This window comes from Parasteatoda tepidariorum, chromosome 4, assembly GCF_982258835.1.
Source record: "Parasteatoda tepidariorum strain Cologne lab strain chromosome 4, Ptep-v5.0, whole genome shotgun sequence".
In the NCBI taxonomy this organism is placed as follows: domain Eukaryota; kingdom Metazoa; phylum Arthropoda; class Arachnida; order Araneae; family Theridiidae; genus Parasteatoda; species Parasteatoda tepidariorum.
Window position 1 is genome coordinate 71,969,308 of NC_141758.1, and position 144,179 is coordinate 72,113,486.

Here is a 144,179-nt window from a genome sequence, read left to right on the forward strand (position 1 = left end):
AACAAGAAAATTAATTGTCATTGATACTTGAAATAATTTGCAACTTATAAGTTTACAATTTATCAATTTATCAATTTTCAATTCCCGGAACTTTGCCATAGAGAATTCTTCTCCGGTTTCACAGGCTTTCTTAATTTTTTTTTCGATAACTTTGCACAAAACTGCATAATTCTATGGAGTATCAACTTATTTTTTACTTTAACGTACCATATTTTCCGGTTGAGATAGCAGTGAGAGTTTGAGAATTGACTTGTCTACCAGACTTTTTTTGGCATAAATAGAAACATAAGAAAAACAACGGAATTATTGCCGGTCGTGATAGTTCTTAAGTTACTAAAGCGGAAGAAATATTAAGAATTTATTCGAAAGATGAGTTTAGAATCTAATCACTTGAGAGTGAAAAAAACAAAAACAGACTCCTTTTCAGAGAGTTTCAGATTATATAATGTATGAAATCTTTTCATGAAAGAGGTCTGGTTAAGAAATCGCTGACTTATTGTTTAGATTAAAATTTTTTTTGTATTTCATTTACATGGTTGGAAAACAGATTTTTAAAATTAAGTTAGAATTATATTTTAATGTCTATGAATACACACGAGATCTACAACTTTGAATTAAAAAATTGGTGAGTCGTTACATTCTTTATTAACTTATTTATATAATGTTATAAAACAGAAAAGCATAATTTTCTGTATTCGCTGTATTTTGCAGTGGAAAAAAGAATCTCCGGATTTTAATGAATTCTTTATTTTTAGTTTAGTTTTTTGAATGGAAAGATTTTTGATGTAAACTATTTCATTTACAAAAGTGTTATTCAAAAAATATTTTACGTCTTAAATAAATACTTTTATTTGTGAGTGTGCTTTTAATTGTAATTTTTCTTATTTTTAAAGATACATGTTTTAATTCTACTTGTAAATTTACTGCCTAATTGAATAATTTAATTTGCTGAAAAATCCGGATATGCTTAAGATTGGACTAAAAAAGATGATTTTCAGCTTCAGTGTTTTAAAATGTTGAGAAATATTAGTTCATAAAAGCAATGTTATAAATGTTAATTTATATTAGTGCTACTAAGAGTATTTACGTTAATGTAAATAGAATAGTTTTTTTTGTTTAAAACGAGAAGAATATTTCATTGCGGGAAAAATTAAATAAATTTTAAGTTATATTAGTACTGTTGTGATTTATACTTTTTGAAAGCGTTAAGAAATATTAGACTGTAAAAGCAATGCAGTAAATGTTAATTTATATTAGTACTACTGAGTGTATTTACGTCAATGTAAACGGAATAGTTTTTTCTTTACGAGAAATATAATTGCGAGAGAATTTAAATTAATTTTAAATTATATAAGCACTGTTGTATTCTATACTTTTTAAAAGCGTTAAGCATTATTAGATTGTAAAAACAATGCTATAAATGTTAATTTATATTAGTACTACTGAGTGTATTTACGTTAATGTAAACAGAATAGTTTGTTGTTTGTTTAAACTGAGAAGAATATATAGTTACCAGAAAAATTAAATACATTTTGAAATATATTAGTACTGTTGTGATCTATAATTTTTGTAAGCGTTAAGAAATATTAGATTGCAAAAACAATTCTATAAATGTTAATTTATATTAGTACTACTGAGTTTATTTACGTTAATGTAAACGGAATATTTTTTTCTTTGTTTAAAATGAGAAGAATATATAATTGCGAGAGAAATTAAATTAATTGAAAATTATGTAAGTACTGTTGTGATCTATAATTTTTGAAAGCGTTAAGCAATAGTAGATTGTATAAGCAATGCTATAAATGTTAATTTACATTACTACTACTAAGTGTATTTACGTTAATGTAAACGAAATAGTTTTTTTTTTTTGGTTTAAAATGAGAAAAATATATTTTGCAATGAAATTTCATGACTTTGCAAATATCTAGGTATTGAATACTTAGACGTTATCGGTGTACAACAAAGAGAATTGGAAGCAACTTACGGTGGATGGGCAAATAAATCAAAAGAATTGGATCATAAAAAGTAATAGCTACTCATGGCGATGTACTTATGTTAAGAATAGTTATTTAAATTTAACCACTTTACTTTATTACCTTGAAAATTTATAAAAAGTTGATCTTTTACCCCCAAGACCATAACTTCAAGATGCTCATGGTTTACAGTTTTAGTTATCTTGTTGAAAGAGATTGCCCCCAGAAGGAAGATTTAATAAATGTCGATAAATTTTATTCCCATCTGAACAAGTGATTGATGATAGGTAGTTTGAGGATCAAATTTCTAATAAAATAATATTTGCATATAAAACTCGCACTCTGATACTCTAATTTGCATATGAAACTAATTTTTATTCATATATTAAGCAGTAGATATTAAAAAAAGTAAATATTAAAAAAGTAAATATTAAGTAAGTAACCAAACAAAAAGTCTTAAATTGTTACTGCTTAATAAATTTAAATGCAAATTCAAGTAAAAGAAGTTTTTTGCAGTTTATAAAAAAACAATTTTAGCTGTTCTTGATATGTTTTTTGTTATACTTTCTGAAGTTCATACGTTTGAAAATTTCTAGAGCTTTCCTACAAAAATATAACATCTTTTTAATCTAAAAAAAGTTTATATAAAAATACGTCCTAATCTGATGATCATTTTGGAAATTACAATAAAATTAATATGTATTAATTAACAATAAAATATCGTTTTACTGCTATAAAATTAACAATAAAATATGGTATTATATTAAGTAATGATATTTGGTAAATGTGGTAATATTTGGTAATTTTTATCATGTTACCTTAGAGCTTGGCATAAAAACCATTTATTCCGTTAAATGTAGTCTTCAGATTTGCATTTTTTATTAAATGTGTGATAATGAGAAAAATTAATTTGAAAACTAGAATTTCGAATAAACTGTTACCAAATAAATAGTTTAAATACCGTATTTTCAGGTTTTTATTAATAATAAATTCCGTTTTTGTTAAACAAATTATTATACAAAATTTTGAAAATATATAACTTTTGCTAAATATTCCAAATGAAAATAAACAGATATTAAATAGTTACTATTTAATAAATTTAAAACTCAATTTCGGGTAAAAATAGTTTTCTCTTTGCAGTGTTTGGCAAATTTCATATTATATTATTTAACTCTTCATAATACGTTTTTTTTTTGTTATTCCTTTTGAAATGCGATGCAAGCAATGCTCAATATTATTTAAAATAAAACTTTAAATTTCAGACTTAATTTTTAAACAAATTTATTTCATGAAGGTATTTGATTAAGATCAGAAGTATGTTCGATTTTTTTTCATTTTATATTAAATAAAAATAAAAGAACATAAGCTAGTTCATGTTGGTTTGTTCATATTTTTTTGATATTTCTAGAAGGACATTTCTAAATCTATGCAAAGATATTTCCGATAAAACTACCCTTCATTCCAGTTAATAAAACTACTTTATACAGTATTTAAAATATATAAATTTGGTCACTTTTATAATAATTTAACGGTTCACCGGAAAATCTGGTTTTCAAAATTATAGTTTATATTAGCTCACATTTCGTAAGATATTCAAAAAAGAAAATTGGAGTAAATAGTTTTTATGACACGCTCTATCTTTATGCCATCCTCAAATCATTATAATGCCGTATTTGATTTCAAATATTACCAAAGAGCTTTGGTAAAAAATTATTAATTTGGTTTTCCTTTAGAGCCAGAAATACGGAAAATATTACCTTATATCGGTAGTTTTGACCATATTTGATTCTCAGAGTATTTCAAATAATAATCAATTAAAAATATTGAGCTAATTAAATATTTAGCTATTAAAAATATTTGACACTGTATAACCAACACTAAATAAATAAATTTTATACTGCCAAGAAAACTATCAAAAGAAAATTGTTTTGACTTTAATGTGAGTTTGTCCACGAGTTATCATTTACTAAGATAATAATGTTGATAATATGATATGGTTATAAATTAATAATGTTATGTATGTAATAATTTTAAAAACTCTATTTAAGAATACACTATTTTTAAATGCTTAAAAACAAATACAAAACTTTTTGTTATCTGATCAATTTTAAAAGCTTAAGCAAATTTTGAATTGTTAATTAAGAGTTTCTAAAATTGCTTACAATAATAAATTTCATATGAAATTCATTTCAAGACAATTTTAGACAATCTATTAAAAACAGAAGAGTTCTATAACTTCCCCCCAAAACTGTTAAATTCTTTTTAAAACTAAAAATACTTGTTGTAAAGTTACGTTTCCATTTGTCAGTAGTCACATTTTTTGGATATTCTGATAAACATATGACCATTTATGCATATTTTATTTGTGGGATGCGGATTATTTTTTTCTGTTTCGTATATGAAAAACTTTAATAACAAAATAAAAGCAGACGACGTATGATATTGTCTTCCATTCCCGTTAATTCTAATTTCTTCGATTGTTATGTAATGTACCATTTCTTGTTGGTAAATAATTTCTGTAGATTTATTTCACAGGACCAGATTCCTACAAATGTGTTCTGCTTCCATAACCATTTAAAGCTTTCTAGCTCATATAGGTTAGCTGGACACTTTTTTCATGGTAGTTAGAGCATCTGGCTACTGAACCAGTGTTCCCCAGTTCGATCCCATCCGGTGGTGATTGAACAGATTTAATAACACGCACTGTAAGCATGCTTCTCGGTGCATGGGTACACGACACCACATAGCTTCATTCTACATGGAGATAAAAATTCTGGCAAAATTACCAATTTGTATTTGTTTTTATTGTATTTGTTGAATTATAGTTCAATTAGTAAAATAGCTGAATTATAGTTCAGTTAGTAACTGAAAACTAAACTTGAACCATTCTAATTTAACTTAGTTTTTATGCTATGCTCTTTAGGTATCATGATAAATTTAACAAATTTTGCCACATTTACACAATTTTATAACTTATTATAAAATCCTATTTTATTGTTAATTTTACCAATATTGTTATTATTACTTTGGTAATATTGTTAATATTACCAAAGCGTTTCTGTAAAAATTACTGAGCTCTTTTAGTGTCCCCATAGAGTCGAAGAAACGGTGAATAACATATTCTGGTAGTTTTGATCATATTTTTTTTTGTCAGTGTACAATTCGCTTTGACACAACAAACATGATTGTTGTCAAACAAAGTAAATTTCCTTTGGGGTTAACTGTATAGATTTTTTGCCTTAACCTGCTTTACTGAAAAAATGTGTTATGCAGAGATGCCAACTTGCTCCGGACAGCAAATACATATTTTTAAGTGGTAGTTTATTAATTGTGATTCTTGGTTTAATAAATTCAATTTAGTAGAATTTTATCCACCACTATTTCTAAATAATTCGTAGGCTTATATAATTCACCACTTTATGGTATATATGTCATGCTTTACCTTTTAAAAAGCAAGCAAAAATAGTCAAATATTTGCAAGATTAACGTTGTAATTATATACAGTTTTTTTAATTATTTTAGCGTGTCCGGAGCAGTTGGCATCTCTGGTTATGTGTAAATATGTGTAGATTTGTTGGAGAAAATATCAGCCATTTTTTTATTGACAAAATCCATTCTCTGAAAACTATTAAAGCGATATATAATAAAATAATACTTAACTACTTGATTTGTATATATTGAACAGTTTTAAAAATACAATTGAAAAAAACATTTTACATTTAAATTTTACATAACTGTTTTATTTTGTTAAGGAAATTTGACTGTAGATTTTTTTTTTAATTTCCTCCTATCCTTAATTTAGTGAATTTCTTCAGTTTTTTCAATCAAAATAAAATATTTTCAATCGAAGAATAATTAATAATGAAATTAAAATATATTAGATTTAAAATATAATTTAACATTTAAAGTTTCGAGATTTATTAAGCTTAGAATGTTTTTTGAACAAATATTATGTCAAAACTGGAAGAATCCTTATAATAAACTAGTTTAATGTTTTTCTATTTTGTATAAACTTGAAGCCTCTGAAACTCTATAAAAATGTTATTTAGGTAATAAAAATAAGCTATTTTTCACAACAAAATAATAAGTGTTTTCTTACTCTACTGCTATTTTCTTAAAGTGTCATGTTCTCCCCGTTTTATATTTGTTGTACAGTGTTTTTCTTGCTTATCTACCCTATACATTTTAATAGTTAGGAACTGATTTTGGAAAATCCATATAAAAATGCTTTTCCGATCAGACCCATTAAGTCAGAAAAAAATAATAAGTCTTTAAAAATATTATTTTTCAACATATGAAAAATAGAAAATCTGTCAGGTGTGTATGCATCTTTAATTTTATTCTGTGCACAGAAAAAGAAGGAATTGTTGTACTAGTGTAACTTGAGATGACTCAAAATTGTACAGATTTATAAGCCCTATGCTTTTTTAAGCTCTATTTTATACAATTTAGGATAATTAAAATATTTGTAATTAATGGGATTTTGGTCACTCAGAGGTTAGAGGATCGGACTTCGGCCCCGAATGACCGAGGTTCGATCCTCGACTTCGCTAAGACCCACCGAGTACATGCGATATACTTGTTCGTAAAATCTGTGGAATCAAAAGTCCTGTAATCGGTCACTGAACAGTGCCATTGGTACAAGGAACTAGAGAAAATGTCTTTTCCTTTCTGTCATGCGTCTAAATTGAGGAAGTAGCCTCACGTATAAGATCTGCAAGGGATCGAAATTGTGATGGTATGTCTTCGGATGAGACTCCCAGAACTTGACCTATGGTCCATTGTGCATTTCTAGTGCGACGTAAATTAAAAACCTACCTACTTGTAATTAATGTCTGTCTAAAACATGTGTTACCTGTTCATCAATTATGGTTCATCAAGGGCTTATAATGACACCCACTTTGTAATGAGAACACGATCTTGCATATGTATTTGTAACAACACATACACAGTTTCTTGAAATAGTACACGTTTTAAGCACACGTTTACTGGGGCTTCCATGCTTAAGTAGCCTGGCCATTCGGAGTCTAACATAATGTAAAATGGCGATAACGAGATTGATTCCTTGCGTAAACCTGGATGTGTGCAAGCAATCGATTAAATTGGTTTAAAAGCATATACAGGCTTGTGTATTTCATGCTAAGAATAGTTTTGTCTCTTGCAAAATTGAAAAACAGGCTGCACAAAAATGAGAAAGACGGAATAACGATTTTTAACCAGCTGTCTCTATGATTCAGTTCGCTTAGTAGGAGGACAATATCCTTCGGTATCGAAAGCCTCAGAAATATAGAGTTCTTTTAGTTGCAATAAATGTTAGAGGACTTAATGCTGTATTTCTGCACTCCAAACCGCTCTGAAAGGTGAGTGTAGTGGTATCGAATTCCGTTATAACACTAGATGTATATCCATCCTGTCTTTCTCCTAGCCTGGCTAGTATGGAACTCGGCCACAAGAATTTTTTTTTGTCTGAGTTTTTATTTAGTTAAATAAAGTATATTTAATAGACAGTATAGTTATTTTCTTCTTCAGTTAGGACAGTTGTACAATCGAGTAGTGCAACTTTCCAACCTGAAGAAGGCAAAATTATCTGTATAAATAAATTCATCACTGGGCAATTTCCTATGAGTGTGAAAGGAATATTAGAGGTTAATATCATTTTATCACATGATTCAATAATAAGTCATGAGTGGGTTGTGTTTAGACTTTTTTTACATTGCCTTTATACAACAATGCTTTCAGTATCTTTACCATTTTTGATAAGATTTTTAAAAAAATACTATTTTTGATATGATTTTAACAAATATCGATTTGATAAAAAAGCTTTTAAATGATTAGGCATTGAGAATTAAATTAAATTCTTAAATATCACTAATTTTTTATATGAACTTACGGATTTAATTTTTATGCATATGTTTGCATTTAATAAAAGGACACTTAAATGAAAACTGTCCTCTTAATGATTGTTTTTCAAGAAACGGTGAAATCCTAGCATATGCTACATGATTGACGCCTTCTTGAAAAATGTCACTGAAGCCGAAATTACACGTTGACGCTAGTCACTAAATTATCACTAATATTGCAATGACGGTTTTACCATTGTCACCAAGTATTGGCTTAGGCAAAAGCATAGAAAATCGTAACAAGAAAAGGGCAAAAAGATAAACTACCATAAAAAAGCATATAAATCATAAGGGAATAAGCATAAAATGAAAATATAACATTTATGAATTTCAAATATTGAAAAATTATGCTAATCGGTAATCAGAATAAGAAATTTAAAAAATGTAAATTCCAATAACTGCCGGATGTCGTCAAATATGCAACTACAGATTCCAAACTAACTCTTCTCATCAAACATCGCCAATGGTTCTAAATCTACCTTGTAACGTAAACTTGGATAAAACTTAAGAAACTATGTTGTGACGAGAAATATTGGTGAGAAATGACAAATATTGGTGGGCAGTTTTACATATGCATTTTATTTGAACTACAACATTTATAAATATACATATTAACAACACATTATTTACATAACAAATATATTGCTTCTAAATAATATACTTATAACATGTATATATGATAGTATAGAACATCCTCATAAATTAAAATCACTATCAAATGAATTATAATTACAATGACGCAAGAATGCAACGCAAACATTTTAAATAAATAAAAATTTAGGTTAAAATAGTTGTGATGTCAAAAGATGTTTATTTTTTCAAAGCATCATATAAACTCAACTAGTTTGGAACTTAAACGAATAATTATGTGACTCAGCAATTAAAAGATGTTAAGCAGTTTTCATAAATATCAGTTTTAATTCGGTGTATTCAGTTCTAACTATATAGAAAATTTTGATTTCTTTGGATCTTTAGGTATATACATTAAAATGATGTTCTTAAAATGCATTGTAAAAAGAAAGTTTCCCAAAATTAAGTGAAATTTGTGTCAACATAGCTGTGAAACAAATATAGACGAATTTTGAAACCTTTGTACATATTACTGAATATCATGCTCACGATTAAAGCAGTTCTGAGAATCCATCTACATTTTTACATAAACATGGCGGTAAAGTAAGAAGGTGTTGATTACCGATCTGACGATATTTTTTGTTCATGAAATAATTTTTGAAAAGGTAAGAGCAGTAAACCGTAATCTAATTGGTTTTTTTTTTGAAAAATATTTTATTATTATAAACTAATAAAGTTTGAATTTTATCACGTTTGTGAACAATGTGGTTTGATGTATTATTTTGTCATGATGTGTTATCTTTGAGACTATTCAATTTTGAGCATGTTAGTCCACTCTGACTGCATTGGCTTTCAAATTTATCTGTATTAGTTTCGAAGCTGTTTTGACAAATTATCACTCACTTTTGAAAAATTTTATTTTACAGTGTACTGTAAAATCACTTATGTCTTGAAATTATATTATTAAAGTAATTAATAAAGTTACAAAAGATTTTTTTATAAAATACTTGACATTAATAATTTTTTAATGTTTGTTGTTATTAATTTCTAAAAAAGCTTAGGAAATCTTAATAAGCTCATAAGACTGCAGTGAAATTTAATAGTTGTATTTTTTTCTCTTTTAACTTGAGCTTGCTTATCTTTTATTGTTAAGTTTAAGTATTTCATTAAGTAATAGAAAAGTTTTTCATTTTTCTTCAGGACATTCTTTATGTATGTTTGTTCTTATAATTTGAATAGTATTGTTCCCTTTATATATAAGAGCAGTGCTATTTGTCCAGTTCCTTAATATTTCGGTCAGAATAAACGTTTTGGAAAAATATTCATTGTTTAAATATCATTCAGACAATGATGCAAAAAAGTTATGCATGTTGGATTCTATTTTACGTGTATGGTTATAATATGTTATTGAAATATTTCATTCTTATTAATGTAACCATTTTTAAATATTTAACGTAATGCATCGATATAAAACGGTTCAATGCTTTAAATGCTTGTAAGAAAGTCACTTAAAAGAAAAAATTATCATTTAAAAAATATCAATGGTTTAAAATTTGTGATTTTAGAAATCATACCAAATAAAAATAGTATTGATATGAGTTTTCTCAAACTCTTCAAGAACGTAAAAGATTTACAAAATAAATATTTTTTTTAATATTTATTTATACGCTTTTAGTTTTTTTCAATCTTGTTTAAAGTTATAAGAAATTAATCATTAAATTTTGAAAAATTCTTGAATTAGCGAAAAGTAAGACGAAATTTTAAAAATAAGATGTTGACAAGATGTAAAAATGTACTACAAATTGTAGTTTCGGCACGTTTATTACCGTAAAAACCATGCAATTAAATTTTATTGCTTAATATTTTCTCGAACACAACTTTTAAATTTTCATTAAACTTTTAAGTAGGATATTCATGATACATAATGTATAAACAATATCAAATTATTGTAGAAAATGTTTTTACATAAATAATATAGCATCTGCAAAAACAAAAGTTTATTTATTCGATAAACAAAATTAACATCATTACTCCTTTGATGTTTAAATACGTTAGCAAATGTGCTTACATCAGAAATATGAGTAGCACTAAAAAAATATTAATTAAAAATAACTTCTAAATTATTTTAAGTAGCCTTTACATTTTTATAAGTAAAAATAAAATAATAATTAAAAGTTAAGTATGCATTAATAAATAAATTGCATATAGGATAAATTTTAAAAGTTTTAATTATAATGTATTACATATTTTTTTTCCAACGAGCCATTAAATATGTTAATATACTTTTAGAATAACTTTCTTTTTTCGAATTCTGATTTAACTTGACAGTTTTAAATGTTTATTAAAGAACTAAATAATTTTTATTGCACTTGTAGGCTGAATTATCTTGGCGCACTGGCTGTTCGTTATGAAAAGAACCATTTAAAACATTTAAGAATACAATAGCGAATAAAAGAAGAGCACAGACATATACAATAATTTATATGCAAGGAAATGTTTTTCAATACATTAAGCCAAAAATACAATCTAAAGCGGTTAGTTCAAAAGACATAAATTGAAGTAAATTTATTTGATAGATCTTATGAGTTATAACGTTTCGTAAAAATGTGTCATTCTATTTTGAGAAATAATAGTTTAAAGCTTTTCTACGTTTTTCTACGTTGTTTGTCAAGGAAAATAACTGCTTTTCATCTAGTCTATTTTTGTTTTGATGTGGAAATAATAATGGTAAATTGAAAGCAATTTGTATGTCAAATATGTAAATGGCAAATTCAATTTTTGCTGACATAGAACATTTTATGACGAATAGTTTCCTGAAAATGAATTTTATTTTTAGATTTATACTAAATTGGATTTAAATTCTTCCTAGTCGTGAACTAAACAATGAAAATAGACATTGCAATATTCAATTGAAATCATAATAAATTTCTAAACTCATAGAAATCAAATTGCGATAAAGAATAGGTATTGATTCTTGTCATACTGAAAAACAGCTTTTGCTTATTGATTTTAATCCTAAAAAATGGGAAGTTAGAATATCTTTAATGTGATAACAATTTGTTTATACATCACATTAGAATTCAGTATGTTATTGGTATATGATTAAATCTTCTTTAATGAGTGAATAATATTTATTTAATATTTGTTTAATAGATAAGGAAAGTGTTTTTGAACGTAATGTACAGATATTTTTTTATTTTTTATCTTTGGTGCATTTAATAAAAATCAAAATTTTCTGTGAGAAGCATTAGGAAAATGAAATTAATAAAACTTTTTAATTTTTCTAATGTGACTGACAAAATTATGATTTAATATTGCAATTGCTTACATGATTTTAGTTATATTTGTTCACATTTTAATTCCCCATCAGAAAAACTTTTGCTCGTAAGGAATTAAAATTTAAAATTGTTTTATATTTGTAGTTGCATATTTTAATTAGTTTTTTTTCTTTAAAAATTATACTTAAAATATAACCTTTAATTCCCCAATTTTTTGAAGACAAATAAATATCCAAATAACATATTTTCTAATTTTCATGGAGGCATATTATTTAGTTTCTAAAATAAATCGTTTTTTCAAAAGTTTTATTACTTTTAGAATAAAACAAAATGAAAAAAAAATTACTCCCATATTTGATTCTGAATAGTTAAATATATTATGATTTTTTAACGTTATACATATCATTTTTTTAACTAAATAATTTAATATAATATGATTTTTTAAAATATGATTTTTTAACAAATTGAACTAAAAGAGAGTATTATATGTTTAAATATTGATCATATTTTTAAATTTTCAAGATACCACAACTCTCGTTAAAGAATTATGAATAGGTAACATTTATTGAAATAAATAACAGATAGAGTAATTGCAGTTTCGTTATAAACGTAATAAATTCATATTTGTTAAGTTTGTCTCTTTCTCAATAATTGTAGTTTTCATTATCATAATGTTATAATAAGTAACACATTAATAAGACATCTTGTTTCTAAGTGAATTAGGAAGGATTTGCAAATATAATTGGGATAATTACAAAAATTTAAAAAACATTAAGTGCAATTTCGAAAACAACTGTTATGAATATAATGATATTAAAGCAAGAAACAATAAAATGAAATTACTGATCTTGGTGCTGGTTTGCACAGAAATCAGGCTGCATGGAGCTACGAAAGAGAATAAAAAAAAAATTAAGGAGAGTAACTCATTTTGGCGTCTAACCAATTTTTTAAAGTATTTTTGGAATTATTTAATAATAAAACAATAATAATAATAATAATGAAAATAATTTAAATAAGAAAACATAAAAATAATAGTCTTGAGGAAAACAAAAATGAAACGATTAATAATTAAGTAATTAAGTTTCACACGCAATTATTATTGGAATATTTGCTTATATAGTTTTATGTAAAACTTTTTGTCTTGAAAAATAATTTTAAGACTACGAAAATATGTCAAAATGTGCAAGAAGTAAAAAAAAATCTCAACTTAGGTATTTAAACTTTTGATAACTCTTCTGGAAAAAAAAACACTATTTAGACAATCTTTTCTAAATTTCAAAAAACAAAATTTCAAAACATAAATAAAATTATATAAAAAATAAAATAAATGTCTTCGAGAAAAATCTAGACTGTGAAAAATTCAGGATTAAATCACCACAAAAAGTACAGGCACTCAAGATACCATTACTTTTTAGCGTAAAATCCATATTTACCGTCAAATTTTACAGAACAAAAATCTGATATACCGTTTTTTTACAGTAATATTTAGTGTACATTTTTTGAATTACAGTAAGTAAATAAATATTACTGAAAACTTTACGGACTTTACATAACTTAACTTAACTTAACTTTACTTAACTTAAATTAAAACTTTACCTAACTTTACACTGTAAAAATGGATTTTACGATAAATTGGATCATACGAATGCTGTACTCAAAGTGTAGTACTTTGATCCGGAATTTTTTGCACTGTAGAAATTATAATATCTCGTATTGATGAAGAATATAATGATTAATGAAATTTAAGAATATGAATTATTATGATCGTAGCAGTCAACAAATAATTCACAGAATTGTTAACTTTTACTACATGGGCTATCGGATAATTTTTAATAGTGAAAGTAAACAAAGCATTTTTAAATTTTGAAAAATACTTAGCTTCTACATTAGAGAGCTGTATTTCGGTCAGTTTTCAGAAACTGTATTTTATAGCGCTCATTTTGTTGACCATGGCAATGTATTTAAAATGTAATAATGTTAGAAATCTAGAATAAACCGCTGAACTTGTTTTTGCACACATATCATCGATACAAACAATAGAGTAATAAACACACTTTAAGCATTGATAATACACTGAGTGGTTACTTCATTATGAATACACCTTGAAATTTTTGTTAGAAATCTTTTGTTTTTAATACATTTATGATCCTTCTCTAAATTGGTATCTTGTAGTATTTGAGATCATTCCAGTAGAATAACACTTTCCAATATTATTTAACACGATCTAATTATAGTATTGCTCCTTTAATCTCATACCAAAAGGTTTGAATGGGTTTAGATCTGGGGATTGTGGAGGACAACTCGACAAATGTCATCATTATGCTCCTAAAATCAATATTTTAAAACATTAACGAAAAAGCAGGATGAATTATGCTAACAATACATCTTATTCAGACTGTGATGTATATGACGAAAGGTCAACAGCAATCTCAGAATACGATTTTTTATAATAATATCAAAAACCTCTGGGCCATGATGGCACACTGATTAGGGTACTGAGCTCACCGTGAATGATCGGGGTTCTATCTCAATACTTAATATCAATGAGCTCCTGCTTGCTTAGAGGTAAAAACAGTTTTAGCGTAAAAATATTATAATTATTACTATGATGACGTTAGGCTCTTAATATTGGAGTCTTAAGCTCCTTAACTTACTTGGCCAACAACTAGTTGCTGTGGGAATTCCTTTCTATATTCAACCTTTTTAGACAATATGATGAAGCAGATTCTTAACATAAAATCATAGGGTAGTCATAATAAAGTGACTGTTCAGTATACTTATGTAGAACATCGACATAGGCTTGATGCTGTTATTATGTTTCAAATTTCACAAAATCCATATTTATTTGCTTACATATCATAACAATTAGAGTTCAACACACTCACACATTAAAACACATAGCTCGTTTTGCATATAAAACAGTGACCATTATTGTAAAGATATGACTTTTTTGAGTTACAAACAGTAAATATTCACACGTATAATAGAGGTTTACAAAATAATGATAGATTCTTCAACCATCAGACAAAAGAGTTAGTGACACATTCACCGTCACTCGCGGGATTTCCATCAGCAGAAACTAGTTCGAGTTTTGTGCATAAACTTTTCTTTTTCTCTTCTTTTCCTTTTCTTTACTTCAAACAGCATCATCACCCATCGCTGTAGTAACTGTAGTGTATCTTGTGGGAATATTTGGTCTAGCTTTCTGACCTACATTAAAAATAAACAGTGACATTAATATGAACGTTGTGGAAATATTTGGTCTAGCTTTCTGACCTACATTAAAAATAAACAGTGACATTAATATGAACGTTGTGGAAATATTTGGTCTAGCTTTCTGACCTACATTAAAAATAAACAGTGACATTATTATGAACCTTGTGGAAATATTTGGTCTAGCTTTCTGACCTACATTAAAAATAAACAGTGACATTAATATGAACCTTGTGGATATATTTGGTCTAGCTTTCTGACCTACATTAAAAATAAACAGTGACATTAATATGAACCTTGTGGATATATTTGGTCTAGCTTTCTGACCTACATTAAAAATAAACAGTGACATTAATAATAATTTTTTTTCGTTACTGTCCAAGTAGTTGACTGTGGTTTATGTTGCGGGTTTATATGGTAGGTTTATCTCAGTTTATCTGATTAATTCATCAAGTATGTGACGTCAAAAGGTAAGTATTGTGTACCCACGAGAAATATTGGTTCTTGTAATGAAAAGAATTAAAATATGCTGAAACATTAGTAATTTATTTATTTGTGCAACGTTTTAATACCACAATGTAATTGTGATATGTCTATTTGATCTTTCTGCCCTAAAATAAATATACTAGTGGCATTAGCACTTTATTTTATTTCACATTAATATTGGTGCTTCACAGCCAATCATATTATATATTGCATTTAGTGTTTAAGATTACATCCCATCCCTGTAGTTTCGAATGCCATCGAGACGGCTGATGAACTCCTCACGTTGCAAGCATTGGAAAAAATGCTTGTTTACAGAAGATTTTTCAAGTGAGTTTTACTCAGCTTTATATCGAATATAAAGCTAAGAAATACGATGATGAGCTTTATGTTTTGAGTTTTTTTAAGTTTTTTACTTAAAACGTTTAAATTTTTTTATTAAAATTGTATCTCTGGTAAATGTCTTTATTCTTTTCTTTTAAAATTTGATTTTAAGTTATTGATATTGATTTTGATCATTCAGAATTTTTTTTAAGGATTAGAAAATTTTCTCTCAGAAAAACTATTGTCGTAGTCTTTATTTTAATTTTTTGAAACGGAAAATGATGCTCATTATCCTTAAAAAGTTAAAATCTACCATATACGATAACTGAACCTACAGAAAGGAACAATATATAATCACAATTTTAATGATACAATGTAATATGGCAGCTATAGTTCAGAAAATAGTAATGATTACAATTATTTAAAACTAACTTTCATAATATCTAAAAATATCGTAATTTCTAAAAATATCTCAATTTTTATCTAATATATTCTAAGTTAAATCTTGTTCTAATCATCACTAAAAAATAGTGTTGCACTATTTAAAAAAGACTACTTTGAAAAGATATTATTTTTATTAACGCAAAATTTTTTTTCCGTTATGATTCTATTTTCGTAATATCAATATATACTTCGTAATATAAATATGTATTTTCATACTATCAATATGTATTTCATAATATCATTGTGTATTTTTATAATATCGATATGTATTTTCATAATATCGATATGTTACTATTAATATGTAATTTTGTCACATTTTTTATTCAATATTTTGCTCCCTTTCTCTTTTTTGTTACAAAGCGTTACACATCACAATAATTTGATTTGTCACATATCAAGCTATATTTCGTAAACATGCATTTTCCGTTTTGAAGCAAAACACTACGCTATAGATCATATTTTAAATTTTATTTTTTAAGTTTTAAACGTGCTTGAATAACGATTGAGAAAAAAAGCATTAATAATAAATTAATTTTAACATTTGGTTTTTTGAACGAGAACTTATTAATCAGCAGATTTTAAATTATTTTATTGAAACTAAAATGAGCGATATCCCACTTCTTGTTAACCCTCCGTAATACAAAGTTTTCACATTTCATGAATACTCTTCCACCCCTCCAAGCACAACATTATTTATAAACATTCCCTTTAACATATTTGAATATTTTTATCAGTTCTTATGTATAATCAATTCAAATATTTATTTAACGCTATTATTACTTATAAAAGCCACATTTTGAAAATATAAATTTTTTAGAAGTTTTCTGTTATTACGTTATTTTCATGAGATTAGCTTTATTACATAAACATACATTGGTGGTGAATTAAAAATAAGCTATAAATACTTAAAATCTTTACGTAACTTTTATTTGATGTCTTCTTAAATAAAAAAGTATACCAGCCTCTTTTATATATTATTTATAAAACAAAAAGCAAGGTAAATCTGAAATATATGATTTTATTGACTTATTATTTTTTATGATGTTATTTCATAATTGTACATTACAATATGCATTATACTTACTAGTTTATAAACAAATCCAAATTAAATTATCATTGCACCTCAAACTAAAAGATTTGAGCTCGAAAACAATTCTATTGTAGTTTTTATTTTAACTTAAAGAATTTAAGTGAACATAAATTTTCTAATCCACCACACTGTTGTTAAAAATTAGTTTTAAAAGTTGATTACCTAAAAAATTCAAAAAGGGTTCCTTTCTTTATATTACCCTAATCCAATTACTGAATTTCAAATATATTGTTTAACTTTTTTATGACCCTGATTAAGTTTAATAATCTTAGTTAATTATAGAAATGTGAGGAATAACGCACTTAGAGAATTTTTTTCCTGAAATCTCCTATCAGTGGGAACATTGTTTGACCTTCTTGGTATTTCTCGCGTTCTGAAATTCCAAATTATATATTTTACTGACTTAATTAGGTATAAGAAGAAAAAAAACTTTCTTGTTTAAATAAAGATTAATCACAACTGCATTAACGTAAATTTGGGTCTAGATACTTTCATTTATTTTCGATAGAAAAGTCTATTAAAATGTTGAAGATGAAAGAAAATATTTCGATTTATTAATTGAATGATATTTTTTTCGTTAATTAATTCCTTGCAAAACCCTACACAATATTAACAAGTAATTCTTTTCTCTTAATTTTGTTTTCTTTTTCTGAAAATACTCCCTATTTATTATATTAAATGCAATTTCCTGACTTTTTTCTTAGCTTCATTATTTCTTTTTGAATTCATATTTAATACAATTGTAAAATTTATGACTCAGAGAATAATATTTGTTTTTGAAAACTTAAAATTATAATTTTAAATATGTTTTATTTTTTTCTTATTTTCACTTTAGGGTAATTGTTACCATACATCTCACAGTAAAAAAAAATTTATCACTGATAATCTGAATATTTTTTATTGCTTTTATCAAAAACATTTTTTTTCTTTTTGTAATGTATTACAACACGCAATACTTTATGCTTAGATTATGAATGAAACTATTTTTAACATATATTCTAATATTTAAATAAGCCAATAATTAATAATTTTCATAATTTGTTAATAATTCAAAGAATATAACACGGAACAATAATTTTATTAAAAATACTTTTATATTCATTAGTGTTTATGAGAAAAAGATAAGAACGATGAAATTTTATAATGACTTTTTTTTGTTAAAATAAATTATGATACGATAGATCTTAGCACTTTATTTTTATATGAGGATATGAAATTGTGTGTTATTAAATCATAAAAAGTTAGCGGAACAACATATAGTTTCGTTACGAAATATTTGCTTACTTATTAAGAGAAGAATTTTCAAACAAATTTCTAAATTCAAAAATATTTCAGATCTTATGAATACGGATGATTGTGTTAAATGATATTTTTTAAACTACACGACTGAACTTTTACAAACAAATTTCTGAAATCAAAAATATTTTAGATCTTATGAATACGGATGATTGTGGAAAATGATATTTTTTAAACTACACGCTTCAGAGCTCACCAATCTAGATAAATCACAAAAAGATTAATTAAATAACATATAACTTAGTCGCTGGACATCTATCATATAACTGTTGAGAATACAAGTGCACTGCATTCAGTTTTGGCAATTTGTTGAACATTTGAGCCTTCAAATTGCAAGGACAAGCATTTAACTCGTAATATCAGAATATCCCAAACATTTTCTGTGTGGTTAAAGTAGATGCAGTGTAAAAAAAAACCCAAAAGTTCTACTAAAAGAAAATAAAAACTATTTTTAAATTAAGAAACTGCTTAAATATGAATAAATATATTTTTTTTTGTTGTTAATCGTTGATCTCAAGCTTTAAAAAATTTCAATATTCTTTACAAACTTTCTCCATCTAAATGACAAAATGAAACTGTAATAAATATTATTTTGACAGAATAAAGCTTCGTATGGAGCAGTTTTTTCATAAAAATTTTTTTTCCGTGTTCTTCAACTTCAATATATACGGATTAAAACTGTCAATTCCAATTCCTGTTTTTTCCATGTAGTTTCGCTCACTGTAAAATAACTTTATCTTTCAAAAATCATATTGAGATTATATTCTATAATTGGAATTATTTTTCGGAAATTATTTTATGGTCTTGAACATTGTTTAAATAACGTTTCAACTTCATCGTCATATGTATACTCTACCGGATTGCTAACTGTCTTAAGATATAATTTTTTCTAAGTGAATTTCCCAGATATTTTTATAAGGATGGACTACTATGTCTTAAATATTTTTACACTTAAATATGATTTCGATAGGTAAGGCTTGTATTTTAAGATTGTTCTTCATAGCCGAGCCCAAGATCTGCCGTGGCTCAGAGAGATCATCTCCCCGGGTTCAAATCCTGGCGTTGACTAGTCATGTGAGTTCTATTCTCGACTCTCGTCAATCGCACTGCTATGATAGTTATTTTACATAGTTTTTTTTTGTAAAATAATATTATTTTTTTGTTAAAATGACAGTGTTTGTTTGTTAAAATAGCAGCGTTTGTTGGTTAAAATAACCATATTTCTCTCTGCAATAGACAATTTTATACTGGCAAAATCCAACGGACCGTTTTTTTTGTTGTTAATTTAACAGATTTTTTTACAGTGTGGCAATTACTGGGCAATTGAAAAGTAACGAGATTTGTGAGTATTCATAAAACAAATCTTTTATTTTCCAGCCCGATGGCCCTTGCTGTTGCTATTATATACAAAACAGGTTCAGGCAACATATTCATTATAAAGATATTTACTGAAAGGTTAAACCTAATCTCGAACAAATAATGGATGTTTCACGTGAAGATTTACTGCAGTGAACGAATCAGTCCCATAGACGAAATAATGCAACAGCTCTTACGTAAAATTGTGTTTTACATGATTTTTTGGGGGTATCTATTTTTTTCCTCTACACTGTTAGTAATTTCATTCAAAATGTATGGTAAAATAACCGACATCAATCTATCCACGGTTACATCTAGCATGGTTTCAAAATCACTAAATATACATTTAACTTTACTTTGGAGCTAGGCTTTTCGTTAGATAATGGGTATTATAGAGTACAGGGAAAAAACTGGTGAGTGCAGGATACTGAAAATTCTTAATGTGAAGAAAATGGAAAAAACATTGTAGTGTCAACGCTGTGACTCGAGCCCGTTTTGTCGATAACAAAACTGACAAATTTGCCCAATAGGCTTAATTGGTGAGATAAAATTCTTGTTATTTAACCGTATTTAGTGAAAGTAGTTAATAAACTGTTGTTTTCATAGTTAACAGTTTGGATACCATCTTATTTATGGTTATTTAACTGTTTCTGTTCAGAATGATACTTACCTTGGTTCAATAATTACTGCCGACAATAACATAGACAATGAGATTCGGAGTCGCCTAATTTGTTGAAATAAAGCTTTTTATGGTTTAAAAGTTTTTTTTTCAAATCCTCTCTTTTATCAAAAAATACAAAACTTTTACTCTATAAAGCATTAATTAGGCCAATACTTACATATGGCTCAGAGATCTGGAACCTAACTCAAGCTGGTGAAAATAAAATTGCCATTTTTGAGAGAAAAGTTTTGAGGGCCATCCTTGGGGGGATAAAAGTAAATAATTCCCGGAGAAGACGATATAATACTGAATTGTATAAAATCTACAGAGAGCCAGATATTGTGAAATTCATAAATATAAATCGAATGAACTGGGCAGCTCACATTTTCAGAAGGAATGATGACTCAAATTTAACGAAAATCCTATTACACAAACCCCTAACGAACAGGAAAAAAGGTAGACCCAGGCTGAGATGGCTGGATTTAGTTGAGACTGATTTCCTTACTCTAAAGGAGAAAAACTGGCGAACAAGTGTCAAAAGTAGAGAGAAGTGGATTCGAATTCAAAGGAAGGCACTGGCCCACCTTGGGCTGTCTAGCCAGATATGATGATGATGATTTGACTGTTTTGTTTGAACATGGTAAAATAATTAATTAAATAAAATGCTATTTAAAAATATTTTCCAAGAAACTTCTAACAATGCAATGAGCTTATTAAAAATTTCAGACAAATACCTAAAATATTATTAGAGTAGACAAACGGCGTACCACATGAAAGCAACCTCTTAAAAGCTTTTCTGAACTTGATGGACATCGCATTGTAGAGAATGGGATTTATCGCACTGTTAATGAAGATCATAGTTTTGCAAAACATCAAAAACCATAGTTCCATGTATCGGTTTGAAGCAAAGGAATTGTAGACCACTAAGAATCTGTAGGGAAACCAAAGAGTTGCAAACAGTACGACTACAACTATAAGCATTTTCACAACCTAAAATAGAAAGATATAAAATTAGTTTTAAAAATGCATATTTATGCGGATTTATTTTGTTATAAATTAAATCCCAGTTGTGTTTTCATCGTCTAATATTATATGTGCTTTTTTTTAGAAAATAAGAAGACCATAGCAATAAATATTAGAAAATTATTATAGTTATATTTTCTCTACCATATTATATTTTAAACGAAATGAAAAACATCATGTTTCATAATTGACGTGAATTAGAGAAAAAAGTTATAGTACACTGCAAATTAGATTTTAAATTTGTTAGAAAAAGTAATAAAATATTTTGAACTCAAAATTCTGAAATATAAATTTTTTGTTTAGATTTCTAAAACATAAAAATAAATTATATGAATAATCTAAAAACCTTTAATAATAAAACTCGTATTTATTATTTCGTACCACCTCTAAATGTGACATAATATTAAATTTCTTATATCGTGTGATATGCAACTTGTAATATATAACTACATATATTATGCGAGGAGAAGTCAAAGCAATAAAATGACAACCACATTTTTGTCCATATATTATACAAACCATAATTTAAATCGTTTATTATATGAAGCTACTTTTTAATATTGTTTCAAGATATATATTGAAAAAAAATTCTGGTATAATTACCGTATTAAACGGTAATCACGCTTCGTGCAAGAAAAGAATAAAAAAGCATGACGGAAGCCTAATTTGAACCATTCATTTGGTAGTTTTCCCATTTATATGGCAACAATTTACTGGAAATTTGGGTTTTCGAAATTATTGCTCTTATTAGCACACTTTTTTTAAAAAATAAAAAAGAGACTTGCCACGCTTTGAGATATGATAAAATTACCAAATTTTACCTTCTCTACCAAATTTTATCCCATATTATAAAATTATATTTTATTGTTAATTTTATCAAAACACTTCCTTTTAGTGTTATTAAACAGAAGTAGACATAAAGGAATAAATCCAACAAAGTTTAAGAAAGAGTTAAAATATTAAGTATTACTCATATCACGAAAATGAAAAAAAATATTTACTTCATCTTGGAAGTAAAAAAAATATTTAATATTAGACAGAAAATAAAATCTTTTAAAATTACAGTACTGTAAAGTAATAACATTTCCAATTAAGAAAATATTTTGATGATAAAAACCAAAATGAATGGTATTTAACCCATTCATTTGATAATTTATCGTTTATATGGTAGCTATTTACCGGAAATTCTGATTTTGAAAACTATAATACTTATTACCACACATTTAGTAAAAGAAATACAAAACTGAAAAATAAATTTAATTAAATAATTCCTTTAAGATATCATGATAAAATTACCACATTTCCCAAATTTTAACACATACAATAAAACAATATTTTATTGTTAATTTTAATAAAATAATTACCAAATCACTTTCATCAAAATCACTGTACTTTTTGTTTTTCCCATATCCTTGTAGTTTTGACCTATCTTTATTTCTCTGTGTACATAATTATTAAAAAAGCTAACTTTTAAATAAATCTTAAAAATATAATACCATTCACCTTTGTGGGTGATAGGATTCATGGAGTTTAAAGATCCACAATTTTATGATTAATAATCTGATTATAGAGATGTGGTAAACATTGTGGTAAACATTACTTCTGAAATAAAGTGGTGACCTTCGAGTTGAAGTCAAGCCACCACGAGATATATGCTTCAAGCCACCACGAGATATTTTAAGTAATTATAAGCATAGAAAATATAAATTACATGCTGTTTTTATAAAATTAGATTCCATACATTAATAATTGTATTTCGCTTTGACGTTAATGATTATTTTTCTTCGTCGTTATGCTACTGGATTCGATTAAGCCATTTTTCAAGTATTTTAACTTCTGAATACTTTGACAAATAAAAGGGCAACACCAAAACAACTCGTTCATTTAATTGGAAACCATCATTTTTAGGATTCTTCAAATAAATCATTTTTCTAGAATTTCATTTCCATTTCCAATAAGTTTTTTTTCTCAATCGTAAGCGAAATTAGACTTTTTTTGAGCTCATCGAATCTACTATTCATTTGAACTCCCAAACTCAATTTAATGAGGTTGTTCAATTGCAAAGTTTTCGGCTCAATATATATTTTTTAAAAATTTGATTTGTGTTTAAGTACATATGCGTGCAATTTAATGAATTCTATTCTGGTTTCTTTTCTTTTAATCTTATTAGCATGTTCTTGATTTGGTTTCATTCACTGAGAAAATATAAAATGCAGCAAACTTGGGAAATCATAATGTGTTATAATTAAGTCTAAATATTTTACTTTAAAAATAAATAAAAAAAGTTTTTTTAATTACACTCTCAAAGTTATTGCAGAATTATAATTTATAGTATTTAATGCATGCTACGTTTTATGAATGGTTTTTGAGTTAAAATCTGTAAATATTCAATTAATTGAAAAACTGATAATTGTATCTGAGTGGTATATGGGAATGCAAGGTGAAAGCAGTTTATGTAGACTCATGCAATAGAAATGCTTAATTTTAAATTTTCCTGATAATTACTAACTACTTAATTGGTAATTTGTTAGATATAGACAAGCACGTTTTTTGGGGGCTAATTTCCGTAATTTATTACTTTTTTCCTATCCACGAATTTTCGAGATGCTTTAATGTTATTGTCGTATGCCATTAAGGTAAAAGGGGTGAGCTTCTTCTTGTGTTCCAATGGCGCAATCTACAGCCACGAATTTGACTTCTGCCTCACATATGTCACCACCTGTTTATAATTAGGACCCATTCATGCATCCATTCAATCATCCACAGATTGTAATTTTGACCTGAACCAGAGAACGGTCAATCTCAAATTCAGTACTCCCAAAGGTATGATTTGTTACGAGAATTTAGAAGACGTTGTGACCCGAGAGATTTAATGTGCACCATTTACTATATGGGAAGTCTTCAGCCGGTGGGAATTGAACTCATGACCCCTTGGATATGAGCTAAAAGCCTTACCAATCAGACTATCCCGACCTTGAAGTACTGTTTAAAACATCGAATTTTTTCCCCCATTTTTTATATTTTTAAATACTTACATTTTAACGCAAATTAGTAATTTTTGATGGAATGCTTGTAATTTATTCACGTTTTTGATAAAAATTTTAAGAAGTTAAATCAATACCAGAAGGAAATTTTTAGGAGCATATCGATGTTTGAGAATAGATGAATAAAAATATATAATGCTTGATAACCTGTGATCAGATTTAACGCTTTTATGCGGAAACCTTAAAATATGGCATAAAAAAAATTTTTTCGGTTAAATTTACTTTTCAATTTTTTATTTTTTACTTACTGAGTGGTAATAAGAACTATAAATTTTAAAACCAAAATTTTAGGATAACCGCCACGCGTTATCCTAAAATAACCAAATAAATGGGAACGGGAATAAATAGGAATGGGACGGGAAATTAACAAATAAATAGTTTAAATACCGGATATGTTGGTTTTATTAACCAAATTATGTTTTTTTACCAGATATGCCATTCTAATGTATGATAATTTTGACAAATTTTTATATATACACTACCGGTCAAAAGTTTGCGAAAATTTTGAAATCTACAAAGAAAAGGTCTAAATTCAAATGTTCACAGAACTGCGAAAAATCATTCAAATGGAGTGAAAATTTGATATGTTCTAAAGTGAACCCTCTACAGTTAGTTACATATGATCAAATTGCAATACTTCGTTTTTTGCGAACTGAATCCAGCTTTTCATCATGGGTTGTTTCTATGGTGAAAAAAGTTGATAAATTTGAACACTTGCCAAACTTGCAAAAAAAATTTTTTATACTTTCTGTTGATAGAAAATAGTTATTTGAACCGTTCCATGTAAGCCCTCAAAATTTCAGATCGATTTGATTCTTTTTGACGAAGTTATAGAATTTTGAAAAATATGTGTACTTTTTTCGATTTCTGAGCATTCCACATATGCGGTCTTTTGGTCCATACGTCTTCTACCAAAGAAAATTTTAATATTAATGTTTTCTACATTTTCAAATAATTAATGATTATTATAAAACAAATACTCTTATTCTTTATTGTAATTATTATTGTTATATTTATTGCTCGTGTGTATTAGTCTTGTTGTGATAATTTTACTTTACATTAAATTAAAATAAAAAGTTATAACAATAATTACATAAATAATTCTAAAAAATAATATCAGTAGTATAAAAAATTCGCATTTTTACTAAACTATTTTATTTACAACAGGTCAAATATATAACATATTCTTATTCGTATTTTGTAATTAAATAAATTAACATTTAAATCTTAGATTCCTCGAACCATCCACCTTTTACTTTTATTATTGCCTTACATATGCGTGGCATTCGTTATAACAAACCATTAATCACTTTAAGTGATATAGAGTTCCATTCCTGTTGTAAAATGTCCCATAACTGATTTCTATTCGAAATATCAGAGCATCGTTTGCAAGAACAAACAAATTTTCGATGAAATGTTACATCTATGAGACATTGTTTTAATCATATTCATAATAAATTCTTTTTAATAACAATAATTACAATAATGAATAAGAATATTTGTTTTATAACCAATATTAATTATTTGAAATTATAGAAAACGTTAAAATTAAAAAGTTCTTTGGTAGAAGATGTATAGACCAAAAGACCGCATATGTGGAGTGCTCAAAAATCGAGAATAGTACACATGTTTTTCAAAATTCTATAACTTCGTCAAAAAAAATCAAATCGATCTGAAATTTTGAGGACTCACATAGAACGGTTCAAATATCTATTTTCTATCAGCAGAAATTTTTTTTGCAAGTTTGGCAAGCGTTCTAACTTAACAACTTTTTTCACCATAGAAACAACCCATGATGAAAAGCTGGATTCAGTTCGCAAAAAACGAAGTATTGCAAATTGATCATATGTATCTAACTGTAGAAGGTTCACTTTAGAACATATCAAATTTTCATGCATTTTGAATGATTTTTCGTAGTTCTATGAACATTTGAATTTAGACCTTTTTTTTGTAGATTTCAAAATTTTCGCAAACTTTTGACCGGTAGTGTATATATATATCAAGTCTATCCAACAGAAACAGGTTATTTCTCAGAAAAAGCAATTATTCTTAAAGTTCGCTTGATTTGCTTATAAAAGAAAGTTAAATAAATCCTACAAAACAATAGGTAACTTGAATAGCCCAAAAAACTTTCCAATCACAATTCACAAAGTTTGATTGCGGTAAAAAAAATAAATACATAAAAATAAACTCCAAAATCGATAAACACAGAAATCTTATAAACTGCTGTTTAATAAAGAACGTTTGATATGTCGATGAAAAAGAAACAGGCTGGTCTTGAAAAAAGCTGTTCTGGACAAATAACGTTATTCATTAGAAATTAAAAAAGAAGAAGTAAAGGAAAAATATCCGATTTACGAAAGGTAATACTGTAATTACGATTCGTTAGGGCTTAACTAATGCTGTTCTGGGAGGAATTTCATTCCTTGTTTTCGAGGAGTTTTAATCTCAGAAAGAAGTAATTTGTTATTATCTTTTTTTTCTGAAAATAACTTTTCTTTGTGTGTTTATTAGTATAATATAATGGTTCAAATAAAAAATGTTTCAAGTTTAGAAACTTAATTTATTACTGAAATATACATAATTACTAAGATAGAGTAATTTATTGTTGTCGTAATTTACGGTTCCTTTCGATTGTGGGATATTCCTGACAATGTATGATCAAAATGAAAAAAAATAAATGCATAAGAATAAAGGTTTCTATTTCCGTGGCAATAAGTCCGTTTCGTATATCATTAATGCTACAAGACTACTGCCTAAAAAAATTAGTTGATTGTTTTAAATTTCTCGATCACCTTAAACTGCTCTGCAAATTAAATAATATGTTTAGATAACGCAAAAATACATAATTCATACTCATGATAATGAATTTTTATAAAAGTATGGACGCTACTACTACAGTCACTGAGCCTATATTATTTCTGGCGAGGTTCTTTACTTTCGCTACATTTCCTTTCAAATTTCAAGGAGTAAATTTTTAGATAATTGTCTTTCCTTTCCTTCCTTGAAAATATAATTTCCATGCACTGCCTTTCCATGCATATTTTTAAAGTTTTCAATTTTTTGCTTTACTGGATTTTTATTAAAACTCGAAATATTTTTAAAATTATCAACTGTACCATTAATATTGGTAGTAGCAATCTAATTCTCGCTTTTTCAACATTTTTTTTTAAATTTAAACTGTTGGAGTGTTCCATTTTCTTTTTGTTTGACGCGACCGAAGGTAGAGTTAATCATTATTTTTCAAACTCAACTGAATGACCAAATTGAGAGACAAATTGAGATTTGTGATCAAATTTTCCATTTTTGAACTTAGCATAAAACACGTTTTTTTAATTTCTTATATTTTTTTAAGATGCGGAATTCTGTCCATGCATATCACGATTATTTTGAGCCATATTTGTGACTAGAAACCTTGTCAAAATTACTCATTTTTCTTAACATGATATTCCATTTTAATATCTACTAAAAACTAACAATTAACATGAATTAACTAGAACAAACAATACATTAATCCATATCGAACAATATACAAAAAACATAACGGACTTAGAGTATTATGCCAAAAAATTAAATGACATGCGGTATATTAAAATTTCAAAAAAAAAAAATAAAAACAATGGAACATTACATTATTAAATATTTCGAATTAAATTACGATATGAATTACCGGTTCTTATATTGCATCATCCATTTTACCGTAAACCCCTTTTTTGCTGTAAAATAACGGATTTTTTTTTACAGTAATATTTTTTTAACTAGTGTGATTCAGTGGTTTTGCTGTAAATATTATTGTGAAAATCAAGTTTTGTCAGATTTTTTGTTCCGTAACAAGTTCCGGTAAAAATGAATTTTACGGTAAAAAGGAGCGGCATCTGAATGGTGTTACTTTTTACAGTAATTTGATTCAGAATTTTTCACAATATAGTTGCAATGCAATAGTAATCTTGCCAAGTATTTTATTGTACGTATTTTTTCTTCATTCTGCATTAATCTCATCATCTATACTAGTCATATCTAATGGTAAACTAATTTTATATGGAGAGCGATTTTTTTTCTTTTCTTTTCTAAGTTCGTATATTCTGTCCTATTTGTGAAAAGTACATCGTTTTCAGCTGTGTTAATTTTCTTTGTTATCTTGCGTTATCTTGATTTGAGTGCGTTGCACCACATCCGAATTTCTAAAACATCATAAGTCATCAAACAATATTTCTTAATTTTTGGAACACTGAATTGAATCACAATTAAATATTAAGAGAAATAAAACATCATTTATGAGTAAATAATTTTAAGGAATTTAAGATATTTTCTGGTAATTCCAATGATGCTGTAATTCACGTTCAACGTTTCATCAAAATTTTGGAGCTTTTTAACTTTCGTTTGATACTTTTTAATTTTAGAGGGATAAGTTGTCTATTTTTAGGTACAATATGAAAATATCCGTGTTTGTTTTCCATCCATGTTAATTTTTCAACTATTTTGAATGTAAGTTTTCTTACTCTCTGCTCCTTTATGGTAAATTACGCAAAAATACAGGGAATACAAGATTAGATATTGTTAAATTTTCAGAAGTCAGTTAATTTAATTCTGTCAATTTTACAAATTTGTTAAAATAAGCAAATTTAATTAAAAATTAAATTTGTCTATATGTTAATTCCTATATATATTTAAGTGGAATATGATTGAAAGTGCGCTGAGAAATATTTCATTGCTTCGTAAAATTTTCTGTGTTTATATAAAATAATTCTGTGTTTTTATAAAATAATTGTTTTAAGATATCCAATTCATGCAATACAAGTTTGAAAGGAATGTTAATAATGAAAGTTCTTAATAGGTTACGAAAAAACCTTATACTATATTGTAAAATATCTCTGCATTCGAATATTAGCATTGATAATACTTTTCAAAAATAAAACAATCCTTTATCTGTATTTTGAGAATCATTTTATCCAGAAATCAGTGATTTGTGACGAAAAGTGATCCTCAAAATGTTTGACGAAAATGTTTCCTCAACTCGGAATCTCATCGCAGTGCATTGTGAGAGATTGCTAACTGGAATGAGGAAACTAGCATGAAGACTATCGAACAATGGCGGTATGGCAGAATGGTGGTTACAGAGTTGACCGGGAAGATCCCAGTCTTGAATAGCACCTCAGGCATTACTGTAATTTATCTTTCTGTTTTCTATATGTCCCTCTTGTGTTTTTGGATGACGTTGATGCCTTTATATGGAGCCCACGAGAAAGTAAATAACATCATCCCCTGTTAGAAACTACGCGGTACTACAAGTGTGGTACATAGTATCCAACTGTTTAAAATTTTTGAAAAATAAAATTGAAGGACGAGATATTTCTTTACTTTTGACGAAACTCATTTCCTCAAGGAAGTGGTGATAGTTCTTTGTCATTTGACTAAATGGTCACTTGTAGCATATAACGAGAAATGGTTTCGTGAAAAACTGAAGAAAGTTTTGTAAATTTTTAGTTCCCGCTCTTTACTGTGGAGATAAGTACAAAAAATTTACTTGATAGCATTTTTGCTTTCAAATTAAAATTTTTAAAGATCATTGGAAGTTTTATATTCAATATCTCATAAAATTACTATCGATTTTGAAAAAAAAAATTATTATGCTTCTATAGAAAATAAAATAATAAATTAAGCATTATAACAATAACATGGTTATAAAAACATTAAAAGAATTATTATTTGTATTGCTAAAAATATAGGCAAAGTTCTTAAAAAATTGCTAAATGCTTTTAGTAAATTATATACCTTCATTTAGTTGAGGATATTGAAAATCAAGCAATCACAAAAAATTTAAAATCTGTTCAAATTATTATTATTCATAGTATCGTTTTTTAAAAATAAAATTAAGCACACTGCTTATCAAAACTTGTAATGCTGAAAGCTAACTTTTAGTACCTAAAAAATGCGTAAACTACACAAGCTTCGCATTTATATTCACGTTTTTTATTCGTTCTCTTTTCTCAAAAAAAACATACATATCTTTACTTTCCAAATACGTACATATATGGAATAATTTCATTCCGGCAGTATTTGCACAAATATTAAAAAATATCAAAAATCTTTTTCCCGAAGGAAATACTTATATGTATGATATGAGTGGAATCGATTTTGTGTTTTCTTCAGTGGTCATCTCAGCAAGAAAGTTGAAAAGACTTTTATATCAGTTTGTTTACTTTTGCAATCTACCCTTTTTTTAAGATACGTATATGAAAATTCTGCCTATCTAAGAGCATTTTGTTTCTTTATTCTATCAAATGAAAATATTTATATATTTATGATAAAAATATAAATGTATACTTGAAATCTGGGTTTTATTTAAATTTTTGATTTGTCCGTGCAATTATTTGAACTTAAATTTTAAATTACATTCACATTTATAAAATTTTGTGTCTTAAATTGCAAATAAGCAATAGTACTCTTGATTATATTCAAATTTATGTTTCGTATGAGAAACTATATATACCTTAAAAAAATATTAGGTTTAAGAATGTATAATAATCTACATCTACAACGAGCTTTATTTTTAAACTATGTGAAAATATATTGAGATTTTTCTTTTTCTTTATGAGGAGGCATTACCTGGAAATAATTTTAAATGACAATTTCTGTCTTAATTAAAATATATATACTGTAGTGTATTTTTTCTAAAAATTTTTTTGTCTAGATAAATACAATATTGAAATAAATTAAGTTTTATAACTTTTTCATCTGAAGTTCAATTGTAACATACACTTAATTTCAATAACGGATCATTGTATATCACAATAATTGTCTGGTAACAATATAGAAAATTTTGTTAAATTGTATTAAAACAATAAAAAACAACGCTAAGAAATTCAGACATTAAACAGTTCATTTGATTAAACTATTGATTTATCAAATCGAAAATGTTTCTTTGGGGGATTTCAAAAAATCCAATTTCTTAAGAGAAATATATTTATCTGAACAAAGAACTTACAAAAAAATAATTTTGTCATTTAAGAATAACTTTTTCAAACAAACGAAAACAGATTGTGTGTAGTATATCCAGACAGTTAAAGAACAGTGATGTTTATTACTTATTAATATCTACCTTTTCAGTAAATAATATCAGAACCTCCTACGTTCACCAAAAATAGTAAGTGCATGACAAAAAATCTTCTGGTGAAATAATCATTACATATATTGACCATTACATTTCTGGTAAAAAAGAACATAATTCTGGTAATAAAACCAAAATATATGGTATTTATAAATCAATCATTTAACAGTTTTTCCGTTCATTGATAACGGTTTACCGGAAATTTCGAATTTATAAATTATAATTCTTAAAACTAAACTGTAAGTGAAAAATACAAGCCAGCAAAGTAAGTTTAACCAAATAAATAATTTTTATGACATGCTCTAAGGAATTATGTTAAAATTACAAACTTTTACCACATTTACCAATTTTATCTGTGATTATAAAACCATATTTTATTGTAAATCTTACCAAAATCATTACCAACGTGCTTCGGGAGAAATACTGAACTTTCGGTGCTTCCATAGCAGCAATCCAATTTTACTATATTCTGGTAGTTGCAACCATATTTTTTTCTCAGTATAGTTGGTTTAAAATGTTGAATGATTAGGTTTTTAACTCTTATAACGTACACATTTCTCATATTTAAATATTTCAACACTCATCATTTGATCATACTTATAATAAGAAAAGAAAAGAAAATCATAACGGTTGCTCAATGTTTAGCAGTCATAGTGAAAATATTAGATAAATCTTAGGGTTAAACCTTCATTCAATAATCCTAAGGTATAAAGTAGATAATAATTAAATTATGATTCGAACATGTTCAGCTCTTTTCCTTAATGGCCATGTAAATCTGCATATATGTAAAAATGAATGTCTGTGTATGGGTGTCCTTTGTAATCTAATTAACCATCCAAGAATTCGAAGAAATTTGGCATACAGATAGTTAGAAGCACGAGGAAGGCCATTGTCGATATTAGAAAATTCTACGACGAATCGTTTGAGCGGGATGAGTAAAAAGCAAAAAAGGTTCCCAGTTAGTTAAGCGTTAGCTATAGTTTTAAATTTAGCTATTGATAATTAGATTTTTCACATATTTTAAAGATGACATCAGTGATAATTGCTAGTTACAACTCTATTCGATTAAAAAATATTTCAGTTATTTAAATATTGAATTATTTAATATTCACTTTGTCAGATAAATTCAAGGAACAACATAGCGTGGTGGCACGCGTGGTCTACGTCACAAAATTCATACTTCTAAATTTGTCTGCTAACGCGCGTTTTTTTTTCATCTGTATTTTTTTAAACGTGTTTCGAAAAAAATGAATTATTTTAAGTCGGTAATTAATTAACCGGTAAATAATGAATTAAAACCGGTAACGGTAATTAATAACAAGAAAATAAGTATATATTCATATATGTTGGTAGTATGTATTAATAAAAAATATATATAATCTATGTACAAAAAAGCAAAGTTAATGAAGAAAGAATTAATAGGAAATCCGTCCAGGAAAACCGTAGAAAATCGCTATTTCGAGATAATGCTTAATTAATATGTATTACTGACGGTTATATATATTTTACTGATATTATGGTAAATGGTACGGTCGTGGGTTAGAGTTTTACAACAGGTTTTCTGTAGTTTTCGAAAATATTTTTCCAATGGCAACAAAGATGGTGCATTTCTATTTTAATGAATTAGTATTAAAAGAACTTTAAAATATGTTAACCCACCACTACTTTAAAATATGTTAACAGTAAAATATATACCAGATAGAGAAATGGTCATAATCCAAAATTCTTATCAAGTTCTAATAAGTATTCCATTTTTTAAAAAAATATTCGGCTTTAGTTGGCTGCTAATTAAATTAATACTAAAATTGCTACTGATAAATGTATTTCGCTTAAAACTTAATTGTTGAAGAGTTATGTAAATATACTAATATAGGCATGAAATATTATTCTGATATATTTGATTATTTGAATATTAAATTCTTATATTATGAGATCATTTAAATTGATCCAATACTGAATAGTTTAATACCAGTACTTTAGAAATAAGCGTTTTATGTTTCCTCAAAAGGGATGTAAAAAGATTTCTTTCTGGTAAATAATTGTAAATTTTGACTATTATGGGTCGACCACGAGCAATTTTGTTTGCTTAAATAATGTAAAGCTATCATAACGTAAATCCGCTATAAATAATAATAAATAAAAAAAATAGAAATTATTTTAGCTATATTCACTAAAAAAAACTTAGAAGAACAAGACATTTTCAGAACGAAAAAAAAAAAAAACGTTGTACCGAACTATTTTATTAGCTATTTGAAGACGGGATTAATAATTATTTGCTTTGTTTTGTTCACCATTGCCTAGTTTGAAATACAATCATGCAAGCATACCAAAAAATAATATGATTAAAATGAAGGTAAACTCAGTTCTGGTACATTAAACATACCCATATTGTTGCAACCACTTTATAGTGATTCATTAATTCCTTTTGAAACATCACTTAACTGGTTCTTCCATTAAGTTCTTTAATTCTGTCGCTATATGCTTTTCAGTTTAGAGCATGATTTCGAAGTGTTTCTCAGTACTGTTGTTGTGATTATTTAACTTTATTTATTCACCCCGGTGGAAGAACGGCTCTTCAGCAAGTGTGATATAATTCATCTTTACTGAATGCAACTTTGAACTTGAACTTTGAGATAAGTATTGAAATCCACTACCGAAATGCTAATTAATTGTCTATGAATATTTTTTTTAAAATTATATATGTAATAAAAACTTATATTGAATATCCCAAATAATATTGGATTTAAGCTGTAATTTAATCAATATGTGAATTTTATCAATAATTAATTTCAAGGGAGTGCATAATATTAATTATATTCAAGGGAACGCAACTAGTATTAAAACTACCCTACCTAAATAATTTAAAAATAATTGAAGCACTTTTTTTCAATTCTTCTCATCGCAATTATCGTTCTTCGCTGGCAGCAAAATAATAATAAGAATACTGAAGTAAAATATAATAGCGTTATCTCTTGATGCCAAAAATAGAAGCTGCTGATTTAGTTTCAGAGCACAAACGTGGGGAATAATAAAATTCCCCTTTGAGCTGCATATTGATGTTCAACAAAACCTTTATTATTACTAGTAATCAAATCAATTTTATTTAATTTTTAAAAAAAAGTAAAGTTAAGCACGATATTTCGTGCACCAAGGCTGCCGCGTTATTAGACACATGGAGTAATTGTATTTGTCGTTAATGTGCCTTTAGAATAAAGTTTTTCTGAGAGTTTCTTAAAAAAGATATTTGAAATAAATGAGGTAATTCAATAGATATTAATTCAATATTTCTAGCTATACTTCTGTACGCTGTTTTTTCCCTGACTTGAAAGAAACTTTTATTTTATTTTTTTATCATATAAGTACTCTGATATAATTAGAGATGTTTGTAATAAATGCCATAATTTGATATTAAACAAACCATCAGAGTGAATTAATTAATTTAATTTAATTAATTCACGTTGATTTTTTTTCTCTCAATGAAACTTACATTTCTTTGCTTTTACCACATAAATATATTGATATAATAAAAGCTATTTAAAATAAATCAGATAAACTAAAAATAAAAGTGATAAAATTAGTGACTTGTTATAATACGCTATTTCCAAAAGGGATATTTTTACGTCAAGCTACTAGTTAGTATTATTTTCAAACACGTATTTTAGTAGTTTAAATGGTTATTGCGACGGTATTAAGTTCTAGAAAAAAGTTGAGAGGCCTACATGAAAATCATGATGTTCTTAAGAATAAATAAATTGGGTAATTTAAAATAAAAACAAGTAAATTCATTTTATATTTTTGTTAATACTTCCTTGCGCTGTATTTTTTCTTTTCGGAATAAAGATTTTTTTTACCATATTTAACATATAAATGTAATAATAGAATTTGTAGAAAATTGAATAGTTTTACTTACAAATTATTGTTTAAAATTGTTGAAGGGGTTTCGGACAATTTTGAACGATATATTTTTTGGACAAAATAATTTTTCCAACAGTGATATATCTTGCATCAAAAAGTTGCCATTTATGACTTGCAGAAAGGAACTTTGCAAATTTCTAGAATTTTAACTAGATGAAAAGGGAAAAGCTCATTACATAGATGAATCTTATTGCCTACCTAATAATACCTAAATATCAATTAACCTTAAATATATTTTGAAAATTATCCAAAGTCTGTCATAGTCTACACTCCAAAAAGCTCGATAAATCTTTAAAAGTATTTGGTGCCTGGAAACCTTGACTGAACGGACTGTGAAGTGCTGGAATCCTTGAGCTACATTTAGTTAATTTTAAAATCATTTCGTTACGAAGTCATGTGATTTTTGACGAAACACGAACACTCATATATATGACGAAAATGTTTCCATTACTTGAAACCTCATGATAGTGTACTGTGGAAGATTAACTGGAATGGCGATTAGACGATCGAAAATAAAGTGGCAAAATAAACTGACGAGCTGCATGGTAGCCAAGGAGTTGGCTTCGTGCCAAGGAGATCCCGGATTTGAATACCCGCTTCGGGCGTGAATGTAATTTATCTCGCTGCTCTGTCTTTTTTTGTATTGTTGGGGCACATTGAACCAGTATGAAGCCCACGATAAAGCGATATTTTTAGAAAAATTAAATAAGGACCAACAAAGATTTTTTCTTTATTTCCTTATTTTTTGGAAAAATTAGAATGGTGAACTATCTCTTTAAATTTGACGAAATTTCCTTCGTTGAAGAAGTTAGGATAGTTATTTCGTTGGTGCATATACCAAGAAACGGTTTCGTCAAAAATGAAGAAAGTTTTATTATATTCACTATCCAATTTTTACGTTGTACATATCACTCACGATCATATCTAGAGACAGTTTATTCCGTGGTCTGAATATCAAGTTTTCAACTGATAATGTATCATTAATTTATATGAATTAATACGAATTTATTTAATCAATTAATTGTTATTTTAGTTATTATTATTGTTATCTGTAAAACCTGTGTAATTTTTTGAAGTTTTATATTGCCCTCTAACATTTCAAGGAAGCACCATGAACAATTTTTAATTTTGCTTTAATTAATTTTAAATTATTTTAAATTTATGCTTAGCTTAGTTATTTTCTAGTTGATTTAAATGTTAGAAAAATGAATACTCAAAATTTACATAAATTAAGTTTTTGACGAAACCGTTTTTGGGAAATATTTAATATTATATTATATTTTTAATTAATAAAAAATTAGTATATTCAAAATGGCAATATTTAAAATATACAAATCATAAAAAGGGAATCCCTTAAAGGGATCAAGATAACATTCTCTACATCCGGAAGTTTTGTTAGCATGAAAAGGATTTTTTTAACGTTTGGGTCTGGGAGACCCAAAAAGGCACCGCCAGTTTCTGCAAATTTGAAATTGAAAGGGAATGAACTTGTTCCTAACGGCCGCAAGAGCATGGAGAAGAGATCCAAGATTGGCGAATTATCGAAATATAGCATAGCCAAAATAAAGCCAACCCCCCATAATCAATATTAGATTTGAAAATACTTTGGCGATCGCCAACAAGAATGTGAGAATTAGAATAACCATGTAACTGAAACATATTTGCGGTAAGAAATTAATAGTAAAGAGTTATAAATAGATTTTTGTTTTCGATTAGGAGCCGCAGTGAATTAATGAGTCTACATTAGTATTGAAATAAAAGGTCCGTTACATAAGGAAAGAATAAAAAATTTTACGTTCGCTTTTATAAAGATTAACTCATTGATTTAATTTAAATATAATTCGTATAAGAATGATTAAAAAAAATAAGATTAAGCAAAAAGATATTTTAAAAGCTAGGTACTATGTTATGCCAATTGTGGCATCCCAGCATTGATGATCAAAGCTTTTTAAAACATTTTAATGAAAATTATAAAAAAAAGACATGATTGTTGAAAATAAACTCTTTTACAAAAGAAACTTTTGATTGAGATGGTTTTGAAATAAAATAATGTTGCAGATATATATATATATATATCAAGTACAAATACTTAGATGAACTCTTTAGAATCTATTATTTGTACTATATATTTATATATGTGGTAATAAGAACTATAAATTTGAAAACACGAATTTCAGTTTGACTTTATTAACCAGAATTATGCTGTTTTTTTATTTTTTTCTAAAAAAGTTTTTTCTCCAGAATTTTGATATATTCATTCATATACATATATCAAATAGAAATACTAAGATGAACACTTTAGAATCTATTATTTGTATTATGTATTTATATACCGGCAGTATAGATTTAAAGAATAACATAATAACAAAAAAGCTACAGAAATATTGCAAGATAATTCTTCATGGATGAAATGCATGTATCGGCCTATGATTATAAAAACGCTATGATAAAGTAACGCATTCTCACGTGCTATGGCGTGTTTGGTTCTCCTACATCTTGTTAATATTTAATGCAAATATGTGTGTTGCTTACATTACTTTGGCAACGCCCTAATTTGAATTTCGTCCCCTCTTTATGATCATCGCTAATTACGCCACTGTTTCTTGTGGAATAAAAAGGGTTTAATAAATTAGCACTATGCCAAAATGAATACTAAAAACAAACGACATTAGTTTACCTTTCTTGGCACTGGCATTAGATATACTTGGAAAAGTATTGAACAAAAAAACTTTTTTGTTAAAATTGCAAGAATTACTATCTTCACTTATTTGAGGATATCAGTGTCGTCAAATGCAATAGGTTTCATACTGTATATTGAATTAAAAAATCAACGGGGTTATACAACCAGAAATATAAAGAGTATGATTGAAGGAGAAGTTATCATCGGGTATCGAATGCTTAAAACCTACTTGGAAGGAAAACACACTAACATCCGAGCCATCCCCTCATACCAAAAGAAAAAAGGTTTTTAAATTCATTAAACAATATTCCTCCAATATTCTTAATACTCTCAAAACTTCAATACTCTCCCAAAGTGCACATGATAACAGAATCTGAGAAAAAAAGAATGGTCAAAGCTACCAGAATATAGTAAAATTTACTGTATTTCTGGCTCTATGGGTACACCACAAAGCTCAGTAACTTTTAAAGAAGCGCTTGGTTATAATTAACAATGAAATATGGTTTAATAATGTGTGATAGATTTTGGCAAATGAGTAAAAATGTAATAATTTTATCATGAAACCTAAGAGCATAGCATAAAAACTATTTATTTGGATGAATTTACTTTTCACATTTGTATATTGTTTTTACTAAATGTGTTTTGATAAAAACCATAATTTTTTAAAATATAATTTTCGGTGAACCGCTACCAAATGAATAGTTTAAATAGAGTATCATTTAGTTTTATTAACCAAATTTTGGAGATATCTTTATATGAAATGTCTTCAACATATAGTGCACTAATTTTACTAGAATTTTTTTTTCTGGGTATGAAGCAGTTGCGTCTAATATCTTTATTGCTCGTGTTATGTCAAAAATCATCTGTTGACGTGACGAAACGGTTGTGAAAAATAGCTCAAGAGTTAATGAATTATAAAAATAGAGTTTTATTTCTAAGACTACAGTAATAGGCAATTTAAATTCATAAAATTGGTTCAAAGGTCATTTATTTCTGAGTCATTATTATTCCATTAATCCGCGTTAGGCTAAAGGCTTACATCGTATTATGCACTTATTTCCCGCCAATATTGTTCTTTTGTGTTGAAAAGAAAAGTATGAAACGCGTGTGTTTGATAGAGGCAGTTTAAAAATTGATTGTCTTATTAGGAAAAAGAAAACAATGATTAATTATCATCTAAAATTTAGGTTGAAATTTTCAAGAAAAAAGAAAGGAGTGGCATTTTGAACATGATTTATTTCTTGTTAAAAACGAATTACTAAATGCACTCAATAAAAGAATATGAAAAAGAACTTAAATATTTTAAAATGCCCAGTTAATTTTAGTGCTGGTTTTATCCAGTTTTTGTTCGTCATGTATGAAATAAATTACTCTTTTTAATAAACTTTTATCAGACTCTTCATTTCTTACTTCGTTTTTGTTCGTTTTGAATTCTTTTTGTGATAGTGTACTTTTAAATTAATGCAAGTTTTAACCATATCGGCTGTAAATTTGTTTTGACACTCTCATAATTAGGTCTGCTTTATTTTTGCGAACACAGTCTGCCTGAATTAAGATTATATTAAATACTGTGTTAGGCAACTCATTTTAAAACCTACATCAATATCTTTATCATGGTTGACAGTGAAATGCGATAAATTTAGGAAAAAGAAAAGAATTTTAAAATTAAAAATAAACACTAATCATTATAAATCGTTGATTAGTTTTGAAATATTTATACAGTTATTTCGATACTAATGCCATTACACACTGCAACTACGTATTTCTTAAACAATGTTCAATTATTTTACTTAATGACCATGCGAAACTATATATATATATTTTTCAACCAGGTGGCCGAGGTGTCAGCGTGGCTGACTGTGAAGCCAAATGTTGTGGGTTCGAATCCCACTTAGGACAGGGGTGTTTCTCTCTGTGTGTTGTTCTCTGCTGTGCGATGTGTGTATGAGCCCCCCCCCCCAAATGAATTGAATAGGTATCTGTGGCAGTGTGGCGTGGGTAATGTTGCTTGCCTCCGTGATTTGGGTTTGCAGGTGTCCACTGGGTAACGTTAAATGAGCAACACTTCCGATATCTTCCGAGGTGAAGAACGTAAGTTTAGTGCCTGTCGTAGAATATATATATATATATATATATATATATATATATATATATATATATATATATATATATATATATATATATATATATATATATATATATATATATATATATATATATATATATATATATATATATATATATATATAAATGAATGTCTATTGTGTGCCTTCTATATACTATTAAGCCTACCAATCGAAATCGATAAAATTTAGCATACATGTAGTTTGAAGCACAAGGAAGGTCACTGTCGATAGAAGAACATTCTACGACGAACAGTTCGAGCAGAATGAGCGGAAAATGAAATAAAATTTTCTAATCGTTAAGCATTAGCCATTGTTTTAAATTTAACAATTAAAGGTTCAATTTTCACATATTTTAAAGAAACGCATATTTTTCTTTTAATTACTGTTAGCTTATAACACCATTTTATTAAAAATCTGTTTATAACACGCATTTAAATACTTAATTCTTCTATATTTGCTATGTAAGATGAATTCAATGAGCAACATTACGTTGTAGCACGCGTGATCTACGTTACCAAATTCATACTTTTAAGTTGTATGATACCACACGCTTTTTTAATTTATAATATTTCTTTTAAGACGCGTTTCTGAGAAATTATTAATTTAAAAACAACGGTAATTTAATAGAAAAAATATTTATGTATTTAAAATCAAAATTATGGGAAATGTGAATTTATTTGGGTAAAACATAAAAATTCGTAAAATTATTATTCAAACCAATGATGCTTAATTAATTTAGATAATCTATACATAATTGAAATAAAAAAAATCTAAGTTATGTATTAGAAAGCAAAATTATTTGAGTAAAAATGTTTATTTGTCTAGAGCTATCAGTCATTACAATGATGCTTAATTAATTTTGGTAATATGACAATTGATATAAAAACAACCTATATGCCCTAAAAAGCAAAAACAATGGAGAAAAGATATTTATTCAATTAGGGGAGACGTAAAAAATCTTCATATTATTATTGACGATTATTCTTTATTAATATTGGTAATGTGTATTAATTAAAATAAAATAAAATAAGTTATGGGCTCGAAGCGAAGGAGAAAAGGTTAATAGGAAATTTGTTTAAGAAAACCGAAGAAAATCACCATTCACAGATAATGCTTAATTAATGTGCACTACTGACTGTTATAGGTATTACTGGTATTATGATAGTCGGTGCAGTTTTGATAAGAGTTCTATAACGGGTTTTCCGTAGTTTCAGAATTTTTTCCAGAAGTAATGAAGATAGTGTAGTTTTAACGAATTAAAATTAAGATTTTAATGAATTATAATAAAAAGAACGTTCCCCTCCTACTTATAAATATTTTAACAATAAATTAAAGGTCAGATAGAGAAATGGTCATACTCCAAAAGCCTTATAAAGTTCTAATAAAAATTCTATTTTTTAAAAAAAATTATTTCGGATTTAGTTGGCTGTCCCTGACAAATGTATTTCGCATTAACTCAGATGTTGAAGGGGTATGTCATAAATATCAAATACACTAATAAGAAATAATAATAGGTCTAAAATTATATATTGACATATTTGGTGATTATTAAAATAGCACTTTTCTCCGGTACATGTTCCTTTCGAGGGATTTTAAAACATCTATTTCCAAAGTATCGGTATTAAAATTTGTTAGTATTGGTACTTGATAGTGATGAATTCTGACTATCAGGAGTTGGTCGAGAGCAATAGCATCATGTCAATTCATGCTAAATACATTTTATATGTATGCTAATGAGACGAACTACAAAAAACGAGTTTGTCTTATTTCAATAACGTAAAACCACTGAAAAGAGCAACAAATAATATTAAATAAAAAAAAATTAAATTATTTTCGTTATATTAATTAAAAAACGTGGTAGAAAAACAAGGTAAGTGATGATTTCGGAACGAAAAAACAACTTGTATTCGAACTATTTTATTACCATATTATTAATAATTCTTTGATTTATTTTATTTACCACTGCCCAATTTAAAATAAAAATCATGCAAACATACTAAAACTGATATGGATTAGTTAAGTAGAGATTAAAGTGCAGGCAAAAACAGTTCTGTTGCATTAAAAATATCAATATTGAGGCAACCACTTTTTGTTATTTTCTCTGAATCATTAATTCCCCCAAAAGTGTCACATTCCTGGTTTTTCTATCAAGCACTTTAATTGTGTCTATATAGGCTTTTAAGTTTTGAGTATGATTTTGTAATGCTTATCAGTACTGTTTTATTGATTTTTTTTACTTTTTTTAATATTTACTCCGTGCGAAGAACGGATATTTGGCTAGCAATTATAAGAAGAATGCCCATATGAATATTGTAGTTTAAAGTAGACTGTAGTAGATTAATTATTAATTAAAGGGTATGTTTTCGATCATTCATGTTGTGAATAGATTATTTGTGATAAGTAGAGTGCTATAAAAAAGGATACACAAGTATGAAGAATTTTTCTTCGTGTCTAACGAATCCATTTCCTGGTGTAGGCTCCGAGCAAAAATTTCTTCTTACTGATAAAATAACTATCATCTTTTCTAGGAGGAAACAAATTTCGTCAAAATTATAGAACTATTTCGTCATCCTTATCGCCCCCCATAAGAAAAAAAAACAACCGTAGAGCCTCATTTATCTAACTTTTCTCACAATCAGTTTATTGTGAGCTGAGACAACATTACTTTAATAACACAGGAAAGAAATTTAAAAGAGAGAGAGATATATTGCACTCACTCCCCAAACGGGACTCAAACCCGAAGGCCAATTCTTTGACCACCATACAGAGAGTTAGCTTATTTCGTGACATTATTTTCGATAGAGTAGTCTTCTTCCTAGTTTAAACATTCTAATTTACAATCTCATGAGGTTTGGAGTAGAGGAAACATTTTCGTCATACATTTGAGAGTTCGCGTTATGTCATAAATCACGTGATTTCGTGACGAAATTATTCTCAAAATTAACAAAATATTACTCAATGTTTGCTGAATCGTCAAAAGGGAGAGTGTTTCTAGTTAATTTCCATTCGAGGGGTTATTTCCTTCTAATATTAATTCGTTCTAGACAAAGGCAGCCTCTGGAAAATTTACAAAATATACTAAAGGGGAATCCTATAAGAATTTTTTTGAAAATATAGAAATTATCAATTAAAGGAAGGTTTTGATGAATTCCGGTGTTTAACTAGTTTCACCATACCTTTCTAAAACATTGGTTTCGCTAACTTTATCTCTAACTTTGATCTCTAATTTTGCATGAGATAAAAAACGATACAATTTAAATGAACTATAGCTGCTAGTTATTTGATAATCATGTTTTTAGATTATATTTTAGTTCACCATAGTTTTTAACCTAATCAACTTATTCTATTTACATAATATAAAATTAAAATTTATTTAATTATTTAATTATATATACTGCTCCACAATAATGGAAAAGACACTTTCAGACACTGAATTTTTTTTAATTGTGCAAGAAATGCTTAGAGGATTGTTTCGTAACTTAGAGCTCATGCATTTTTTCATGCTTAGCAATAAGGATTAAAACTTTCAAAGGTTTCAGGGACCAACAATGATTTACAAAGGAGAACAAATATTATCTGAACACCCTATGTTAAAAAATCAAATAATAAGTTTGTAACTTATACGGATTACTTTGGTTGTTATTTGCAATAAATGCGTAAAATTTCATAAACCAAGCTTAAATAATTTTGGAAATATGGATATTTTTAATAAAAACTAATTTTTTGTCTTACTTTTTTTACCATAGCTTTAAAAATTATATAATAAAATTAAACGAAGTTTTCAGAGCAATCAAAAATAATTACAAAATTATTGTTATAATTAGTTCTTTTATGATAAAGTAGTTCTTTTGCAGTGAATCGTATTTGGCAACTAATAAAAAAAGTCTGATTTAATCATCAGGCAATTTTCTAAGTAGTTTTTGTGCTATAAAAAATGATAAGGGGTTTTCCACAAATTTCACACACACGCACACACACACACACACACACACATATATATATATATATATATATATATATATATATATATATATATATATATATATATATATATATATATATATATATATATATATATATATATATATGTATGCATGTGGGTGTAATTGTTAAAAAGTAAAATAAATAGGTTGAAAAGAAAATCAATAAAAATGAGAAAAGGGGTATAATAACTGCATTTATCATCTTTTGTATACTAGTACTTGTTTTTATATTTCAAGTAAGCACAATTCACTTTGCATTCTACTTGTACCTTTAATGTTCTAATTCTTAAATGCACGCAAACGAAATATCATAAATAGTTAAAATGACACATATTTGACTTTTTTATGTCATTTCAGCCATGAAAAATGGATTTATTGACAGTAAGATCAATCTGATCAATAAACACTTTTGTTTTGAGTACTGGAATAAACATCTTAAACAACTTGTCAATAAAACTATTTCAGTCAAATCGATTATCTAATACGAATTTCACTTTTCTGAAATAAATTTGTTGAAAGTTTCATAGTGTTTTATAAACTATCATCCATTTTATTTGATATTCTGCATTCGATTTATGAATTTATCTTTTTTTCACTTTCAGCTCATGTATTAATGCACCTAAGGTTCTGAAAATAACAGAAAAAATTATACAAAATGTATTTCCTACTTGGATAAATTTATTTTAATTTTTATTATATTTCTTAAATTTTTAGCTATTTGATTTGATAGCTATCATTCAATTTATGCATTTTAGTAAAAATGATTACGGTTTGTTAATCTACCGAATGCTCTGGAAACAGTAGACAGTGTAATTATCAATTTTAAATCATAAGAATTAAATGGTTTGGAAATAAATTTGTAAATGTTTGATTGTTATTTTTAAGCATTTAGTATTTCATTCTGACAGTTTTCTAATGAATTTCATACTTTTGAAATAAATTGATAATTATTTATAAATATTTTGCCAGTTACTTGTAACTTCGCAATATCTAGTTTTTTTCTTCTCAAAGTTTCTAGTTTCCTTCTTTTTTCTGAAGAAAACTAGAAATATAAGAAAGCTAGAAACTTAGAAATTAGGCCTATTGTCAGTGAACCAACTGTTCCGAACATAGTAGTAAATGTTCATTAAAATTTTAAAGGAAATGGATTTTAATCGTTTGAATAGATTTCAATTATTCATTAAACTGGAATCATTTACAAACTCGAGCATTTTGATTAAACTTATTTAGTTGAAACTTTGGTCTTTGAATCTCTTTTGCTAAATTCGCGTTTCTTCCCATTGCACGTAGTATTTCTAGATTTGCAATAGACTTATTACATTAAATTTCGGTAATTCGTTTGAGTATAACATGTTGCTTAAATTCTTATAAGCACTTGAATATTGGTAAATATTATACGTTGTTTTGGTCAAAATATATATTTTTTTCTATACAGATCCAAAATTGAGGGTTTTTTCCTTGTTAAAAGAAGGATTTTTCCCCCAATTTCTTTGAAATAGTTTATTGGTTTTAAAAGATCAAATTTGAATGCCTATCAAAAGTGGTAACCTGATTTTTATAATTTTAATCGTGAGTGCAGTATATTATAGTATCTTTATATATATATATATATATATATATATATATATATATATATATATATATATATATATATATATATATATATATATATATATATATATATATATATATATATATATATATATATATATATATATATATATATATATATATATAGTGCTTATTAAAAATTATATTGTGTGTCAATCAAGTCAACGAAAGTTTCACAAAAACAATTAGAGGCACGCTTTAAAAATCATATGCTTCATTGCAACAATAAAGATTGCAGAAAATCTGAAAAACTAAACGGAAATAATATGAATAGTGTTTGAAATCTAAATAAGCAAAGTTTAAAAATAGGTTTTCTTACGAAATACAATTGAACTTTTAAAGTCTGCATTCTGTGTAACGGAAAAAATAGGTAATGGCTAATCTTCCGAGCTTTAAAATTACAGATGAATTTTAACATGAAAAATTCACAAAAATTTATGTAGGTTCAACTTTTGTCCTATTAATGACTCAATTTTATCGCACGTTTTAAAATATGGAAAATTGAAGAGAACATGAAGTGCATTTTAATAATGCTCTATTTTTTTAATCAATGGTAAAATTATACTTTTGCGCTGATAAAAATGTCACCAAACGAGCACTTATGTGTTCGCTATTAGTAATTCACAAAGTAAAGCCTTTGTTTATTGTAAAGCATTTGATTAGACTCTATTTTAGGGAGTAAAAGCAAATTTTTTCTGCAGTTTCAATTAATTTTATGGTAAAAAATCAATTTTTTTCTCCAAATTTATTATGAATGCATTTGGTGGGGTTTAATATTTTTAAAAAACAAACAGCGCTGCCTGTTTAAACTATCACAGCATTATATGAAGCAACACAGAAATATTAATTAATTTTTAGTATATGAGGCTCGATTTAATACTCGTTAGCCATTTGATTTTTATTTTTCAATATAATTGAGCATAATAATTGTGTAATTGTAAGAAACTTAATCTTTAATTTGTCACTCGATGAATCCGCACCTATTAACCCCACGTAAAACATAATTCTTAAGTAACATAATTCTTACATAGCACAAGTAACACAACATAATTCTTACATAACATAAGTAACATAATATAAGTGACAAGTAACATAATTCTTATTAACATTAAAAATTATTTAATTGAGGGATCCAGAATTGTTTAAGGACCGTGGTAACCCAGTGGTTAGAAAATTGAACTCCGGTCCAGAAGGACCGGAATCCTCTACTCCAATAAGACCCACCGAACACATGCGGCATACGTACTCTTAAAATCTGTGGAATCAAAAGACCTGTATTCGGATCAGTACCATTGGTGCAGGGATGTGAAAACATTTCCTTCCCTTTCAAGTACCAACCATGAGCTCACTGGAATTAAGTTCCATCAGGGAATGAGTCACGTTAAGCGGGAATTTCTTTTTTGGCACCATGAATCTCATGGAAACTGTTTCTTGGCAAGAAGCTCAACCATTTTTTTTCCCCAGTCGGTATCTACTACACAGAATCCTCATTATTGGATGGAATGATGATTTTTGGGAACTAAATACGATATGGCGCTGAATAATTTTTTTTCTATTACGCAAGAGAAGATAACAAAATTCCTAAAAAGAAAACCGTGCCTGAGTAATTTTCAAAACGATAATTGAGAGAGAAATATTCTGCTTCGTATGAACAAAAAGGAACTTTTAGAGTTAAGTAAGAAACTACGGCCAACGAAATATAAATTATACTCTCATTATATTATAGTTGTTACTATTTCTTTGTTGCGGGATATATTCCTTGTTCAATACCTTTTCTTACCCTATTCATTTTTTTTAATTCTCTATTGATGAAATTTTTAATCAAGAGTATTTTATTTTTATTCCCACCGATATTTCTTTATACGATTCGCAAATGGCAGCACATTTTAAAGAATTTATTACAGGGATGCATTATGAAGAAAACAATTTATTTACAATAAAAGATGCGAATAAGAATAATAGAAAAGTAATTAGAAAAAAATATTTGTGAAATAAATATTTAGTTCTTCTTTTATTAATTTAAAAAAATTCATTCTCATTTTTCCATTAAAATATTAAGGGAAAACTTTGTGTTACTTTGTGTTATGGTATACAAAAGCTGTGAAAGCAGTTGCTTAAACTATGCATTTTTAAGTATTGTATACGTAAAAAGATTTTAGAAATTACGAAAAATTTTTATACACAAATCTTTTAATTAATGTAATTTCATACGAACATATTTATTTAACTATCAGTAAAAACAGTCTTTTTCATAACGTAACAATTAAAACAAAGTAATAACTTAAGTAGTAACCTAAGTCATATTTACAAATTAATAGCAAAACTAATGAAATTTCTGGAAATTCCATTAATTAATTTCTGAAAGACCAATATGTAAACGCTACTTTTTCATTCGAGATAATGTTTTTATTCTTCTGCTAATTAGTTACGTTTTAAAAGTAAGTATAATTGGTGATCTATCCACATGCACTGCTCCTGTGCAAAATTTTGTATTTTGCTCCATTAAAACATATGCGTTATTTTAAATGTTGTACTTTTTAAAAATAATCATAAAACAAATAATAAATCATTTTAAAGAATATATTTGAAATATTTATTAATGAAAAATTCTATGAATATACGTGGTGACTTATGTGGCAGTTTTTAATAATAATAAGAATGATAATAATAATAATATATATCTATATATGGGTCATTCTCACGAAAACTGTCATTTTTCAGTTCATAAAATCCCAAAAAAGTAAAGTGAATAAAAAGCTCTGAAACTTTTTATATTAATAGAAATATGTAATGGCATTATAAAGAAAGTATATATCCTATAAATTATACTTAATAATTAAATTAATTATTTTTTAAGTAATTAATTTATATTGATTAATAATTAATTAATTAATTTAATAAATAAGTTAATTAATTTAATAAATTAATTTATTAATTTATTAATTAAATTTTTTAAAATTAATTAATAAATAAATTAATTAATTTTACTATTTAAAAAGTGAAGGAATGACACTAATAGTGAGGGAATGATATTTTATTTTAATACATGTTTTTATCTAAGTTACATCTAAAGTTTGAAAATGATAACGTACTAAGTATATCTAATATTTTTTATAATTTAGTTTTATATATTTAATAGTTTTTACAGGTTCGGAAAATAAAATTGGCTGGCACGATTGAACAAAAAAAAATTTAATAATATACTCATCTCGAATCATTCCCTCATTTCAGCATCATTCCCTCACTTTATACACTAGTGAGGGAATGACAAATTTAATAAAATTTAAAAATAACAGTTAGGCCTATTTAATTTTTGAAGTTAATCACATACAATTATATTCATACAAGAAAGCAACATATAATTATCCACTTTCTCGATGAAGTTGTAATTTATTTTACTCTAAAAAATGACATGAGGGAATGACAAATGTGAAAAATTTTACCTGGTTTGATTCATTCAAATTTATTCCACAGCAAAGCTTCTTTAAGTTGAAAATGGAAGCATACTGCAATTTTGTTCTATGATGCCAGTTGTTAACTGCTAAAGTTTTTATTGAAATATTTTTATTCTAAGAAGATTGCAGGTGATAAAAACATTGTTGTGAGGGAATGATGCGAAACACTAAGGACAAAGTTTAAAATAGTGCTGTGTTAATATTTTTATCAGAAATTTAATTTAAAATTGATTTTCGGAATTCTGTATTTCTATATTCTGAAATTAAAAACACGAATTTGTAAATTTTTTTTATTTATTTCAGAAACAATTTTTTTCTTTTTTTAAATTAGCAGTGGGGACAAGTGAGGGAATGACATATTGGTATATTTTGATTACCTAAAATAAATAAAATATAAAAATTGGTAATTTTATTTTTATTCTTTTGTTAGCCTGCATTCTGATGGACACTTTCCCTGAATTTTTTCTTTCGTAAGTTGTAAAACAAGCAAAATATACTGGGGACATGAAAATGACTGTTTTTGTGAGAATGACCCTTATATATATATATATATATATATATATATATATATATATATATATATATATATATATATATATATATATATATATATATATATATATATATATATATATATATATATATATATATATATATATATATATATATATATATATATATATATATATATATATATATATATATATATATATATATATATATATATATATATATATATATATATATATATATATATATATATATGTATATATATATATGTATATATATATATGTATATATATATATATATATATATATATATATGTATATATATATATGTATATATATACATGCACCCATGCACGAAGTGGGGTTCGTACCCAGGATCTCCATATATATATATATATATATATATATATATATATATATATATATATATATATATATGTATATATAAAGTAAATTAAAGAATAGTTGAAAGCATTCATACTAATTTTTCCAGACTTAAAAAGAAAATCCTATGTAAATTGTGTGATTATGTAAATTTTAGCCTCGCCCTCAAAACCAATTATCGTGGAATGTCTGATTCCAAGCGAGTGTTCATATTACGGTACTGAACGTTCATGGAACCAAATTTTTTCCAGTTTTACTTTTCCATTCCCGGTAGCTCATGGTAGGTTCCCTGATCTATGTCTAAATTGGGGAAGTGGCCTAGCGAATGAGTGATGCTGCCATCTATCCGTGGGGTTCTGAGCTAAGATGAACTTTCACCCTTGCGGTGCTTGCTCGTCAAGCGAGATGCGCACATACTTGACTTAATTCGCAAATCCGATGGCTGGTGAGCTTGGCCTGTCCAAATGTCAGTAGAAACAACAACAGAAACAATTACAGAATTGTTTGATTATATTTAAAATAGATTTTTCCAAATGGGATAAAACTTAAATCTACTCATTTTGCTAGTTTTTCATTGCAATTTCAGTGCAAAAATTTCATTTTTTTTAAAACTATTAAATAGTTTTTTATTTGCTATTTTATTTGCATACATTGCTTAAGCACAGTTTTACATATATTTTATGTAAGAACTAAACGTAACTTATTAAGAAATAATTGTATATTTTTTCTGATTCAATAACTTCAATATAGTTACTAAATTCTCCAGTAAAATGTAGCCTAAAAAGGAAATATAATAAGGTAACTTTATAATATAATAAAGTATCGATACTTTTAATTTTAAATTTTTAATTTTAAGAATCATAGAATAAAATTCAGAAACAGTGATCTTTAAATATTACTGTGAAATTTCGTTTAATAAGTTAATACCGTTATAAACTTTATTAATTTTAAATTGATGACCACTAAAGATATCTGAACATTCTTGTTTATAACTGATTATCTCATATCATTTTCTGTCAGTTAAGAATGCTCGAAATCGAATGACTACAATCATCTTTTCATCTTTTAATCATATACACCGTTAGTTATTTCTTGGAAAAATGGTTAAATAACAATTTATTTAATTGTTATTTTACCATATTCAAATATAACATACAAATAACCGTAAATAAGATGGCAATCAAACTATTAACTGAGAGAAAAACCGTTTATAAACTGCTTTTACTTAATACTTTCAAACAACCAGAATTTTATCACATTAATCAGGTCCACCAAATGAATCTTTTTAGTTCCTTGAAGCTGGGTACATATTATAGCCAAAAGGGTTTATTTGTCTATGTCCTGACAAACAGAATGGGAGTTCCAGTCCCAGTGTTGATACCGCAATATTTTCTCAATTCCCTTCAACACATGAAGAGTTTCCTATGTCCTGCACTCCCAATTTGCAACCCTGGACAGTAAGAATATTATACTCTTATTCACGCATAGTAACACTAAGATAGCAACACTACAAAGCTGCTTAACACAATATAATCTAATATCTCTCATCTTTTACTATAGGTAAAACAACCATATCAACTAATCAACCCTCATTTCATGGTTAATTTGATAAAGCACAACTCAACCTTAGCTCTAATGCCCATTGCCTAACGAAATTCTTAGCTCCAATGTCCAGTTAAATTTTTTTTAAAGATTTTGAACCTATGCAAGTTGTAAATGGCTAAGAAACCGTATAGTTTTGTATTCATGGTTCTTTATTCATACTGGTTGTAAAAGGTTTCGAAACCGTAAAGGTAAAAAAATGTTCTTTATGGTAAACGTAATCGGATGAGCAGACTGCTTTTGGTATTTTACAGTAATTTTGGAATGAAAATTCTAACAGTCTATAAATTAAATTATTGATAGCAAAGTTGTATACATAGCATATTGAATGCACAGATGTGTATAATTTAATTAGCAAATCTGTGTGGTTATGATACTAATCAATGGTATATAAGATGAATAGAACATATTGAACACTGCTATTCGTGCGTTTAAACGGAAAAAAAAGTTGAGAGAAATAAAGAAAGAAATTTCATTAATCAGTTTAAGTAATAGATATAAATAAGAAAAGACTCTTTATTTATTAGTTATTATATTCTATACACCTAATTTCTCTAAACTTATTTCTTTCTTTGCCACGCATGCGCACTATAAAAACGGATGCTTAAATTTCCCGAAACTAATTGTCCTTGACGAAACCGTTTTCTGGCATATGCTCCGTGTAAAAATTTCGCCAAAGCGACGAAATAAACTATCGACCCTTCTTTATGAAAAGGAATTTCTTCAAATTTGAAGAAATATTTCGTCATTGTTTTTTTTTTTCAAAAAAAAAAAAAAAAAAAAAAAAACTAATGATCCCTTTATCTTGGGCATCACATAGGTTAAAGAACGTAGCCCAAACAACACGAAAGAGAAGGAGCAGAGTGAGATTCGAACTCGAGATTTTCCAGACACGAGGAGAGAGATATTTGAATTTGACCACCATACAGGTCTGTCGGCTTGTTTTGTCTCACTATTGACGATTGTTTGGTCTTCATTCCAGCTTCTTCAGTTTAGTTAATATCCTATAATGCACTGCGATGAGAAGAAACATTTACGTCATATATTTAAGATTTCGCTTTTTGAAAAAATTTTCGTGATTTCGTGACGGAATAATTCTTAACATTAATGAAATAAAGCTCAATCGTAAAAACTGAGAGTTTTATTTTTGAGAGTGTGAGAGCCTTTATTCTTAAAATCAGTATTTCATTTTGTTTAAAATTTTTTTATAATAGCAAATCTTTAATTGTGATTTGAGTGGAAAACTGTTTCCTATAATTTTTGAAAAAAAAGTTCAACAAACATTTATTTAAGAATTTAAATTTCTTTCAAAAATTTAATTTCATAAGTTTATTTTTGAAACTACTCTCCATCATTTCTTTTTATTACGTTAAGCCTTAAAGTAAATTAAAAATATTCTTAATACCTCAATATAAGTTTCACTATTATTACATTATTATTATCAATAGTGAAAGTTATCAGAATAACGGCGCTGAAATTATGATATTTAAAAAGAAAAAAAAAGTGAAACGTGAAACTCGCAAAAATTTTAATGAGCAATACAGAATTTTTAAATGTTAAATAAAGCCTGAAAAAATATTGCAGCTAGAACCACTGGATACTGAAGTTTACTGTGAAAAAGAAATTATAATGGATTTCTGAACGAGGCTTTAGTTACTCTTAAAATAGTTATTCTAAAAGTAAAAATGAAATTTACCTTAATTAATTGTTACCTTATTTAATCTGTTTTGGAGGAATTAATGTCAATAGTTTATTATTTATTTCAACTAAAACATAGTCATGTGAATAAGTGTCATGCAGGTAGAAATTTTGCTAAAATATTTCGCTTCTTATGCAGTTGAATATTTCAAAATGCAGAAATATCATGATGTTACTTTACAGATTAAAAATGTATGAAATATATAATAAGTAATGTGATTTTGTTGTTTTGGACAGTCTATTTTCTAAGATTGTCAAAATTGACTAGAAAATAAAGCATTTGACAAATTCTTGTAATATTGTACGAAATTGCTCTTAATTGTATACATTTTTGAAATCACAAACACTTAATCCAATAAGTTATTAAATTCCATGATAAAAACATTATATTATGACTCATCAAATATGACTCAGATTTGAAATCTACACTGATGGAAAAATTATGATCAAAACTACTAGAATATGGGAAAATTTACCGTGTTTCTAACTCTCTGTGAATACAAGAAGGCTTAATTAACTTTTACCGATGCACCTTGATGATGATTTAGAGAAAATTAAATCTATAAAATATGGTTTTGTAATATGTGAGGAAAGTTTGTATATTTATCATGATACATTATAGTAATGGAGTAAAAGCACCCACTAGGTGAAATTAACATTTCAGTTTTTTTTTATTTTTTACTTAATGTGTAGTAATAACAACTATGATTTTGAAAACTGGAATTTCCGGTAAACCGGTACCAAATGAAAGGAAAAAATTCAAAATGAATGGATTAGATACCATATATTTATTTCTTTTAACCATAAGTTTTTTTTTTTTTTAATCAGAACTGTAGTTAAAATAGCGTAAGATAAATTTTTTCCTTGCAATACACAACAGTCAGATTTTTTCTGATATTCATCAGGGTATCAAGCAAAAGGTCACAAATTCATGGGAATTGGAAAAGCATTTTAGTTGAAACATGGTCTAATACACTTTGCCATATAGTCGCTGGTCAAAACATATAAGCGTTCCAGGCAATCAAGCTCGCTTTTGTACCATAAACATCCAAACAAAATGCCTTTCCAATGCTCACATCATTTTCCATCTTTTATTTCAGAACACTATTCAGCAGTAAAGATGAGGCTATCTTAGATTAGATGGTTACTCCAAATCTCATACCGGGTATTTCTAGTTCGAATACATGAGATAATACTTAAGATTAAAATGTACAACCAACTTCCAATCATCCGCATATTCTGTTTCTCGATGTTGGATATTAATACGCACGGCGAATTTTTAATTGCTGCATTTCATACTGAAGGACAGAAGGGAAGACAAGGAGCAGTAAACCAGGCTGGATTTCACATACCACTTATTTTGTATAACTCTGATGGCAACGACAATGTAAAATTTAGCTACTAAAACTAACTTTAAAACAAACACATATGCTAATCTCCTAATTGCCCTTAAGGCGACAACTGTGCTCCCTAGCGGACCACCATGCGACTATCAGAAACGGTATAAAAAATATTATTGAAAATAAACATCGAATGTTAGTAACGTCAATATCGTGGCCTTTTGGGATCGGGAATTGACAGAACGTTACAATAAAAATTTTGCGGCACTTCTTCAAAAACTTCGCTTTTTCCCCTCTGCTACTGAGATGGGAAAGCAAAGTCTGCCATAGAAAAACATATATTTCGCATAGCATGATAAATTTGAAAAAAAAATGAATATAACCTAAAGTTCTGTTTAGTGTCTCATTCTGTATTAAATTCAGGACAATTGAGACTACTTAACTTTATAAATCTAAAGAATATTAAAAAATATAAGAAAATAATGATTGAAGTATTATAAATTTTCTCTTTTAACATGAAATTTTCCTAAAAGATTTATCTGTTTAAAATAAACAAAAGTAATAAAACAATTAAAAATATATTCTGGATAAATATATCACATTCAAAATTAAAATAAACAAATATGTATTTTATACTAATTCGCGAATAAAAGTTTTAAACATATTTAAATATCAATCATTATTGCAGGCAGCATTACATTAATTTTCAGACTAATATATCACATGTCTGATTAAATTAAATAAATATAAATAAATAACCCTATTTCATCAATAGTACCTAGTAAAAAAAAATCCCGTAACGTTTCGGAATATTTGGAGCACCTACGGTGCATCTAGTTTTTAAAAACGTTTCTTGATATTTCGCAAACCTCTTGTGGAGCTAGGTTACCAACATTGTCAACTGTCATGTATCAAAAGGTATCTCAAGATAAAATCGAGGTAACATGTCTTACATGCTAGTGAATTGGAATATAATAATTGTAGTTGTAGCTATGCTACATTACTTGCCCTCCAGAATTTTATCTGTGGTTAAATTCGATGAATGGATATCACTGGTTGATTCATTGCAGTTTTGCGAGAGGCAGTTTTGCGAGGGAAAGCTGTATTAAGTTTACCGGGCGAGTAGCAACAGCATGAGGAGAACAATATCACTGTCACAAATAGCAAGCCAACTGTTCATTGTGAATCATCCATCGAACTAGGTGTGTTCAAATCAAAGTGGGCGTTTCAGGCGTGTTCTGATCACATCTGCGAGTCATCCATGTAGATCTAGGCTAGTATCAACGTCAATCGTCATTTATAAAAAGGTACCTCATTATAGAATTATGTTAACATGCGTTATATACTAAAGAATGAGAATTGAATAGTTGTAGTGGTAGTTACGCTACACTCTGAAACTGAATCGGCGTAAATGCGATTAGGTTTCCTACTTCTGAAAATAAAAGTAAAGAAAATAAAAGAAATAATTGATCGGCAACTTGATATTAAATGAAGTTCTCTGAGATTGGTTGATGATTGATAGGAAGTATTCGCAACTATTTCTGATGAAGCATAGCTCTACAGATGCTTGTAACTATTCTTAAGGCTATTGGGGTTTAAACAATGGTTCTGGTCATTAATTATCGTGTTAATACGTTAGAGCTACCTCAATTTAAAGTAGACAAAATAAAATTTAGAATTAAGGTAAGTAAAATATCTATGTTTGAAGCTAATGCTTTCATTTTATTTTATTACCGTCGTTCAACTGCCGACCCAATTTTCGGGTTTAGTTCAATTCAGTTCAATTCCTAGTAACGTTCAATTCCGTAGCCGTGGAATTTTGAACCCAATCCAGAAGGCAAGAGAACTCCTGAATCAAGCATTTGGGAGGAAATTTTGTCTTCAGGGAGAACTTTTTGAAGGAACTTACACACATTTGTGCTACATATATGGAGAGGAAAACCGCGAAAACCTCCCCCTGTTGGGCTGGCGTCAAGGGGACTCTAACCCATGATCCGTCTACCACTGAGGATATTTTTTTCAGCACTGTGGTCGGTGTAAGTCGGATGCGGAATTTGTATCGACCAACAACCGCTAGGATTTGAACCCAGTTCACCTCACTGTAAGGCAAACTCTTTATCCCCAGAGCCATCACGGCTCTAAAGCTAATGTTTTATTCTATTTTTTACCCGTCGTTGAACAGCCGACCCAATTTTATGGGTTTACGACTACTAATGTTCAACTCCGTAGCCTTGTAATTATGAATCCAATCCAGAAGACAAGGGAGCTCCTTGTGCGAGTATTGGGAGAAATTTGCCTTCTTGGAGGACTTTTTAACAAAGCTAATGTTGTTAAAAATGCTCAAAATCATATTTTTATCTATTGAGGAGAAAAATAGTAAAAACTAATTGTTAATGCTTAAGTAACTTAATAGACCAAGCTATTTAAGTTAAAAATAAATATTTTAAATAGTTTTGTAAATTAAAAAAAGAAAACTGATGAATATTTAAAACAATGCAGATCAAAAAAATTACTATTAAATTATTCAAGCGTATTGAATATCAATGTAATTCATGTGGTTAAATATTAAATAAATTATACACGTGCTTCAATTTTAAAACATTGTTGATTATTTTAAATTATTTTAATTGTGTTTAATTGTAAATTATTGTTAAAATATTTCAAAGACTCTTAAACAAAACCAAATATTCCTTTTTATGAGAATAAATTATAATTAAATTTTGTACAAGGTTTAATGTTGAAACATCATTGACATTTATATATTGTTTTTAATGAGTTTAATGAGTTTAGTATTTCATCTTGTTCGATGAACTGTCAATCATATTAATATACATGCTTATCTTTAATGAACTTAGATAAAGGACTGGATAATATTTACTCGGAAAAAAAATTCTAGTAAAACTACCGTACTTTATAGAAATGACATTTTTGGTAAAAAAAAACATCTCTAACTCTGGTAATGAAACCAAAATATATGGTATTCAAACTAATTATTTTGTAACTGTTCCATTCATATATGTAACGATTTACCGGAAATTTTGGTTTTAAAAATTATAATTCTTAATACCACACAATAAGTAAAAATATCAAACTTAAAAGTAAATTTAACCGAATAACTAGTTTTTATGCCATGCTCTATGGTATCATGATAAAATTACCAAATTTTATTAAATTTTCCAAATTTTATTAAATTTTCCAAATTTTATTACATTTACCAAATTTTAACACACATTACAAAATTTAACACTCATTACTAGGGTAAAAACCAATGAGCTTTTTGATTTTCCCATAGAGCCAGGAACATGGCAAATTTTATAACTTTCTGGTAGTTTTGACCATATCTCTTTCTTCAGGGTAGAAAAACTGCTGAGCATAAAATGAATTTTACTTTTGAAGTTCATTTCAAAATTTGAATTCATTCTTTAAACGAAATTAAAAATTTGAAAGAGCCATTGAAATACATCACTGCACCCAAAATAATTTATTTACATGAAATTTAAATTCTGCAATAATCTTCTTAAAATAAATTACCTCAGTCTGAGAGCTTAAAGTCTGTTATTTGGTTCTATTTTTAGCATCAAAATCGGATTAGCTTTCAATAGACCGACTATGTTACCTTTTAATGGGTATTCCTCTAAAATTCAAGTAAGGATTATTATAGACTAAGAAGGTTTTAAATGTTAGAGTGGACTTGTTTTTAATATATCTGTAATGTAGAATTTATATTTCAGGACATATCTTATTTTTACACTCGTTAAATTTGATGCAATTCAAGATGAAAGCAGTTTAAAACAATTGGCAAAAGAAAATTAACTTTGAAATATATTTTGAAATATATTTTTTTAAAATCCATTTTTTTAAATATGTAGAAGAACACACTTGTAAGAAAAAAAATTTAGAAAACCAATTTAATAAGTTGCTATAAATAATTCATTTCATAATTTCCACGCATTCTTCACATTTTAATTCTTTTGTATGTATTTTTTCTTTTATTGTTTCTCCCACAATGGCTCTTCAAAGTAACCAAAACAATAAATGAAAGTTATTACAAATAAGCTTATTACAAAATTTGAATTGTAAAATTTAAAATAAAAATTAAAAAAAATAAGAATAATACAAATTAACATAGGAAAATGTAGCTTTAAAAGAATTTTTCTACGAGTCGGTAGTTTACAAAAACACTTAATAGTAAAAGTATGTCCCAAGATATTTGATGCCATTGAAAATTATACTTAGTTTCATGATTTAATTCGACTTTTTTTTTCTTCCTATTTTTTATTAGAAAACAGTATGCTACAAATTAGTTTTATTATTTATGAAACCAATATTTGAGTATAATAAAGCAAAAGCATTTCTATAAAAAAATCAATTTTCGTTTACAAGCATAATGTGTATTTTTTTTAAATTAAGCACTCGAACGTTTAGACAATTTAAATGTTTTTTTTTTCGCATTTTATAATTTTTTATAGTTTACATATTTTATCTGTTTGTCTTTAAGGAACATAAGGATCTATTTAAAAAAAAACATCATAAAATACTTAGAACTAGTGTTTTCATACTTTCGCTATAAAATCTGATGAAAATAAATTTTCCATTGTCTTAGTACGTGATTATGAAACTAAATTTATTTTTGTCTTAATTTTTTTTCTCAAAATAATTCTTTTTTTCTGATGACTTTTAAGAGAACTGTCAATAACTTAGTCTTAACTTTAGAAATTAATAATAGTGATATTGAAAAAAAAAAAAAAAAAGAAGAAATAATTATGCGAAGTAATTACCGCTACAATGCAAAAATGCAAAAGCAGAAAAATCATTTTAACAATGAATTATAATATTGATACTTTGAACCATATTATAGTACAAATTTGCTGTAATTTTATTAAGATTTTGAATCAAACCAAGTTTTCTTCAAAATAAACCATAGTATAGTGAAACTTAGTTTATGAAGTGCTGTAATGCTGCCAAAATTAGCACCGCATTATCTGTGAAATATATTTAAGTATTATTACGGTTTAAAACATTTTAAAAATTATAGCAGAGAAGCTCAATTTGTTAATATTTAATATTAAAACAGGTTTTTTTAATTCAAGATAAATCATAGTAACATGTAACTTGATTTATGAAGTACTGTAACAATGTTTAAAGTAGCAACGCATTAAGTATGTAGCAAGTTTAAACGGTATTATGGTTTAAAAAAATTTCAAAATGGACAAGCTCATTTGTTTAAATTACTTTTCTTCGTTTTTTTTTTTTAAATTTTCATTTGTCTTCTTAGTGATTATTATTAGGAATGCCATGCACTGTGTTTATGCAACTAAGAAATCTGTAATATTTTCTTTCCAGAGTGTAATCTAAGCTTATCAAAAAGAAATAAACGTTATACTAATGAAAATACTTTTGATTAACTATTTTAGTTATGTTGATCAGAATAATGTTTTTTTGTCTTATAAATGTCATTATCATACAGTTAGGTAATTTTACTGGAATTTTTTCCTCTGGGCACCCTCTCTTAAAATAGGAATGGTTGAATTATTGCAAATGGTAGAAGTAAAAAATGTGTAACGTGAAAAATGAATTAAAGAAAAGCGTAAAGTAAAGTGAAGCGTAAAGTAAAGTAAAGTAAAAACTAAAGCGAAGAAAGTATGATTAAAGCAAAGTAGAGCATAAATTATTATGTAAGGTAAATCATGAAGTAGTAATTAAAATAAAGTGTAAATTATAAAGTAAAAGTAAAGCATGAAGTATTAAGAAAATTAAAGCGCAAAGTAAAGCATAAAATATAAAGTTATGTGTGAAAAAAAGTAAAGTGGAGAGTGAAGAAATATGTAAAGCATCAAATATAAAGTGTAAAGTAAAACGCAAAGTAGTAAATAAAGTAGAAAGGGAAGAAATGTCAAACGTCAGGTAAATTAAAACGCAATGTATAAGGTAAAGTACACTCTTAGAAATTTCTCGGAAAAAATGGTTAAATAACAATATTAATAATGGTTAATATTGAATGGTTATTTTCCCATATTTAATCAAAACAGCCAAATAACCATAAATAAAATGGTAATCAAACTGTTAAGTATGAGAAAAACTGTTTATTAACTGCTTTCACATAATACTGTTAAACAACCAGAATCTTATCCCACCAACTAGAACCACCTAATGAATCTACTTAGTTCTTTTCAACTGCATACATATCATAGCCGAGTGGGCTTATCTGTCAATCTCATAACCGGCAATGCAGCAGTTCGAGTCCTAATATTGACACCACAACATTTCCTCCATTCCTATCCAGTGTCCGGCACTCTCCAATGCCCATTACCTTACGAAAAGCAGAGCTCCTATGTTTAGTTAAATAATAATTTTTTTTAACGTTTTTGAAAAATGCTAGTTGAAAATATAGTTAGAAAACCATATAGTTTTGTATTCATGGTTTTATAACCACACTTTTCGTAAATGGTTTCAAAACCATAAGGGGAAAAAATGCTCTTTACCGTGAACTTTACGTTTAAACGGATTAGCAGACAGCTGCCAGTTATTTCACCATAATTTTAGAATGAAAGTTTTAACAGTGTATAAAGATAAATTGTAAAGTATAAATTTCAGTGCAGAGCATAAAATAAAATTCAAAGTGAAGCACAAAATAAGCTAAAGTAAAATAAAAAGCAAAGTAAATGAATATTTTTTTAGAAATCAAAGAAAGAAAGAAATAATTGTTCAAATCAAAAGAAAGGGAAATATTTGTTCAATCCAAAGAAAAAGATAAATTTGTTCAATACAATTAAAGTATTCTTCGTTTTTTCCAACCCATCCCCATTGTAAAAGAAATGTACACCGCGAAAAATTTAAAAAAAACAGACCTCCATGAATAACTTTTGATCTAATGTTCTAATCTTCCCCATCTAGAACTCATTCTTAATGGTTCAAAGGGGGGAGGGGAATTAAATATGATATTTAGTTAATGCGGATGATTTTTTGAGTTACGAAATCAGACAAAAAGTCGTTATTTCTCTGAATAAACATACCTATTTTTCAAAGGATTCAGGTTTCTGAGCCCCAAAATTTAAGGGGTTGCCGCAACCTGTGAAATATGGTCACCATAGTAGATCACCATAGTGGGTCAGGAGAGGATCCAAAGTTTGAGCCTTTTAATGTTATTTTTACTATTTGCATATTTCGTAATATCTTAAAAATTTTTTAAGCGAAATGAAAATTTTTTGCTCGCAATTGCAAAATTCATTTATCAAAGATGATTCCATGCAAAAAATATAGTTAAATAAATATATATTGCTTTTATTATATTAATTAACAATAGTCCAAAATTTTTGAACCGTAAGATATACACTGTTTTACTCCAAACTAAAGTGTTTAATTTTACATGGAAAAATTCAAAATTTGAGCGAAATCGATTGAATAGGTCCTAAGAAACTGATTTTTTTCGACTTTTTTAATATTCGATTTCTCAGAAATTATTCAAACGATTTTACTCAATTTTTGTATTTTGACATATCAATTTACATACTTAGAAATGATGTGAAGATTTGCATACTTTGCAATTCGAGATTTCAACGATTATTATTAAATAAAATAATAAAAAATAATCGATATTTACTAAAATTTATGTTTTGCATGGAAATATCTTTGGATAAACGAATGTTATAATTGTGTGCAAAAATATTTCAAGTCGCTTAAGAAATTCGCAAAATATAGCTAAATACGCAAAATAAGTAAATAAAACTCACATCCAAATTTTGAATTGCTCTGCTAATCAAACTCTGAGGGCCATATTTCCCAGATTGCGGAACTCCCCTTATTGGGGAAGGGGGAGTCCGAAGCTCGAATTCGCTGAAAGAAAGGTATGTTTATTCAGAGAAAGTACATTTTTGTGTCTGATTTCGTAACTAAAAATATTAGCTGCACTAATTAATTAGCTTATTTCTGGTTACCCCTTTGAGCCATTAATATTGATTCCTAGAGAGTGAAATTCCGATCATTCGATCAAAAGTCATTCAGGGTTGTCCGTTTTTTATTTTTCGCACTTAACATAAAAAAGCATATGCTGATCATGTTTTACGTGTTATAATAAAGGGGGAAGTAAGTGAAGGTATATGAAGAGAATCAAAGCATTATTAAAATAACTTTTAAATCCATTATTAGATATTAACATTAATGCTAAATATAAGGATCAGGCCTGAGTTTGGGGTGATCTACCATATTCAACGGGCTTTACATCTACCGTTTACGTTAACCTGTATCAGCAATATAGTAACTCTGAGAGAAATGTGTAGCTTATAAGAAAAATTATTTCATACTTATTGCTTCTTATTGCATCACACATTCTAAATTCTCAAGTTAAGAAATATTTATTTCAAGTTCAGGGAGTTGAGTTTTTTGAAATAATCCAAGTAATCACTTTCTTACGATAAAAATTTTAAGAAAATCTTATTTTATTAGATATTTTATTAGATATTTTATAGACCAAATGACTTTTTTTGTAATAAATGGAAATTTTCTAGGAAAAATATAAAAAAGTTGAATGAGAGGGCACCACAAGGGTTGCTGGAGAGTGGAGCGAACACGGGCGGAGGCTTCTTAGTCATTTAAAAAAATATTGCAAAAAAAATAACGAGATAAGTAGAGATGAATAATCTGTCTGAATATTTGTAAAAATAATTTTAAAAAAATAACGAGATAAGTAGAGATGAATAATCTGAATATTTGTAAAAATAATTTTAAAAAAATAACGAGATAAGTAAAGATGAATAATCTGAATATTTGTAAAAATAATTTAAAAAAAATAACGAGATAAGTAGAGATGAATAATCTGAATATTTGTAAAAATAATTTTAATCTCTTTTAAGAAATCAACAATTCAAAATACTCACTTGTACTCTAGCATTATAGTTGTTGTTGGACTTCTTTGAATCTCCTGTAGACAACGGAGTTGAACCATTCTTTTTGCCAGGAGTCTTTGGAATCTCGTTTGTGAACAGAATTTTAGCGATGAGACTATACAGAATGACCGACAAAAGCAGTGGGAAAGCGTAAAAAAGAACCATATCTGCCATAAAATAGCCGACATAAAGATTTCTGGATAAAGCGAATGTACACGTTTCTAAATCCTCATAACCCTTGTAATATATGGGTGCTGTCTTGGTGAGGAAGAGCCAAGGACTACAATAGATGGAGGCAAATATCCATACCCCGATGATGATCTTTTTGGCTCGATTCACGGTGCAAATGAATTGAGCTTTCATCGGATGACATATGGCAATGTAACGCTCAATGGTAAATGCCGTTATTGACAGAGATGAGGCATTGATTCCAAGATACTGCAGAAAGATAAAAATGGCACAGCCCCATCTGCCCCAAATCCATTCATCACCTAAAATAAAAAGAAAATTTATTAGAATTTAAATGAAATTTGACGAGTGTCGAGAATGTGTAAAGCGTGTATTTTAAGGTTAAAAAATAAATTTAAGGAATTTGAAGATTTCATAGCCTATTACTAAATTTAACGCAAAGAGGAGACAATATCAGCTTTAACGGCAGCAAGAAAGAAGGTAAGGAGGGTTAGCAAATAGAAGAGCATGATTGTACAGTGCGTAATAAAAAAAGGACCACTCTGAATAACTTTTGATCCAATGATCGGATCTTCATGATATAAAACTCAAGCTTAATGGTTCGATGGAGTCATCTCAAATCATACACTAAACAAAGACACAATCAAGCAGAAGTTACGAAATCATTCTCCAATATTTACTTTCTCTGAAGAAACCCACTTTTTTTCGGCAGATTAGGATTTTTGATACCCAAAATATAGTTGTGATGCTGAATTCAGGACCCTAGGTGCAAGTTTATGTGAAAATGACATCATCAACCGGATATTTAATCTATATAAATAAGCATCGAATTGTTCATTTAATCTGTCATGCTTAAAATAGCGATTTTGTTTATAGCAATATCGCACTTAGGAGACGTTGCACAAGCTCAGGTGTAGACGGTATTTGCTACGTAGCATCTAAACTAGCGTTGATCATTAAAGGATATTAGCAGAATCTGTCATGGTTGAAAGATCTTCAATTATAGAGATACTGAATTTTGTACTTTAGTTACACGTTTAGATGTAAACGACGTTATCTATCCGAGATTAAATCCGTTGAAATGCTTAAAAAAGTGTTGTACAATCTGACGTGGTTGAAAATTCTAGGTTTAAGCTATGTCGAACTTTGGATATAAGCAAAAGCTCAGGTGCAGATGGTATCGTTTACGAGATAAAGCCCGAATAAAAAAATTACGATCATAACTGAGTACCAGAGCATCTTATTTTAATAGTTTATTAGATTATAGAATATAATGACGCTTAAAGACTTAAGATACTAAGTTCAGTTTGACAATTATAATTTTAAAAAATAGAGCAAGCTTTAATTAAACTGGTTTGAATACGAAAATGCTAATTTAGATGCAAATTCTGAAAATATTGATAGAAAATGGCGCAGAAGTATAAATATGCACTTTAAAAAATTCCGGATCAAATTACGGAATTAAGTGCCGACACTTTAGATGCATCATCCATAAAATCCATTTTACCATAAAATATCCGTATTTCTACATTAATAAATAATATATGATTCACATATATTATTACATATGATTCGTATATATTATTATGTATGATTCGTTTATAATGTAATATTGATATTAATAATATATGATCCGTAATTTCTACATTGATAACTTTTTAATGATAGGAATTTTACGATAATTATTAGTGTAAAAATTACGGTATATCAGATTATTTTGTTCCGTAGCATGTTCTGGTAAAGTGGATTTTGGAGCTTGCTCTCAGTGTGCCGATAATTTTAACCAGAATTCGATCTGGAATTTTTCATATCGTAGGTTGTAGCAATGATATCAAAAAATATTTTTTCCCAATGTATTGTTTGAAATATTTATCCACACATTAAATAAAAAATGAGGTCCTTTGATTATTTAAAATATGACTTATTGAATTACGTGACAAACGAAAGCATAATTTTAAGTTCAGGATATTATCTACTAATATATCTAATTATATCTGCAAGAATAATACAACATAATGCGATACAACTGCAATAATTGGAACACATAATATATTAATTATGTTGTCAAAATAATTTTTTACAAGCTGAGACCATCATAAGCATGTTTTAAAAGTAGCAGTATTTTTAGAATGTCTTTCTTTCTTTCTTTATTTTTTTATTTTCTAGAAAAAAAAATCAGTTAGAATTGATTTAATATCTAATTACAGATGATCTTTAACTTCATACCATTTCCTGATGATGGTTTTCATCAAGTATTTTTTTTTTGTTGCTTTGTATTCTGTTTTAAAGCCTTAATGAGGTAGTTGTAAAATATTCTCTCTTACATTTGATATGAGGAATGATTACGACAACTGTATTCGATATTAAGAAACTTGTGAAACAAAATAGTTTTGTGAAACAAAATAGTTAGTGATATTTTTACCTAATACCTGCATGATACCATGTAACACTTTTATTAAAAAAGAGTTTTTGTCTTAGTCATTAAAACTAATTAGTTTCAGAAAGTTTTGTAATAAGTCAAATTTTATTTAAAAATACGTGTGAGTATTATTTTGTTAGAAGTAAACGGGAATAGGAAGTAAAGTATTTCACTAATTAATGTTAATTATCGTTGTAAAGCATTCATTCTGACAAGATATGGAGAAAAAAAAATTTAAATCGGAATCGAGTCCCAAATTTTTAAAACAAGTTTCTCGTATTTATTTTCTGTATCCCTATCTATTTCAGGCGCATACAATTCAAATAAAATTTACTACTAAGTTAACGTCACGAAGGTATCAAGCAAATGAAGTTGTTATTTTTAAACCATTTTTTTTTTTAGTTTCATATTTAGTGATATTTAATTAGAGTATCAGTTAAGTATAGTAAACAAATTTTATTTGCACTTAAAATCTTGTAAGTAAATTTGTAACTATTTCTTTGTTTACACATGCCAACTTATTTTTATAACATTCCTTAATGAACTTCAATATTTTTTCAAAATTAAGTATTGATTTCTTTAAAATTAATATTTAGTGTGATTTCAATGATATTTCAGGGTCAGTTTCTCAAAGATAGCTTTACAAATATTTGCATTTATTAGTTAGTTAATACAAATAAAATGAGTCAGTACCTTCATTCTGGAGATATATCCTTAAAATAAGCCCTTTAGCTTCTGACTTAGGCAAAATGAGTCGATACTTTTAATTTATTGTTTGAAGCATAGTGTAAAGCTTATAAAAGTGCTGACTGTAAGCATTTCGAAAAAAAAACATAATTCTGGAACTTTACGACATAAAATTTCTGTTCTCTAAAGTCACAGAAATTTACTGCTAAATTACATCATAATCTGTCAAAAGAAACATTCAGGTGATACCAAATATGCTAATACGTGTATGCAATACGTGAAAAATATGCCAATAAGTTTTACATTGGTATATGGGTGATTCTCACAAAATATAACAATTTACAGTCCCTTGCTCCAAGATCTAATATGATACTACTAGAAGAACTTTTTTTAAATTTTTTTTTAATAAATAGCATTAGTGTTAGCATCTTAAAATGACTTTGCATTAGTATTGACTGTTTGTATATTTTAAAAATTCAACTGAATTTCAAAATGTCATTTTCCTGGTATATTTCCAATAATAACTAGCTTCAAAACTTCCCCTAAATTTTTCAATATCTAATTCTTATGCTTGATGCAATATGCTTGAATGTAATATGCTTCAAAGTCATTTGCTTAATGATTGATTATTATACACAATTTTATTCTGTACTTGTCAGCAACAAAAATTTTTTTGATTCTTTCTACAGAGGATAAAAAGAATTAATTTAAGCAATTTATGGTCCATCTAACATAAAGGCTTAAGTTGAGTTACTTACTGTTAGCTTAAAATCACCGTTTTTTAAACTTCTAAGCTAATGCGTCATTTTCAAGGCATTCAAAATTTGGTGAATTTCTATTTAATTTTTTTTCTAGAGGAAATGTCAATAAATTGCACTGCTGTCTATAAGATATTAATAAATGTAACTAAATAAATACACAAAAAAAAATTAGATTATTTTGAAGATTTTAAATTTGAAGAAATTTTTTGTTCCGAATTTTCATGTTTCCGAAGAGTCACCCATTTATTCTGCTAAAAAAAATCTGTAACTATTGATACAGATTATTTCTGTTGAGAACACATTTTTTTCTGTTTTGAATATGAAAACCTTTGACGTCATAGGTACATAAAAGCGGCAAAATTGCGGGAAATCATACTACAAATAGAATAATTGAAGAACTTATCAAATTTTAAGGATCTATTTCACTATGCAAACCAGAGAATGCCAGAGAATACCTGCATGCCAAATTCTCTGGCAGTGGATCGAACACTGACTGACAGTGAATATATGAGGCATACCGATATTTTCTGTAGTATTTTGTTACAGGAAGTTTTTCTCAGCGTGTTTTTTTCCGCACTATATGTATAATATCTGGCAATTTTGCTGCCAGAAATTTTCCGTTATAGAATTTTTTTTTTACAGTGTTGTTAAGATATTTTTGTTGAGATAACTTGATGCAGCTAATTTGTGTTATTTTGATTTATATGTATGACTAATGCACGTCTCAGGAAGAGCTTTATTATTTTTATTTTTTATTTTTTTTCTGTACTCGAGCTTTTAGCTAAGAGTCTTCGTAAATAATATGCATATAATAGCTGATGTAATAAGACTTCATTACATCATAATTTTCAGAATATTTGTCAGTGAAATTCAAAGTTAAATTTAACTAATGTTTACACTGTTTTTGTTTTAATTATTTTATATCTCATTGTATTTTTGAGTGAATTATTTTAGATTAATATTATTATATTAGAGTATATTTTTTGAATATTGCTATTAATAAAATGAATTAATAATATTAAATTAAAAATATATAAACATTGTGTTATTTATATTGTAGTATTAATATACTTGATAAAACCTTAGTTGGTCTCAGGACGAAATACTTTATTTTTATTTTTTATTTTCTGAGCTAGAGCTTTTAGCAGAGAACTCTCACTAATAATATGCTTACAAAAGCAGATAAAAGATATATTAAGATAAAAAAGTTGTAAAGATGTAATACGATTTCACTACATAATAGATTTATACACATTCATTACATACATCTTCATTTCATATAGAATATTTTTTATGAAGTTTCTTTCTTTCGTTTCGTTTCTTTAAATATTTTATATTATATTTAATTTTTGAATTAATTATTTTATCTTAATATCATAATACTATTGTACATTATATTAATAGTATATTTTAATATTTTAATATTAAAATATGCTATTAGCATATCTTTATTAGTAATATAAAAATTAAAAAAGAATAAATATTATGTTATAATTAGTATTAATATACTCATATCAATAATACATGTTGTTTCATTGGATAGTAAGGCTAAATTTGAAAAGGATGGATATAAACTTGCGCTTTTTTATGCAAGATAAATAGTGTTAGAAAATTAAATGACGGGTGCCGTAAATTATCTAAAGTTCAATTTTTCGCTTGCATCGCAATGAGGTCAAGAGGGTTCGAATCCCAGTGATGGCTTTTTGATGGCTTTTCGATGGCCCAGTGACGGCTTTTCGAATCCCAGTTGATACGAATTTTGAACCGATCTCGCACCGATCCCCGAAGTGACATAAAATATCCTCAGTGGTAGACGGATCGTGGGTGAGAATCTCTTTACCGTCTGGCTTAGCATGGGAGGCTTTCGTGGTTTTCTTCTCCATGTAATGTAAACGCAGTTTAGTTTCATCAAAAAGTCTTCCATGAAAGCAAATTTCTCCAAATACTTGATCCAAGAGTTTATTTGTCTTCTTAATTGCATTTAAAATTACTCGACAACGGTGCTGGACGTTGGCGATTGTCAACCCTAAATTGGGTCTGCTGTTCAACGACGCTTATAAAAAAATATAATTTTTTTCTTTTTTTAAAAAATTGAAGCCATATTCTAAGCTCAGTGTTTTGTTAAAACTCTCCAGAATGACAAAATAACTTATTTAAAATTTGCGAAAAATTACATTAAGTCAAAGAGAGCTCTTAATTATTCACAAATTATCATCCTCCTTTTTTTTTAAGAAAATTAAACCATTTCTAAAGATTATGCTAATAGGATTATTCAGTAAAAATAACGTATCAGCCGCAACGAATATCTTCAACTTAATTAGCCTTTATGCTTTTTATGATATTTAACGTTGCTAAGAAAAGTAAGAAAAAAATATCATAATGAGTTCAGGAAAAAAAAATATTCTGTTTCCATGACATGATTTTTTTTCTCGTTTTTGATTTTTAATTGTAAAAACCCAACGAGATATGAGATTTATAGATTTTGCCCGTATAATATGTTTTTTTTTAAAGAGAAATTATGATTAAATATCTAGAAATATCAAATTTTATTTAGACAAAAATAAAATACCTACACAGAGATAATAACGTTTTTTTAATTTTTTATCGAAACTCAAATTATATTTCATAATTTTTTAAGTTGCATCAGTTGTAGGAATTACTGTTTGCAATTCATGCATTAATCTTCTACTAGCATAACTGGATATCAAAGTCTTAAACAAGAAAACTGAATTTAAAACATGTTTTAATTGTTATTTTATTATCTATTATTCGTTTGAAATACTACATACTTTCGACATTGAATTATATCTGATTCAATCCTAGATTTCGAAATTGCACCCAATTTAATTTTTGAAATATCTACAAATAGTATAAACCAATCTTCACCAACTAATTGTTTTTAATAATCTATTTAAACAAATTAGCATGTATCTACAGAGAGCCAAAATAAATGGACCACCCTGAATAACTTTTGATCTAATGATCGGATCTTCTCGTTCTAAGACTCATTCTTAATGGTTTAAGGAGGTGACTTCAGATATGCTAATTAATAAGTGCAGGCGATATTTTAAGTTAAGAAATCACAGCCACAAAAAAGTATGTATTAGACACAAAAATAAACATAAATTTTTTTCAAAGAATTCTGACGTTCAAATTATGGAGAAATTACGTCTTTGTGTCTGATTTCATAATTTAAAATATCACCTGCATTAATTAACTAGCCTTCCCCTCTTCAAGCCATTAAAATTGGAACTAGAACGTGAAAATCCGATTATTAGATCAAAAGTTACCCAGGGTGGTCCGTTTTTTACTGGTGCTGTGTATATTTATAATAATAACAATTTAAGATAGATATGTGATAAACGCCAAACTATGATACTTTGTTTACTCAATAACCATATCAACAGTGTTACTTAAACATTTAATATATGAATGCTAACTAATCAAGCTCAATTATTTAAATTTTTTTCTAACATAAAATAAATTGCTATAATATATTGGTTTTACATGTAAATACGATTAATTAAAGAAATTAGAGAGGGAAAATCCATTATAAAAATTAATTTATTTTACGTTAAATTGCTGATGATTTCCAGAGAAAAGTAAACTTTAACAATACATCTTTAGTAAAATTGAAATAAACGATTAAGTTTTGGTTACCAAATTAAAATGCAGAAAACAATTATCTCGTCTTAAATGCAATCTTTCAGAGAAAGAATAAAATTCTCTGAGTAGGAGAAAAAAGGATTGAGAATAATCCAAAGTGCATTAATGAATCTTTAATGTGTTATTACCTACAAAAAGCTTTTAAGTAAATTATTATCTTTTCATCGTTTTCTTTAACTGAACGTGTACAGAAAAGGTAAAAAAAAGGATTATTTTACTTAGTTTCTCAGTTTTTTGAGTCTAAATTGAGTAATAATAGGAAAATGATAATGAGGTTGATCAATTCGGTTAAGTGGTTTTAAATATATTCGAAAAGGTAAAAAGGAGGGGATTTAAGTTCTAGCTTGTTCTAGCTAGTTCTAGTTTCATAGCAAAGCTTGTTTGCTATGAAAATATCGCTAACAAAACATTTCCAAATGAACATTTATAATGTATTTAAATACTCAAAAAATTGGTTTCATATTTCCTCAGTAGAAAATAAAATTTTTTACTCTCTTCCATAAAAATTAAAATTCATGATTAAATTAAAATTCCACTTTCAAACTTAATAAAGAAAGACATGCATCAAAGTAAAAATTAGATGTTTGAAATTTTATCTATTTTAAATATCTTATAAAACCATGAATCTGAAATCTATTAAGAAATGCAGATTAATTCTTAGATAACAATAAAATGTCTTCTTCAATTTATGACTTGAAACATAAATCATCAGTTGCTGCAGTATTATTGCCGAAGACTAAAAGAAGTTTTAAGTTTGTAGATTAAATTTTCTAATTATTTGTAAAGAAAAGAGAAAAAGACAGATTGGAATCAAAGTGCATTTAAGACTTGTTAATTCAGTTTCAGTTACCGTTAATTTTTAATGTGAAACAAAATAACTCCAAATTTCTTATAGTTTATAATTTTTTTTAAAGTAGTTGCGAGTTTTTTCTTTTATTATGCTACTATAGATCTTTAAGAGACGAAATTTCGGAAGTTATGCTTAAAAATTTTTATTTCTATTACATGAATATTTTGGGAACTAATGCATGAAAATATTATATTAAAACTTAAAAACAAAATTTAACTTTGGTTAAGGAAAAATACTTAAAACTTCTTAAGAATAGTAATTTTTCAGTACATAATTTGTTGCACTCCAGTGTTAATAAATTAGAAACGTATACAATAGAATATGCAATACACGCACTAAAAAGAGTCAAATGTACCGGAATATAATAAAACATACCATGCTTTTTGCATTTTAAAAAAACAAAAAAATCAGTAATTTTTACCAAAACTTTTTGGTTATGGTTAACTTGGTTAACTTTTTATAGGTTATTTTGGTTAACTTTTTCGTGAAAGTAAAATTAAACTATGGTTTTATAACACGTTATAAAATGTGACAATTTTCTCGTGAGCATGGTATAAATACCATTTATTCACATAAATTTAATTTCCAGTTTTGCATTTTTTTGCTTAACGTATAGTAACAAAACTTCATTTTTGAGAATATAACTTTCCCGTAAATCGTTACCATATGAATGAGAGAAGTACCATAAGTATGGATCAAATACCATATATTTTTTGTTTTACTAACCAGAGTGATGATTTTCTTTACTATAAATGTCGTTAACATATAGTACAGTAATTTTACAAGAATTTGTTTCTCCGTCTATCGACTAAGATAGAAATTAAACTCAAATCAAAACTTCGCTGAAAAACGATTGAATTTATTTATTTTAGTTTTTTTTTTAACTTGGAGTTAGAGGACTAAGTCGTAACTGGTCTCAAAAAGACATAGGGTTACCTTGGTCTGAGAATCTTTGACTTTCCCCAATAAAGTTTATTCTAAGTTCACTGACTCTAAACAATGTATTTACAAGCACAAAAATAAGATATGAATAAGCACTAGTGGCTTTTGCTCTACGGTAAATTTGATTAATCATTTACTGCCTTGTAATAAATACTACAGAAAAAATAAATCAGAGATTTCATTTGAAAACAAACATACAAAAAATTCATATTTTTTAAAACAACTAATGTAAATTAGCTATATTTTTTAATACAATAAATATTTTAAAATGCTAGTGAATTACTAGAAACTTTAATTTCTAAAGCAAGTTTGAACTTAAATTGAAATACTGTAAATATCGAGATATATTCTTAGAATCCAAACGACAAAAATTATCTGAGACAATTGCTTAAACTTAAATTTATATTCCGTAAATGAGCTATTGAATCTCATTATGTGAGATCTTTACAATTAAAGTTTTCATGCTAAACATATTTTATTCATAAACGGATTAATCAATGCATTCAGATCTATGCATTCAGATCAATGCAATTAGATATATACATTCAGATCAATGCATTTAGATATATGCTGCCAGATCAATGCATTCAGTCAAAAAGAAACATTTTCGGATGTGAATTCTGTTAATTTTAAAAAAAATTAACTGCTGAAAATTGGATTGATTATTAAAAAAATACGTATCTTTCTTGGATAAATGCTTCAGTTCTTTCGAGTACGTTTTGGATGCTTAGTATCAAATAATATAAAAAATAAGCTGGTTGAAAATTGGTTTAATTAAAAAAATTCCTATCATTTGCTTCTAAAACTATCGAAAATGTTTCCGATCATAGGCAGACTTATTACAATACATATATTGCAAAATAAAATAAAAGTGAAAAATATTCCGTATCATTCACAAATATACGAAAATGCTGCTATTGATAAGGGCTTTCGGATCTAATTAATATGTTAAATAATAACATAAAAATATATAAATGAATAGCTTAAAAATTGGTTCAATTAAAAATTTACCCTATAACCCGTATGTCCCGTAGATATACAAAAAACGCTCTCAAATATGCTTAAGAGTAAAAACAAAATTATTTGCATGGAAATTGCATGAAAGAAACTGATTAAAGGTTAGAAATCTTTTTAAACTTTAAGGAAGTGAAATGTTTTGATATTAGCTTATTTTAATACAGCTGCTCAATGGGCCTGAAACGTAATCCCTAGAAAATTCCATTAAAAAGCTTTTAACTTTCAACTCAAAAATTCTTTGGAATTTGTTAAAAGTGCAAATGTTACTCGTAGTAAAAAATGTTTTTTCCCCGATATTTTGTCATACACTACCTTATTGTTTCACAACCTTTTTACCCTAGAATTTATTATCATATCTTCACTTTTAATCATCGTCAATAAATTAATTTTGCGCTATTGTTCAGTAGAAAGATTTTTAAGATTCAAATATGCTTAGAATATTACTTTTGATTGTTTATTATATTCTCTCTTTCACCAAGCTCTAAATTTCCCCCATTTCTGATTTACAATATCCAAAATTAAAAACATTTTATGCTAATATTTCGTTGAAAATTAAGTTAATTATTTAACTAGCTTTTAAACCATGTATATTTTCTTACAAGTTTGAAATAATCTTTTTAAATCGTACAATTTAAGGTAGGTTTGCATGTATTATTTCAATCGCACATTTAAATACGTTTAAAACACTATTTTTGATTGCTTATGATATTCTTTCCTTCACCAATTTCTGAATTTCACCCATTTCTGTATTATAATATCCGGAATTAAAAATATTTTACGCCAATATTTCGTTGAAAAGCACATTTTTAATTAATTCTTTAATCAGCTTAGCAAAACATGTATATTTTCTTACAAGTTTGAAATAATCTTTTTAAATCGTACAAATTAAGGCACAAAAGAAATTGAACTCGATTAAAAATCTTTGAATGGCAACATATGTTCGAATTATTTTAAAATAAGACTTGCTTGAAAAAAAAATATTTTTATCAAAATTATTTTACGTTGAATGCACTAGAAAAAACAAAAATAATAAAAAATATGAAACATTCTTTATTTAATAAACTATTGTCAAATCAAATAAAGAATGGATGCAGTTTCATTTTTGATTGATTTTAAAATGCCGAACATTGTTTCATTATTGTTAAAAATAAGTATCAACGATACAAAAGAATTTCCGTCACTAACAAATTATCAACATTTATAATCAATTATGAAAGCATAAGGATAAAAAAAAAAAATGAAAGAAGCCAAAACTTCTTTATAAAACAATAAAATAAACAGGAAATGAAGATAAGAGTTGTTTTCATTGTTTGTTTTCTTTTTTGCGTCTGTGTTATTATTTTCATGTGTTTTTGTCTTTGTTTTCATTGCAAATGTTCAAAGATATGCAGCCACTCTCTTATAAAGCATAGTTTTATTGAATTTAGTTTAGAAAACGTTTATAAAAAAGGTTTTTCATTCGAGAAATAAATAAATCAAATTAGAAAACTCATTTTTATATACTAAGGACAATTGTGGTATTTTATAAACGGCTTATTTGTATGCAATCAATAATGTTTTTAAAGTAAAAAGCGTTGAAATAATAAACTATTTTAAAATTGAAAATATGAGGAGTGTTTTTATTAAAATATGTAAACTATGAATTTGCAGAAATTAAATACTCTTCTAAAGTATAGAAATAAGATATTTTACTGATTATCTGACTAATGATCAAACTAAGATGATTCGTAAAAGATCATTTTTTTAGAGAATGTGACAATTTACCTAGATAATGCGCATATTATACATCAGGGACTCTTTAAAGTGAGAAAAAAATTACAGGAACAACAGCAACGTCACTGTACGATTAAATTAACTGAATGTTGCTTATTGATTTCTTTTCCTGACTTAAAAAATCAAGTTATTACGATAAAACAATCACATTAGTTGATAAAATCCTAAAGGGCTTTAAAAAGTAAAGTACAAAGTATCAATAAATTTAAAATATTATTAAATTAAGAAAATTAACATTTATTTATTTTTAATACCTTAAGAATCAAGGCAAGAATATCGAATCAGCAACAAATTAGTTGACAGGATAATCGAAACAGACTTTTGCATTTTAACAATACGGAAATTATCTATGTGCTCATTGCGTAGATAAATTGTGAGAACTCTTGATTCTCCACTTTAAAGGATTACTCTAGTTAATCTTCAGATGAGCTAGCTAATGTGAATATTATCTGCTTTCATACTTTACTGATAACATTAACTTTTTATTCTTACTCATATGTCCATTAATTATCGTGTGTAAATAAGTATAAGAATTTTTTAGTATAAAGAACCAAATAAGTCTTTAATATTCTCACAACTTGTCAACTTTTAAAATAAATAGCTGAGATGCCCTGAAGAGTATTAATTAAGAATATCATCCCTTCACTACAAAGTTATGAATTTAAAAAAAGAAACTCAAATACTAAAGGTTAATAAAGAGTTAATTGTTGCAGAAAACGTAGTAATAAACGTTTCTTTTTAAAAGTACCTTCCATTCATATAGTCGCAAGACTGCTTAATTTTTAATACAATTATAGGAAACTAGACAATTTTTTGTGAATTTTGTTCAAAATTGCCTCACAAGTGAAAGTCACTAATTTATAAAGAGACTATTTCAATTAATATACCATAATGACAAATACACTGTTAGAAATTTCTCGGAAGAGAAATGATTACATAGCAATTTCTTTAAATGCTAATTTCCCTTATTTAAACAAAACAGTCAAATAACCATAAATAAGATGGTATTCAAACTGTTAACTGTAAGAAAAACCATTTATTAACTGTTTTCACCTAATATGGTTAACCTTCCGTTAGTCGCGCACTTGTTTCCGACATGGTTAATCGCGTTGCACCTATGAGGTGTTTCTGATTTTTTGAAAGCCAAATGAAATTTAGTCTAGTTTAAATATTTAATTGTTTCCAATTTAAGACTCTTTACAGAGATAAATATCAAAAAATTTATTTAGCGAAGTACCGAAGATAAATTTTTCTTGCTCTCGCGTCGGATCTCTTCCTCCATCCCAAGATAATCAACCAATTGACGCAAGAAGGTTCTGCGGTTTTTTACTCCGTAACCATTTTCTTCGTATATAACTTGACCATTTATACCTGCTACGTTGAGTAGGACAGAAAATGAGATAAAATATATATATTTAATTCATAAAAATATTATATCCATAATACTTGCGTCAATGGTCGCGCTGCACCAGAGGGGTGATTTGAGCGGTTCCAACTCTCCATCGACATGTTCTAAGGTCGGTTTTACACGAACATTTGAGTAATCCAAAGTTAGGAACATAACATTAGGCTCGACCCCCGGAAAAATCTTTTGACGGCAAAGGAGGTGGAAATGCAGTAGGGATGCACCTGTGAGGTGCGCGCGACTAACGGAAGGTTAAACAACCTGAATCTTATAGCACAAAATAGGTCTAACTAAAGAAGGCACATAGCACCTTTCATCTGGGTATATATTATAAACGAGGGGGCTAATCTGTTAATTTTATAACCGACAGAAGAGTTCAAGTCTCAGCGTTGACACCACAATATTCTCTCCTTTCCCTTCAACACATGAGGAGTTTTCAGTATCCTACACTCCCAGATTTGCAGACCTAGACAATTAAAACACGTAACTCTTATTTGCGTATAGATGGCAGCACCATGTCCAGTTTAATTTCTTATTTACGGATTGGAAACCATGCTGGTTGTAAATGGTTAAAAACCTGTATAGATTTGTATTCATGTTTTTTTAACCATACTAGTTGTAAACGGTTTCGAAACCGCAAAGGTAAAAAAAAAAATTTACCGCAAGCTTTACGGTTAATTGTATGGACAGACTACTGTCGTTTATTTTACAGTAATTTTAGAATATAAATTTTACCAGAGTGAGTGAATATTTTGAGTTTAACGAAGTTGCGAATTTATTTCAATTTTGAAGTTGCGAATTTATTTTAAAATCCTTCAAAATTATCGAGCTATTAAATATATTTTGCTAATTAAAATGCTGCATAAATAAAACTGAGCACTAAATCTTATTTAATAACAAATTCATCACGATCCTGCTCATTTTTGACAAGTCTGAAAAATGCTCCAAAAACTGAAAGTGTGATCACGTAATATGTAATAATTAAAAGTATTATTGTCACTTATGCAATATGAGTTTGATTTCATATTGATCAGGTTGATTTCATATTGATCAGGTTGATTTTATATTTATTAGGTGATTTCATTACTTGATTTTGAACTACACGTGGATCTCTGAAACAGTGGTACCTTTTTAATCTAATTTTTCTTTGATGTAAACTTTCTGTAGTGCACTTGAAGTACTTTAAAAAAAGCAGACTGGAAGGTAGGCAAAGACGTCTAATTTCATTTAGGAAGTTTAAAAAATAAAAAAGCTTTTAACTCCTTATTATTTCAAGAACCAAAAGACATAATTGTGTAATTATTTTCATTTCTTTCATCAATCAATCATTTTACTCTAATCGCAAACAATTTTAAGAACAAAATACGATACTGTCTGTTCTTATCTTCTAAATATCAATATCATATTTGAACGAAAATCGATAATTCAATACACTAATCACGCTTTAGATTACATCTTTAGTTTCAACTTAGCTTTTGTAACCATTCATGTTTTTTTTTTATATTTTAAAATACATAAGACTAGTAAGTAGTATATATCTCAATACTTAAATGGATTGGGAGAAACATTTAGCTTCAGTACTATTGATTTAGCTCATATAATTGACTAAAGTGCCTCTTTCTCAGAAACATGCATTTTCACTTAGTATTAACGTAAGCAATTTGTGAGAGTTGAGGTTGCTACGACCTGTTAGAACACAACTACATTCGAATTATTCAAGTTTAATTAGAAACCTGCCCTTTATCATTTGAAAGCGTAGTTTAAGTTTCGTAAACCAAATCCAATACATCTGTCTAAAAAAAAAAGCGGAATATTTAATATCGAATTCTTTTAAACAATTTAAAGTAAATATTTTTCTTGTTGCTTAAAATTGTAGATAAGAGAAAAGAACCAGAAGGTTGCAGGATTCAAATTACAAAGTTTATGTTTAGATTATATTTATAAAATTTAACTTGTAAAAAAATTTAACTTCTGATTTGTTTGTAAAATTTAACTTCTAGAAGAATGTTGAATTCAGTCTTGTCTTATTACGTTTATTTTCCTGCTTATTATTACCATTATTTTATTACTTGATGAAATTAGTTCAGCCTCATTGCAATGAATTTTCTCATAGGATATGATTAGCACCACAAATTGTTTAATTTGAAATGCGAACAAGTACTTTTTTCTCAAATGTTTAAAATATATAATTTTTGTCTTTTTCTGGCTTATAATTCGGTAATCTAAAGGGAATTTAAATGGCAGTTTAATGAAAGCTTTTAATTTTTCTTGTTGGCTTATTTTATGTTTGGTTTCTTATGAAAGGGGAACACAAGTGAAATAAACGTTGATAGTTATCTTAAACTGAGGTTACGTCACTTAAATTTTTTAAAGCACAATGTAAACATGAATTATTTATTTCTAAATTTGAGCTTTTGAAAATTATTTCTATAAACCTAATTGTCGGGAATTTAAAAAAAAGTTAAAATTGATATTGTGTTTGCATCGGAAAAATTGCATGGGTGCGATATAATTTTGACCATTATTTTCCATTGCCATGATTCATAGCATAATTGTTGACTTCAAAGATTCTGTGAGTAGTTAACCTTTCTTTCCGTTTGTTGTGCATTTCAATTGCTTTGTTTTATGAATATAATAATGTGATGTCACCGGAAAGGGTAACAAATACTAAAAAAAGTGAATATCCGAGAATAATTTGAAGCAGAATCTAAGAGAAACATTAATGGTACATTGATGTTTGGATGATCAAAAAAATAACTTCAAGATGTTCGCTGCAAGAAAAAAAAATCTTTTAAAAATACCGTACTCTTTGGCAATGGCATTTCTGAAAAAAAAGCATAATTATGTTCCTTAATTACGTTGCTTGATAAATAATTAAGTACTGATTACACTGTAAAAAATTACGGCATAAGGTACCGGCACATTGTACCGGCATCATCCGTAAAATCCATTTTTATCGTAAAATATTGTATCCTAATATTTACAGCAAAACATTTTTACTAAGTGTGACTCAGCGATTTTCGCAAATGTAAAAAGTATATCATATAAGAAATTTAATTTCGCAACATGCTCCGTTAAAACTACTTTTTAACACAAATCCACACGTTTTTGATTTTTATACACATTACACTTACGTAATTTTTTAATGCATCGATTTACAGTATGTTGACCGAGAAAGAAAAACTGGACAAAACTGTCAAATTATGGTAAAATTCACCATTTTTCTGGCTTTATTGGAATACCTCAAGGAAGATAATTCTTTTTGGTCATGTTTTTTCTTAAAAATGACAGTAAATTATAGTATTTTTACCAGACTGTTTGATAGTAAATGTGTTAAAATTTGGTAATTTTGGTCATGCTACCTTAGAGCATGGCCTAAAAACCATTTAATCGATGAAATTTATGTTTCATTTTAGTATTTTTTCACTAAATGCGTTTAAATGAATACTGTAACTTTGTAAACCAGAATATCCAGTAAGCTGCTACCGTATGAATGGAATTTCCTATTTTATTTGTTTTTATCCTGAATTATAGTTTTTATCAGAAATGTTATTATAGAGTACGGTAATTTTAACAAAAAAAAATTTCGCGTAGTTAGCAAATTCAAAATAACAATATTTCCTATCTGTCGAAATTATTTTCGATGTTCTACTGTTAATAGTAGAATCAATGTGTGCATAGTTCCTTGTTATTAATGTTAGTCTCATTTGGACTGTTTTGTATTTAGAGCTTTTAGTTGGGACGCAAATCATGTCTCTTTCACACCTCAAGTCTCATTCAAACAATTCGTAATTAACAAACTACTGAACTAGTAAATGAGAACAAGCGAGGCAATTTTAGATTTGTTAACTACTATCGCTTAGAACAAATTGTAATAAATTGTATTGAAACAAGTGTTTTTTATATATTTTTAGCTCTTTTGATTTTCATGAGCATTTTCTACCAATCCAACTAATTTATATTTCTGTTCATGCATCGTTCTCTTTTTTAAACGATAAAATGATTAAATATCTATAGAATAATAAAGATAAATCTATCGATTAATAATGTTCTCGTTTTTAAATATAAGCCCAATTTTGATAATAATCATCTCTCTTTCACCTGAAAAATAGTACAAAAATAATAAATCGATGCTACAATCAAGTACAATAGTGATGTAAATATTGACAATAATTCTATTTGCTGTTAGTGTTACAAATTGCCAATCTCTACATCGTTTTGTTTCACTTATTTATCTACTTTGACCTTATAATAATAGTAATTATTATTAATAATATTATTACATATCTCTGTAAAGAATACTTTTTATGACAGTTTTCTATTACCGATTTCCTGAAGGAACTTACACAGAGAAAAAAAATTCTGGTAAAATTATTGTACTGTATGGCAATGACATTTATTGTAAAAGAAACTATAAATCTGGTATTAAAAGCAAAAATATAATGTATTTAAACCATTAATTTGTTGATTTTTTAGTTTATATGATTACAAATGTTATCTATTACACAAGAATTATTTAGTTCATTTTATAGCATGAGTGAAGTTAAATGAAATGTCACTGAGCAAGCATGGAAAAGCGATTCTGGCAAAATTACCGTAAAGTGTTGTGAAGATATTTCTAATAAAAAAAAATAATATTTTTGACAAAAAACCATAATACTGGTAATAAGCACCAAAAGATACTGTATTTGAACCATCCATTGGGTAACAATTTCATTTCAAACGGTAAAGGTTTACTTAAAATTTAGGTCTTCAAAATTATAGTTTTTGTTATCACGTATTTAGTAATAATACAAAACATAAAATTAAATTTAATTTGATAAATTTTTTATACTATACTGTAAAGTATCACCAGATTTTAGCAAATTCTGGTTCACCGGAAATTCTTGTTTACCGGAAATTTTTGTTTGCCCGCACAATTGACCACACATTAAAGAAAAATTGAAAAGTAAATTAATCCGACTGAATGGTTTCTATACTATGCTCTATGGCATAATGATAAAATTAACTTACCTAATTTTACCAGATTTACCAACTTTCATCATATATTATTGAACCACATTTTTGGTTAAATTAAGGAAAATGATTAAATATTAACTAGGTAAAAATTATCAGGAATTTTCGTGCTTCCATATAGCAAAAAACACTTTACCATATTCTGGTAGTTTTGACCAAACTTTTTTTCTCAGTATAAGCAGGGTATTGGATTAGGATAATATACCTATCAAAGCCGCAATGGCTCAGGGGATAGAGCGCTTGCCCTCCTATGAGGGGGACCGGGGTTCGATCCCGGGGATATCTGATCGATACGAATTCCGAACCCGCCTTACACTGACCACAGTGCTGACGTGAAATATTCTTAGTGGTAGACGGATCATGGGTTAGAGTTCACTTGCCATCAAGCTAACCGTGGGAGGTGCTCGTGGTCTTCCTCTTCATGTAACGCAAATGCGGGTTAGTTCCATCAAAAAGTCCTCTACAAAGGCAAATACCCTCCAATACTTTTTCCAGGAGTTCCCCTGTCTTCTTTATTGAGTTTAAAACTACAAGGCTGCGTAGTTGAACATTAGTAGTCGTAAACCCATAAAATTGGGTCGGCTGTTCAACTACGGTTATGAAATAAACTATGCCTATCAATTAATTTCTCTCAGATACAATATTTATTGAAATAAAATAGAACTGAATACAAAATATTTTTACATTTATAGTAGTTAGTAACATAATTATGAAATATCATAGAACATATTTTAAAATGAAAATTGAATGCTGAATTACAAAGTGTTGAAATTCCTTTAAATTAATAAAACAAATTGACAAAAATATTTAAATGTTTTACTCATTCAAACGTGAATTAAGTTAAAGTTGATACTAATTTATGAAAATAAACCATTAAACCATAAACATGTCTTACATCAATTTCTTTGATGGGTGGTTCTTCCCAAACAAAATAATTCCATAAATAATATTTCTTCTCAATCGTTGTTGAAAACATTTATATCATTGTTAATGACCGTAAATAAATGGGTAATGTATGATCAGCTGAAAGGGACAGTTGACTCTTTTGGCCTTAATCGATGATTGATGATACAGCTGACCTCTATTTACTATTTATAAATCACATTCTTTCTCATCTAGATAAATAACAATTGCTTAATATTGTACGAATATATAGTGTTGCGTAGTTCTAAATTGCATTGCAATGTTTCACTCTTCGTATTTATTGACTCTATTTTATGTCAGTGAATGGCAACATGAGTATAGATGTTACAGATCGAATTATTGCCAGCTGCCTGATAACAGTTTGTTATATTATCGATATCTGTTTTGTCATATACATCAAGTAAACGGATATTGTTAGGATATGGTTTTACATCCAGTTAAAATATTAAAATAACATAATATTATTGATCGTAAGGATTTTTTATTTGGGTTTAGAATATTTATTTATGTTACTAATAAAAAACTAATAGAACCATTAAGTAAAAGTTTTTTTATCCCTTTGAGAGAGAATTTTTATTAAACTTATTTTTCAAACGTTTTTCATTATTTTGTTTAAATTTAGGTGAAAGTAAGTGAAAAATATTACAATTTAATTTAATAATTTATGGTTATGAAATACAGCTTAAAATTCCGGTGTTTTTTTCTGTGTTTTTGTCTTTGTATTATTTATTTATGTAACTAATAAATTGTTAACAAATTATAAATATTAATAATTTTTTTAAATAATAATAATAATAATTTTTAAATGTCATATGTGCTATTAAGTATTTCGATAAGTACTTTTATGCTCCAAATTAACGAATTTATAAGGGGGACTGGAAAGTAATGTCGTTTCGGTGCGTTTGATATTTGTTATTAAGATTTAATTTTTAATCAATAATGTATTCACCCTCGTTAGCAACAACTTTTAAAAGATGGATCGAAAATGAATCGAAATGGATCGAAAAAAATGAAATGGTTTTCAAGACTAACGAACATAACTTCGCCGAAACGATATTAATTTCCGATCCCCCTAATAATTGAAATAGATACTGTTATTTGGATATTTCTTTCATTAGTAATGGTTTATAATTTCTAATAGTTTGAAATGCTACTTTCGAGATTTTAAATTTTTGAAACTTTTTAAAAACCAAACTTTATTTCAAAGTAAATTTATGATTTATTTATTTATAATTTTAGACAGGTAGTCAAAGTCATTATTCGCAGGTAATTAAAATAATTATTGATCACTAATATAGAGTTAATTTTTGATTTATGGGTGAATAACGGAACGAAAATTCAAAGAATAGACACAGAACACATTAACAAAATAAGAATAATATGAAAACTATTTCGTTTTTAATTGGAGCTTTATCAAGATGATGGCCTCTGACACTTCAGAAAAACAATTTGAGATTAATGCTTATAAGTCAGATAAACCTGCATTTTTATATTCTTTCTCTCAATTGAGCCTTTTCAAGAACTTTCATGAGCGTATTTCCAAAATAAACAGGCTTCTCAAAAAGTTATATAAAACCATCAAATATTTGATGACCAACTATTTGTGGTGAAATAAAAACAGCTTAGTCGTGTTTGGCTGCATTCAATAAATATCCAATCAATCAATCTTCTTTATGTCTACGCCTTTTGGACCAAGACAGACGCTTGGGTGATATTGGATATTTCGTCCACTGGTTTTATTGGTCTAGAAATCGAACTGACGTTGTCAAAATTGCTGCCGAAAGTCTGGAGAAAATGTTCGAAGTTATGGATGTTGTTGCTACTACATTTACGACCTTTTGTTTCTTATAAAGTATCTCGGCTTAAACTGCTATTTCTTCTATATCTTCTCTATTATTATTAGCATTTTGCAAACAATTTAAACAAAAATTCTACATCGTAAAAGATTAAAATGGAATAAGAGTTTTTTGAATAAGTTGCTTCTACAATATAATGCTACAAAATCAAACAAAATAACCAAATATCCTATATAGTTAAAGTAAACGAAAAATGTTCCAAAATTATTTATTTAAAACTCGCTTCTAAAAAGCATTGCTCTTTAATCAAGCGCATAAGATCTGACAAATATATTTTATATTAGTCAGTGCATATCTCCCGGTTTCAGTTATATGTACTATGCCAAAAATGGATACTAAATCGAATTATGTTACAAAACCAAACAATTAAATTTTGTTACAAAATCAAACAAAAATAACCAAATGTCCTATAATGCCCTATATAGTTTTAGTAAACGAAAAATGTTCAATAATTATTTATTTAAACCACGTTTCTTAAAAACATTGCTCTTTAATAAAGCGCATAAGATCTGACAAACATATTTTATATTAGCCAGTGCATATCTTCCGGTTTCAGTTATATGAACCATGCAAAAAATGGATACAAAATCGAATTATGTTACAAAACCAAACAATAAATTTTTGTTGCAAAATCAAACAAAAATAACCAAATGTCCTATATAGTTTTAGTAAACAAAAAATGTTCCATAATTATTTATTTAAAGCACGTTTTTTAAAAACATTGCTCTTTAATGAAGCGCATAAGATCTGACAAACATATTTTATATTAGCCAGTGCATATCTTCCGGTTTCAGTTATATGTACCATGCAAAAAATGGATACAAAATCGAATTATGTTACAAAACCAAACAATAAATTTTTGTTGCAAAATCAAACAAAAATAACCAAATGTTCTATATAGTTTTAGTAAACAAAAAATGTTCCATAATTATTTATTTAAAGCACGTTTTTTAAAAACATTGCTCTTTAATAAAGCGCATAAGATCTGACAAACATATTTTATATTAGCCAGTGCATATCTTCCGGTTTCAGTTATATGTACCATGCAAAAAATGGATACAAAATCGAATTATGTCACAAAACCAAACAATTAAATTTTGTTACAAAATCAAACAAAAATAACCAAATGTCCTATATAATTCTAGTAAACGAAAATTGTTCTATGATTATTCATTTAAAACTATTTGTTTAAAGTAACATTGCCCTTTAATGAAAAGCATAAAATCTCAAAAATATATTTGATATTAGTCAATTTATATCTTCAGTTATATGTACTATGTAAAAAATGGATACTCAAGTATTACGTAATTTTCTTCGTTTTTGACGAAACCGTTTCCTGGTATACACTCCAACCAAAAAGTTCCGTTTAAGTGACGAAATAACTATCGTAACTTCTTCAAAGAAACGAATTTTGTCAAAATTAAGAAAAAAATTTCGTCATTTTATTTATTATCGCCATTCTAGAAAAAAAACAGAACGCATTTAGCTTTTTTAATAATTACTTTAACGTGCACACCATATAGGAGGATCAACGTCACTCAAACAACACAAGGATCGATAGGATAGAGAGATACCTATTCAAAGTTTTTGAATCATTGAAGCATATATTCTGAATTTTAAATATTTTAAGCTAAATTTGATTGTGATTTAATTGAACTCAGTCTTAAAACTTTGAGCCCCTGTTTTACAAATCATTTCCAAAATAATTAGAGCAGTATTTTGAGAAATGAAAATATACTTTTATTTGTGTTTTTTAGGGTAAAGTGTGCAAAGAAAGAATGAATCTTAATAACTTCTCATTTAATGATCGGGTTTCTGATTACTAGGTCTCAATCTTTAATGTTCGAACGTTTAACCTTATATATTTGAATTAATTTGCACCGCTGATAATAAGTAAGTATAATAAGTTACAAGAAATGCACTTCAACTAAAAGAATTGATTTTATTCAATAATTTGGGATTTTCGACTCACAAAAAAAGGCAATTGGAAAAAGTATGGTCCTAACAGTTTAATCAGCAGAACTATTGAATGTTTGGGTCCCTTATAGTGAATTTTAACAGTTGTGTATTTTTTTATAAGTCAGGAACTTATTAAACATATCAAAAGATCTATACATATAATGTATACAAATCTTACATTTTTTTATTTAAGTAATAATAATGGAAAAAGCCAAAGTTTGAAGAAAATAGGTCAAATAGTTTTTAAAAACAGAATTTGAAAATACGGCTTGGTAGAGTTAATGATATAAGGTAAAAAGTCAAATTAACGTTAAAGGGTCTAAATATTAGACTGCTATCCTACTTCAACTCAAAGGTCAAGAATATAATTTTTTTTAATAAAAACGCGTTTGTCAAAAAAACACGTGCTTGTGCATTCAATTTTAAAACATGAATATCGTATACACAAATTAATTAGTGTAATTAAGGTGAGGAGCTCGAACGATTAACATTGATTCCTATTTAGTGAAAATGCAATCATTAAATAAAAGAATATCTTTTTTACTCACTTCAAATGTCATGGGAGATAAAGTAATATTTATAATACATTGAAATGATTCAATCATAAAAAATGAAAATTTAAATAAAATAAACAATTGGATAAAAATTTTGCAAATTCATAAGAAAATATTTTAATTATAATGATGTTCATATACAACAGAAATAAAGATATTATCTGAAATAATTTTGTCAATTTGATATGATGGATCTTTTTACAGAATGTTAGTCGTGTTATCATTAATAACATTATCATCTTATGCGGAGTATAGATTTATTGATTTCTATGACTTATTTGTACACTGTTTGAAATTTCTTGGAAAAATGGTTGAATAAGAATTTATTTGATTATTATTTCATTATATTCAATAAAAAAACTTCATATATTGATTGTTTTCACCTAATTTTGCTAAACGATCAGAATTTTATTAGCGCCAAGTATGTCAACAGGGAATAAAAATATACGACGCGTTCTTTGAAAGCTGGAAGCTCAGTCTTGCAATAAAGATTGTGATTTCGTGTTTTAATTTTTTATCATCGGATGCCTAAAACAGCAACAAGTGCATAATAATCTTTTTGCAAATTATGTGGAGAATCTTATGAAGCCACCTAGCTTTTAACCACTGGGCTCATTCTTAAGCCAGCAGAGGAGTTTAATCTGTTTATGTTATGACCCGTTGAGCAGTGTTTCGAATCACAATATTTCTTCCGTGCTTTCAGCACAAGAAAAGTTTCCATCATATTGCTACTAGCCAATAAACTACAAAATCCTTATTCATATAAAGAAGGCGACATCACAGATTTTCTAGTATTTCCCATTTATTACGCTAAATGGTATCACTATATTAACTAATTATGCCACATTCCACAAAACTTTATCACAACCTTGCCCTAATGTCCATTACCTAATGAAAGGCCCAAAATAGACTAGCTGCAATGTTCAATTCTATTTCCATTTTATGATTTTGAAGCCATGTTAGTCTTAAATGGTTACAAAACAGTATAGATTTGTATCCTCAAATTTTTTAACCATACCAGTTTCAACGGTTTTAATCCCGTAGAATAAAGGAAATGTCTCTAGTCGTAAACTTTACAGTTAATTGAAAATAGACAGACAGCTGCCAGTAATTGTATCATAATTTTAGAATGAAAATTCTAATTAACGCCCATTTTTATAGGCCATTTCTGTAAAAATTAACTCCCATTTTTGCAGGTAACTTTGTTATTTCCCTGTATAAGCTGTTGCGATATATAAGCTTCACGAAAATAAATAATAAGATAATAGATAAAAGGACATTATATACATTTTATTTACAAATATACTAATAAGATATTTTTTAGGTAATAAGTATTCAGTACATTAAGTACCAAGACTATTTCGAACGATATAATTATTATATATAATAAAGTGAAACTTACTTCTACATTTTATGCTTATATTACCTTTAAAAATAAGCAACTCAAAAGTAAGTAATGAGAAGAAGGGATAAAATGGATAAAATAAAGTTAGTACAATAATGCAGTCCCATTATCACATGTTTCATGTTCAGTTTAGAAATAGATAATAAATAGATTAATAAATAAGCAAATCTATTCTGAAATAACTGATGACGTAACAGTGTTGATTTACATTATACAAATACAACTTCTAAATAAATCAACTCGTTTGTTGTTACGATAGAAAAACTGGTGCATTTTATTAAGAATACAATTCATGGGATATAAAGACTGGGATAAAGCACAATAAATTGTATACTATCAATCACGCTGGCGCAATCTTTGTGACATTATTTCCAGTGAAGATAGCAGGAAAAGATTCATTCGCCTTTGGAAATCTGATCTGTATGAGGTGTAGATCTGTCAGCAGTATCTGATTTTTTTTTGGTCAAAATCTTTCTTTAGATGCATATGTTTTTCGAAACTATGCTGACTAGTTACTTTCCTTGAAATACATAAAATAAAATTTGGTGATTCCCCATTTTGTTATTTTTGGGTCACAAAATCAACAAATTTCATTATTTATAACACAAGGTGATCTTAAACTGGAGAAGACAAATAATGTTTAGATGCGTCATTTCACCATTTTTTAACAAAAATTAATTTTTACTTCCAAGTAAGTTTAGTCCACGCAGTTTTAAAACAATTTTTCATATAATTTTAGTTTTTGAAGTAATTTTGTAATTTTTAAATAGGAATTTTTTGCTATTTCATGTTGGCTATTTCTTTTTGGCTGATTTTTATCGAAGCTGCGATTTTTAAAACAAAGAATATATATTAACTAAATCTTTGGCTTCAATAGAAATATATTTTAAGACATTTATTCCCCACATTCTATAAATCAACTTAATGAGAAATTTTATCAAATTATTTTTTTGAAACTTCTTTAACAGTATAATTCGAATGCTTTTTTAATGTTTTCTTAGAAATTTTTCTGTATTATCCTGTTATTTCCTGCCATATTAAACAATTGAATTTTAAATAAATTTCAGTTTGTTTAAAAAGTTTGCATTAAGTTAATCAAATGTGTATTCTTAATTCTAAGGCAGGGCATGGGGTTCACTTTCCAGCCGAATGCACCCTTCTTAAAAATCTTAAGAACAAAACCTGGGCAAACATTCAAAATATGAACCTAAGATCAGAATTGAATGCGTGGATATGAACTTTAGATCTATCGGAACAACCAATTAGGAAAAATCGCCAAGACTAAGACTACATGAGAAAACTGAAGAGAAAAGTCAGAATCTACTCTGAATTGTCAACTAACTGCTGATGATGATGATACTTATTCCAGGAAAAAATATACAGCTGGTGTGTATTGTCAATTTTCAGATAATATTTATTAAAAATGATGCCTGTTTTAGTTACCGGTATAGGAATTAAAATTCGCCAAGTGACATTCTTAATCAGACTTAAAAAACTGGTTTAATGATAGCAAGCATCAAACGCTAATCGCCAATGTTGCATTTTTTCTTTCAAAAAATGTCAAACTCATAAGTAAGTTTTCGCCAAATTTCATAGAAAAATAGGAAGTTTATTTATTTATTCATATTCCTCAAACACTTTAATGAAGAGAATTGAAAGAATACTGTTATTTGGATTGCACATTAGAGTGAAAGTGTAGATTTCTGATATTTTGAAATGGGTTCTTGCAACTCGAGAAGTAAAGTGATTATTCCTTACCATGTGATTTAAATTAAATTTAATTGAATACCTGTAACTGGCATTGCACCTGTGTGACGATTCTGATTGGCTCTTGAATCGATATATGTCACGATTTACCCACGTTGATGTCACTTGCTTGCATCCAATTGCATTGAAAAAATCACGGAGATTTCGAAAAAAAAATATTTTAAGTATGTATTTTTTAGTAGTTCTACATAGATTTAATGTCATTTATAATTTCTATACAAATTTTTATTGAAAATTTACGGCTTATTCATAATGATTCCACGTTTAATGAACTGACTTGCTTTGAATCATGCATATTAAACTTCCTTTAAGAAAAAGCTGCATGAGTTTAAACTGCATCTTTATCTATTTAAGGTGATTTTTTAAATTTTGAATTGAAACATTCATCGTTATTTGATGCTTTGTTTGCTTTAAAAAAAATTCACATTTTTCTTATGTAGGAAAATTAGCGAGGCTCTTGTTGCCGACGAGTCATATGCAATAATTTGAAATATATCTATTTTACTAGCAAAGTGGGATACGCCTGTATTGTGCACACATGACATTTAATTCATACTCTACCTGGATATTGCATATAATGACTAATGCTCTTAGAGCCTCCTTGTAAAGATAAAACAGTTCTGTTTTTTCTTTACATTTTATTTTCCGTTTTTTACGTGATACATTTTTTACTTAATGAGTTCTATTTTGTTTCAATTTTTTGAGTACTCCTCACACTATTGTTTTGATATATTTTACTTGGGCTATATTAATACGATATTAGAAAGTACTTCTTTTTGCAGATATAATCGTGTAAGCTGAGGAAGAGATTAATATATATATATATATATATATATATATATATATATATATATATATATATATATATATATATATATATATATATATATATATATATATATATATATATATATATATATATATATATATATATATATATATATATATATATATATATATATCATAACTCTTTTTAAATGAAAGGATAAATTCCAAAAAGAATTATTAGCGTTGTTTTTTTAAAAATTTTCTCCGTTTATCGAAGAAGTTCTTGTAAGGCAAAATGAAATAAATAAGAATAAAAGAATAAATATTCTTATCCAATAAACTTGTTTTAGTTTTTATGTTTTCTACGTCTTTTTATTGTTTTAAGGCTAAAAAAGTTCTTTATACTATTTCTGTCAACATTTTGAATTTTTTTCATAATTTTAAGAAAAACAGTGGCTAGCAAATGTTTAAGTCTGGCCAGTAGTTTAGAACCAAAATTTCATGCTCCGCCATTAATGAAATAAGTTACAAAAAATAAAAATAAGAAAATAAGTATTAAAAATAAGTAATAAAAATAAATAAAATAAATTAATTAATAAAAATAAAGTAATAATCAAAAAAATAATAAAAAAATAATTACGAATTAAACATTTTCAAGCAGAAATATCTGAGGGAAAACGAGTTTTACACTTGTGTGATGAAGTTTTTTGTTTATCTAGTACTTCATCCTATCTAAATAAAGATTACTCGCTCATGATAATTCATAATTAACCAATATAAATTATATTTTTCCGGTGCTTATCCCTTTTGAGCACCTTTAGGCACCTTTTTCCGCAATATCAATAGATTGGCCGAGTTTTAATGATTATCACATATACCAATGTAGCACTTATTGCCATATTTGTCACGTATTGCATACACATATTAGCATATTTAGTACGTATCTCATACCCTCCAACATTTGAGTTTGTACTATATACATTTATCTGTGGTAATAAACTAATGCTTAAATTTTGGAAACAATTAAAATTCTAATCGATCTTTGCTTAAAAATGCACTTCATCAAAATATAATTCCTCTGGAACTATTCGACCTTTTTCGTTTAAATTTTGTATTTTGCCATCTTTGATATGATGTAAAAAATTGCGTACCTTGCGGTTCAAAAGTGTTTCGAATGTTATTAAACGAAATCAAAAAAAATAATAACTAGTTACTAAAAGTTGTATTTTGCATAAAATTATTAATGGACAAATGAATTTTAAAATTGTGAGGAAATTTCTTTTTAAATGCTCTCGAGATATCATGAAATGCGTACGAAGTAAAATTAACATTAAGGGGTCCAAACTTTGGACCGCTCTCTTGACCAAACTATTAGGACCATATTTCCATAATTGCTGCGATCTCCTATATTTTGGGGGTCAGAAATCCAAGTCAATCGAGAGGGAAGATGTATTTATTCAGAGATAGTACGTTTTTTTGTCTGATTTCGCAACTTAAAATATCGTCTACACTAATTAATTAGCATATTTGAAGTATACCCCTTAAACCAGTGATTCTCAACCTGTGGGGCGCGCCCCCTAGGGGGACGCGAGCACACTAGAGGGGTGGCGCGAGAAAAAAGACTATTTAAGAAAAAAGATTCAAGAGAAAATATTATTTAAAAAAAAAATGATTAACTGTATGAAAGGAAAGCGCACAAACACATAGAAAACAAAATACATTTCGACATATTTAATAACTTATTAAAGTGAAACAACTTATTGAATCAAAACTTAAGGTAGGGAGCCAAAAATGACTTTGCTTTGAGGATTTTTCCTAATTTTCTGGTGAAGTCTGTGTGGCTGAAATTTTTTTTGTAACATCTTACACCTATCTCTAATATATATCACGTATACTTTTAATTGTAAAATAAAATTTCATTTATTTTATAGTACAATTTCAAAATTGTAGCTTCTGCGCCTAATGTTTCCCACAGGTTCCAAAGGTGAGCCATATATTGAAATCACTTTTTCACTTACTCAAATTATCCTTAGAAAAAACATTTAGACTGGCAAACGTCTTTTAAAAGGGCACTTTAAGTGTCTTGTTGGTAGGAACAAGTTTCCCGATTTTGAAAAAGATATTTGTTTTTTCAGAGTGTATAATTTGTTTATTGATTTTACATTGATAGTTCTTGTGTGAAGTCACTAGCGATTCTTTTAATCTTTACTACTGAGTTAATTTTTTCAAAAGGATTAACTAACGAGAATTAAATAACCATACTAGAGTTAACTAACCTAACCCATAACTAGTATAAAAATACCCATATTTACAAGAAAATACCAGAATCGACCACAAAAACACTCATAATTACCAGAAAAATAAAAAAATACCTGAAAAATTACTTTGAAATGCAAACAATACAAAAAACTTGTAACAAAATATCGCAATTTCTGCTAAAATGCAGAGAACGTCAAAATGTTATAAAAGTTTAAAAAATACCAAAGTTCCATATTTGCTTAAAATGAAATAAATCAATTGGCATTCAATTCAATCCTTCCTCTTTGAGAAATAATATGTTACGTAATGATTTATAATGAACTCTTTTATAGATTTCACGTTTGTTTCCGAAGGTGTCCCCTGTGTCCCCAAGATGGCACCGGTGTCGGGCCACCTTGGGAACATGCATATGGTCCCCATTTGCACGACTTAAAACTATTAATCTGATAGATTAATTAGAATTAAAGTAATGTGGTTAAAGAAAAAGAAATAAACTTTCAAAATTCTAAGAATTTGAACACATATAAATTACAATATCTTCTCACCCGGAAATTAGAACAACTTCAAAAAATTAAATCACTTCATAGAGTGGAGGCCATTCAAGGAAATATCTTCCAATTCAGCCTCGTGCACCTCAGATACAAGATTTACAATGCAGCAGGGACGTCTTATGATTCAAAATAAATTTAATTTTACTTTGGGGGGTGGGCTACGTTAGGAGCACTGACCACCTTTGGCTTATCCACCTTACTTAATTAAAGCATACTAAATTTTAAAAAGAAATTAATAATTTTTAGTGACTTCTTTGGGCCCAAAGAGCGGAAAAGATTCTTTATCTCAGGGTTCTCATTTTTATATAATTTGCAATCGTTACAACCATAGTTAACACAAAATTAAAACCAGGGACGCATTTCTTTTGAAGCCAAAGCTTCTCTGTGGATCATGCAATGTGTCCAGACGCATGGAGGCGATTTTTTACAAGTTTACAAGTGCTTGTATACTTTCGAACCTTCCGGATATTGAACGAGCACCATCGGTGCATATTCCGATGCAATTTTTGCATTCTATGTTTGCCTCATTCATAACTTCATTTGAAATAGCAAATAATGCTAGCGCTGTTGTTTTGAGTTCTCTAAGTTTGATTATCTATGTTTGTCTATGTTTGATTATCACAAAATCAAACATAGACAATTAAATGAGCATCTTTATTATGCTTCATCAAACTGTATTGAAAACATTTTGTCACGCAACATCGAGAAAAGCTGACACTACATTTTCAGCTGTATCACCAATTCGAGGAGCAACAGTATCGTTTGAAAGAGGACGGTAATTCTTTTGAAAAATTAACTCCAAACATAGTTTCTGCAATCTCAATTGCTGCTGGCTTTTACTTTACTTTTGTTTTGGCAGTTAGTTAAAAATATTTTAAAGACAGAATTCAAAATACTCAATATACATTATTGTTGTATACATTTTACTGTAAGTGGGTGGCGCGATGAAAATTATGATTGAAAACTGGGCCGCGAATACTGAAAGGTTGAGAACCGCTGCCTTAAACCATTAAGAATGGCTTCTGAAGCTGTGATTATTGGATCAAAAATTATTCAGGATGGTGAATTATTTTTTGCTCATAGTACGTGTTACCAAAATAGTATGGTATCATCTGCGTCAATATTATTTCGGCTGTTTTTTTCAGTTCCTTTAGTGATTAAGTATCTTTATTCCATTATTTCTGCTTTTTTGTTTCAATTAATACACATTACCAAACTAATTAAGCATCATTAGCATCAATAATGGTATGACGATTTTTTACACTTCCTTTAAACTTGAAAGTACTTTATTCTATCAATTTTTATTTGTAGTTTTTAGCTTTTTTTTTGCTTCAGTATGTAACTATTTTATTTTATATTTTATAACCGTCATTGAACAGCCAACCCAATTTTTGAGTTTACGACTTCTAATGTTCAACAACTGAGCCTTGAAGTTTTGAACCCAATCCAGAAAACAAGAGAACTCCTGGATCAAGTAGTGGGTGAAATTTGCCTTCGTGGAGGACTTTTTGATGGAACTTTCTATTGGGATACTTTTCTATTGGGATAGAAATACGAATAGACCAATAGTATTAATGCAAATAGAAATTGATTGGGATTGATAGTAGAACACTGATCTAGTTTAACCTCTATCTTGGATCTCTATTTAGGTACTAACAATAAACATTTTTTCTGTCCATATAAAGCTATAAGCTAGCGAAAACCACTGGTACTATATTTAAACTATTTGAAAAAATAGAACAGTCTATAGACCAATCGACCAATAGGATAAATGCAATTGGATATTGATTGAATGATGGTAAAACACTGATTTAATTTAACCTCTAACTTGGATCTCTATTTAGGTACACACAATAAATATTTTTTTTGTCCAAATAAAGCTATAAACTAGCGAAAAATCACTAGTATCATATTTAAAATATTTGATAAAATAGAATTGTCTATAGTTCCATTTATAACAATAATTAACGCTTAACCAATGAAAATACTCCTTTTTTATATGGCTCTTCTGAAGGATAGATTTAAAAATTTTGAATGAAATTTAGAATTGAAATTTTCATCTACTGATAGAACAAACTATTTTGGAGTTATTAAAGAAAGACACACAAATACTTTATTTTATTATTACAGATAATATAAAAAAAATACCGTACTATTTTTAATTCCTATGCATAATGCTACTCTCTATAATATATTAAATACGTAAAAACAATTATAAATTTTTTCTTATAGTTTTACTGTTACCTACTGTACTTCCCTTAATGTTGTGTCTTGTGTTTCTTACTGTAACTGTAAATAATATAACTCTGCTAACTAAGTTTTGTAAATATAAAAAAATTTGTCTAGACATTTTGAAAGAAGTTAGTCAGGGAGAGGTATAAAAATATTTGTTAAAACAGTACTTTATCGAAATATAAATATCGAGAAAAATATTTTTCAAAGTCAGAAGTCTGTATTGGCACTTAAACAATTTCAGTTCTTTAAACATAAAATGTCAATAATAAATAAATTAATAAATTCAACTCTTATTATTTTTTTAACAATCAGTTATGATAGGAAAATAAAAAAAAAACTATATTATCTCAGAAACCTTATGAAAAGCAAACATTTTATTCGTTAATAATGAGATATTTCTAAAATTTTATTATTTTTTTATTAAAAATGGCAGATTTAAATTGCGTTTTGGAAAAAAATGGACATTTCTACAGTTATTGTGGCAAAATGTTTCTGGTAAATTTTGGGACGTTTTCCCGGTTAATATTTTAGCTTTTGCTATTTATCAGAAATACAATTTGCGAAAAACATCTATTCTGGTATACTGAAGTAAATAAGTTAATTTAGTTTTAAAGTTTATTTTACTTTTATATCTCAGAAGCCTAGTTTGAAATGGTATATATTCTGTGCTGATTTAATTTATCTGTAAAATGAAATTTTTGATTAAAAAAGATTTCATATTTTATATAGAGGACACAAAACCAAAAATGACAAGTTATAATCATTTATTCAACTGTGTATGTTTCGATGCATGGCTGTTGCTATTGGAAACAGTAACAATGGCACAAATATTTTGATAAATTGGAGCATAACTGAAACTGATTGTTACAATTGTGTACCTTTCTAAATGCACTTGCCGTATTTTAAATTCTTTTCTTTGTGTGAAAAGAAGAACCATTTATCAGTAAGCCTATATGGCATATGAATAATTGTTGTTTGAAATATACAATGCATGCAATACTATAAAGTGTCAGTAGGAGATATGATACATTTTTCAAATCCATGTAACCTATTTATAATTTTGAATGATTCTGATTGATCTCACTGATCGTGAATTTAGGCATTTATCTAAGATATATTCGGGATCGATTTTAGAATTTTATTCAAAAGTACACTGTTACAAATTGCTCAATTTTTTTTAGAAAACAATTTATTAAACTGTTATTTTTCTATATCAAACAAAACAGTCAAATAAGATGGTATTAAAATTGTTAATTGTTAGTAAAACCATGTTTTAACTGTTTTAACTGGTTTCCACTAAGGCGATTAAACGTCCAATAAAGGCATTTATTTCCTTGCAACTGGTTACATATTATGGTCCCAATGGCTAATTTGTCAATCTCATGACCAGCAAAGCGGAGGTTCAAATCCTAGCGATGACACCACAATATTTCCTCCATTCTTTTCAACACATTAAAAGTTTCCAGAATCCAGAGCTCTTCAACTTGTGACCTCGGACTCTTAGAATATGATGCTCTCATTCACGCATCATAAAGCTGCTTAACTCAAAAAGCTTTGTATTTCCCATCTCTTACGATAGGAGATACAATCATATGAACTAATTAAACAATATTCCGCTCCTTTTATAAGACACAACGCAACCACAACCTAATTCCAATGCCCATTACCTAACCGAAAGCTTAACTCCAATGTCCAAATTATTTTTTTTATGCGTTTTTGAAAATAGGCTAGTTGTAAATGGTTAAAATATCACATAGTTTTGTATTCATTTTTTCAACCGTATTAGTTGCAAATGGTTTCAAAGTCGTAAAGGTAATATGTTCTTTACCGTACACTTCTCATTTAATTGGATGAACAAACTGCCGTCGGCTATTCTACCGTAATTTCAGAAAGAAAATTCTATCAGTGCAAATAAATTATTTATCAGTTCAAAAAATTCGGTTAATATGGTAAAATTTGATAATTGAATCGTGATTCTTTTGAACATGTTATCAAAACCCTTTATTTGGTTAAATTTACTTTTCACTAAATTTACTTTTACTACTAAATTTAATTTTTTCTAAATGAATTGTAATAAGAACTATAAATTTGAAAACCAGAGTTTCCGGTAACCCAATGCTACATGAATGGTATAGATACCATAGATGCTGGTTTTATTACAAGAATCATGTTTGTTTTTACTAGATTTATCATTATTTGTTTTTATCAAAAAGGTCTTTACCATGCATTTAGATAGTTTTACCGGAATTTTTTCTCTCTGCATGATCTCTATTTTCTTTACTACCTTTAAGTTGTAAAATAAAAGAAATAATACTTGTCTTATAGATGGCAAATTTCTTCTGTCAATAGATGACTGATATATCCTACCAGAAATAAATACTATTAGTGGGCTGCGCCCCCTGCTCGCTAACGCTCGCCAACCCCCGAAAATTGCTACGTTATCTTATATGGTTTGCTTCGCAAACCAAGCTCGCTTCGCTCGCTACTAACTTACGTACATTGCAAATGCACAAAATTCTAAGAATTCAAAACAATCATTCAAATCCATATAACAACTTTTTTTTAAAAAAAATTACATCTATTTGGCAAATACTAAGTCATTAAAATAAATTTAAATTCAAATAAATGACATGTAATTCGTTAAAGCTGTTAGAAATGTGCTATAGTATAAAATCTTAAGATAAAATTTCTAAAACTGATATCTCTTTAAAAAGGTTAAAATTCCGGGGGGGGGGGGGTTTCATATTTTGTAATCTGGCAATCTTTCTGCGAAAACATTTTTAAATCATTCTTGAAAAGTATCCGTCCATGTAAGTTGTTATGATTTTGCTACTCGCTTTATAGTCCCCCCCTTTTTAATGATTTTTCTTTTTATTTTATTTTATTATCTGTTTTTACTTGTTATTTTTACTTTTTATGATCTATTTTATTTGTAGTTATTTTATAAAAAATTTTTTGAGTGCTCCTCACACTATTGTATTAATATATTTTGCTTTGGCTTTATTGATACAATATCAGAAAGCACTCTGATTTGCGGATATAATCGAGTGGGCTGAAGAAAAGATTATATCTTTTTTTTCCGGTTTTTTAATTAACATTTCATTTTTTTTTTAAATAAAATGTTGTTTGTTATTTTTTTTACTTATTATTTCCCACCCCCTTTTTTTTCATATGTCTATAATTTTTCTTTGTTTTATTCTTCATTTTGAACTTATATTTATATATATATATATATATATATATATATATATATATATATATATATATATATATATATATATATATATATATATATATATATATATATATATATATATATATATATATATTAAAAACACAATTTATGTACGCAGACAGAATAATTTGCGACACTAAAAACTCTTTTCAGAGTGGCTGGTTTTGAAAATCAATAATTTAATTTATTAAATTTACTGGCAAATATTTTAAATTTTTTATTTTCATATTAAAAATAGGAGTGTTTTGTGAAATATAAACAAAAGTAGCCTTAATTCTATACAAAATGTTGTATATTTTTAAAAGTTTAAATGACTCCCGTGTGTATCCGTTTACTTTTTTTCCCCTTTCATGTTCAGATTTCAAAACGAATAACAAGTTTTTTTCTTCTGTAAACTAAAAGAGCATATGAATTTGACATATAAGGTAATGATGAAAAATGAGGACTGCCATTTGTTACTGAAATGCTGCTATTTGTCAACAAATCATCGATCAATACTTTTCAGGAAATTTCAAATAGTTTTATTTGAAAACTATTTTTGGCCTCTTGACGTCTTATAGAGTGCAAACATAAAAACAAACTGCTATTTCCATGCGTGTTTTGTGCTTTTTTTTATAATTATTGTATATCGAATGAGAAGGGGGAATTTAAGGACACTTGTTGCTTGAATTTCTAATATAGTTCCAATTTTCTTACATTCTTACAACTGTAATTAGTCATTCGTAATTTAAATATTTTCAATTAATTTTATATTTACTGTAAGAAATTCCGAATAATATTACTGTAAAAAGTTCAAGTTCCGGCACTCACCTTTTACCGGAACAAAAAACCTGATGTACCGTAATTTATATAGTAATAATTACCGTAAAATCACAGAATCACTCTTATTAAATAAATATTACTGTAAAAATTACTATAAAATATTTTACAGTAAAAATATATTTTACGGACGATTCACCGAAAGTGCCTGTACTTAATACCGTGATTTGAACCGGAAAATTTGCCAGTGTAGGTTTATCAGAAATTTGGTGAATATGTAGAATCAAGTGAGAGTTAATCGTCGAATTTTGGGAATAGGATGCTTTTGTTTTAGATTACACTTTTTCACTTATTTATTACTCTTAAAGCAATAACAAATAATATAATAAGCGTAATGGTTTTAAACATAAGATGTAATTTTAAGTGCTAATTATTATTTATGAAGATATAGAAAATTTAAACATAGCTGGCTAATGAATATATATAATGAATTGATTTAATAAACATATGTAATGAATGTATATAATAAATATTTATAATGAATATATATTAGATATATAATTCTGTATATAATACTGTATATTATACTATAATAGTATATAATAATACAGTTCACATCACTTATTAAACTCTAAATTTTAAATGAATATAAATTTAAGTGAATACTTTGCTCCCTTTTTACTATGTTGTCCAATTCCTAATATAATCATAATAATTTAAAAGTACTATATAATTTCTACTTGAATTAAGAACTTTTATAGTTTCTTTGTAACTTTTATTGAACTTCATATTTATTTTATTCCTCACAAAATGAAATTGTTATTGGTAACATTATGTTTGTTCCTTGTTTGAAGGTATTAAAATTTATTGTTGGCTTTTTTTAAATAAAAATATCCATGCTTAAAACGTCAAGTTCAGATTCTACAGGATTAAATTACCGTATTGTATGGTAATGACATTTTTGGTATGAAGTACCATAATTCTGGTTATTTATACCAATACTTGCGGTATTTAAACCAGTCAATTGGAAATTTTTCGTTCTGTTTAACGAATGATAGCTCTGGTTCTCAAAATTAGAATTCTTATTACCACATTCTTTTGTAAAAAAATTCGAAAACCGAAAAATAAATTTAACTTAAAAATATTTTTATGCTATACTCTGGGTTATTCTGATAAATTTACCAAATTTTATAACATACTATGAGTCCTAATTTTTTTCCTAATTTAACCAAATTCATTACCTAAGTGCTTCGATAATAAAATTTTACTCCATAAATTTTACCATTGTTTGGTACTTTTGACCATAAGACTTTTTAAGTGTATTATTCACCTTATACGTTTTAAAAATATATGACCATAAAAAATTGAAACGTTAATTTATATTGCAAACTTTATCAGATTGTCTAGGCTAACTGATAAAATAAAGCAAATCTAAAACAACCAATCCTGGCTTAATTTCAGCCTCAACTTGCTTATTGCTTTATTTCTTAGTGTGTTTTATTCCTACACTGGCCATGGTTTTCAGTGGAAGACTAACTATAATTGGTTATCAGTGGAAGACTAACTATAATTTTTCTAACTTTAATTAGTTGCATAGTTTTTTTTCTATGTAGTGCAAATGTGGATGAACTCAACAACTTTATTATTTATAATTTGTATAAAAAACAAAAGAGTTTTGAGCAAATTGTTATCCGATGCATAAAACTTTCTTATCGAAAATGTTGAGAGTAAAATACTTTTAGAAATAAATCAAACCAAATTTTAAGTTTTACATTTGCTCTATTTAGGAACAGGTTTTCTCTTTTATTAAAAAAAACACTTTATGATTATCAAAGCAATTATTAATAATTATACACCATTTCTATAAATAATCCACACCTTTTATCCTATTTGAGACGCTTTAAGCTTACTAAAAATTCTTAATTTTTATTCTCTGCCCATACTGAAGAAAGTGGAAATGGAAATAGTGATGCAGTAAGGCTTGTAATAATATAGCATAAACCTTTAATAAGACTTGTTGATGAATACAAAATATATAAAAAGAATTAATACTTATTACATGTGTTATCCAGGTTATGTATGTAATACCAAATGTTTTATTTAATCACAAATGCTTATTAGACGAAGTATGAAAAAGGGACATAATGAGTCTTATTTGAGAGAAAAAAATGTCATTAGTTGTATAGAAGTTTTAAAGCTTTTAAAGCGCTAGTTACAAGAATACTTAAACAATATAAATAAATATGTATTTCATATTTTCCTTGACTTGTATTCCACAAAAAATATAAGCAATGCATGAAATGTTTAATAATTTCTACATAATTTGTTTTTAAGATATGATAAAATGATTAATCATTTCCATAAATTTCTGTTAATAAATAATATATTGTGTTGTTAAAACATAAAAAAATGCTTAATAATTTATGTATATCATGATATATTAGTACAAATACTCAATATATGAAGCATAACGTCATGAGAACTCTAGAAGAAAAGAAAAAACGCTGGCTTTTCAATACAGGTCTAGGCATTTCAATCGATAGTTATTAGAATACTTGGTTCGTAGACCCGGAAATGTTTAATCATCTCAAACTTTCTCGCTTAGTTTCGGCTATTCCACAAGAAGCCCAGATATTCTATATAATGCTGAATTTAAAACCTTGCAGGCAGCAAACACTATTATATCAGCTTTCAAGTTTAAATTAAATCTGATTCTTCTGTTTCAGAGCTTTTCAATCTCTTAAGATATTCTGAAGCGCCATGACGTTAATTTATTAAGCTTCGAATCACACTTACAAGAAATAAGAACTGTAATAAATGTTTCACTTACCGAGTAAATAGTAGGCGAATATCTCATTTGGTACGGATGAAATAAGTACCATAAAATCAGCAATTGATAAACTAACCAAGTAGCAGTTTGTCGGTGTATGCATACTTCTTGTTTGCCAAACTACAATAACAACCATGATGTTTCCTAAAGCTCCAACAACAAAGACTATACCTTGAAACACAGTTCCAATTATTCTATAGTTTATCGAATAGTACGAGGGATCTAAATAGATAGGTCTAGTTTCATTATATGATGAGTTTTCGAACGAAGGTAGTAAAATAGTCGTGTTCAACTCGCTTTGTAATAAAGATGTATTACTACTGCATTCTGCCATCATGGATAACAAAACCAAACAATAAATTACGCTAACGAATAACTTCATGGTTGAATTTGTTTTTAATAGCTCCTTGATTCTAATGCATCGTTACATTTTTTCCTAAATTCATTTTCTTCAATAGCATCATTTATATTACAGTCGTACATTAAATTCGAAAATACATTACATTCGTACTTGCGTGAAGATCTACTTCTTTTTTACTTTTTTGCAGAAATTTAGTAATGTAATTTTTTTAACAGATACTTTTTTATTAAAATTTAGAATTATAATTTTTTTTCAGATAGTTTCTGTAAAAGTTCATAAATGTTATTTTTTTTTGATTGACAATTTTATTGAAAATTAGAAATGCAGCTTTTCAGCAACTAAACTCTGTTGAAATTCAGTAATCTATTTTTTAACAGTTTTATTTTTGCTCTGAAATTACACTAAAAAATTTAAGACATTTTATTTAAGTTGCCATTGCTCTTTTATAAATTGCTCAACTTTAAGTTTAATTTTTTTTAATTAATCCAAAAATAATTCAACCATTACACTATATATGTTGGCATCATTTCCTCTTTCAAATAGTCAGAATTCATTTCGAATGTTATTTTTTTGCTATCACCTGTCACAGAAAAAAGTTCTTCCTCTATTTGCTACCGCCACTTGCGGGTAGAAAGTTGAAAGAAAGGAAACTGCTCAACCAACCACAATGCCCGTTACTACTCTAACGTCTAGCGAACATTTCAGCTTCACCGTGGCTGCCCGGGCACTCAAATAACTGAGCGCTAGCATCGCTAAGTTACCATGGTGACGAAGATTGCCGCCTCTTCAACTTCTCAAATCATTTTGCTTCCGTTTCTTGTTTATGATCTCATGTTTACGCGAGATAGTTGTTTACTAGATAAAAGTTCTTTCTTTGCGTTTGCCTTTTATGCTTGTTATATGCATCAGTGAAATTTTTTTCTTTATCATCTTTTTACTTCAAGTACTGATTGATAAACCAGTTTTTTTCATGTGAAAGAAGTGGCAGATTGTTAAAACATGAAGTTCTTATCACAATCTTTATCAGCAGCTTCATCAATTTATTAGGACTTAGGGTTAGACCTAGATTTTTTCCGTTCTGTATGAAGCATTTTTTAGTGTAGCCGTTGTTCTATGTTTAGAGAGCTAAAGTTTTCTAAATTTTAGTCATAATGAAATCTATAGAGAAATCTTAATAGGACCAGTAAAAAATTGCAAACGACTAAATATCCAAAAATTTCATATGCAAATAATGAAAAATATTTTTATCATTTCAATTGAAAACAATAAGAAGAAAAATTTAGCAATCCATCAATGTAATTTTTTTAAAATTATAGTAAAATATATATTTTAATAATTTAATATGATATGATATTAAAGAAGAAAAATTACTGGACAGCGACTTTTACCTCTATGTGATGTGTAAAAGCAGGATTGGTATATTCGTAAAATTTATTGACAAGCATTTATAGGAACCTTTACAAATTATATTTTTAATAAAGACCTCATTAAGTATTTTTTACGATACATCACAAATTTTTTGTTACATTTAAAATTAAATCTGATTATTTTATTAATTTCTTTTTCTAATTAGTGTGCTTTTGTTTAATACGAAGTCGGTTGATTGTTAGAGTTAAGATGCATATAACAATTTGACTAATTTGACAAATATTATGTTATATAACTAACACATAAAATGTAATGTAGTTAATATATACTTTTCAGAATTTCCAATTTTTTCTTCATTATGAGAGTTAAAAACTCGTTAAGAGTTAGTTTTTTTGCGATCCAGAATAAGCGGGTGAGAGTTTCTTTTTACCTTCTACTCTGACATCCATCAACAGAAAATTCGTCTCTGAAATATGTAGGAAAATGTGGGGTAAAACCGAGTAGTGAGTTGAGACCCAGTATCTCGAATGTGTCGAAATTAGTTATGTTTTCTAATGGACAGACACTTTATTAGTCAAGAAGAGGGACTTGCCATATCATCGTATTGCTGTTAATTGATTCCCATTGTTTGTGTAGATAAGAACGTTTTACCATGTTAATTCTCCAATGATATTGTGTTTTCAAACTAGTCTTATTTGTTGGTGATTACAGTTATAGAAATGATTTTTGTCCAGATTATAATTAGCTTACGAAAGATTCACATCCTGACAAACATTAATTAAGTCTAATAGTAGCACTGTTCTGTTTTTTTTCAACTTGTGGTATAACCGGGTACTACCAAATTTTGTCCCCTCTGCTATGTGTCTGTATGGGTTCACGAAAGGAACTCAAGGATCAAGTATTAGGAAAAATTTTGCATTCTTGGGGGACTTTTTAATGGAACTAACCCGCATTTGCATGACGTGAAGAAGAAAACCACGAATACCTCCCACAGTAGGTCTGATGGCAAGGGGACTCTAACCCACAATCCGTCTACCACTGAGGATATTTTTGATCAGCAGTGTGTTCGGTGCGAGCCGGTTGTGGAATTCGAATCTACTAGCCATTGCTGGGATTCAAACCCAGTTCACATCATTGGAAAGCGGACACACAGTGTGTAATCGATTTGGAATGTGTTGAAGTATCTGAAAGTTGTAATGATATTAAATATCTACCGTGTAAACTCGATATTTTTTTTTTATTATTAATGAAATAGCGAAAAAAAATTTTTTACGTGAAACTAATTCACCTATATTTTAAAAAGGAATTGTTAAATAACATTTTGCAAATTCCACAATATATGATTCTTTACCATCTGAAAATATTGTTACGATATAATACATGTATTGCCAGTTTAACTTAAAGCTTGTCAAAATTTGAGTTATGAAAGTTACTACCATTGTATTTTGAAATGTTAATGAAATCTTGTTGCCGTAGATTTTGATAACATTCCAAAATACAGTAATTATGAATTACTTGTTTACTTTTTTTGCTTGATACGGAGATTTTGTCCAATTTTATCATTTCCGATTGTAATGGCTATCTTGATTATTTAATAACGTTTCAAAATCAGTAATTATGCACTTAAAACCTTAAGTTTGCCATGCTTTTGGTCTGAGTTACACGAAAAATATTTTTTAACTCTACAATACTATATGATATTGATATTTCTAATTGAAAAAAAAACCTAATCTTGTAATTAAAACCAAAATATACGGTATTTAAATCAGTCATTTGATAATTTTTTTCATTGATGCGTTATTGGTCTTCTGAAAATTCTGGTTTTGAAAAGTATAGTTCGTAATGCTACAAACTTTTTAAGTAATACAAAAATAAGAATAAATCTTTTTTATGCCCTGTTCTAGGGTATATCAATAATTTATATATTTTTATATACCGTCATTCGGGGCAACTTTGTGCAGGATTTCGCAGTTTTTGAACTTTGACATGTAAAAAAACTATGTTAATTCAAACTTTAGTAAAATTTATCGATATTATATTCATAACTGGACTCAGACGAGTGAATTTGATCAATATTGGCATTATTTGTATGTAATATTTACGAATAATAAGTCAAAACATACCTTGCACAAAGTAGCCCCCAAATGGGGCTACTTTGTGCAGCGATAGGAATTCAGTTTAATAATCATGTTTTTAGTAAAATATTGATATAAAATTATTAAAAAAGTTAATTGTTGACATTTTTAAAGACATCAAAAACATCAAGATATGTAAAGATGTTAGTTTGAAAATAATTTTCAGCGTTAAAAAACCATTTTTTTAAAGAATTTTTTCTTATAAAGAATGTTTATTTCAAAACATTTGAGTTTAACGAAAGGAAACCATATACATTTTTAAACATCAAACGGTGGATAAAATTTTAAAAATAATAATTATTACATATTCATTAACATTTATAATATTGTTAAATTTGAACATAACATCCTTGAATGCACATGACAGAACTTACTCTTCAGTTTCTGTCAAAATCACCTGATGTCCAATAAAATATATTTTTATGTGTTAAATCGTTTGATTAATTCATTAGAAAAATCTTTGTAGAAGAAAAATAATAGTTTACCAGGAAGCTTCACGTGTTTCTTGTGAATTTTATTAGAGATAGTATTTCTGGGGATTTTGTACTTCCGAGAAGCTTCTGCAGTCGAAATACCACCAGCAACTGCTTGAAAACATTGTTGCAGCTTTTCTAAAGTGTAATCACGGTAGTTTCTCGTTTCAGGTATTTTTTTATAGCGTCTGACCATTTTTCTGTCGAAAACAAAAACGAATGAAACTTTGCACAAAGTAGACCCAAAGTGCATTTTTTTTAATTTTCCGTTTATTTGTTATTAATTTTCAAATTTTTTTAACGCTAACATGATATAATTGTTTATTAATATATAAAATTTTGCACTTACGACAATTGTTTTATCAACGTCTTTGCATTTCACAGCTAAAGTTTTCACGCACACTTTTCGACATCCGACGTCCTCGGAAAATTGTTGACATTGGATGAACGAAACACACTCTGAGATTGTTTTAAAATTCGAAGAAATGTTTATTGTAATAGAAGAGACTTCAATCTTCAAATTCCACATATTTTTAACGTGAAATAAACATAATACTGAATAGCAGCACTTAAAAAATGCCAAAATCGAATTTGCACAAAGTAGCCCCCGCTGCACAAAGTAGCCCCGATTGACGGTAATATATATTTTTAAGTAATATTCCTCCGGGATGTTTCCCAGACCGTGGCCAATAGCCCATAGTGCAGCTCTAGTGCGACGTAAATTAACTGCAACAACAATCTAGGATCATGATAAAATTACAAAATTTAACCACATTAAAAAATTGTTAAATTTTATTTCTATTTTTGGTTCTCTATAGTGGTCTCTCAAAGCAAAATGAATAAATATTTTAACCTTAAGTTCGTTTTACTTTTCTTATTTGTTTGGCAGAACATGGCAAACATGTAAATATATACTTATTTTTGTTCTCTTATTTGAGAGAGATTTTCTCGTATTTAAAAAATCGAGGATTTTATCTTTTGTGCAAACAGATGGATGTTATTTTGTAACTAATCCTATTATTTTTAATTCTTATCTAAACAGGATTCAGTAATTCATTGTTAGTTGATGAAAAAAAGGAAAGAAACTAGATTGAATGAATTATTAATGTTTCAAAACTATTTTTAAAAAATATTTATTTTTTAGAAGAAAAAAAATATTTATATTTTATGACAAATTAGAGTGTCTTAAGAAGAGTTCTAAAATTCCCAATTTTCGTTTAAACTTCATAAAGTTTATGTACTATAAACTTTTATTAAATGTTAAGAAATAAAACTTTTAATCAATATACCTCAATTTCTCACCAATGTCTAATAGGTATTTACTATTTACAGTGAGATAAAAAAGGATGAATAATCTGAATAACTTTTGATATATGATCGGATCTTCACGTTCTAGGACTCATTCTTAATGGTTTGAGGAGGTGACCTCAAATATGCTAATAAATCATTGCAGACGTATTTTAAGTTACGAAATCAGACACAAAAACGTACTTTCTCTCAATACACATATATTTGTTTTTTTAAAATGGATTCGGATTTCTGGCTCCCAAAATATTGGAAATTATTTTATTATTATTTTTTGTGTGCTTCGTTATATCTCGAGAACTTTTTAAGCGAATTGAAAACCTTTAAAACACCACAATAAAACCAAACGTAACTTTTGATATAGTAATTAGATCTTCACGTTCAATTGCTCAATCTTAATGGTTTCAGGGGGTGACCTCAATGATGATAATTATTTATTGTGAACGATAGTTTAAGTTGCACGATCAGACGAAAAGGTGCAATCTTTTAGAATAAACATATTTTTGGCAGATTTGGTTTTTAGACTTCCAAAGTATAGAGATTAGCCACATTCTAGGATTCAATAATTTTAATCCCAAAAGTGAACTATGGTCGCAATAGTTTGATAAAGAGAGCGTCCAAAGTTTAGATCCCTGATGTCAATTTTTCTTTGCGTATTTCACCATATCTTTTTAAGCGAATTGAAAAGTCTTTGGACACAATTATGCAATTTACGATAATTCCATGCAAAAAGCATTTCATTAAATATTTATTATTTTTATATTTTTATTAAATAATAGTATAAAAAATATATTAAATTGTAAGGTATACAATTTTCACATAATTATAAAGTATCTAATTTTACTTAGAAAAATACCAAATTTGAGTGAAATCGGTAAAATAATCCTTGAGAAATTTAATTTCTGAAAACTCGCTTACTTAAAATTTGACTTAAAATCTCTGGAACTATTCAGCCGAATTTGTTCAAATTATGCATTTTAATATGTAAAATTACTTTCCTTAAAATGGTGCAGAAATCCCATACCTTACAATTCAAACATTTTTTGACCATTATTAAATAAAGTAGTAAAATATAAAAATATTTAATAAAAAAATTTCAATTCGTTTAAAAAGTTTTCGAGATATAGCAAAATACACAATAGATCAAATTAATATTAAGAGGTTCAAACTTTCGAGAGCCCACTTGACCATACTATTGGAAACATATTTTCTAGATTGTGGCTATCTCCTATATTTTGGGGATCAAAAATGTAGATCCGTCTAAAAAAAGTCTGTTTATTCAGAGAAAGTACGTTTTTTGACAGATTTTGTAACTTAAAATATCGTCTTATTAATTAGCATACTTGTGGTCACCCCCTCAAATCATTAAGATTCAGTCTTAGAACGTATAGATCTGTTCATTAGATTAAAAGTTATACTGGGTGGTATCTTTAGAAACATTAGGAACTCAATCAATTTACTGGAATTACCCTTTGTTTCAAAACCAAGTGGAAATGCGTAAAATGAAAAAATGAGGTTTATACATTTTCAACTTCGAGATGTATGCGATATCGGATAAGTATAAAACTAAATTGATGTTTGTGGTTTGAAATTCTGATCTATGGCTCTATATGTATAGTAGGATGGGCTACATTTCTCTCTTTGAACAAAATTCAATGTTTCCTCATCTGGGTGATGCATTTTCCTCAAAATACTTTTCATTTTTTTTTCTTTCTCTGTTGAATGACTGAAATATGTTGAAAAAAAATAGTTGGGCATAGAAACAGCAATAAAATTTCTCAAGTTGAAAGGATGCCAAAAATCAAAATGTGAATGTACAAAAATATGTTTTTTTCTATCAATATTTTAAGTTTAAATTTCGTTAGTTCAGTAATTGCTTCAGTAAACATTTTTTCTTTCGCATTTAAAGTGCATAGTTAAAATAATATCTAATAACAAGTTGATAATTCATTTCTTTTTAAATAAATTAATATGCATGCAATCAGTTTGGAATGCTAAAAATAATACAAGAGAGACATATAAATATAAATGTTTACGATGCTACTTCTTTTACAATGCTATTGGTCTGACTATATACGAAAACATAAATTTTATGCGTCACCTTAAACTCTATATATGGTGGAAAGAAAGAAGGTTAAATTAATTTTAGCTATCGTCATTTAATGTTATGTTATAAAAAGATTTTCGCTATGGCTTGCTAATTATTAATTATTCTGTATAAAGCAATTACTAAAGAAAAAAAACAAGGTAAAGTAGAATGAACCAATTAGTGATTTGGAGATTCATTGATTTTGCAAATCAGTAATTCAAAGAGCGATAAATGAGAATATTTTTTAAAAAAAATAAAAATAATTTTAATTGCATGAATGGATAAAAAGTAGAAAGCTCTCTTTAATATTTCTTCTATATTCGACTTTATCTATTAAAACTAATGCCATTCCTCATATTTAGTTATATATTTAGCAAAGTTTCCTCATATTTAGGTAAATTCCTCTATCCCTCATCATCATTTCCTCATATTTAGCATTCCTCCTATTTAGCTAAAAGCTGATGAAATTAAAGATGTTGTCAATAATAATGCTAAAAAACTATAGGATAAGGTTTGAACAAGGTCAAAGGCCGTAATACACTAAGAGAAAAAATTATAATAACTACCAGAATATGGTAATATTAACTGTGTTTCTGGTTCTTGGGGACACCAAAAGCATGATAATTTTTACCAAAGCATTTTGGCAATGATATTGGTAAAATTAAAAATAAAACGCTTCTTCATAATAATTAATATCTGGTAAATACGTTAAAATTTGGTAATTTTATAATCATACCTTAGAGCATAGCTTAAGAGTCATTTATTCGGTTAAATTTACGTTTCAGTTTTATAGTTTAACTAAATGTACAGTAATAAAAACTGTAATTTTCAAAGCCAGAATTTCTGGTAAACTATTACCATATCAATGGTTTAAATACCGTATTTTTTAACCAGAATAATACTTCTTTTACTAGAAATATTGTTAACGTACAGTATGGTAATTTGAAACTAAAATGACATTTAAATAATAGTTTAATTTAAGTAACTAATGAATTGAAATTCTACTATGAAATGGTGCAGAATTCTCAACTTCGAAAATATTGCTTTAAGGTCTTAGTGACCCAAATATTAGAATGTAGGAGCAGAAAAAAGGAAATAGAAAAAATCATATATTGTTGTAAATCAAAAAGGTAGGAAAGCACTATATTATCAATTAAAAATAGAATCAGAAACTATAAATTGATGAATAATAATGTTTTTCACTTTTAAATAAGTCGGGTAAGAGTGAGAAAAAGTTTAAATATTATAGAATACTAAAAATATATAATTAAATATATAATAAATGTAATATCAATTTAGAAAAAAAATTAATTTGAGGAATTAATTTTAGAAAAAAAAGTGCGGGAAGTCCCTCCGTGCGGAAGAAGTTAAACTTCGCAACCTGCGACGTTAATTGTAAAAGAATCAGCAGTCGTAGAAGGATCACTAGTTCTATTCAACGACTCTTTTTCCTGCTCTGCTCGATTCCGTGCTCTGTAATCAAGGTAATATTGTGCATTTTTCCCTCCTGGACCTCTTGAACCAGTGCTTGTGGTTGCCTCATCGTCTTGCCCTGGAAAATGTATTTGTATTAATAATGTATGTCAATGCGTCATAATGTAATTTCAAAAGAGAAAACCTAACAATCAATTGATATTCACAAGAGACTTACCTTGACATAACCTTAAATCCGTCGCATTGTCCGTGGGATTGTTCTCACTCATTTTTTACAATTGTCATCCACTAAATTTGAAGATAAAAAATACTACCCTATCAAATTACATAAGTATCAAAACAAACTAAAAAAAATATTTATAGAAAAACAATACTTTTATGACTTTTATTATTTTTATGCTAGTGAGAACCGAAACATTATGGAAATGAATGAGGGAAAACTGGATCCTACCACGTGCTTTCCCAGCCAATAAAAATGTAGCATTAAACGTTTAACGCAACCTTGTTGGAAGTCGCATAAGAAGTATAACTTCAAAAATCGATCCACCTTGATGTTGCATATACTATTTTTAATATTTCAATCTAAGAGATGTATTAATTAGTTATAAATCTTATATTTAAGTGGTTAACTGCGACCGAATATACAAGAAATCGATGAATGCGAGGCATTATAAAATATCGGATAAGGATTTGTAAATGTATGAAAAGTAGTTTAGAAGTAATGGACTAAAAATAGAAAATAAATGTAATAATTAATGAATTTTAATAACAGTTTTGGTTATTGATTTTTATAAATTTCCACAATAATTTTAATTATTATTTTTTATCAATTTTAATAACAGCTTTAATTAATTATGTACGTAATGTAAAATTATTTACAATGGAGAAGGAAGAGAAATAAACACATTTTCTTATTTCAAATATTTTAAAAAATTTGATTCGAAAGCAGTCTTTAATTCTCAGTGCAAAAAGTAAATTTTGACATTCGTAAAAGATCTGTTTATTTGGCTTAAGTTCATGTGAATGCAAAATGTTCTTCATTTTTTTCAGAATCTTTGAGATCTTCCACAAACTTTGGCACTGGTTGTGGTTCTGTTCCATATCATTTTGTACTTCATCTACTGTAAGAATTTCTTGAGCGACAATATTACTAGTTTTAACACTTTTATCAAATGATGCATAAACATCAAACGTGAAGCTAGAGATGTTTTTGAAAAGTATAAGAAATCTTCATTTTCCCCCTTTATCATTAGGGTCAGGAGTTACTGTTATTCTTCGCAAGAAGAAATATTTTTTTTTAAATGCCGGTAAAATTCCTGGATGACAGGTGAAAAAATCTGCTGATTTCAAAAATGATTTAAACAGGCATTATTAACATCATGTGAATAGCATTTGTGACGAAACCTTTAAAACAAGACGATACTTACGGGAAAATGATAGATACGTCAATGAATCGAGTTTCGATTGCATGAGGAATATGAAGCATTGTTTCTATTAATTGCAGATTAATTACTCTAGGAATTTTTATTTTTTATTTCAGTTGTACGAGATTTTTCTAACAGATCTTAGATACTTCCATATCTGCAATGGATTTCTTTTTCCAAGCCACAGATTTCGTTTATCAAATGACATTTCCAGTCAAATTTTTGTAGAAATGGACAAGTTTAAAAACGTTATGCATAATAGATAATAGCATAAATGTTACAATAAACTTCTAGGGTAGATAGGAAAAGCATTTAGGATTAAAATACCATAGGAACCTATGCGCGGCAACGTCGTCATATGCAACTAATGAAGCTTCTCTATTGTGAACTATTTCTTCGTGTTCTTCTGGAAAGGTAATACTAGGAAAGGTCCCCTAACCGCGTACGATGGTGTTTCCAGGCATAAGTTCCTACGCAATTGTAATCCTGGTGATGTACCCTAACTCCCACAGAAGTTTGTCACAATTTTTATTTGACTTTATGTCATATGTTACGTTTTAAACTTGTACTCGATAAAAATAGACTAAATGTTATTTGAAAAAAAAATGCTACTTCAGAAGCAAAACTGCTAAATTAATTTCAGATTTAGAAGCCACATACCGAACTTAGGTAAGACCAATTATGTCCATAAATTCAACAAAGAAATGTTTTCCCAAGCGTTATCTATGAAATAACTTATCAATAAAATATATGTGTTCATATTTGTATTAATATGATAAATCATATAAAAAATATATATTGTTGAAGCTTAAAAAAGAATGAAAGCACTATTATAGATTAAAAATGGAATCAGAATCTATAAATTGATGAAAAATAATGTTTATTACTTTTCAAAGGAGCCGAGTAGGATTTAGAAAAAGATATCGTATTATAGAGTACTAAAAATGCATTTAAATATATATTTTTTTAATTAAATATAATTCATATATATTTTTTCATTTTGAATTATGCTCGTAATGATTTTTAAAATTCTTAAGCAGTCAATGCAAACCTTACAAGTTCAAAATATATCATTTCATACTTGCGCATACATACAATATCCGAACTTACATATATACAAATGAATGTTATTTGGTAAAATTAATCTTGATTCGACGTTCAGCAAATTCTTCTTCGGAATTAGCAAAGTAGGCCATTTATGTTTCGAATGATTTTATTAGAGCTTTGATATTTGAAATCAAAATCTGCCAATAAGTTATTGTTAAAATCAAATCTCGTTTCTTAACTTAAATTCAAGACATAGTAAGACATTAATTTTAATATAAATTACTTTTCACCACAGATCAATTGACATCTTAACATAAAAATTTAATTGAGTAAATTGTTATTTTGTGAAATCGGAATGTGATCTTAGATACTTCAAAAAACGTAACATGTTAATACAAGTTTACCAAAATAAAATTTCTCATTGCTTCTCCATATAGAAAGAAAAGAACTTCACTGGCCTTTCCCAAGGGGCATACAACAAAGCCTGCCGACAACACCAAACTTTAATTCTGTCGAATGGATTAAAATATAAAATCTTTTAACTCTCAAAAAACTTTTTTAACTCTCTCACGTACAGTTTCAAAAAATAATAAAATACAACAATAAAAACTATCAATTCCACGATTTCAAATTTTTAAAATTAATTTCAATGAAACAACTTTCATGTTATATGAAATACACTAATACATAAGTAATTATATCATGATGTGAAACAATGCATTTGCTGTATTTTTTTAAAATCAATATTTTAAATACATTAAAAATTACCTTCACATTGTTTTGCAAAACGCAACGTAAAATAATGATAAGAATAATAATAAGAATAATCTAACAAAAGGTTGCATTTGTTTCAGTATTTTGTAAAATTTTAAATTACCTTTATTTTTAACCTTTATCTCAATACCATAACCTTTACATAAGTAATTATATCATGATCTTATACAAAGCATTTGTGTATTTTTTAAATCATTGTTTTAAATGCAATTAGAATTGCCTTTACATTGCTGAAACAATGATACTAATAATAATACAAATCTTAACAAAAGGTTACATTTGTTCAGTATTTTGTAAAACTTAAAATTACCTTCCTTTTTAATCTTTATCTTCATTAATAGCTTTTACCTTCATTTTTAACCTTTACTTCATTTTTAACTTGGAATTTAAGCACTAGTTCGTGATTTTAACCTGAAGTTAAAGAGATCCAAGTTTATCAACAAATCGACCTTTCCATTTCATTTATAAATTGCTCACTTAGAGGTACGTCTCCATTGGGTAATAAATTCACTAATTAGTGGAAACATGAGCGTGGGTAAACAGAATTTGAATACGATGGAGTTTCAGAATTGGTTTCATCCTTTAGAAGTAATCATAAATCAGAATGTATCTGAGAAAGGGTTTTAAGCTTTCTTAAGTTTGGAGAGGAAAATAGTTGAGATAAAATTGTAAACAAGAAGATAAATTGCGTGATATTCAACTGCAAAACGCAATGGAATGGAATTTAGTTTTATGCAAGTAAATTATAAATTAATGTGATATATGAACTTTTAATAAAATAAAATTGTGCATTTTAGTTAACTAGGAGAAATACTTAAAAAATTCTACATAGAGAAAAAAGTATGGTAAAAACTACCAAACTATAGTCAAATTAACTGTGTTTGAGGCTCTAATGAGCGCCAAAAATCTCAGTAATTTTTCCGAAAAGCTTTTTTAAAAAATTTGGTGAAATTAAAAATGAAATAAAGTTTTATAGTCTGAGACAAAATTTGATAAATTTGGTAAAACTAGGTCATTTTATCATTGTACCTAAGAGCATGGCATAAAAACCCATTTATTCGCTTACATTCACTTTTCTGTTTCATATTTTTTACTATATGTGCGGTAATTAGAATTAAAAGTTCGAAAACCATATATTTTGGCTTTAATTACAAAATAGGTTTTTTTTTTCAATTAGAAAAGTCAGTAGGATAATTTTTAAAAGTTTTTTCTCTGTGTGCATTAAAAAATACTAGAAATAATGAAGATATTTTTGAATTAAAGCAACTTAGTGAATTTATGACGGAAAATATTAGGTACGAGATTTCATTTATTTATTTTTAATTTCATTACATTCTTTTGTATCTTTAATTTGGTACAATCATTCGTATTAGGTGCTTGGACCTAGGTCATCAGGTCCATGCAATATTTGTTTCTACTGTGAGATTTTTTATTAGATATAGCTTAATAAATACCGACTTTGCGATTTACTTTAGAATGTGATATGACATATCTCATTTTTATTGTTAATTGTTGGGAAAAAAAGCAAAATCCTAAAATATTAAGAATTAAATTTCTCTTTATACGTAGGTTTTAATTTTAAATCTTTTCCTAACCCTATGCAGCAGAAATTTTATTCGGCATATTTTTCATACTTTTTTCATTCTTTTGTGTTAATTTAGGCCAAAATAAGATAAAAAATATTTTGTTTAGCATTTTAATAATTTATGATACAGAAATATGTATGGCCTGAAACACTGGTGTCTTTTTCTGCGTGAAAGGTAAGATTTCCCAAACATGACTCACTTCCAAACAATTATCTTTTGCGTTTATTTACAGTAATTTGGATCTAAGACACACAGTGATTAAATAATATTTGAAATTTATTTAATTTTCAAAATGAATTATTAATAAATTTTGAAATATGAATGGAAACAGAACTTTCAAACTTTTTTTTCGGATTAAAGTGTAGAAACTTTTGCACAGTTTTAGGAGTTTACTTTATTACAGTATTTTAGAACAAATATAATTCCGATAATCTAACAGATTTTTTGGTAACTATTAGAGAGTGTTTCTTATTATTAAACAATACCTAAATATACTTTTGCTTGTATTTAGAGCATAACAAATATATATATATATATATATATATATATATATATATATATATATATGTGTGTGTGTGTGTAAAAGGGATAACGTAGTCCCATCTGCATCAAAGGATTAACAGTTTAAATATTTTGTGAATTTTTTTCAAAGCTACTGTAGTAGCTTTAAGAAAGTTTAAACACGATAAATCAGAACCGAAAATTAAAATTGTGTACGGAGTACGGTAAAATACATTTTAATAAAAAAAATGGACAAAAACGTTTTCAAAGTAATAATTAGTGATATATGATTCTCTAGAAATGATATGACTCTCTAAAAGAGATACCGATGTTCCATCTGCATCAAAGGGTGAAACTTTAAGTATTTTTTGACTCTACTATAGTAACTTTAAGAAGTTTTAACAATGATTACGAAAAACTGAAAATTAAATTTGTTTACTGTGAGCCTTAAAATACATTTTGATAAATAAAATTTGACCAAAACTTTTCCAAAGTAACTATTAGTGATATGACTCTCTAATTATTTGTCTCAGTTTTGTCCATACGTTGTGCCATTCTTGCATCAAATCTGATTTTCTCAAAGGTATTTATAGCGGAAATAATGTCTATCAGGAAAATTTTAATCCCAGGGCCTCAACGCTTTCTAGATCCTGACACTTGGCTTTATGCATCGGAATTTGGTATTCATATAATTATCCACATAATTACATGGGAGAAGGGAGGAATAGGGTCTGACCCATAAATTCACTCGGGTTTCGTGATTGTCTGAGTGCTTAAAATTTGGGTACATTAGGTTTTCAATTGCTTTTCTCCAAGTTTACTCACTTAAAATGAACGAGTGAAAATAACTCAACTTGAGTGCTATTTAACTCTTTCATCTAGAAAAAAGCGGCCTTCTCTTCTTGAGTTAAAATCACTCAAGTGATAGAGTTATATGGAAATAGCTCAAGTTTGAGAGAAAAAAATTTCACTCAAACTTGAGTTATTCTCACTCGTGTTTGTGTGATTTTCAGTATTACTTGAGTGGATAGTTTTCACTCAAACTTGAGAGATTTTCACTCGAGTTTGAGTGATTATATGTATCACTTGATTGGGTCCTTTTAACTTGAATTTGTGTGAATTTCAATCACTTTTTATTCATAATTAGCATCATTTAAGTGAATATATTATAATCATACTGTTCAATGTGGACCAACCATCGAAGTAGGCGTTACCAGATCGAAGTGGGCATTACTGCGTGTTCAAACCACGCCCGGAAGTCACCAATGTGGGTGGAGGAGTTATCGACAATGCCATACCTGCCAACTTTTAATTCTTTCGAGGATGCTTTTCTCCAGTGGTAGTAAAATGTAATTTAAATTACAATTTTAGGCCGAAACATACACTGTATTGTGAAAGCGCTTAAACGGAGTACCTCGACAGTAATACATATTAATATATATGCTTAACTTTCTTAAGAATAGTGGTGGTCAAAAATGATTATAAATTAAGTTTATAAATGCAAGGAATATGTAGAAAGCATACATTTTGCTACCACTTTTAATATAGAAATAAAATTTTACGCCAAATGCGTAAAAGTTGGCAGGTATGCAATGCCAACCTTTATTTATTAAAAGGTACCTCATGATTGAATCAAGTTAGCAAGTCTTATATACCAGTGAATTGATGTTAATTTTTCGTAGTGCTAGTTATGCCACATACATAAAATAAAAGCAAATACACGATCTATTTAGATCACAGAACATAACAATTTCATTTAGATTTATTATCGTTTGCTTTTTAAAATAAAACGATAGAAATTCCAGCTTATAGCTAGCACTAAATTAAATAATAAATAAATCACTCAAGTTTGAGCGAAAAGCACTCAAAGCAAGAATTTCGCTCAAATAAGAGTGGATTTCACTCAAGTTGAGTTAAAAAATTTTAACTCTTTTTTGAGGAGAGGAAATCACTCTTTCACTTTAAGAGTGTAGAGTTTAATTTTAGGTTTTCTTTTTTCAGATTTTATTGTATATGTGTTAGAAAATTTTAAAAATCGGGATTAAATTTGTTTTGCCAAGTGTATATCTGATGAAGCATAGTAAAAAATTTGTAATAAATAAAAGGGGCTCCTTTTGAGTTGATTAAATTTCAGTATTTTGAAAAATGCAGTAAATTTTATTTAATCAAGTATAAAAGTAGCACTACTTGCAGTTCCTTTAGTAACTAAAATAAACACTTTTTTATAAATCTCATATTATTCAAAATGGAACCGTGTGCTGCTATAAATTGTATTCTATTAAATGGAAATAAAATAAAATAAAAAAAAAACATTTTGATTTCGAGTTATTATAAATAAGACAAAGGAAATAAGAAATTTCTATAAGGAAATACTCCTAACTGAAATATTTTGTTAATCACTTTTTACAAATGCGATAAAGAGTATAAATGACTACATCAAATATTAACAAGTGGTAGCTATTTCATGCAATAGAATGTTTCTTAAAAGATAATCGAAAATATAGTTGTTCCATGCGACAGACGTCATACTAAATATTTAATTTTATCCTTCCTGAAAAATTCACTACTCTTTTTCCTAAGCATCTTGGGATTATTCTCTAAAAGGAAAGAGTGGATGGCAAAACGAAAAAGTTAAAATAAATTTTATTTAACTGGAAATAGAGAAATATCTTACAGTTGCTTAAGTAATTGAAAACAATTTTTGAAAATAGTATATACTTTGGTACATTATTTTTCAACTTATTTTTTGGAGTGAAATGTAGTACCTGGTAAAAGTGGACAACCCACTGAGACATTACCAATATAATTTTTTTAATCAATTTATATCTTCTGTAAGAAAAATGGCCTCAAAATTTCATAATTTTGATTTAAAATACCGAATTTCCACTAATTTTAGTCAAGTTAAAATGGTCATATGTAAGGTAAGGTTACAATGACCACATAAAGTAATGTTAAAAATCAAGAAATATAATACAAAGGCAAGCAGATATTAAAAAAGGTATTTTGTTAATAACACAACAGGTGTTACACACAACGACATGTCCTATATGTTCCTAAAGCCAGACAACCTGCAGCTATAATTTTTTTTCCGATAATACGAAATAATGATGTTAACTTTATCTAATTGAGTGAGGAAATTTTCCTTGCACTTAATTTAGAATCTTTAAAATTCAAATTGAATATCCTTAAGAAGAAAGGGATACCTTCGGTGAAAATTGAAAAGTAGTGCGAATTCAGTACAGATGCCGTTCCTTGCTTTCTTAGCCAGTTATGCTTACACAACGAATCAAGATTTACCCCGTGTAAGTGATGACACTTAAGGAGCATTCACTACCCTTCCGATTCAAACAACCACATCTACAATCGACTTTAATACTGGCAAATATTCAGAAATTTGCACCTTGATTATCATTTTAGTAAAGCTTATAGGGAAAGTAAAGTCGGTCATATGATACCATCTCCAGCTTCAATACCTCATAATCAGAAGTTTTCTTTTGTAGCCAAATTCAAATCTTACTATGGCCTCGAGAGACGAAGTTGCAGTGAATGGTTATTCAGGTTCTAACATTATTGTTGGGGAATGAAAGAATCAAAGTTTGTTAATAAGCTATAGGTTGAATGCATCCCTTCAGTTCATACTATATGACTGGTAACTTGAAGGGGACACTTGATAGACACTTGAACTAGGTCCCATAGAATCACATCAGCGTTATCCTTTGCATCAAAGTTTGATTACCAGTGACATTACATCAAATGGAATGATAAATATTCACAAACCTCGATTGTTAAGAGTCTTATTTGGATTATCTTGGTAGACAGCAAGGGAAAAATTAATCACTATAGCTAGACGATTACTGCCTAGTTGGGCAAAGTTAATGCTTGTAAGAATGGACTATAAGGGGTGATATTTATTTCCAGAATTAGAATTTATCTATTTTCAAATTTAAATGTCATTCATATAATTTTGTAGAAAAACGTATTAACGTAATAATTTTAAAATGTTTAAATTACATCTCATTCAACATATTAGCATCTTTCATAAAATAATACTCGAATTTTGGCAATTGCCAAAACAGCTTTCTTTGGCCTGCCTGATAGGTTGTTTACAACTTAATTAGTAATTTCACAGGAAAAAATCTTAAACTAAGAGTATTTTACAGAATTTTACATTAAACCATAACAACTTAATGGAGTACCAAACTACAAATACAGCGACCGCCACTAATAATTGCTTTAGCTAAAAAACACCACTTTGAAAAATTATTTTCACCGGGAAATAAATATATATATTTGTAAAACATTTCATTGTACCAACTACGAACGAAAAGATTTGCATTACAAGTGTGGATTGAACAAGTCATTAAATGGAAAAAAGTTTTAAAAAAATTTATGGAAAGGAAGCGTAAAGAAAAGAAGAAGAAAACTGTTTGCGGAAAGAAAAATAATATAATATGCTTTTCAACGTTCAAAGTAAATGATCATAAATTGTTCAGTCATTCTATAAATCAAATCTTTCTTCAATCAACGTCAGAAAAACGCTTGAACTTTTCAGCAAAGTGAACTAAATACTAAAAACTACAAAAAAAAAACGTTTATAAATTTTTAAGCCACGTTGAATCCCAAACAACAAATTTAGATAATCAAACAAATTCACTAATATGAAACACTCCTATATATTAAATATTGAAATTCATGTTTAATTAAAGTGACAAATGTCAGTTCATCCAAAATAAAATATAAATATCGTAAACTTTTAGTGTATTTGTATAAACTTTTAGTGTATTTGTAAAGTTAAAATTTAAAAAATGTTTCCCTATATACCAGTCTATAAAATTTATTGTTCTATAAAATCAAGTCTTTTCGCATTTACCGATCGATGTACATATTCTGCAAAAAACAAGAAAAATGGACCCCACTTTCATATAAAGCTCTAAACACAGAAAAGGGAAATGTTTGACACTTTAATCGCCAGATTATATCACACACATTATAATTATATAATCCAATGTTATCACCACATGTATTTGATTTTTTTTACGGAAGCATTAACTAAGAAAATAAAATTTAAGTGAAATAGAGTTTTTAATGCAACTAAATCTAAACAAATAAAAGTACAAGATAACTGAATTGCTAACTTATAGCATTATAAAAAGAACAAAAATTCGTGTCACGTTAAAGGAAATAGTAAATATTTATCTCGAAAGGAAATAGTTTTGTTATCGTATAAATGTCAAGAGTTCACCTATCGCTAAAGTGCCTCAATTCATGAAAGTTTAACCATCTGTAATTTACTTTTGGTTGATCAACTTACTTAAGTGTTTAATTATTTATCTCATAAGAAAGCTAGAAAGCTGATTAAATTTATTATTTATAATATTATCTACAACATCTTGAAGCAAACATGTAATAAGTAATAACAAGCATCAGTTAATTACAATATTTTATTATTTCTAAAATATATATATACAAAATATGTTTATAGATATTTTTTGTTTTTATTTGTTTGTATTTATTTTTTTAACAACTATACTTAACTCTAGTATTTATTATAAAATTGTTTTGCACTTTCTTGTAAGGAAGAAAAATTCATTTGAAGTATTGAACTGATAATTAAGTGGTAAAATAGCATGCGGTATTAATCGGTTTATGATTTCTGTTGCGATTTGATAGCAAGGCCTTGTGACTAGGAAATAAATAAGGCCTTTTCTGGGTTTTAAAATAAAGTCACATTGATTAAATTAATTAAAATCGATCAATAATAATTAATATTAAATAGTAATTAATATTTAACTCAGTAAAAATTAATTCATTATTTTTCACTTCCTCCTGGATGCGACTCATCGGGACGCTTCAAAATTCTGTTTACAAATCATACATAGAAAAAAGTACATTATCAACCGAACATTTAATACCAGTTGCCATTTATAAATTTAAAAACAAATAATCTCAACATTTTATAACATAATTACAAAATTCATTTGAAAATTAATTCACATGAATTTACAGCTCATTTTTACAACTGTCGAGAAAAGAGATAATGAATACTAAAATAAACAAAGCATTTTATCGTTGTTCAAGAAAAATAAAATGCTTATTGTAAAATTACTAAAACAACTTGTTCTCAAAAGATAAATGAGATAAAATAATTAATTATATATCTGTTACTAATAAGAAGAGTTAATAAATATTATAATTAAGAATTAACGTGAGAATTGAGATATCTAATTGAACAATGTTTCTTCAATCCATACGATAAATTCGAAGGTGTTAAAATACATATCATTAGTCATATCATAATGATGTCGTGGAATCCATGAATGAATTTAGATATTTTACATGGTGTTGGACACAGGTTAATTCCAACTTTATTATTTATTCACAAGACTACAAGCGGTTTTCCATTCATAAAATTGCAATGCATGCACCATGGATCTCGTAAAGATTGAATAGGGTTATTGTTACAGTTAGAGAGAAACGGCAACGTTATGCTAGATCTCTCTGAAGAGACATTCACACTGATCTTGAACAAATCGTATACGCTAATTTAGAGATGCTAGCGAGAACCTGATTGGTGAAATATATTTACCCTTGAAGAACTAGCTAAACAGGTTCTAGTTAGCATTTGCGAATTCGCATGTGATTATTTCGAGCACAGTGGGAACGCTAACAATCTGGAAATCAAATTTTAATTTCTATACACTGCCTCAAGAACGTCAAGTGCCAATCCAACTTAACAAGGTTCGTCAACTTATTGTTATGAATTAAAAGCTAGTTAATTCATAAGCTTTATTCATTTCTTTTCCTTCATTTTTAACTGCATTTTAATTATTATATTAACCTCATTAAAATTTTAAAATCTCCCTCCGTAACAATGTTGTGTTCATGAATATTTTTAAATAAAAATCAAGGGTTTCTTCCATTGCTTCTAACGTTATCTGTTTGGTATTGGAGAAAAAAAAGATAGTACAAATTACCATACTTTTAATAACTACTATTTTGTTTAGATAAACGACTATTACACTTTGCTTCTGAATGTAATTTCTAAAACAGTAAACTGATTAAAAATTATTTTTTAGATAAAAACAGCAATGTAAGCAGAGGAATAAAACTAATTTTTCCCCAGTAATGAGTTTTACTAGAATGTTATTCCTCCTTAAATTTTTAACAAATTGTTAAATAAAATAGATAATTACTAAAAAAAATTCGATACTTTTTTATTTAAAAAAAAAGAAAATTTCCCAAATTTTAATAACACTATACAAACGCGAAACAATTATTACAATTTAAAATTGCAAAGTATTTAACTAAAAGAAGTATTTGCTGATTTCGAATTAGTTAATTATTGAAGTCTGCATGAACGCACTAGCTATTCTCAAATAGTTAGTTCTTTTTACAAAAAATTAGTTCCGAGTTAAACTCTAAGAAAAACGAGTATTCCTTATCAACTGATAGTTTCAATGATTGCTACAAATTTAAAAATAATTAAGGTTTAAAAATAATAAAGGTAGAAAAAATACTTAGATTTAGTTTATTCTCTTTCAGACTTATCTCTATAAAAAGTTTAAGTCTAAAGCCATTCGTATTTATAGAAAAGACATTAGCAAAAACGATTACTAATTGAATTCCAAGGCAGTCATCAAATTAAATTTTGTAAAACGTTTCTAAACTATGTGGCTTATTAAAATGTGAAATATTCGGAAAGAAAACAATATTCTATTTACATCATAACTGGAGGCGATTGATTCGAAAGCAACTCATTCCATTCATTGATTCACAATATTTAAATAATAAAAACCAACCATTCGAGAGAAAACTATTTGGGTTATTGAATTCCCAGCCTCCAATTCTAAATTCGATATCTGCTTCTAGACTTGGTGAAGTTATGGTTAAAATTAATCATCAGAGTTTGCCAACATATCGCCCTATCGATTTCAATTATAAATTTCTCACTTACAGCAAAGTTTTCTCTAAGGGGATGAATACTGCAATCAACCAATACGGGAGTATGACGAAGCAAAATATGTATTTGCGGAATTCTCTAGATTAGTTTCATCGCCTTGAAGTAATGAGCCATCAGAAACTTTCTCAAACAAAATCTCAAGTTCTTATTTGGACGAAAATGAATGGAGATTTTAAAACTTAAGAAATTTCTGAGTGAGTAATACTAGTGAGACTTTGTGAGTAATATGAAAAAAATACCATTTCGAGCGTTTTCGTTTAAAAGATTATTTATAGTATTGTGTCTTTAAGACTTTAAAATTAATAGTTATTTTAGAAAAATAAATGGTATTTTATTAACTTTCTTTTGTTTTCTGACCTGCACTTCATCAAATCTCTATGAAGTAGGTTATTTACTCTATTATTAGAATAGGTAAAGGTGATATTCAAGTTTCCTGTTACATAAATGCTAGGTATTTACGAATATAAATCTTCATATTTTTTTATATTATACATCATTTAAACAAAAAAAAAATATTGCATTTCTGGTGTCATTTTTTGTTTCTGTCAAATTGTGTCTTTAAACGGGATATATTGATGACTGAGAAGACAAAACTGGTGTAGATAAAGTAATGATTGATAATGGTGTATATAAAGATGAAACAATAAGAACTAATAATGTATGCCTAGCTGTAATCAGTATCACAGTCAATTTTATCTTTGGAAAGTGCCTGTAAATGTCGATGAGATCGGAGAGGTTCTAACACAAGATATGTTTGGACTGCTAAGATGTTGTTTAGTAAAAATAAGACCTAATAAAATATAATGCTATTTGATTTTGCCAATAATGGGTTCAACCTAGACTTTACTGTTTCATTTCAAGTAAAAATAATAAAATCAATAATAATAAAAATAATAATAATAAAAATAATAATAAAAATAATAATAATAATTGAATAATATAATTGATAATAATAATAACTGAATAATAGAATTGATAATAATACTAATTGAATAATAGAATTGATAATAATAATAATTGAATAATGTGAATTATAATAATAATATACTCCGATCGTACCCTTCTTTACTTTGTACTCACTTTAAATACTCTTATAAGGACTGGTTCAATTAATTATGCGCAGTCTGCAGTGCAGTTCCATTATCTCTCTTTATAAAAGTGAATGTTACTAAAGCTATCGTGGCCCTATTTCTGATGATAACACACATGACGCTATTCTGACTCCATAACGAATTTAGATTCTGTTCCTGATAATTGCTATTCATATCAAGATAAAAGATATATCTATAAAGATTAATATTTTTACAGATAAAGATATATACACTGCTATAAGCAGATACAATTAGAAGTAATACATATTAATTGAAATTTTTAAGATTTGTCCCTTCCCCGTGGGAAAAAAGTTTAGTTAGTAGAAAAATTAATATTCAGGCTTTGTAATGCATTATTTTAATCACATAAAATTAACACAATTACCGGGATATAAAATAGAGAATCATTCCCTGTGCCTTCTGCGGAAATCTTGCAATATTCAATTACTATGAAAAAGGCAGCAAAAAGGAAAATCATCCGTCTCTTTCTTCAAGTAGTTTTAGGATGGCTTCGTGTCCTCTATTGAAGCAAATAAGGAATTAGTAACAGCTGCTTTAGAAAATTATGAGTCAAAGGGTAGATTAAACGTAAGACACAGTTCTCAGTAGTCCAGTAATCAATGACCGGGTCCCTTCGCAAGTTGAAGAGTCTGCGAATGGAACCCAAAAATGCGTGGTATCGGTTCTCGATTACACCTTTCCACTCCCAGGTCGTCTATGAGAGCGCAAATCGTCTGCAAAAAAAGTGAAGAATGCATCTCATCAACAGAAGATTAAAATTGTGATGGCTTGTCTTTGGATCATCCTCAGGAATCTTTATCTGACCATCACCAATAGCCCATTAGGAAGCTCTATCATCATAAATTTTTGTCTTGGGTTTTGTCATCATAAATTTTGTCGCGACATAAATAAAGTACTACTTCTGCTAAAAAAAAATAAGGAAAATTCGGCAGGAGCGATTGTTAAAAGAATTAACTGCAAGCAATGAATAGTCTCGAAAGTGAATAAATTCGAGCCTAAAGCAGGTGGTGTTGATAAAGGATCGGATCAGGCTGAAAGAGTATGCCACAATAGCTCAATTAGAATCACTATACACAACCGCCCTATCCTATAACTTCATTTTATTCTTTTATCATAACAATACGTGCCCTTAAAATAAGACACAAATTCATTAAAGACAATATTTCAGCATTTTCAGTTCATTTTTTTTATTTTCCCATCACTGTAGATCCCTCTATTGAAATCTTCTCTATTGTAGTTTCTAAATGTCGAGACTCTATTTTTTACGTTCTTTAGTTATTACACAAATACTTCATAAATCTGCGAGAATCATTACTGAGTTTTGTTCCTATTTCTGATATTTACTGTTCCTGTCAAGATAAGTAATGAAATGGGAAAAGCTATTGTGTCAAAAAAACATTTTCCTCTCTGGCCTGTTGAAGATAAATGATATTAGTTTTCAAAAATTTGTCGGAATTTCGAACATATTTCTAAGAGATGTGAACCAAGACTTTTACATTCTTACAATAAGTTATTGTATGAGTCAACAATTGTTCATTTTTTGCTCAGATAGTTTATTTTCAAAAACATTATGTGTAACTACTTGTCATTTTAAGTTTATAATTTATATCATTACTTAATTATTCAGATTTGAATACATATTGATTTCTCGGATCAGAATTTATGCTGTTATTAAAGGATTTCTAGTGTACGAGAAAAATACAAAATTTGAAAAAAATCACCAAATTGTTGATAATTACGTCTATATAAATGTATTCGTAGTGTGTACATAAAATTTTTAGATCGCATTTTACTCATTTAATTATAACATCTTAAATTGTTCCATTTAGAATTCGAATTTATTATTTACATAGTAAAATGTCGCATTAGAGTTTTAGATTTATGTCATAGACTGAAAAAAGTGCGATAAAAAATACCAGATTATGGTAAATATTACCATGTTTCTGGCTCTATGGGAACACTAAACACCTCGGTAATTTTTACCGAATCGCTTTGGTGTTGATTTTAATAAAATAAACAATAAAATATCGCTTTATAGTATGCGATAAAATTTGTTAATTTAATCATAATACCTTCGAGCATGGCATAAAAATCAATTCTTCGATTAAATTTAAGTTTCAATTCTGTATTATTTAATAATTATAAGTTTTCAATCCAAAATTTCCAGTTAGCCGTCAACATGTGAACGGTTACAATACCAAATGAATGGTTTAAATATTGTATACAGTTTTGTTTTTATTATAAAGATTATGTAGTTTTTTTTACCCAAAATTTCATTAAATAAATAACTTCATGCAAAGAGAGTAAAGTAGAAAATCAAATAACAGAATAACTTTTGATCTAGTGATTGGATTTTTACTCACCAAGATACAATTTTAATAGTTAATTGTGAGGTTAAAGGTTTAAACTAAGGTTTCAACGATGTTGCTTAAAATAAAGAAATAATAATGAATGTTTTTTTTAAATTTCTTTGGAGCTAAACATCCATCCGCTTGTATCATGTGCGCTACAATTATATCAAGTAAAATTATTTTGGTACATTCTAATCTGCTAAAAAATTACTTGAATATATTTTGGCAATAAATAATGTTTAAACATATTATTAAAATTTATAACCTAAAATTACATGATATTTCATTAATTATTTTTTAAAATAAATCTTAGTTTAAATTAATGTTTTATAATTTATTTTCTATTGAGAAAATATCTGTATTTCATTTATTCAATATATATGTTCATATGTAAGAAAACATATCTAAGTATCTCAAATTTATGTATAAGCTAAAAATGAATATTTTTATTGGTTCATTTAGATTTTTATTTTTTATTTTTTGTGATTTAAAATGATTTTATGCAAATTTTGAATAAGTTTGAAAAATAAATGTTTCATGCACAATGTGAAAAATCAGTATGGTAAAAAGTACGTACCTGTGAAATTCACTTTTTTCTGAAGATGTTACGGGAAAAAAATCTGATATACCGTAATTTTTACATCAATAATTACCTTAAAATCACTGAATCACTCTATTTAATAAGTATTTTAGTAAAATATAAGGTATAATTTATGGTAAAAGTAAATTTTATGGTGAAATGGATTTCACGGATGTTGACCGTAAGTTGTTCATATAGTAATTTCATCTAGAATTTTTTATAGTGTATATGAAAGAAAAGAACATTGAACAACATGCAAAGCCATATACAAACAGCGAGCAATGTGTAGTATAATAACATTTAAAATAATTGTTCTAAAAATCAGAAATATTAATTTCCAAAAATTAAATGAAAAGATTAATATAAATCCTTAGATGGTAATTAAATTCGCATTAATTAAAAATATTTATGCCACTCATTGCTTTTGAAAACATTGCTTTTTTAACTCTCTCATAAAAGCATTAAGAATATTTTTATCTCATTTCAAATCAAAATAAAAATCAAAGCTACAAGTGTAGTTTTAAGCTCTTGTTTTTAAATATAATTGGAATCTTTGGAATCAAAAGTACAGACAAATAATAAGATTATTTTAAAGCAGTTTAATATATTTTTAAAAGCCTGAGTGGAAAGAAAAAAACCAGACAAGAATTTAATTTTAAAGAAGTTCTAGACGTAGGTCTTTTTTCTTCTGTTAGATAACTTTACAACATTTTTTAAACTTTTATTTGGATGGTACTTATTGTCTGAAATTTATAAGAAAATTAATCCCATTTAAACAATACTTTGGTTTATTAAAAAAGTACTTGTTGTACGGATTGTTTATTTCAATTCCATTTTTCTAATAAATACGTGTCTTTAAAATAAAGTAAGTTGTATTCAAATAGAAAAATTAGTTTTTTCGCAGCAATCATTTGAGAACTATATATTGCATTTGAAGAAGAGGAAATACTCTAAGTATTAATTAAAAATTTTATTAAACAAAAGATTTAATTATATTTTATGCTATATTGCAAATATTTCCTATATTAAAAGTTTATAATGATATGAGTTCCTGCATTCAGTATGCAAAATTAAAAATACTTAATAAATTGTGATCTAATTATCAATTTTCCTAAATTAATGTACAACATTGATGGCTAGATGTGCTACTTTCAAATATGCCAACAATAAATGGAAACATATTTTTAACCTTCAAAACTTCCTCAATCTGGTACTCTGTTAGAAATTTCTCGGAAAAAATAGTTAAATAACAATTTATTGAATGGTTATTTTACCATATTTAATCAAAACAGTCAAATAACCATAAATAAAATGGTAATCAAATTGTTGAGTTTGAGAAAAACTGTTTATTAACTGTTTTCACCTAATACAGTTAACTAACCAGAATTTTATAGCACCAACTAGAATCACCTAAAGAAGATACTGTGTACACATCATAGCCGAAAGGGGCTTATCTGTCAATCTCATGACCGACAGAACTGGAGTTCGTGTCCTAGTGTTGACACCACCCCCATTCCCTTCAACACCTGAAAAATTTATAGCGTCCGGCACTCTCCGATGCCCATTACCTTACGAAAAGCCGTGTTAGTATGTCTAGTTAAATAATAAATTTTTTTTACGTTTTTGAAAAATGCTAGTTGTAAATGGCTAAAAAACCGTATAGTTTTGTATTCATGGTTTTATAACCATACTTTTGGTAAATGGTTTCAAAACCATAAAGGAAAAAAATGTTTTTTACTGAAAGCTTTATGGTTAATGGGATGGACAGACAGCTGCCAGTTATTTTACCATAATTTCAGAATGAAAATTTTAACAGTGTAAATATGGTCTTAAATATTCAGCGGCGAGAGAGATGTATTAAAATTATATCCCTTCGTGTTTCTTTTCTGCGCTTTCTGAATCACCTTTGATCTAAGCAGGGTGCTTTGAATTACCTTTGATCTAAAGATCGGATTTTCCCGTAATAAGACTCAATACACAGAAACTCAAAATCGATTGAATGTTTCCTGAGAAATTTAAGAATTCTACTCATCTAAAATTCAATATCCCATTAGCTAATCGATCGATTTCATTAATTTTGTATTTTGCCGTTTAAAATTGTATTACTTTTAATGATCTAAAAATTTTTTTTAAATTTGCAATTCGATATTTTTTAAATAAAATAATAAAACTAATGTTTCATGAAATCATTTTTGGACAAATGAATTTTATAATTGTGAGCAAAATTTTTGTGTATTTATATTTTCGAGGTATGGCAAAATACACAAACATTATAATTAACATTGAAGCGTCCAAATTTACAACCGCTCTCCAAACCAAATTATTGGAAGCGTATTTTCTGAGCTGAAATTACTGCGAAGTGGTCATGGAGCTGATCTCACATCAGAAAAGTCCTGGATTCGAATCCTGGACAAGGTATGCATGTTCTTACATTCTCTGTACTATGCGTCCTTACTGAGGGAGCAACGTTCGCCCTCATAATATGGTGCTCCTGAAAGAGCGGCCAACAAATCTACCCCTACTGATATCTGAATGACGAGTTAGGTGGACATTGGAAAAAGATAACTTGAGGGTTGGAAATCCAAATTCTTTGAGAAAAAAGTATGCTTATTTAGAGTTCATTTTTGTGTCTGATTTCCTCTCTTAATATCGTCTGCACTAATTAATTAGCATAGCGGAGGTCACCCCCGTGAAGTGTTTGAAAATCCCATCCTTAGATCAAAAGTTAATAACGCGTTGCATTTTTTTAGGTTGGTGAGTAGGCCATGGTGGCTGAGGGAATAGGGCATTCACCTCTCAATGAGTTTTTCCAGGTTCCAATCCCAGTAGCGGAGATTGATACGAATTCTGCTCCCGGCTATTACCGACCACATTACTAACTCAAAATATTCTCAAAGGTAGACTGATCATGGGTTAGAATTCCGTTGCCGCCAGGCTAACTGTGGGGGATTCTCTCTATGCATCGTTAAGGCGGTTAACTCCATAAAATGTCCTCTATACAGCCTAGTTTGTTCTAATGCTCTTTCCAGAAGCTCACTTGTCATCTGGGGTAGGTTCAAAATATTAAAGCTACGGAGTTGAATATTGATTGTCGTAAATACAGAATGTTTAATACCGGTATTGGCACCTGCCCTGTAAATTATGAGCGGTATTTCCAATTCTAACAATTTTGCAATGAAGAAGTTAAATTTTAAAATTGCATCATGGTACTTAATATGTTCATTTAATTTAACGAGCAATACGCAAGTATTAACTAATTGTTTACCACATAATTTTCTTATTGTATAATAAAACAAATCTTTCCTTATCAATGGCATCATAATTACAATGATGACATTAGCGTTAAAATTCTGCCATTTTAAAACAATTTTACAAGATCTGGTGATACGCAATTTGTCTATGTCTTTTATTTTATTTTATAACTGGTGTTAAACTGCCGACTCAATTCTGAGTTAAAAACTTTCTCCAATCAGTTTCGTAGTCTTGTAATTTTGAACCCAATCCAAAAGACAACTCCTGGATCAAGTATTGAGAGAAATTTGCCTTCGTGGAAGATTTTTTGAAGGAGCTAACCCGCACTTACGTTGCAAAAAGAATAAAACTAAGAAAATCTTCCATGGTTAGCCAGGCGGCAAGGGGATTCTAAACCCAGGATCCATCTACCACTGATATTTCACGTCAGTACTGTGATCGGAGCGTGCCGGAAGAAGAATTCGTATCAACATTTGCCGCTAGGATAAGGCGAATACTCTGTCCCCCGAGCAACCAAGTTTTAAGTACAAGTCTTGCAGGGGATAAGAGGAGAAAAAACAATTTGAGAGCAGTTTAACTAATTAAATAGAGCTGTGTTTGCATCTGCCTCTTTTCACCTATACAGAGAATGTTTCGACTGAAATTTTCATAATAAAGAGAACTTAAGAGATATTTTAACAAAAACTTTAAGGGTTTCTCACTGAAATTTAAATTCAAAAAATTAAATTATCTGAGAAACGCTCATAACTTACTAGGAACTATAAAAGTGTTATGAAGCAATTTGAATAAACAAAAATAACTTCGTTATTTCAATTTTCGCTTTTAGCTCTTCAAAATTCAAATATTATAGTTTCCGATTAAAGAAAAAGTCTTTTTTTCATATATATATATAACAAAAAATTTACAACCAAAAATTTACTTTATAGGAAGGATGAAATAAATTGGACAGTGTATTCGTGGAAAATGCTATTTTTTTTATAATAGCTTAATAATCAATTTAAAATAATTAAAATTAATTTTGATGTAATTTTTCTGAACCATCTTTGTGCTGTAAAAATATTCAGCTAAATTGACGAGAGAGAAATTTGGAACCAACAGGTTAGTAAGATAAAAAAAAATTATATTGAATCTCATAAAAATTTGAAGGGTTTGAAATGTTCGAAATACGAGGAAACGTTAAAAAGAAAAATATTGAAACAGTATCTCCGACGAGGCATTTGCATCTTCACTGAAAAAAATTCCGGAACAAATTACCGTAAGATCTATTGGTACTCAGGGTGCCGTAAACTCCATTTTTGCCGGAACAGGTTGCAAAATCAAAAAAAAAAAAAAAAAAAAAAAAAAATACCCTGACGTACAGTAATGTCTATACAGTAATAATTACCGCAAAATAATCACTGAATTACTCTAATTAAAAAATTATTACAGTAAAAATGATGGTATAATATTACGGTAAAAATTAACTTTACAGTAAAATGTATTTTTAAAGATGATACTCTGAAAAGGTCGATATTTTGTACTGTAGTTCAATCTGAAGCGTTGTACAATAGCAATTAGGTAATTAAATACCATTATAGCAATTTAAAACATAGGCAATTAGGCACAATAGGCAATTTAAAACCATTTTCGTTGTTCAGTATTTATCCAATTTGATGGTAAGAAAGTTTAAACCATTATCCAAAACAATCTGCTAACTCACTAGATAAGTCTTTATTTTGCAATATATTTCTATCCTTTTTAAGATGCTTTTTCCTATCTTCAGCGGCTCTTTTTTTCTTTTTCAGTTTGCAAGCAAAGCAGATTTCGATATTTCTTTACCAGAACCTTGATAAAGTACAATACGTCAAAAAAGAAGTTTTATTTATTTTATTTCTCTTTAGTTTTGAGAGAGTTAAAAATTGGAAAATAAAAAGCAGTGGTGCATTACTATATTTCTATAGTATTTCATTTTTTATGGTGTTTTTGGGTCTAACTAAAGAGCTTCTAATAATGCCTTATTTTCTAATAAAATTTGAAAATTGAAGTCATGAATAAAATCGTATTCAATATCTTTTGATTTACTATATTGCATGCATAGAAAAAAAATCAATCAATAAATTGCATAATTTGATTGCTAAAAGATTGGAAAAAATGTATGTAAAATTTGATAAGAAGTAATGATAAAATAATTAGATATAATTAGTATAATTAATATAATATTAGTATTAAGTAATATTCTAATTAGTATAAAATAATTAGAATATTACGCTAATATTATTTTTTATCATACTTTTTAATGGAAATGATATTAAATATTGTTTGCCAATTTTGAGCTTAAAACTTAAAAATTTTTTCGTAAAAGAAACTAATTTTTTATACTTCTGATAGATCATTTGCAAGTTTATTTGTTATATTAATGGTTACAGATATAATGATATCGAAAAAATAATGCCGTTAAATTGAAATATGATTTTTAAAAATTTTTTTATTTAATAAATGATCTAATTTTTTCATTGTTTATTAGATATTAGGACTTCCGGTTAAATTGTCTTCAATTTAGAGATTTTCAATTCCGAATCTATTAAAATATATTGCTCTTTGAGCTCTATTTACGAAGGATGCCATAATGAATATCATTGAAATAATTCACATTTTTGATCATACATATCATACATACATTTTGATCATGCATAATATATCGATTAAAAAAATTAAAATCAAGTGGTGCAACTTTAAGTGAGTATTTTGGCAGAGAGAACATCTCCCAAATCAGATATATTATTTTGTGCAGCTAAAAAGTTCTAATTTACTGTAGTGGAGTGTAGCGCAGTGTGGTACACTCCAGGTAACGCTAAATCTGCTACTGATTTCGCCAAGCTCTGGAGAAATATGGCTAATGTAATAAGTTTAGCAAAAAATCGTCTCTCAAAGGACTTTTCTACTATACTGGAGTTGAACGGAGATGTGCTTTTTCAGGAAAAAAGAACCTAACTTTTAAATATATTGATGACCTACGATATTGATGTTTTTGCCATTATTGAGATAAAGTTGACAACTGAAACATTGAAATTTCCTTAATTTGGGACATATAATATTCATTTTCTTCGCAAATCAGGACAAGTTGCTCGTGACCTTTTGATTGGCACCTGTCAATCTCTGACTACTTCCCTTAAGGTGATAACCGATTTAACATCCTGTAATGATGCAGAGATTGCACAATTATGGAAAAAATGGCAACTATGGATCTATGGGAAAATGGAAAATATTCCAAGGTCGTTGCTTGTTACAGTTTATCTGGCAATGGCAAAAATAAATAAGCTGAGAACTGAGAAGCAAAATTTATGGTCTACTCGGGTTAAAGGGTGGCATTGGGGATGGTTAAATTGTTTTGAAAACTCACACATCATTAATAGTCTTCAATCAATAATAATTGAGGCATATTATTAGTATCAATCTGATAAATTAAGAGATGCGCATTGTAAAATTGCCCAGCTTACTATACACTGATGTTTTTTAAGGTTAATTGCCAGTACCAAACTTATGTTATACATACTGTCATACTTATTAATTGTCATCCTACACTTATCCACACGTACTACACTTTATGTGGACTTACATTTTCATTAAGGTTTATTGCCCTTTACTTTATTGCCCTAATACTTTAACCCAAACACTGATGTGTTTTTTTTTTTTAAATTATAGCCACTGCACGGTATACCCTATATTGATGGGTTTTTTTTATAATTAGGTGCAATTGCCTGGTATACCCTACACTGTATTTTAATGTAAGGCGAACATACCCGGTACATGTTTGTCCGGTTGACCCAACACTATTTTTTTAAGTTTAAATTTTACTGCCCCTGGTTTCCTAATACTGACCATTAAGGTGAAGGGTTGCCTTTGTGGACACGAATTCTATCATCGTGAAACGGCGTTATTTTTAGCGTGATTTGGCGTTATTTTCATCGTGATTTGGCGGTATTTTCATCTTGATTTGGCTTATCTTATATTTGTTTAATTGATACGTAACGAAATCGCTAAACTATTTTTGACGCCAATGATTATGAACTAATTTTGGTATTAATTAGTTTCAGTTTTAATAGGTAGCAAATATACTAATATAAGTACAATGCGCAGTATATTTTGTACTTACACCAGTACGAATTTTATTATAGGTATTGTGGAAAGAGGTTTTTTATGGTCCTTCGAAAAGTATAACAACCGAAAAAAATCTACTGATTCTAATAAACTCTGTCTATCATGAGTTGACTTTGAGTAACAGATCATACTAAATGATACTGAACACAGTAAATCTTAATGGTATAAGCTTCAAAAAACGTGTTTTTCTTCATCTATAACGTTAAGGTATCGGTTAAAATATGAATATAATATGAAAAAAAAAAGGAAATCGTTGTAGCCTTATTGATTGCGTAAAAAATTTGCTTTTGAGCTCTGTACGACTTATACCAACTGCTGACTTATACCAACGAGCTGAAAGACTTATACCAACATGATTTCATAGTGTACGAAGAACTGTTTATTAATTATTTTCTGTTTTTTTCACCCTGTACTAAGAACGTGTTTTTGGCTAGTATTTTAATAAAAAGTGACAATTAATAAAATTTTGTTTTTTTGACATTAATAAAATTGATAAGCATTATAAAAGCGTATTAAGTAGTAAATGTTTCAAAACGTTTAGTTCAAAAATAATTTTAAATTTGTAAGGTCGTTAAATCTTCTATTTTTACGTTTTTGTTTACATACGGAAATTAAAAACTTTACGTAAACATTTAAGCGTACAATTTACTAATCTTCGTTTTCACAAGTTAAGCGTAGGATTAAACAAGAACTTAAAAAAACACTTGAATTGCAAATATTTTATTTTTCAAATTTTCATTGTTAATTTCATTGATTAAAATAAATGCATTAAGTGAGCACATGCAAAATAACAGCTTTTTTTCCATTTAAACTTTAAATTTAATATTTGATTTTTTTCATATTTTTAATTCAATTATATTTAGTTAATAATGAAAATAAAAATAAAAAATAGATAGATTATGTAAACAAATAATATTCCTTCTTTATCTTAAACTATTGAAATATATTGTTCTCAAGGATTCTAAAAGTCGAAATCTGAGTCAACGATTTAATAAAAATTTATGTAGATATAAGATTGTTAATAGCACGTGATATGTTAACTTCATAAACACATGCAAAATATTTTTTTTTTTATTAGTAACTGGTAAATCCATAACTCGTAACTTCGTAATTCTTTTTAACAGTCCTTACATAAATATTCATATAAAAGACACAAAATAACAACTTCATTACGATCATTATAAAAGCTATTTAAGATGCAATTTTCTAAGAAAATGTGTTATAAAAATTGACAAATAACAGACTAAATAACCTTAATCTCATAAGCTTAACAATCTTTTATTCTGTATTTATTTCTCAATTAAATTCTGAAATTAAAAGTTAATTCAGTTACGAATTTAACATCTTATGCTTTTTGTTTTCATAAATTATTAAACATAACTAAGAATAATAAAAATACCCACAAAACTGTTTCATATTTAATTTGCTTTTCTGATTTTCTGAGCAAATTAAGAGCATTAAGCTAAATCATACAAATTAATCATCTCTGTTTACATAACTGTTTTAATTAAATAGTTAATAAGACCTCATTTTTTTATTTAAATAGTATTAATTATATTAACGATTGAATTAAAAAGTTTTATTCAAATATTTGTGTATACCAACTAATATTCTTTGTTTGCGACAAACTATTTAAATTCATTGCTTCCATGCCTCATAAGTCAAAGCAACGATATAGTAGCAGTTTTGTTTTTTAATTAAAGATTTGTTTACAGCATGTGGCGTCGTTAACTTTAAAAACGCACATAAAATATTTAGATTTTTATTTTAATTCATAACTGGTTAAATAAAACAAATTCTTTACCTAAAAATTAATATGAAGCATAAAAAAATCCTTTCGTAATATGTAAATATTACAAGCATAAGTTCATCAAAATGAACATAAAAGATTATGGCGAAAATATTTTTCTCGAAAATAAAAGCTCCTTTCATATTTTCTTTGAATTTTCTGCCTGATTAAAAAATTCTTTTATGACGGAGGACATAAATATTTAATGGAAAGTTACTTTTTTAACCTCTTATTTATATTTAAAGAGGAGCTAAGTTATTAACTAGACGTTTTACGACAAACAACATTTTTACTTACTCATCGGTTTCAAGAAAAATTACTTTTTTTTCCTTAATTATTTCCCTTTCCGCATTCAAAAAGTTCCGTTAACTTTTTAAGAGAATAGTTTACGTTTGATAACTTTTTCAGCTGAGAAATAATTGTATACATAAATTTTCTCCAGCTGTAATAAATTATTTTTTATTTATATACATTGTGTTTAAATAAATATTTTGCATAAATATTATTTGCTACTTTGAGTGTTTTTCCTTAAATACTGTTTTTTCTAAATATATGGTAAAATTAAAATATATATCATGGTTTTCACCTTTCCACCTATACACTGCAAAATTTTTTAGATTAATATACAACAAAAAGTACCGGCATTATTGGTGCATCATTCATAAAACCCATTTTACCATAAAATTCATTTTTACTGTAAAATCACTATTTATCGTAAAATCTATTTTTGCTAAATTTTATATTGTACTTTTTACAGTAGTATTTATTTAATTAGAGTGATTCAGTGTTGTTAATGTAATTATTGCTGTAGAAATTGCGTTATGCCAGATGTTCCATAACATGTTCCGGTAAAAATTGATTTTACGGTAAAAAATACTGTCACCCTGAAAGTTGGTACTTTTTACTGAAATTTAATCGTAAATTTTAACGTATTTATTTTTTACATGAAAATTTTAAATTAATGCTTTATGCATTGTTATTTTTATGTATAATATAGAATATTGAACATTTATATTCATTGTTATGGACTCATCAATTGTAATCATACAAAAGAAGTTGTATCCCCTATTGCTTGATATTTAATACTTAACTTTTTGAGGGAATTTCTAATGCTTTTGTAAAAAGGTATTTTTTAAGTGTGTAATTAACTACTATAATTTTAACTTATATTTTTTAAAGAGACTGACACATAATGACGACAGAGTATGACTAAATATGTTGTGTAAATGCCATAATTACGCATAGTTGTTATAAAGGTAATCTACCATAATTACGCCATAATTATTATGCTAATGCCATAATTATGCATAGTTGTTATTAAGGTAATGGTCTACTTTTCAAAAATTATAAATTATATTTTGTACAATTTAATTTTTTTCATGGTCGAGTTTGCGAGACCAGGAGCACGTCTTTGCATCTTAATGTGCCATAAAAAGTACTACTTCAAGTAAATTGTCCATCTCAAATTGTACATCTCAAAACTTGTTTGCGTTTTAAAATCTCTAAAATCTTTGCTATTTAGAATTTTTCGCTCTTGCGTGATTTATAGATGGGTTAATCTTGAAATGATCTATAGTTCATAAGAAAGAAAAATAGCATGTTTTAAAAATCACAAAATGAATTACTTCTAACAAGAGCAGTTCTAAAAAAAAATAGATATATATGACTCGATAATATTGCAAGAATCTTGTAACACCTGAAAAATTCTATGAATGAAACCTGAAGATTGATTGCAAAAGTCAACCAACGCAGCTCTTTATTACACCTTATTTACAATGAATAAATTTCGGGAGTTATTTTTTGTCGCAGAATAAAAATCAACTTCAGATCCTAAGTAAGCATGCCTTTTATTTGACAAGAATTTTGAAAACTCTGCTTTAATAAATGTCTCAAAGAAGTGAAAAGCTTTCAAAACCTTAGCTCGATATTGATTTCTTTAATCTATATAGAAATCTTTTCTTACTACTTTAGAAAATTCAAACTTTCCATTCTTTCCTTTAAGAAAACGAAAAATTTCATGATTCCCTTTTAGATTATTTATGAATAAAGAAGTGAAGCAAAAAGAATATTTTATAAATTTAAGAGCAAAAGTAAATGTAAAACAATTTATATTTTACACTTAATTATAGAACATATGTCTTCTTTTTCTTACCTTCGTAATGGATGGCTTTAGGTAAAAAATTATTATCTACTGAACTTATTTATTAATCTCTTTGGAAAATTTCGAAGTGTAATTATTTTTGCCCAGATTTATAAGAGTAATTCTATAAATCTTAGTAATCGGTATATCTGTAATTTACATACATGCATACATATTTATTTTCAATCTGAATTGGAACACCGGGTTTCTATCATAGCATTTCATTTCACTCTGTTTGCGGCCAGATATTTGCTTTTCTCCATGTCCTTCCTATTGCTTTCAATTCATTTACAATCGTCCTGCACTAAGAATTTGTAGATCCTCCTCTCTTTCTATTGCCTTGAGGGTTCAAGTCAAAAACCTGTTTTACATTAAATTTTTCAGGTTTACATTGAACGTGACCAATCCAATTCCCTTGACGTTTTATTGCCTTCTGTTTTGCTTTTCTAAATATTTCTGCATTAGAAATTTCATGGATCCATTTGATACGCAAGATTCTTCTTAAGCCGTCTTAATGTATACTTGAAGTTTTTATTGTAGTACCAAGTCTCAGATCCTTGGAGTAGAACAGATTTAATATTAGAATTGAAAATTCTAATTTTTGATAAAGATTCTGTGTTTTTTCCAGAATTTATTGAGAATAGCGTAACTGTTTCACCTTTGTTTAATCCATTTAGTATATCTCCATCAGGTCCTCCTTTGTTGTTTATCATACTAAATTACATAATAATCATACTTGTACATAATTACATAATAATCATACTCGTTGTTAATCATACCAAAATACGTAAAACTGCTTACCTCCTCTAGTTCATTTTTTCCCCATGAAAATAACATTTTATTGCTTTGACTCAGTTTTCGAAATTTTAGTTTTATTTTAGTTTGATAAAAAAGCCCCATTTTCTTTGCCCCTATGTTTAAAATGCTTGGGTTTGTTTACATGTCTTGAAGGGTGGTGGTCAGTAAACATAAGTCGTCTGCAAAATCAAAATCAGAAGGGTATTCAGCAAAGTTCCATCTTAGACCGCTTTTATTCTCTGACGTACTCCATAGTCCAGTCAATAGCAAAATCTGTAATTTAATGGGATTGAAATAGTCAAGTAGTGTAAAAAAACATTCTTATTGATTCTTAGTAGTGAAAAACAAATTTTGTGTAAAGTAGTTTCCCTCATTTTTGGTTTACAGAATCCATCATATATATATCAGCATCTTTCTATTTCGATGTTAAAAGGCATTTTTCTTTCATTTTAAAGACTAAACACTATAATAAAGGAACTATCTAAAGCGCGAAATACTAATTCGAAGTTATTCAACAAGTACAAGAATAAATTCGCAATGCATAATTCAGGTTCTGCATTGAAAACTACCCAAACTAATTGAGAATAACAATGTACAATGGAAAGAAAAATGGACTGCTATACGGACTACCCTGAATAACTTTTGATCTAATGATCTCGGTCTGAAAATCAATCTTAATGGTTCGAGAGGGTGACCTCAAACATTCTAATAATTTAGTGCAGACGATATTTTAACTTATGAAATCAGACACAAAAACTCACTTTCTCTGAATGAAGACACTTTTTCTAACGGATTAGATTTCTGATCCCCAAAATATAGGTGACAGCCACAATCTAGGAAATATGGCCCCCATAGTTTGGTAGGGAGAGTGATCCAAAGTTTTATCCCAGTAATGTTAATTTTACTTTTTGCGTATTTTCCTAAAGATAATTTCCTTTAAGATAATTTTCTTTAAAAAATAAATTTTAGCAAAAGTTTATTATTTTCTATTATTTATTTTAATAATAGTCGAAATAGTCGAATAGTAATAATAGTTTAATAATAGCACCGACTACATAATGAATGTACTGTTTTCCAGGCTGAACTTTTGTGTATAAACCTGGTTGTTAAGTGAATACAAAATTCTTTTAGTGATAACCAAATTTTTAAATATCTCATTTGTACAGATTTTCTTTCTTCACTTTTTCTTTTGCGTGACACGACTTCTACTGCGAAGCTTGTGGTGGAAATTCACTCGATTTTGAACGCTCTTGAAAACGTAACTATTCATTTTTCTTACGTTCGTGGCCATAGCGGTATTTTGGGCAATGAAAGAGCAGACCAATTGGCTAGGGAAGCTACGTGTGGTGAAATAGACTTAAGGGTGTCTGTTCCAGCTTCTCACTGGAAGCGCATCGCTAGAGATAAAATCATTGCGGACTGGAATGCTGAATTTCTTGCTTCGCCTCGATCGCTTTGGACGAAAAGGTTCTTTCCATCCATTTTTCACTATTTGCAATGTAAATTCTTTGCAACTGATTTTAAATTGACCCAAATTTTAACAAACCATGGAAATTTTAAGAGATATTTATTTCGTTTCCATCTGCAGACCAGTGGAATTTGTGTTTGCGGTGATGCTGATGAAGATGCTGAACATATTCTTCTTCATTGTAGTCTGCATGCGAGTGCCCGAATGAATTTAAAGACTGATTTGAGACGTCTTTCTATTTGTTGGCCACCTGTCTTGTCAGAACTGGTCAAAAGTATTGAAAGTCTTGCGGCCTTGCGGAATTTTGTTTTTAATGTAA

The 144,179-nt window shown here is 27.6% G+C and overlaps 1 protein-coding gene across 2 annotated transcripts; it reads right to left on the minus strand.

The window, feature by feature from the left end:
- Nucleotides 1-14,785: 14,785 nt before the first annotated feature.
- On the minus strand, nt 14,786-104,855 carry LOC107452468 (thyrotropin-releasing hormone receptor-like). 2 transcript variants are annotated; one of them, XM_087161351.1, is made up of 4 exons: nt 103,777-104,855; nt 63,941-64,440; nt 21,323-21,578; nt 14,786-14,931 (listed from the first exon to the last, which is right to left on the minus strand). In XM_087161351.1, exons 1-4 carry the CDS (start codon nt 104,156-104,158, stop codon nt 14,858-14,860), a joined length of 1,212 nt encoding a protein of 403 aa, XP_087017477.1. In that variant the 5' UTR covers nt 104,159-104,855; the 3' UTR covers nt 14,786-14,857. The 2 variants fall into 2 exon arrangements, with proteins under 2 accessions (XP_087017477.1, XP_087017478.1); XM_087161352.1 differs by having other exon boundaries at nt 21,356-21,578; nt 103,777-104,840.
- Between the last annotated feature and the right edge of the window lie 39,324 nt (nt 104,856-144,179).

Bases quoted from the DNA above. Each gene is read 5' to 3' on its own strand.
- LOC107452468 (XM_087161351.1), bottom strand. From the start codon at position 104,158: ATGAAGTTATTCGTTAGCGTAATTTATTGTTTGGTTTTGTTATCCATG. The intron at 64,441-103,776 runs GTAAGTGAAACA...TTTTTATTTTAG, and splicing joins ATTCGCCTACTATTTACTCG to GTGATGAATGGATTTGGGGC. The intron at 14,932-21,322 runs GTATTTGTCTGA...TTTTTAATGTAG, and splicing joins CTACTCTAATAATATTTTAG to GTCAGAAAGCTAGACCAAAT.